Source organism: Parasteatoda tepidariorum, chromosome 8 (genome assembly GCF_982258835.1).
Source record: "Parasteatoda tepidariorum strain Cologne lab strain chromosome 8, Ptep-v5.0, whole genome shotgun sequence".
In the NCBI taxonomy this organism is placed as follows: domain Eukaryota; kingdom Metazoa; phylum Arthropoda; class Arachnida; order Araneae; family Theridiidae; genus Parasteatoda; species Parasteatoda tepidariorum.
This window is the reverse complement of record NC_141762.1, coordinates 107143069-107284215: the sequence shown is the minus strand read 5'-3', so window position 1 is coordinate 107284215 and position 141147 is coordinate 107143069. Positions and strand designations below refer to the sequence as shown.

Genomic DNA, 141147 nt, shown 5'->3' with positions numbered 1-141147 from the left:
CCTAGAAATAATAGTGTGTAAAAACTAATACAAAATTCTAGTTAACACTAGTAAAAGTAAAGTGATTGTTAAAGTACAAACTATAATGATATGTGTAAGTAAACTATTATAAGAAATGATATACAAATGCTCCGCGTAAATAATAGTTAACTTGAAAAAATATATACGCGGAAAAAGTGACAAACAAAAATTCTTAATGCATGAATATTTCATTTTATTTATAAGTCAAATCCTTACCATATGAACAATTCTCTAGCCAAACGAATTGTAATCAGTAAACGTGTAGACTATATCAATTGATTCTATTATTATCGGCTGATCTTATATATTTTGATCATTGCTCGAATCGACTTTCACTACTCGAAACGTATATTTTGATCAATAACCTTAGCCACTTTTCGAAACTTTCCCATATTGAGACCGGAGTAGTTAAAAACTAAGCTAATTTTCATTGGTTGTCAAAACCACAAATGATTGATCAAAACTTGAACCCTGTATCAGGAACTGAACCATCAATACTCGAACTCTCATATCATCGGTATGCGAACTCTCCATCATTTGATTATCATTATTTAATAATTTATCGATCCCACTTTTTTAGACAAATCTTTGTTAGATGCTCGAACATACTTTATTATTAACAGTACCCAAACCTATTTGATTGCAAATCCGCTATGATTTAATCAAAATTGTAGCCTATATTTTAAATACTTTTCTAACGTATGCTCTTACGTACAGTACTTGCGCTCACTATCTTTTTATTGGGAATCGAATCCGCTATCATTTAATCGTACATAGGACTGGTTTCATTCCTCTCTTTGAGCAGAAAAGTCCTCGTGACGTCATGCCGTACATAAATCTCGGAGATTGCAAGCAACGATATGAAAACTTCGCATCATTCTCTTTGTAAAAATAAGTTCGACAATTTCTTGGTATTAGCTTTCAAACAACGCAATTAACGCATTATTTTCGTTCAAAAATTTTTTCTTGTCCATTTAGTCCTAACATTAAAAATACCATTTTAGACTAATAAAAATATTTTACTAGTTGACATAAAGGACATTATAAATATTTGAAACAGTTCAGTTATAACTTTCATTATAACACCGCGCTTGTATTAGAATAAAGAGAGATTGTGTAGTAGTTCATTTTAGGTACTGAATATTTTGTTTTGGAACTTTTCTCTCGGAACGAATTAAACTGACAGCTGTTTTAGTGTGTTCATAGTTTGAAATATACTGTGCTTGCAAATTTACTTTATGGATGATACAAAAAACTATTACTGTACGCTAATTTGTATCTCGCTATTTCGGATGAAACTGGCTTGCTTACATTCTGAAATAAGACCGCCACAACGAGTGATTGACAATGACAAAATTCTGAAATGGCTATCTTAAAATGTACTTAAGCCTACTTCCCCCCCCCCCCAAAGCTAATTTCATTTATGTTTCTTGAAAAAAGTAAGAATATGAAATCTTGTAAGTTTTCCGAATAGTCAGACAATATTTGAATAATAGTAAGAATCTGGGAGGTCGTAGAGACTTCCCATCCCGGGGCCCCTGACTATTTACACTGACAGCTTAAGACAGCCATACTTTATACACTTTTTGAGAGTCGGAAGTCTTCTATCACATTATTAAAATCAATTTCCTGCAAGATTCAATGCTCGTGATTGACAAAATGACTCATACTTTTTTAAGTCATACCATTTCGCTTTTTATTAATTTTATTCTGGTTGTCGTAGTTCATTTACGTCGCACTAGAGCTGCACAATGGGCTATTGACGACGGTCTGGGAAACATCCCTCACAAAGACATGCCATCACAATTTTGATCCTCTGCGGAGGGGATGGCACCCCCGCTTCGGTAGCCTGACGACCTGCACGCGAAGTCGAGCTTTTTACGGTAGCACAGTTTAACGAGGACCAATACCGCACACCCTCGGTCCTTAAGCAGGCTGATCCAAGTGGTCACCCACCCGCACACTGACCGTAGCCAGTGATGCTTGACTTCGATGATCTGCCGGGAACCGTGTATTAACGATCAGTCCACTGTGGGACAATTTTATTCTGTAGAATGAACGTGCGCCACTACAAGTTTTAAGGAATTATTTGCATAAGAAGTTTAAGGTAGCCATACTTTTTACGCGTTTTGAAAGGTGAAGCCATCTAATTAAAATTATTACTCTCGAAAGGAAAACGTATTGTAGTAGTTGAACTTCTAAATCAGTCTATCGTATTTATGTCATTTGAGTTCGTCAGTTCAACATTAATCAAAAAATATGCGAAATAAATTTATACTCACAATAACTTATTACGTGAAATTGAAATAAAACTGATAGAGGTGATACGTTTTTATTCTCACACGAATTAAGCGGCATAAAATAGGAAGAAACATTGCTCCATTGTTGTTGACTGGCATAACTCCCTAAACTGTATAGCACAATCAGTTCTTTCTGTTTTTATCACCTTTTCTGTTCTACAAGAATGTATCTTTCGCGATATATTATGGTCGGTGAGAGCTGAACTAATTTTTTCTTTCAATATATCATCTCTCTCACTTGCTAACCCTTCTTTTTTAAAAACAAATTAGTTAGGATAAGAAAATGTTATTGAGACTTGATTTACCGGGGACCCTGGGTTTGGGCCCACCCATAAGAAAGGCTCTGACTAACATTGATAAAACTATATAATGAAGAAATTTCATTTTTCGCTATATTCACAAAATAATTAATGAAATTAGGTTTGTTACATATTATCCAAATAATTAATAATCTTCTGTTCGTTAATAAGCTCACAATTGCTAATTAAATTTATTCAATAAGTTCCGGACTCTGGGTTCAGTCGATAATTTAGGTTTCAGACTATGATTGGACCTACGAATATATAAATACACCTTAAGCTGTTTTTATCTCCTTCTCAAAACGTAATATAACAATCGTCATTTGTTCGTCTTGAACAACTAATACTAAAAAAATTAATAAATAAAAATAATAATAAAATGTCGACTCAACTTGAATTTGCCGACTGGATGAAATCGCTGGGGGGGGGGGTGAGACAGCATTTAACTAATTAAAAAATGTTTAAAATTTCTGATAAATTATCTAAATCAAGTCGCTAAGCAAAATCAATAACGCTTCTTTGATATTTCCAAAAAATAGAGGTCGTTTCATTCTTTCAAAGGGATCCTTAATTCAAGGACCCCCTGTGCCCCAAACTCAAAGTCTGATCCTGGTCCAAGCCCTTCGGTGATAGTTGAGCATTTACATTTACATGTTTAGAAATTTCACATTGCAGACCAGACTGTGTAGGGGTCAGGGAAATAGCTTTGCATCAGGAAGGTTCTGGGTTCGAATCCCGAGCAAGGCATGGATGTTGTTTCATTCTCTGTACTATCTGTTCTATTGTGCCCCTGAAAGAGTGGTCAACAAATATGCCCTGTAAATGCCTGGATTGAGGAAATGTAAGCACTGGTATGCATTAGAAATTTCGCATTTGTCAAGTAAAAATTATTCGGACTAAAAGCCAAAAATATTCCCATTTGTTTTCATGTTTGGTTTATTACGAGTTGCATATTTTCGGCGATATAATATTCTCACTTATTTTCATAATTGGTTTATTACAACTTGCATATTTTCGGTGAAAAGATATTCTCACTTATTCTGATAATTGGTTTATTACGAATTGCATGTATTTGGTTGAACACTAGAAGCACTGTATATTCTTAAAATTTAAGAAGACTATGCAAATATTATGTAAATCATTTCGATAAAGATTATTCGAGTAGACACAACATAGTTTTACTCTCTCTTTCCTGTTTTATAAACATGTTGCAACCAGCCAAAAAAAGTGACACAAATCAAAAAACAGCATTCGAGAAAAATCAACTTAATGATTACCATAAAACTTTTTCTAAAAGAGAACAATATTGAGCACACACAATCTAGAGATGAGACACCTTTTGAGCTTGATGGGACACTTCATACATATTTTTATTGACAAATCCTCAAAATTGTTGTTATTTGACTTGCGTCACTTTCCTAGCCGCGGTAATATATATGCTTTTTAATCCTTATTAATCAATGATATTATATTCCTTAACATTATAAACACTATAGCCTTGACTTAAAACATTACAGCCTTGATAATGCGATGGTTTTAAGAATTTATTTTTTGCGTATAAAAAACAAATATTACATATTTTAACATTTGTTTGACAAATCATTACTAAATCTAACAACAATAAGCTATGTAACATCTACGTCACGTTCCTGAAAGCCTTTGCATCTATACATTTTATTCTCTAAATGCATTGAACTACAGATCTTGCACTCCTTATGGATCAATTATGAACCATATTAATTGTAAACTTTATTTAGATAATAGAACTTAAAACATGGATATTTTTATCTGTGTTTTTAAAACCTTAAAAACATTTCAATACCTGCAACCCTGTTCAATTGTAATCAATTTCTTGCCATGTATATGGATCAAAATAATTGTCTAAAAAAATATGTGACGTGTGTAAGGCAACCTTCTAAAAGGACTAAATTGAAATGTAAGTTAATCAGCTGAGCTCGAAATTTGAAATCCTCTGCTGGTTGCGGAATAAAATCAATCAGCAACTCATATATATATTACTGTCAATGATCAAAGTTGGTGGTTGTTGACAATCACATAGTCGCTTTGGGAAAGTCCGAAATACATACGAGATCTAATTAAGTGCGACTGCCTGGTATGCCCTACATCAATAATTTTTAAAATTCAGTGCCTCTGTCCGTTATACATTTGCCCGTTATGCCCTACATCAATGTTTTTTAAGGTCACAAGCAACTACTTAGTATGCATTTAACCGGTATGCCGAAAGCTGATATTTAAATATCGAATAAATATAATAATATCAAAGAAAAAATAAATATAAAATCGGATGTAACAAATATTTCGGACATTCACCTGGTGAAAGTCGACATTCCTCTTGATTTCGGTCACACACACACACACACACACACACACATACACCATACCTGCCAGGGAAAAAAATAGGAACGCGTCACACGGTCGCGACATTAAAGTTTACACTAAATGTTTGTATAATTGTAACTGTATAAGATTTAATGTAACAATTATTATTGATTATAATACAAATCAACAGACAAGATTTCTGATTATTCTTATTCAACAAACTAATTAAACAGGAGGATAGCTGATTTTAGTAATTTAAAACATATTTAAAAACAAAATATTTTATTATTACTCAAACATATGTGTGGTGTGGCTAAATCAAGAAGGGGGGTGACTAACATTAAGTCAAATTAAGATTAAATAAAATTTAGATACTAATTATGTAAAGGCCGAAAAGGTAAAAATGGTATACAGTGGAAGTGGGTGCAAATATTAAGGTAAGCGCAACAAAGGAGCATGCTGAAAAAAAAAAAGGAAGAGAAAACAACTTATACTGTAAAATTACTCACCAGATACATTCTCTAAGATGCAAAGTAACTTTTATTTCACAATTGAAGGCATTAAAAAAAAACTGGACATGTTAGCAAACATGCCAACAAAAAATAAATCGGCTTCAGCCGAATACAGAGAAAAACATACAGCGATATTGAAAACAAAGCAGCTACTGACTATTTCTTCGTTATGAAGATAGGGGAGAAAACTCTCGCCAAAAAAATTAAACTTTTGCGAATAACCATTCGGTTGGCTGGAGAAGGATCAGAGGGGCAAATCACAGAGCTGCAAATATTGGCCAACTGGCGAAATTAATTGTTAAGCTCCATGCCAAACATGAAGCGGGGTTGTCTAAAGTGGTGACACACCTGGTAAAGAATTTTGTGGAATGTTCTGGAACATTCTTGGCGCCATCATAAGATCAAAAGGGGCGCTTTGCATTTGATGCAAGCCGAAACGTGGGAAAGGTGACTTGGTGCCAATTCCTTCTCCCTCCAACAATAGGGGTTTGCTGACTGGACATACATTTTGCTGTCAGCAAGTAACAAAAGGAGGAATCTTCTTTTAAAGGAAGAATATAAATACAGAGAAAGATTACTTTCCCAAGGTTACAAAACAAATTGAGGCGTAAAACTTAAATATTACATGAAATATATTGCAAAGAATTATTGAATACTGATAAATAAATAACATTAATTACAAGTGTAAAAGGAAGAAATTAAAAAAGCATACAATTAAAAGTTTATCACAAATTTAACAGTTACAATTATTTAAGCGTTTAATACATTATTAACAAATTAACAATTAACAAATGATTATTAAATTAGATGAATGATGATGATTAAATAAATTAAGATGATTAGATAATTAAATTAGAATTAACAATTGATTTTACTTAATATGTAGTATATCATACTACATATATTCCCCCCAGAGACAGAAAAAAAGGTGAAGCCTTTTTGTACAAAAACTAAATTCAGGACAGCAGGATCTGAAAATAAACAAATGCCAAAACAATTAATATATCCAATGCAATAATGGGAAGACAAAAATCAGAAGCTGGGAAAAGGTAAAAATTTGCATCCAACAAAAATAAAAACTTGAATAAATACATAATTGACAACACACAAATACACTACACTGAAAAAAAAAAACTTGGTGAGATGTTAAGTTGTTTTCAATGAATAATGGCAACACAAAGTCTAAAAAAAAATATATACACAAAAAAAGGAAAAAGGTTTACAAAATTCATCTGAAAAGCAAAAGTATTAGTGCTTGAGAATGAAATTCGTGAAAAGTCACAATTCGGGAGAGAGTCCATGTCAAGAAGAACTAATCAAGTAAGACAGATAAAAATATGTACTGCTCTTGTAGCTGTGCACCTTGATCTCAAACAACACATCCAACCACTTAGCTGCCATTAATTTGACGAAATAACACAGTTCAGTGAATCCAGAAGGACATAATATATAATGCACGGTGAACTATGAAACACCGACATTGAGTTGCCACTAATTTGACGAAACCACACAGTTCAATGAAACCAGTAGGAGCACGATATGAGACTATGTGAACGAAGAAACATTGTCATTAAATAAGAGGCCAAGATTACCTCAGTATAAGACGGCAGGATCATGCCTCAGGAGCCGATAGTAGACAATACACACATCAGACATCTCCAGATACGGGATATAGACATCAGGGACGAAGACAGTTCGAGGTAGCAGATACACTGACCACTTCCAGATAAGGTCTGGCAAGGACAACTGGCAGAAGCCCAGATGAGGGATAGCAACATCAGGGATGAAGACAGTACAAGGTAGCAGATACACTGACCACTTTCAGATAAAGTCTGGCAACGACAACTAGCAAAAGTCCAGATGAGGGGTACAGACATCAGGGATGAAGACAGTTCAAGGTAGCACCAGAAGACAGAGCCGAGCAGTACAGTTTGTGTTGTTGTAGTAAGTTCTGACTCATATGTTCATACAAATATTGAAAACAATTTATATTAGCTCAAACAAAGATATATGCATAAAAACAATACTTATACACAAGTAAGTATAAACAAAAAATGAGAATAATGTACAATAAAAAATTTAGACTTTGTGTTAGACCAACAAGGTTTAGAACATGTCTCCAAAAAAGGTTGCATGAAAATGCATATAAAAATGACACATAGAAGATTGGGATAAACCCATTACTTAAAATTAAATGCAGTATTAAAATTGCATTAAAGGTTATTTGTATAGTACCACATTCCAAAATAAACAAGGAAAACCTAATTGTATTCGAAAAAAACCAAAGTAATAATTTAAGTCACTTAAGTCACAAAATGTTTACATGAATAGTTGAGTGAGAACAAACTAAGAAAATAGGTAAAAAGTATTGCGCTGAGTTGATAAAAAATTAAACAAGAAAGTGATTAATTAATTAATGATTCTGAAACAAACGTTTCGATCACAACATTCCCCAAAAAAAATCTTGTCAGGCCTGATAAGATGTCACATGTACGCCAGCGTAGCAGAGACATCCCAAAATTTTATGGGGGTTAGCAAGCAAAACATTAGCAAAATCACACAAACAGTTATTTGAATTAAACATGTGAACGAAGAAAATATCTAGTATTTTGTTGAGGTAATTTATTACTGGTAGCACACAGAGATGTTTTTCTATGTGGGGCTAACCTTAGACGGTTTGCATGAATTTTAAACACAGGAGCATTAGGATTAGATAAAAATTGGATACTAAAATTAACATCATTATGTTTTGTAATGATGGTGTATGGACCATTGAATTTGGGATTAAAAGAATCTTTGGATTTCAAATATACAATATCATTTACTTCGAATTTACGAAGTTTAGCTTTCCTTTCAAACTTACTGTTTTGATCAGTCTGATTCTGCCTTAAAGAAGTATAAGCATTACTATAATAATTATGTAGATCATTTAAAACCTGAGAAACATAAGAAGCTTGGTCTAAACTTATAAGTTTATTGTTAGAATTTTGGTATGTGTCAAAGAAAATACTCATTTCACGACCAAAATGAAGCATGTTAGGGCTATATCCTGTGGCAGGATGAATAGCACTATTATAGATTTGTTGGTGAATTAAGAGGGCAGATTGAATAGAAATTCCTTGTTCTCGCAAGGCAATCAATGAGGATTTTAAGGAAGTGTTTATTCTTTCTGAAACTGAGTTCAGTTGAGGGTGCCCTGAAGTGGTATGTATTACCTTAATACCTAGTTCAGAATTTATAGTATGAAACACTTCACAATTAAATTGAGTTCCAAGATCACTTAAAATCATGGTAACTCTACCAAACAATGACATATAATTTAACAAATGTTGGACCATAGTATTAGCAGTTAAGTTCCTTAAGTGATATAATACAGTAAACTTACTGAAGTGATCAATAACAGTTAACACATGCCCAGTATCTTTAATAGGTCCAACAATATCAATACTAATAAAATCCCCAGGGCGAGTAGGTAGGTACACATTTTTTAAGGGGGCTGGTTTGACAGAATAATGTTTGATGCGAATACATGCATCACAAGATAACACATAGTTTAACGTGTCAGCATAGTAGCCTTTCCAATAAAATCTTTTTGACAATAACTCAAAAGTTTTCTTGACACCTGTATGAGATACATGAGTAATTTTCAAAACCTTAGGTCTGAGAGACTTGGGCACAACTATTAAATCAGCATAATCATTCTTATTATATTCTTTATGAAACATGAGTAGCTTAGTATCAGGGGAAATAAAATATTTATCAATAATTTTAGTGTTTAAGTTACTATCATTTAATTTAGTAATGATATCATTAAGTTCTTGATCTTTGGTTTGATTGTCCTTAAAGATTTCATTAGATATTTCAAATTTAGGGTCAGTTTGAGTAACACATACTAACTCATTATTTTTAGGATCAGAAAAAGGTACAATTAGGGATTCAGTATTATCAAAATCATTAAAATTACAGTCTTCTCTTAAATCAGGATTTTGGCATCGACTAAAATAGTCAGCTAGAACATTACAAGAACCAGGTACATATTTAAAATCAAAAGTGTACTCACTTAATAAAAGAAGCCAACGCGTTATAATGTCAGCAGGTGAAGTAGATTTTTTGTAGTATTTAAGGGGTTTCGAATCAGATAGAACTGTGAATGATTTGTTGTATAAATAGTACTTGAATGCTGTTATACCCTTAACAATGGCGAGCAACTCCAACTTTATAGCAGGATAATTTTTCTCACCCTTATTTAATGATTTGCTAAAATAACCTACTGGATGAAAACCATCCTCATATTCTTGTAATAACACAGCAGAAACTGCCATTTTACTTGCATCAGTGTTTAAAAAGAATTTCTTAGAAAAGTCAGGTAATTTGACAAACGGCTTGTTAAAAAAAATATCCTGTAAGGATTTAAATGCATCTTGATGCTGTTGGGTCCATTTAAATGAAATATTCTTCTTCGTAAGATCAGTTAAAACACCAGTTAATTCTGCAAAGTTGGGTATCAATGAGCGATAAAATCCGCATAAACCTAGAAATCGTTTAACTTGTTTTACTGTTTTTGGAGCAGCAAAATTAGTGATTTTAGCAATATTAAATTCAACAGGTGAAATTATGTTTTTGGCAATACGAAAACCTAAATAATCTATTTCTTGTTCAAAAAATCTACATTTAGAGGGAGTAAGAGTTACATTATATTTACTTAAAATGTTTAACACAGCTTTAACTTTAACCATCATGTCATCAAATTCATTGGCACAGATGATAAAATCATCTTGGTAGGCATAAATATGCTCAATTCCATGTGCTTTTAACTCATCAATAATTTTGTCAACGAAAGCTTGAAAGGTACTGGCACTAGTTTTGAGACCAAAAGGTAGTCGTTTGTTAGAATATGTACCAAAGGGTGTAGTAAATGTTAACACCTCCTGAAGTTCATCAGGGACCATTATTTGATTATAAGCACTTTTAAAATCTACTTTTGAATAATATTGAAACTGAGAAATATTGTTAATTAGAGTCGAAATCTTGGGAAGAGGGTACGTTGAATTTTCTATTATGGAATTAAGTAACCTAAAGTCTAAAGCAAGTCTATATTTGTTTTGATTAGAAGAATCAGTATCTTTTTTCTTTACTAAAACCATGGGCGAAGCCCAGCTAGAAACATTTCTTTCAATAATATTAGCATTCATTAACTCAGTGAGTTCATTTTTTACAATATCCTGTAAGGCTTGTGGTATATCATAAGGTAAGGTTTTAATAGGGTTATTGGATTTTAACTTAATACTGGGTTCGACTAAATCGGTACAGCCAAGTGTGGCAACAGATTTTGAAAAACAAGCATAATTATTTAATAAAATATCAGCAATAACATGTTTTTGAGATTCATTTAAATTATCAAGGTAAAAATCATTAATAGACAACTCTAATTTTCGTCTTTCAAGCATTTCAGGTGAAGCTTGAATTAAATTTACATACTCATTATTGACATTTTGGTTATCAAGATTATTTTTAACATCAAAATCACTAGAAATTGATCCAATTTTGCAAGACTTATTTAAATGAATTGGTGATGCACTTTTGTTATATATTAATACATGAAATGAATTTTGGGTTAAATTATGAACACTTGGATGCATCAATAAATCATTATGATTAATAAGGGGAGTAAACAAAATGTCATTATTTAAAAATTTGTCATTATCAGTAGAGACATTGATGAAAACACTTTCATTAGGATCAATAACAACCTTATTAGTTAAATGAACATGTGATATTACATTTTGAACATTTTTGTGTTCAGACAAAGGTAAAGCAAAAGGTAATTTAAAAGAGTCAAAAATCAATTCATTATTCTTAGAATCTATAGTTATGTTATATTTGGATATTATATCATATCCAATGATACCTTGAAAATGAGAAGTATTAAATTTAGATACAAAAAAATGATGTTTAAACTGACTGTTACTGATTTTAAAAGAAATTTGAGCACACGATAAAAAATTAAGTTCAGAGTTTAGTGTAGAAATTTTTACGTTTCTAGATAAATATTTAACTTTAGTTACTAATTTAATTTGGTCAAAAATATCTTTAGGCATTAATGAAATAGAAGCACCAGAATCAATTAAAAATGTGAACTTTTTATCACCAAACATTATATCAATAAGTGGTAAATTACATTTGTTTTCACTAAAAAAATTAAACAAGGTTGTCTCATTAGACATTGGATTTAAGAATTCAGATATTTTTGTTTTACCATCACCCATAGTGTGATTTAAATACTCAGAAGGTTGATCAGACTGATCAGAAACAGGGGTTCGTTTAGCTTGAAAAGGGACCACAGTTTGCCTACAATGTGGTCCCGACACTAGTTTAAATTGGGACGACCTTGATTTTGTGGTCTTCGGTTATTATTTGAACCAGTATTTCTATTAGGATTTTGCCTAGAACCCTGCAAGTTCAAATATTGGTAACATCGAGCCATAATATGTCCATTTCTCCCACAAAAATGACATACAACTCGTTGTCTAGCATTGTTATTTTGGGTTCTCACATTAGATGTTGATGTTGTGAATTGAGGGCAATTTTTAAGACAATGGTCAGGAGATTTACATAGAGGACATAAATTTACTGCCTCTTGAACAATAGTGGTCAATTGTTTAATTTGATCCTTCAGCATTTCGATTTCAGAGCATTGGTCCATATTTTGGGTATTATTAACAAAATTAACTGCAGCATTTGTATGTGGTGCAGAGCAGGAAGATATTATTTCTGCCTTATTTACAATTGCCATGAAATCTGAAGGATCCTCAAAGGCTAGTTGAGTCTTTATGCTAGGAGATATAGCATTTAAGAATTGAATTGACTTAATTTTATTTAATGCAGCTGCATCATTAATAAAAGCATATGCCTGATGGGCTGCTGACTCAAGTCTATGGGCAAAATTTCTTATCGTTTCATTATGAAACATGTTTAGATCATTAAATTCAGCAATAGCTGAGGCCTCATTTTTTGTTGCACAAAAGAAATTTTGAAGGATTTTGACTGCTTCCTCAAAAGAATTGAGGCCTAGGCAACTAGGAGAAGTTGCAAAAAAGGTAAGTGCAGCACCCTTTAACTTGGACTTAAGGAAAATAAGGGCTGCCTGATTATTCCATTTGTTAAGTGCCTTAAGTTCCCTTACTTGGGACAAAAACCAGTTTAAAGTACTGGGATCCCCATAAAATGGGTCAATATTAAAGTGATATTCTCTTGAAGTTGGAATATCCTCACTCTGAGGGTCTGCTTGCCTAGTCCTTGGCATAATTAAAATATTCAAATACCAAAAATTTTAAAAAAATGCTTAGATAAAAAAATTTTAATTATCTACCCCTAAATAAATTTATGAAAAACATGAAATAAAAAAACACCATCATAAAAGTGCACACTTAAAACATAAAAAAAATGGAGACATAATCTAAACTATTCAAAAATTTCCTTTTCACCAATGATGCATCTCAAATAAAAACATTTAAAATAAATATACAATAAGCATAAGTACAATGATCGAATAAAAAGAGGTGCATCATTGAGTTTTCAGCATGTCAACTGTTGCAAACGCGGCACCAAATATTATGTGGTGTGGCTAAATCAAGAAGGGGGGTGACTAACATTAAGTCAAATTAAGATTAAATAAAATTTAGATACTAATTATGTAAAGGCCGAAAAGGTAAAAATGGTATACAGTGGAAGTGGGTGCAAATATTAAGGTAAGCGCAACAAAGGAGCATGCTGGAAAAAAAAAAGGAAGAGAAAACAACTTATACTGTAAAATTACTCACCAGATACATTCTCTAAGATGCAAAGTAACTTTTATTTCACAATTGAAGGCATTATAAAAAAACTGGACATGTTAGCAAACATGCCAACAAAAAATAAATCGGCTTCAGCCGAATACAGAGAAAAACATACAGCGATATTGAAAACAAAGCAGCTACTGACTATTTCTTCGTTATGAAGATAGGGGAGAAAACTCTCGCCAAAAAAATTAAACTTTTGCGAATAACCATTCGGTTGGCTGGAGAAGGATCAGAGGGGCAAATCACAGAGCTGCAAATATTGGCCAACTGGCGAAATTAATTGTTAAGCTCCATGCCAAACATGAAGCGGGGTTGTCTAAAGTGGTGACACACCTGGTAAAGAATTTTGTGGAATGTTCTGGAACATTCTTGGCGCCATCATAAGATCAAAAGGGGCGCTTTGCATTTGATGCAAGCCGAAACGTGGGAAAGGTGACTTGGTGCCAATTCCTTCTCCCTCCAACAATAGGGGTTTGCTGACTGGACATACATTTTGCTGTCAGCAAGTAACAAAAGGAGGAATCTTCTTTTAAAGGAAGAATATAAATACAGAGAAAGATTACTTTCCCAAGGTTACAAAACAAATTGAGGCGTAAAACTTAAATATTACATGAAATATATTGCAAAGAATTATTGAATACTGATAAATAAATAACATTAATTACAAGTGTAAAAGGAAGAAATTAAAAAAGCATACAATTAAAAGTTTATCACAAATTTAACAGTTACAATTATTTAAGCGTTTAATACATTATTAACAAATTAACAATTAACAAATGATTATTAAATTAGATGAATGATGATGATTAAATAAATTAAGATGATTAGATAATTAAATTAGAATTAACAATTGATTTTACTTAATATGTAGTATATCATACTACAATATGTGACAATCAACACATATAAAAAAATAATCAATTATTCTTGTTAAGTACTACAGTTGTAGCAGATTTGGCTGATTTTAAAAACTTTTCATCAAACACTTGTCTTTAGCAAGGCTGAATCATTTGGGACTTGGCAATCAAAATTGCCTGCAAAGTAGACGCATTCATGCTACCCCTAAACTCAGTCTTATTTTTTTCGCACTAGACTAAAAAGTCTTTCACAGGCTGCATTACTGTGAGGAAATGTTAAAATTCCTAACATCACCCGTGATAATCTCGCATATTTTGGTTTTCCTGGAGGACCTTTCTCTTTAGAGAGTTCTGCCCACTGCTTATCAGCTCTTTCATTATTTATAGTAGATTCAGGACATTTTTCAAGCTGATAGGACAGAAACTCTGATTCGAGAGTATCAACTGCATCAAAATACGATTCATAATTTTCTTTAAGTAGCATAGAGGGATATAAGTCAATAAAATATTTCACAGATGTCTTCTCAGTTTTCTTAGACATTTCAGCATGTTCTAATAATGACAAATTATGAGGGAAATTAGCAATTATATAATCACAAGATGCACAGAAGTATTTTCTCACATGAGAAAAAAACTCTTCAGCTCTTTCTTTGTTAGAGAGTTCTTTAATGGAGTCCTTGCATTCAGAGCCAACAACTTACTCATCATCGTTTTTTTGGTTCTCAAATATGTTATACCTAACATCAAATACAGAGTTTGAACTGCTAATAACACTTACCTTTACAAATCTACTTAATAATTCAGTGAAAAAATTTGCAAGTTCACATTTTGTTTTGTGAACTTGAGGTTCTTCATATTGAAACAATATGTTGAATTTTTCAAAAACGATAATGACATTTTTTAGAAAGAAAGCTAAAGAATGATGCAAATTAGAACTAAGGACGAGAAAAATTCTTTCATCTCTACCTAAAAATTTCTTCAAGTTCTCCTGAGAAACTTTTGTTTTTAAACCTTGCTTAAACCCATCATTTGACTTCATTTTCTGTTTAGATTTCATCTTTTTTGAACAGACTGGGGCAGTATCGGAAACCTTGCGCTTAGTATTTTTTATTTTAGACCCCTCACCTTCTGTTTGAACATCTTCATTTGTTTGTTGCTTCTGTAATTTTGGTATTACATACGCCGAGATTTTTGGTGAGAAATCTGTAGTTACTTTGCTCTCAGAACACACTTCTTTGAAATATAAGAGAAGACTTCTCCATTGTTCAAGTAAGCGAGTGATACATTTACCAAGGGATAACCATCTTGTCGCACAATGTTTTAGAATTTTTTTTACCACCTTCTTTGTCAAACATTTGAATTTTTTTAAATTCTAATTTTCGTTTCCCACTTCTAAGAAAATAATAATAAATATCTATAAGTAGGTCATCAAATAAAATGGGCAAAGTCTTTGCTCCTTTTTCACCCCCCAGGTTGATCAGATGACAAAGGCAGCCAAAAGCTAACAGATTAGAATGATTTTCCATGAGATATGCACCAACTCCTTTGTTTTTCCTCATCATATTCCTGGCATTATCACAGGAAAACGATAAACAATTTTCCCATGGTATGCTGTGTTCAGAAAAAAAGGCACAAATTAGATTGGCAATATTTTGACCTGTACTTGAATCATTTAAAACTGGCAAAGATATAAGAGTGCAGCTCAATAACTCCAACACGTCATCGAAAAATGTGACCACAATTGGATACATTTGATTGTCCAACGAGTCATTGCTCCCATCTGTCGCTATGTTCAGCACATTAGTCTTCAGCTTTTTCATAATTTGCTCGGAAGTGTTATTTGCAATTTCTAGAACCAAATAACTAGTTTTCGTTCTCCCGCATGAGTATTTTTTTTACCTCCAAAGAATTTGGAAACATCGCACAAAACAACTTTGATGCATGGTCCGCAGCAGCTAACGGAATATTGTGTTTAAGGAGAAATCCTGTGAACAATAGTTCGCTTCTAATTGATTGTAGATCAATAGTGGACGACACAAAATCGGAAATTTTTGCAGACTTTTTCATATTTGTATACGCGGTAGCATGCTTGGCTGTTTTCCTGTGTGAAATGATATCACACTTTCCGCCATGTGCTATACTAATGTCTGTATTGCAAGCAATACATAACGCGTACGATGTCCCCTTTCTTGATTTTTTCATGAAATCAAATTCTTCACTATAATTGTCGCGAAAACAATGACTTCGCCGAATTTTTGACATTTTTTCAAATTACCACGTGGAAAAACATTCAAAGCTAAACTCAAATCGAAGAGATGCGTTCCGAGTAAACATTCAACACCGGTACGGTTGCAAGTAAAAGACAAGGAGTCAGGAAGCTAAAATTTCCTCTTGGTGTCTGTGAAGCGACCCGTACATATGTCATCAAATATACGAATGGAGCTAGAGGCGGAGCTAAGTGATAACGCGACTTGATCGCTTTATAGAGTAAAAGAAAAATGACGCTATGATGAAAAATCGGAATATTTTGACCCAAAATCGTATTATCGGAACAAGGCATACAAATCGGAACCGTTCCGATAAAATCTGTACACTAGGCAGCTATGGGAGATAGAGAGATCTGAGCACTCTAACCAAGTCTAAGTATATTTAGAGATAATAATTAAAAATTCTAAGCACTTCTTACACAACTCACGAGCTATAAATTAAATGGTTATGCTACAACTCCTTTTCTGACGATCTTTCATCTCTGAATGAGAACTTTTGAGATCGAAAGCTTGGGATTTTTAATTTTAATACCAGAGTGTGTCTAGGACTCAGTCTCCTAGAGCAGGGATGGCGAACCAATGGCACGCTACACAATATTCTGGGCCCGCAACCGATCACAAATTTCACTATGAAGAATATTAAAAATTTAATTAAAATTCACAAAAACAAATTAAAAAAATTAATAATTAATGCCAATAAAAAACAATTAATAACCATAAAAAACAAGCTAACAATAAATAACGAGCAAAAAAAAAAATAATAGTCCTGCTTAAACTAACATCTTACAACCTAATAATATAAGTTATTTGTCATCTAATCTGCAACAACAAATGTCACACTGATGTTACTTTAAGTTGAATTACGCGTAAAACTGAGACATTGCAAAATGTGTTTTTTTCATAGTAAATAAAGAGTTTTGAGTTGATAGTATTTAGTATTATTATTTTCCCAACAATCACTCAAGTCAAAATTATTTGACGGCACGTCTATGACCTCATTAAACAATTTTTTGAAAAATGGCACGTTGGTGCATAAAGGTTCGCCACCCCTGTCCTAGAGCAAGTAGCTAGTATTTACCACATATGTTATTAACTTCCGGTCACGACCCCCCCCCCACACGTCATATATAATACGTAGCAGTTAAACGAGTAATTAAAAGGAAACACATCACCCAATAATTTTTTAGTTGTGTTTTATTGAAATGCCGAGTTTTGATACTACTCCATGGTAATTTTTTATTTTAAACGTCTATACGACGTGTATTCTCGTTATACGCACTTGACCGGTTGAAAAAAACTACTATATCCACTACATATTTGCCAGTTTTCCGTGGCTCACCTCTGAATCTTTTCAAGAACTCACATATTTCTAATATCATTGAAAATAATAAGGTCTGTTATCCTTTCTCGTAAAATTCAAGTATTTCTTTTATGGCAAATAGATAATAATTGAAGATAAATAGCATCCATCCGATCGCTCCTTATAAGGAAATGTTCTCCAGTCGAGATAGGAAGATGTTATGTCAGGCAAAGGGTGGTCCACTGTTGAGGTGTCACTTTTGTTGAGAACTTTTTCAATGTACTGTAGGATTAGATGATCATCCCACTGACTCCTGGGTGGATTCGAGGATGTCGGAGTTTCAATCCCAGGTTTTCCAATTCTGTCATCATCACTTCCTAGTTATAACCTTCGTGGCGGACGTCGTGTTCAACAAAATCTGCTCCAAGGATTTCTTCGGGTGGTGCCAGACGAATTGGTACAAAATAATCGATTCCCTAAAAACAAATATCATTAATAAAAAATTGTAACAAATCTAAGTAAAAAAAAAAAAAAAAAAGAATAACAATATAACTGCGAATTTTTTTTCTCTGCAAGGATAATTTCCAAAGTGGTAGTAAAGGGGCAATCAAATCGCAATTAACAAAAATATTTTTATATTATGCTAAAGCTCACCATAATTAATAATGAAATTATTATGAGAAATTAAATATTAATGAAAGGAAATGCAATCACTTTATTATTTTTTGGTACATTACTACTGCACTTATTATTTTATAATATTTTTTCCTTTTTATAACCGTCGTTGAACTGCCGACCCAATTTCGTGGGTTTACGCCAACTAATGTTCAACTCTGTAGCCTTGTAATTTTAAACCCCATCCGAAAGACAAGGGAACTTCTGGATCAAGTAGTGAGAGAAATTTGTCTTCATGGAGGACTTTTTAATAGAACTAAACCGCATTTGCCCGCATTAACCGCATCTGTAAAAATGGAATTAAAATCACTATATTGTTCTCCGTGTGAATTAAAAAGCTGTAAGTAAATGTCAGCAGCAGTTTGTGCTTTTGTCAGATTGTTAAAAATATCAATAGTTGGAAGAGAAATGACGTCCCAAGGAGGTCTTAATTCGCTCGCAGGTAAAATATTAAAGTTTTCTAGGTTTAGGTCAGATAAAATCTTTCTTACTCTCAAACCAAAAGTCGGTATTGCAGAGGGTCTGTTACTAAATAATCTTTCATAAAACGGAGTTGTAACATTTGAAAACATGGAATGTATATGATGGCTTTTGACATGAAAATAGTATCTCAATGTTAACTCATTGCGTCGTTCAGCAAGAGTTGGTTCATGATATGAAACATTTAAACTTTTTATGGGTGATGTGCGAAATGCTCCTGTTGCTATACGTATGCCGGAATTATGGATGGTGTCAAGATATTTAAGAACAGATTTTCTAGCTGATCCGTAGACAACGCAACCATAGTCGAGTTTAGATCGAATGATACACCCATAAATTTTGAGCATGGCATCTGTATCTGCACCCCAAGAGGTGTTTGTCAAAACTTTAAGTAAATTTAATTTTAAGTCCACAGGTTTTTCTTAAGTGCTTAATATGAGATGCAAAAGTGAGTTTAGAGTCTAAGATCAAACCAAGAAATTTTGTTTCGCTTAAAACGGGAATGCGGAAGCTTTTGAGATACAGTTCAGGATCGGGGTGGAGCTCGTTGTCGACAGAAGTGTATACTCGTTGTCTTAGTTGTAAAAAAATTAAAACCATTTAACTCAGTCCATTGGGATAATTTATTAATAGCGAGCTGCAATTGTCTTTTGATAGTGTGCATATGAGATGCTTTACAGGAGATCCGCGGATCATCAACGAATAACCTGCCATCCACTGTAGATGGTAATATGGTTAAAATATCGTTTATTTTTATAAGAAATAAGGTTACACTAATGACACTACCTTGAGGAACACCTTCCTCTTGATTAAAAGTTTCAGATAAAGTGTTATTCATTCTAACTTGAAATGTCCTGTCTGTTCAAAAGTTTTGAATAAAATAAAACATATTTCCATTAATGTCATAATGTAAAAGGTCCCTTAAAATGCTGTATCTCCACGTTCGATCATACGCTTTCTCAATATCAAAAAATATCGTCACAAGATGTTGCCTTTTTAAAAACGCTTCACGTATATCAATCTCTAAAAGCATTAGATTGTCAATAGTTGAATTACACTTGCGAAATCCGCTTTGTCTCTTAGATAAAATACAACGAGATTCCAATAAATATATTAACCTTGAGTTTATTATTCTCTCTAGGAGTTTGCAAAGACAACTTGTAAGAGCGATTGGTCGGTACTTAGTAGGATGTATAGGGTCTTTACCTGGTTTAGGAATGGCAACTATATATGATTTTCTCCATATTGATGGGAATTGTCTATTCAACCAAACTCTATTAAACAGTTTTAAAATTATTTCCAAATGGGTATCAGAGAGGTGCTTAAGCATACTATTGTGAATTTTGTCAGGCCCTGGAGATGTTTCTTTACATTTATTAATATCAGATTTTAATTCAGTTATTGTCAGAGGAGAATTGTAATCATTATGAGGTTCAACAGAGGGTCTAAGTATATTTTTTTCAGTTTGAGTTTTGTATTTTTGGAAAGTTTGAGAATAATTTTCTGTACTAGAGGCTCGGGAAAAGTTTACGGCTAAGGTATTTGCTATTTTTTAAATTTCTGTTATTTTATTTCCATTTACTTCAAGATGTATAATAAGTAAAGGGTTGTAATGACCAGATATTTTTTTTATTTTAGCCCAAATTTCTTTTGCTTTTTTATTGTTATTTATGGTACTTATATATTTAATCCAAGATTCTCTTTGGCTTTGTCTTCTAGTTTTCCTAGCGAGTGCACACGGTTTTTTAAACAGAAATAAATTTTCAACAGTTGGGTATCGACGGAATATTCTCCAGGCTCGTCTTTGTGCTTTATGAGTTTGTCTGCATTCTTCGTTCTACCATGGTTTTGGGTACGTGGAATGTTTTAGTTGAAGTACGTGGAATGGAATTTTCAGATGCGTTTATAAGAGAGCTTGTAATATGTTGCGCAGCTTCTTTAATATTACCGTTATCAACAATTTCTTCATTGAATGTTAGTGACTCTTGAAAAAGTGACCAATTTGCTAAATGTGTTAGCAGTCTAGGGAAATGCACTGTACTAGTATTCCCAGGTTTTAAAATATTGATGATTAGAGGAAAATGGTCGCTATGATAAAGGTCATTCCAAACAAAAAATTGCAACAGGGTATAAATACGTGGTGAACACAGTGTCAAATCAATGGAATGGAATGTACGAGATGGAAAGTGGAAATGTGTTTTTTCACCCGTATTTAGTAAACAAAGTTGGTGGTCGTCTACTAACGTATCAATTTGAATCCCACGAGAATTTGTAGTATCACTGCCCCAAGTTGTGCTATGCCCATTTAGATCACCTGTGATTATAAACGGTTTTGGTAATTCTGCTATTAGGTTGTTAAGATCTGATTGCGATATTGATTGATTTGGTGGAAGGTACAGACTGCATATTGTGATGAGTTTTGATTGAAATGTAACTTGTGCTGCTACTGCTTGCAAGGTAGTTGTCAAGGGAACAGGCGAAAATGGATAACTGTTTGAAATCAAGAGGGATACACCTCCGCATGCCTTATTTCCATTAAAAAAGTCGTTTCTTAGGTGCGAATATTTTTGCATATTGGCTTTGTGGTTAAGTTTCAAAATTTTTCCTGAAGTGCGAAACAAACGGGATTATGTTTTTCAATGATATTTTTTATATCTTGTAAATTAACATAAAACCCACGACAATTCCACGATATAAGTCTATCGGCCATTTTTATTTTTAATGTTTTCTGGAGTTTCCATCCCTTTTTCTATTTGCATTTGAGAGTTTTGAGAAGCATCTGAGCAATTCTCGTCGTCTGTAATCATTGTATTTGATGAAAGCTGATCCGGTTTTTATTAAAACGATTTTGTCTGCTTTTAGATATATATTTCGGTTTACATACCAATGGGGATTGAGTTAATTTTTTGTGAAGAACATTGACCATTTGTGAGATTATTTTCAGGTATTGACTGTTTTTACTAGTGTTTTGAGATAATAACTGATCAGAATTTGATGGAACTAAGATTTTGGATTGCAGAGAAGGTTATGCAGATTTTGATTTTAACGCATTGGATGTCTGAGAAGGAGTTGTTGTCAGAGCTTTTGGACATTTGGATGATACTGTGCGTTTTGTATTGCGAAGTACAGATTCACTATTGTCAGTCTGTATACCTATGGATTTAGTTGCTTTTGGAGTTTTAACCACTGAAGCATATGAAACATTAAGTCTAGGTTGTGAGCTTAAAAATTTGCTTTTGGCCTCAAAATATGACAAGTTTTGCATTACTTTTATATTTAGTATTTGTTTTTCCTGTTTCCATCTAGGGCATTGATGAGAATGTGCAGAGTGAGATTCGGGACAGTTAGTACATTTTTCTGGCTGATTACAGGTTTTGAAAGTGTGACCGGTTTCACTGCAGCGAGAACAAGTCTCTTTTTCTCTGCAGTTGTTCATAGAATGGCCGATTTTTGACATTTGAAGCATCGGAGAGGATTGGGAATGTATGGGCGAACTTTACATTTTCAGTACCCTGCTTTAATATTATCAGGTAGTATAGAAGTGTTGAATGTTAAGATTATGTGCTGAGTGGTAACTATTTCTGGACCTTTTTTTATGGTTATGTGCCGTGCATCTGTAACTCCTTGACTGGAGAGACCTTCAATTATTTCAGAAATTGGGAGTGATTGTAATGTCTTATCAGAGAACACGCCTTTAGATATATTTAGAGTATTGTGAGGGGTTACTGAGATTTTAACGTTTCCAAGTTCAGATAATTTCAAAAGTGAAGCTGCTTGTTTGTTGGAATTTGTTTCGATTAACAAGTCTCCTGATGGCATCTGTTTGACAATTTTTGGATTACCAATATTTGCTTCAAGTGCTTTTTGAACTAAAAATGGTGATATAGACGAGGGTTTCTTTTCTGTAGAGCTTAAGATCAGAAATTTTGCTGCAGTGGGGTCGTAATTTGTGCATTTAGCATGATTGAAACTAGGTGAGGAAATTGTTCCGCTTTTGTTTCGGCGTGCGGAACTGAACACCATCTGTAAAAAAATAATCAACTTCCACTATCAACTGCACCACCCACCATGGAGTCCAACTTAGGGGATTAACACCGATGCTGGCCAATAGCTATACGCTCGTAAGTCACCCCTGAAGCAGCCTCCACCCTTAACGAGGTGCCCAGTAAGTGACCCCGGGCTTGACCCAAGCCATCAGATGACGTTTGTGACAAGCCGATTGATGCATACGGATCACTATGCACCTCCCGTTTATCTGAAGCAGGGGCCAAAGCAGTGTGTTGGGGTACCAAGAAGCCCCTCAACTACCAGGATCCCCTTTTCAAGAGACGCGGGTCTCCACGCACGGTGAACACGAGGGTGGTTTCCTTCCCATCAGAGTTCGATATAAAATCGAAACAAAGACGAAAAGCCCTTTACCAGTCAATTTGGCAACCACGACAAGAGTGAAAATTTAATGAATAAATATAATACAAATGAAGAAGTGAAACATAATTAATAAATATACATATATATATATATTAATGCAACAAAAATAATGCATAATCAAAAGTATAAAAACTCATAAATATTTGCTCACTAGATCAATGTAATAAATAATGAAAGTCAGAAACTCAAAACAGGACCGTAGCAGGAGAGAAATAGAAAAATGCTCAGGTCCAGCTCGGGGCCCCAGGTGCGCCGTGCCCGTCACACAAGAGTGTGCCCCTGGGGGGCAGTTTGTAAAGAAAAGTTAAAAATTTCCTGTACTTTACAGATTTTCCCTGAGGAGTGGAAACCCTGAATTATTTCTATATTACTTTCTATACCTATAATAATAAGAGCAAAATTAACTACAGTGGAACCAGCTTAAAAAGTTTTTCAAGGGAAAGAAATAACTTATTAAATGGGAAAACTTCTTAAACGGTTGAAGGTTAGAAATACACAAATTTTTTGTTTTACCAATAACTAAAATCAGTAAATTTTCTGTACCATTCATACCAGCCCCAACTAAAAGTGTCAAATGTTTTTTCCTCCATGGCAGTGTTTACTTTTAAAAGCAGGGTTCGTGATTTTTTTGATTTAAAAAAAAATCGGATTATTTTGATTTAAATCAGATTTTTTTAAATTTTTATTCAAATACACTATAAGAGCTTTAATTTATGATTAAAAAAACTTTATAAATGTTTAATCAAAATTAAATTAATATTAAAATTATATTATAACATTATTTTAGAAACTCTAACTTATTAAAATAATTTTTTATTATAATGCATAGCTTTGAATGCATCAAAACCATTTTGAAACAAATGCATGATTGAAATTTGAAGATTAGATGAAATAGAGAATTAAAAAAATATTTTAACTATTACCAATGATGCAATGTTTAACGGTTACCAATGATCGGCGCTTTCATACACTATGGACCGACGGGGGACGAAATAGATTGTGGTTGAATGAATAGTGAAAGGTTGCGTGGTTGAATGAATGTGTTAAGGTAAACCTATCATAAACCATGAAGTTTTAAACCTCCAAAAAAAAATTTTTTTTTTTTAAATATCAAAATGCAAACAAATTATAGAAGGATTACATAAAAGTACACAATGGTGAAGTGGTCCTGTCCTTATTTGCACGCATTTTGAAAACATTTTCTCAAGATTTGAAACTACACTAGATATACTACTTTCCTATACACTTTAAACTACCTATGTACTGGGATGAGAGTAGTACGAGAGTAAAAATGAGGAAATCTAAGAATGAATATATATATATATATATATATATATATATATATATATGTAAAATGTTGCAGTCGGACCGAGCAGGAAAACAGACACAGGATTTTAATTAAATCAGAGTAACTTTTATTTTAACATTCTTAGTTGAGTGAGAGCGAAGAAGTGAAGTTTACTCCATCAGCAAACAGTCTTTCTGGTAGGGAAAATCTTGCAAAAAATCCTAAAATGTCTCTATTTAGGGAAAAGAGGGAAATCTCAGAAATTACAATTGGTTAATGAACTTGCTCGAGTGATTCCCACGGCTTAAAAGGGAAAAAAGATCTTTATTTAAATGTATGCATACTTTGGCTAAAAATAGATTTAGAAACAGGATGTGGCTTTTAAAAGTGTGAGAAAGTATTTCAAATAGAATAATTAATTAGTAATAAAGTAGGAGTTGTTTTATAGCAAAGAAACTAACATAAAAAGATTAATAAATGCAGTCGGACCGAGCAGGAAAACAGACACAGGATTTATATTAAATCAGAGTAACTTTTATTTTAACATTCTTAGTTGAGTGAGAGCGAAGAAGTGAAGTTTACTCCATCAGCAAACAGTCTTTCTGGTAGGGAAAATCTTGCAAAAAATCCTAAAATGTCTCTATTTAGGGAAAAGAGGGAAATCTCAGAAATTACAATTGGTTAATGAACTTGCTCGAGTGATTCCCACGGCTTAAAAGGGAAAAAAGATCTTTATTTAAATGTATGCATACTTTGGCTAAAAATAGATTTAGAAACAGGATGTGGCTTTTAAAAGTGTGAGAAAGTATTTCAAATAGAATAATTAATTAGTAATAAAGTAGGAGTTGTTTTATAGCAAAGAAACTAACATAAAAAGATTAATAAAAGCTTTTTATGTTACATATATATATATATATATATATATATATATATATATATATATACACATACAAATAATGCTGAAAATACAAATCACGGTGTGTAATTTTTAGATCGCGTAAATATGAATTATGATGAATAATTTTTAAACCCGTAAATATGAATCACAATGCAAAACTTTTAAAGCGCGTGAATATGAATCCCAATGTCCAATTTTAAAATCACGTATAAATACGAAAATCGATGTTTGACATTACAACCGCATGATCGAATAACAACATCGGATTTTAAACTTGAGTGAATACGAATCACTAAATAGGGTTTTAAAAACGCGTAAATACAAATCGGGCTATTGGATTTTTAAATCTCATAAATAAGAATCGCAATGTACGATATTTAAATCGCATGAATAAGAGTTCCAATGCAGAACTTTTAAATCAGGTAAATACAAAAATCGATGTTTGATATTAAAATCACGTGAAAAAGAATCAAAATATTAGTAGATTCTGGACTTGGGATTTCTAAAGGCTTGTTTGTATTGTACTTTCTAAGCCATAATAAATAAAAATTTACAAGATTAATTGAATAAGCAAATAAATATTTTCACTGCAAATAAACCGATATTTTTTTTATTATTTTGTTTGCCTTCGGGCCAGCAAACAGGAAGCAGCGACGTCTGAATAAAGCAAATACCAGCTATCTGCAGGGCAGGCAAAAATACAAAAAAATCTTATTTTCTGTGCATTTAAGAGAAAATAGGTAAAATAAGTACAAATACGGAAGGGTTGGCAGCTGTGTAGATCGAATTTTCTGTTTATCTTTGAAAATCGGAAATAAATATAATTATTTTATTTCAACAACTTAAATTCCAGTAAAAGCGAAATATTTATTAAAAATACCTTAAACTTTTAGAGAATCTGAGCTTTCGATTTAAAAAAAAAGGTTAAAATTCTACAAACAAAAGCGAAAAAATCTCATCCCTACTATGTAGATGAAAGAGAATTTGCAATGAAGAATTTCTCCTGCTGCACAGCATACTCTTAAGATTTGTAATTGGATTCCAAAATTACAGTAAATAATAATAACTACTCTACTAAATATTTAACCATTTAGTATAACCATTTTTAGAGTAAAATGCCTTGTTCTCCAAAAATGAAATTAAGAGCAAAATGAAATTAAGACTTACAGAGATGAATGGTGAAAGCACCCCATTGAGTAGAGCTGGCATGGAAGCTCTCAACATGAAGATATCGACAGTCTGGGAGCGAAGCCTGTTAAACAAAGCTACTCTAGATCCTGAAGCTATGCACACTGCAATGAACATAAAATACATTACTCTTTAAATAACATACTCATAATAAAAATAAGAATAACTAAGAAAGATACGGAGGCAAAATAAGATAGAGGCATAAGATAGCAAAAAAATAAAGGCAGACACTCCAACTACTAAGAAATTTCCAAGCAAGGAAGGGTAATGTATTAATATTTTATGAATTAGAATTAAAAGAATTACAAAATGAAGTATAATAATTTAAACAAATACTATTCTATCAGATAGATGATTGCTAACGCTTTAATAAAAAAAATTAAAACTTTTAGTTCTAAAAAACTTTTACTTTGTTTTAAAAATTCTAATTTAGTTTACAACCACTAAAAAAAATAATTCATAACAGCCTCTAATGTACAAGTTTCTGAAAATGGAAAGAACATAAAATAAAAAGAATGTGCTTCAATATAATTAAGAAGACTATTTTGTGTTTAGCAAATTAATTTATGATATTTTTGTTATAATGCTGTTGAGACGAAAATCAGTGAAGTTGGAAGATGCCTGGTATACTTGACTAATTGAAGATTGTAATGAAAACAGGATGATAAAAATAACAGTAGAAGAGGGAAACTGGATCATAAACTATAATAAAACTTTTATTTGGTAGTAATTGATACTAAAGATACAAAAATTAATCCATAGGACTTTTAGTTAAATAAATTTTGCATAATAATATTAATAAGGACAGGCCATGGGAAACCAAATGCCCCACAACCTGCCAAATCAAAAGCCAAATTAAAAAGTAATTGAATTGTTCTCAACAGACCTTAAGAATCATGAGAAGAGATCCATGGATGGTGATTTATTGAAAAATAACATAGCCAAAGCTAGGAAATATATGTAATGCCAATTGTGGCATCAGAAATGCCTCTTTATGAAATTGAAAAGTATCAGATTTAACGTAACAAAAACAACAAATGTAACAAAATGTAAATACATTTTTTTTAAAAAATTTCAACTTTTATTTTTAATTAATATATTATAAACTATTGATTGTCAGGTCAGAAAATGCAGCTTTTGAAAAATATTAAAATTATATTACAATAATGGAATGATAATTAAAATTATAATTAAACTAAGTAATATTACAGCATAAAAATAAACTATTAACATAAATAGAAAAGACTTAGATTAGTCAGCAAAACTGGATAATTTAATAAATTTCGTTCCTGTTTTTTGGTTTTCTGATTTCCGGATAACGGGTTCTGTACTGTATTAGAGAAAATAATCAAATTGTTAAACAAAAGTCCCTTAATGCAAAACAAGAGTGAAGGATGATTTTAAAATTTAAATTATTTTGAAACATCCAAAAAAAAATTTTTTAAATTCTTGAATTTCTAGAAACCTGCTTCCAATTGTCTAAGACTAATTTAATATTTTGTGTAATTTATTAAAACAATTAACAAAGCTACAAATACCCCTTGATACTTTTGAATAGAACAGTATTCAATTAACAAAATAACAATTTTATTAAATGCAAAATGAAAAATAAGATCATGGTTCATAGTAAATAAGTAAAAAATTTTAATTACACAAAATACTATGAAATCAACAGAATTTTCCAACATCTAGAGCAGAGGTCGCCAAAGTGGTCTATATAGACCCCCAGGGGTCTATTTAACAAAAGTAGGGGTCGATCTGAGCCAGGGGGTCGAATGGGGGTCGATCCGAATCGGAAGGGTCGAAGAAAAAACAGTTCTTAATACGTAAATCCCAAATATCTAATTGAGTATGTAAAATTTGTGAATTTTTTTTATAATTGACTTAATATAAGTTTCTTTATAGAATATAAATTAATAAACGCATCATCAAAAACGTGGACATCAACCTGCAAGATGAGTTTGCTGAATTATTATCGGATCTTGAAGCAAAGAAGCTTTTTAAAAATTTAACACTAAGTAAATTTTGAACAAATATAAATATAATGCAAAAATATGTAGAACTTTATGAAATAGCTCAGCCTTTTTATGCTAGCTTTTCCAAATTCCTATATGGTTGAAGCCGGTTTCAGTCACGTAAATTCAATCTTAACTAAGTACAGAAATAAATTAAATGTGGAGTTACGAAGGGATTTAAAATTAATATTGACCAATTTTGAACTCAATATAGCGAACCTTGCAAAAAAACACCATGCACACTCATCTCATTGGTTAAGAAGCAATAAATCAGTAGTTACTTTACTTATAATTTCTACTTATTTATAATTACTTATTATTTGATAAATATTAAGGTATTTAAATTTCAACATTTATATATTTTTTATAAAACTATTGTTACACAATGTACTATTACTTTAATAAATGTTTAAATCATAAAATAAATGTACAAACACAGTATAGAGTTTTATCTTAATTAACGGAAAATTACTTTTATGGGGGTCGATGGAGATTTCGAAAAATTATATAGGGGTCGATGATGAAAAAAGTTTGGCGACCCATGATCTAGAGCAAAATCAGTGCATAAATGATGCTAAACAAAAATAATGCTAAATAAGTTCTATATCATATTATAAATAGAAAAAAAATATCAAGTGGAATAAGTAGTAAGTTTTAATTCTAAATAATTACATAGGATAAAAACCATATAAGAAATATGAAAGCAACCTATCTTTAATTATGTGCATTTTAAAACTGATTTTGATTTTTAGAAGATCTTCCGCCAAGAAAAATAAAATAAACTAGCTTAAATGATTTAAACTCAAAGTAAAGCTTCAGTTTCATAAGATACATAATCTTTCGGGTAAGAATTAACTAGATTGTATTTTCAGTAACATATTTTAAAAATATACTAATGGGTGATATTTTTTCCCCCTGTGGCAGAATCGTGGCGACAATAAACAAGGCCAAAAGGGCATCTGGTATTGACTCCCAGTAGGAATGTTATAAACTATTTCTTTAATTGTAAATGCATTACTTGATACTTAACTTTTCAAACATGTTTTGTATTTAACATAATTTTTTTTAAATAATATTTATAATTAAATTATCTACCACTGAAGAATCACACCTTCATAGTAATCATAGAATCTCGACATTGGATTTTAAAATCGCATCAATATGAATCGCAACATTGGGATTTCAAATTGCGTGAATACCAATCGCGATGTACGATTTTTAAATCACATGAATACGAATCTCAACGTGCAGCTTTTAAATTAGGTAAATACGAAAATCGATGTTTGATTTTTCAAACCATGTGAGTAGGAATTGCAATATTAGCAAATTCCGGCACAGTTTCAAATATTCAAAAACGTGAAAATCCGCAAAAGAATCAATCGGCGGAAGAATCACGCGTATGTAAGTGTCTTGTTAGCTAGAATAAGCGAAGGTTTCAAAGTTTGATTTTAGATTGAGGATATTCATGAAAATTTCCTCAGATTATAATTTTGGATTAGCAAAAGTTCGAGAATCGATGGTCACGAGAAACGCGGAATTCCACGACAAACCCAGAAAAATCATATGCCTACTCCTAATTTTTAAGATCTGGAAGAATAATACAACAAACCCAGAATACAATCACCCCTGACACTTTTAGCAAAAGATTTTATAAAGTAATTTTAAACAAAAATTTATGAGGACACAGCAAAGAAAAAAACGCCATTTTGAAAAATAGAAAATTCAGCACTTTTCACAAAATCCTAATGAAGAAAAGCACCTTTAAAGTAAAGGCTTTTAAAAAACGTAAATCAAAAATAAGCACCCTTAAGCACTTTTTAAAAAGGCTACGCACCCTGTTTTAACACAAATAACCAATAAAAATCATTTTTGTGAGTAAAAATGAAAGTATTCTGTTTAAAAATAAAGTCATTAAAGTAATTATAAAGTTTAAAAAGTAATTAAATTAAAAGTTAAAGTAGTTATAAAGTTTAAAACAACAAGGAGTTTCAAGACAGTTTCTGTTATCTTTTCAAAACGAATTAGCTTAATTCTTTTTAATGGTGGAATGATCAGGGGTGATTGTGAGCCCAAGTCAAAATTCCGGAAAATTTCCTGAATTTGAAAAAAAAAACAACAAAAAAAAAACCAGTTTAAATTGAAAAATTTGAAAAAAATTTAAATAAGGTTTTTTTTCCTTTTTCTCAATATTTCTTAGTTTACTAAAAATATATTTAAAACACATACCTATACCATTTACACATACCTATGATGACCTGGAGAAGTAATTAAAATTTACAAATACGTTTTTTTTTTTTTTTTTTTTTGAGTTTATGATTATAACAACTATTTAGTGATAAAAAATGAATATTAATCATGAATATAAGCTTATAAAGTATCTCTGTGGCTCTCCCTTACAAACAAATTAAATGAACTGTGTTTTTAAGTTCTACCTTTAAAAATTTGATTTCCGGAAACTTAAGTGATCAATGATTTTTTGAAACATCTGGACTTTCGATCTCCGGAAACTTCCGGATCACTGTTAGCGAAAAATCCGGAAATCAGGATTTTTTCCGGAGCACAATCAGCCCTGAATGATAGAGCAGGAATTTGCCAGTCTGAAAAATGTGCTTGCTTTTAACAAGCAAACCCCGATTTTAGCAAGCAATACTTTTGCGATTCCTAAAATTTCTACCTCTTCAGTTCAACTAATCCTTTCTTAGAAAAATCCATTTAAGATTCCAAAGGCAACAGAAATGAGTCATAAATCCAGCAATTGTGGGTGGGAACTTTTTCCAAAAGCAGTAATGCAAACGACAATATTTTTCAGACCACGAGTCTCATCCAAAAAACAACAACACAAGGAAGAGAAATTATAACAGTTGAAAGGCTTACTTTTTTTACACAGAAAGAAAAACTAAATACTATATTTATAATTTAGTAAGTAGGTAACACTATCTAGACAGAAGTATCCAGACACCCAACTGTATGGACTTAAAGCGTCCTGAGGCACATATTATATATAATACACATGTCTGGGAAGACTTTCCATCAGTTTTTGATAGGAATTGACTTCCATCGTAGCTGAAGTGAGTGCTTGCAGTGAGGAGGGTCGATATAACTTGCTATGTAATCTGTGTTCTAATTCCTCACAAAGAGAATTAGATAGGGCCTCTGAGAAGACCAGTTCAGTTTTTGAATACTCATTTCGTCAAATCACGGATGTGCAAGCCCCGATGTGTGAATGGAGCCTGCTGGAAGAGAATTGGGCCAAAATATTGCCGTAATGTTGGGATTGCAGCATTGTTCACATCCATTTCAAAGTTCATGTTTCCCAACCACAGGAACTAACATACACAGGCCAAACCACGAGAAACACCCACCACCATCACCATAAAAATCGGGTGTCTGGATAGTGTATAAACTTTTATGAGCAGTTATTATAAAAAGAAAGCATTCCTTCGCACTCAATTATAAGAAGAAAATTCGACTGTATAGGAACCGTTTCATTAAATAGTTAAAAAATTTCATAATTTTATTTTGTGAAATATACATTTAAATTTAGTAATGATGGTATTGGGATAAATAAGTAAGTTGAATTCAACGTTAGATAACCAAGAGTCATATAGTTCATATAGAGTCATAATCATATAGTTATTAAGTTTCAAATACCAGCTTGTGTTATCCAATCCTAATAGCCTCTGAGATCATCTTCAATTTGTTGTTTTTCTCTAAGTTTGTGAAAGTCACCCCTCGCTTTTGCTTTTTCTCTTTCTTTTGAAAACTCACTGAAACGAAAAGTATTTGAATATTATGAAAACCCACACAAGTTTTTTTTTCTTTTTTAGACAAATTTTTTTAAAAAAATTGATTATTGACAGTATTGTAAGAAAAGAAACTTTTGAACTGAGCATTTGCACATGACTAACAAGTTTGGTGCACAAAATACTGTAATTTTGCTGAGGCATTATTGATTTAAAACTTGAAAATTTAGTTTGAAAGAAATTTCCATCCACCAATTCTACTCCTACATAATAAGCAAAAGCAATTTTACTAAAGTTGCAGCAGTTTTAAGTTTAATTTGAAAGTTTTATTTCAGGGCACGTGATTTTTTTAAAATTTTTTCTTTTAAAATTTAAAAAAAATCTGATTTTTTGATTTTTATTCAAATATACTGTAAGAACTTTGATTCTTAACTAAAAAAACTTTATAAATGCTTAATCATACTTTATAAATGTTTACTCATTAAATTAATATTAAAACTATATTACAAGAATATTTTAGAAGCTCTAACTACCTAAAACAATTTTTCCTTATAATACATAGCTTTGAATACATCAAAACCATTTTGAAACAAATGCATGATTGAAATTCAGACTAGATGAAATAGAGAATTTAAAGAATATTTTAACTATTCAAAAGTTTCAATTAACAAACCATAATTTTAATTTAAAATAGTGATTTTTTTTCTTTCGATTTTTAAAATGACTAAATGTAACAGATTGTGTTTATAAATGTAGTCATTCATCAGAAAATAAATAAACATTTAATCTATACATTTTTATATTAAAATATTCATTTTTAATCTTACATTAAAATAGACAAATTAAGCAAAAAAAAAATTTTTTTTTAAATCTTTGAAAAATTTTTTTTCGCAAAACTTCCTTTGAGAAAATCTGAAAATGTCAAAGATACTGTAAACATATTATGAGAAAAAATACTTTAATCTGTACTTTAAATCTCAAGAATCAAAGGATTTATAAAAATGTAATTTCAAATGTGTTGAAATTTAACACATACCAAGAAAGAAAGTAATTTCATTAGCTAAAATGAATTAATTCAGCAATAATAAATTTTAAAACTAAAGCAGCAATTTATTTAAAATACATTTTAAAACTAAGAAAAGAAATAAAAGTATTAATAATCTAACACAGTGTTTTTAAATTTTTCAAAACAATATATATATATAAAAAAAAGTCAGTTGATTAAAATCAATGATTTTTTTAAAAAAATCATTTGATTTAAATCATTTAATTCCTCAACAATCAACCTGATTTAATCAAACATGATTTAAATTGTGATTTAAATCAACAAACCCTGTCTTATTTTAAAAAGAAACATTAAAAATAATAACATAATTATCAACTCACACAGGAAAATACAAATTTAATTTAATTCAACCTTGATTGCAATTTTTCTTACAAAAAGATCAAGTTAAGTAGTGTTGCAACGTTTTTGTGAGAAGTTTTCTGTTTCTTATTAAAAAAAATTGGAAAATTTATAATTGAATTGAAACTGTAATAAAAATGATGATATAATAAAAATATAATTAGGTAGGTAGGAACTTTATTAACGTCACACTAGAGCTGCACAATGCGCTATTGTCGACGGTCTAGGGAACATCCCCCGAGGATGATCCGAAGACGTGCTATCGGAATTTCAACCCTCGAAAGAGGGGATGGCTCCTCTACTTGCGTGCAAAGTAGAGCACTTTAAGGTAGAACAGCTTAACAAGGACCAATACTGCACACCCTTGGTCCCTACAAAAACTGATCAAAGTGGTCACCCGCCCGCTTACTGACCCCAGCCAGTGATGCTTCACTTCAGGATTCTACTAGAAACTGTGTTTTTACGCATTGCAGACAATAATACAATTAAAATAATAACTACCAACATGTTTATTGAATATTACTTTGATTATAAAAATGAATTTAACAAAACAGTGCAATTAGTATGCCAAAATTATTAGATGTTATAATGAAAATAAATTACCATCTAATGCAATTCAAAACAAAAATAAAATATATCAGACAGACACTGAATTTGGGGAATCATCCAGAAATTAAAAACTCAAAAATCTTTTTTCTCACTTTAGGGTTGAAATATTTAAAAACTTTAAATGACTATTAAATAAATTAAGTAGCATGGTAAACTTTAAACAAAAAATTACTGACTCACCCACTCAAAACACCTAGTACTAGATTGAGAACAAAGAAAGATCCCAGAATGACAAGGCTAAGAAAATAAATCCAGGGCCAACTGTTACCACAAGCATCATTCACCTGAAATCAACAACAAAGATCTTTACATTACAGTCAAGAGAATTGTTGTCTAACAACCACACAAAGAGGAATTTACATTAAGACTTTGTCCTGATTTAGGAGAAAGCCATACCACGGAAGAAATTTTTTGTCGCAAATTCTCTTTCTCCTGCATTACTAATTTAAATAAAAGAAAAAGTAAGTTCCGGAAAACATGGAGTAAGACAAAGTTTCAACGCCTGAAAAAAAATACTTCAAAATATTAAAATGCAAACAAATTATTTGAAGAGAACTTCTCCGTTGCGTAATCCTAAATTATCATCTCGTAATTTATTTTCATTTGTATATTTTAAAATTTTCTTTTCAGTATTTGAAATTTCACGGCTTACTCTAAGTTTGTCTGAACTCAGTTTTTCTACACTTTAAATAAGTAATGAAGGTGAAAGAGAATTTGAGAGGAAAATTTTCTTTTGCTTCCTCTTAAAAGTTTTTCTGTCTTGGTAATTTTAGCCGTATCTTGAAATATTGCCAGACGTGGGAAATTCTCAATCAATGGCAACACTCTAAGGTGACATGGCTAACATGACCTTTACTACTTGGGCAACAACAGTAAATTTAACTTGGTTAGTTGTACTATTGACAGAATAATTTTACCAATACTGGTCAACAGAACAATCTTCTAGTTTTCTAATTTCCTCAAAATTCAGAATTCTTAACAATTTAAATTCAAAATTCTAAAAGGCAGCAAATGACCACAGTTAATCACGGTGCACAGCCAAATCTTTCTACAAAAAATAAGCACCTTTTAAACACTCAAACATTAAGGAAATGCAAAATAATTTTCAAAGACTTTACATGATCATGATAAAATAAGTTTCTGACAAAGAACTCTTTTCTTGATTATATTAGCCGTTATAAAATGATCGGAAGATTTTTCGGTTTGAGATCTCAGAATGGAAAAGGAAGCCTGAAATTGAGAATATCTTGCAAATTGCAGCAGAGTTGCAAATGACAGTGAAATAATCTCACCGAACCCAGCTCAGTAGACGCGCATGCGGACTCACAAGTATTTTATCAAACATGCAAAATGATTGATGCTTTCATACAATATGAACTGGCGGTACACTGAAATATATTGTGGTTAAATGAATTGTGAAAACGGTGAATAGAACAATGTGAAAAGCACGCCTTTGCATAATATGTGTCACCTTAAAAGGGATCTTAAAAAATTAAAATAAAAAAGAAGCACCTTCAAGCACTTTTTAAAATCGCTACGCACCTTGTTTAACATGGATCAATTATTCAATTACCGTATTTTTCGGCGGAAGAGCCGCGGCGCTATCGAAAAAAAAGTTGTTTTTTTCCTACATGCGGCGCTTCCGATGCAGCGGCGCTTCCGACGAAATATTTTTTTGTAGCAAAAAAATTTGTCAAGGAAAGTTATTTAAGATGAAATAATTTTCTGAGAGAAAGACTATTAAAAAAAATTAATAACGAAGTCGACGAAATATTCGCCCGTATTGCGATCTGCTGCAGAACATCGCCAATTCTTAGCAAACTTTCGGCAGCAGCCTGTAAGAAAATAAATAAACGAAATAATAATTTTAAAAAAAACATCGCATAAGGAGAAAATTTAAAAGGTATGCATCTTGTATCCACCCCCAGCTTAAGGAAAAATCGCAATCTAGAAATCTATTTAGCGCCTTGGCAATAGTAATTTAAGCGAACAGAAAAGGAAGAATAGGACCCTAAACCCGACACTCGCGGGACTGGCGAAATGCCGAACTTCGGATCTCTTTCGCAAAATTCCAATATGGCCCCCAAATATTACTATAATTCAATTCCACTGTTAATTTCAGAAAAACCAATAAATTTAGTCAAGTTTCGATCGTAGATTATGATGGAGTGGGGTGAATTTAAAACTGGCCCATCTTAAGAGAAATTTTACTAATCAAAATAATAATCTATATAATATAATCAAGAAGAAATAATCAGAATCCTATGAAGAAGAAATAATCGTTTCTTCTTTAGAGCGAGATCACAGTTCTCGTTTTTTCTTTTAGATAACATTTTGTTTTAACGAAAGACGCTTACCTCGCAAGAAGAAAAAAAAAAGGTAACAGGGAACTACAAAATAAAATTTTTTTTTTTAACAATTAATGCTAAGAAACTAACAATGAATATCAACAAAAAACAAGCTAAAAACTAATAACGATAAAATAAAAAAAACAAGCGAGCAACAATTAACAAGAAAAAATAAAAAGCGTCAAAATAAAAAAAAATTAATGAATCGAATAAAAAACCGCAAAAGGGATAGAATTCATTTTGTTGTCCACGTGGTAGTTTCAATGTCAACTGGGTGTGGCCAATTTATGGTCAAACAGAAGAGGGAAATTTGGGGGTAAAGCACAGCTGTCAAGATTGATTGATCAGTTTTTTTCCAACTTCCATTTCTTTATTTTGTTCATTGGAAATGCAAGTGTTTTTACTTCTCACTTTATTTTAAACTGCTTAAGAAACAGATGTTTCTTTTGACACAGATTTTTTTTTTTCAAGCTTCTTTTTTATTTTTAAAAGATAAAATAAAGTAAGTTACTTCAACAGAATAAAATTCCAAATAAAAAGAATATAGCTGATTTTTTTTGTCTTATCAATATAAATTTCTTTAAAAAAAAATTTAAAAAAAAGATTAGATCAGATTAAGTGCCAAATTTTGGAATGCTGGATTAGGGGTCCCATACCCTTTTCTTTTCCCCAACCCCTTTTAAATATTGAGTCACATTGGGTTATTTCCATTGAAGGAGAGGGCATTCTACTCACTAAAATTCCACCCTGAAAGATTGTGAAAGTGAAACTTATTTCCCGTTCGCTCATTTCTTCAGAATTTTTTTGGGGCCTGCTTAGTTATTTCTTATTCTTGTTATTATTAGTTATTTCGTTATTATTAGCTGTTTCGTTATTATGTATTAGTTTTTCCTCAAATTGTTAACGGTAATAAATTTTAAAATCTTTTTATTTTAAAATCTTTCTTTTAATAAATTTTTATTTTATTTTTCTTATTGCATTGTTTTACGGATTCCTGCAATCAGTTCAGCCTTAATTCAGCTACTGAACATATAAATATTCTTTTTGCTGTCCTTCTGTTTTTTGGAGCGGTGCCAACTAGTAAGAACAACTTTATTTTATATAGTTTTGTTGTTTTCTTTTTTTTTTTTTGCTGAAAGATAAAACTTTTTTGTTGCTTTTTTTTTGCTGAAAAAGAAATTTTTTATTATAATTTAGAAATTAAAACTTTATTTTATGAAATGCATAAAAAAATTTAATTTTTTATTATACAGATATTCTAAATGGTAATTTAAAGGTCTCTTCTGAAAGGATGCTGATATACGCGGTTCAGCGCCATTGCGGCGCTTGCGCCGGAGCGGCGCTTACTATAACTTTTTTTTTTAAAAATTCATTTTTATCGAGGTGCGGCGCTTGTGACGAAGCGGCGCTTTCGCCGAAAAATACGGTATTTAGTAATTGACCGCTTGTACCTAACACCCAATTGGTATTTGGTTCAAGCAGGGGTAATTGTGAGCCCAACTCAAAACTCCTCAAAATTTCTTGATTAAAATCATAAATGACGCATTTCAAAAATTTAATGTCTTTATAAATTTAAAATCATTGATATTTTCAAAACATGAAAGTCTAAATAAATTATAAGCAGTTATAACTTATATATAAACTTATACATAATTATTAATTACATTAAATTATAATTAATAATTATGTATAAGTATACTTTTATCACTAATTATATTTATTTTCTACCAAAAAAAATATTTACAAATGAAAGATATGTCAAGTATAAATTCTAGTTATAAGATTTTTAAATAAAATATACAAGAATTTTTACACAAAAATGTGATCGATGATTTCTTGAAATTTCTGTATCTTGGATTTCCAGAAATTTCCAGATCGCGGCCAGCTAAAAATCCGGATTTTTCGGAGCACAAACATCTCTGATTCAAGTTAATTGTCACAGGTATTTACTTCTCTTACCAAATATTTAGATTTCAGCCAATTTGACAGTCAGTTATTCGATATCAATTCACTATTACGAGGTGTCAATCTGAATCATTATTTTCATTAAAACCAAATTAGTTTAGTCAGCTTATCGTAAAAATTATGCAACAAAACTTACACAGGTATTTAAAAAATTTATGCAAAAACTATTATTTAAATTCAATTTCATAAAACGATACTTCTAATCAATGTAATGTAAAAGCCAGTAGGTAATAATTTATTTACTTTTCCTCCAATGTAGCATTCAGTCAATTCAACATCATAATTTAGTTGAGAAACTTTTAAAAGAACAGATAATAGCTTTACCCAGGAGAAGTTTATTAAATACAATAAATAAAAAAAATATAAATAAAAAACTTCTAAATAGAATGAATATGCAGTTGATGATTATGAAATAAAATATTTAAATCAAAAAAAATGAATATGCTGATACTGCTGCTTTGTTGGATTTCCGCTACCCATGCTCAGGGTTGCCACTCAAACCTGGGGGAAAAAATTCCCTGTGTATTCCCTGTACATAATTTACACAATATATTAAGAGGAAACACAATTACTGTGCTCTTGTGCAAGCTATATAGGGCTAATTATATTTATTAATTTCAATTGCTGGAAAAACTTGAGAAAAAAAAAGGAACAACTGAACATACTTAAATAACGCAAAAGTAAATGAAATAGTTTAGTATAGCTGAAATATCCTGCTTAGATATCCCATACATTACGCTTTGAGTGGTCATTATTTAAAAGAGGAAAATAAGAAACAAAATTACCTGTATTTTCCCAGTTTGTAAAAAAAAAAAAAAAATCAAAATTTCCTGCATTTTCTCTGCTATTTTAGGTAATTTTTAAATTCCCCGTATTTTCCAGGTCTTCCCTGTGACAACCCTGAATGCTGCAGCAATTTTGACTGCCAATACAATATGAAAAAATTTTTATCTTTGTAATGTGAGTTCAAAGAATGAATACTAACATGAAAACAGTGAGCATGGCCAGACCAAAATTGTCAAAATTTATGATTCCGTAATTTGGATCGTCCCAATAGAGGAGGCAGACTTATCCCACACCTTCACACTGGAAGCCAGAATCACCACACGGATTAGGTTCTCCTTTGATCGATATCTCACCTACAATAAAATAGTTTAGTTAGTTCTTTAGAGTTAATACATATATTGAATATACATATATTGAATATACATATAACTGATAGCAAAATATTCACATACATATTAATATACAAACAATAAGACAGCAAAATATTTGTAAACAAACAGATATACATATACTGAATAATACATATACTCTGTGGCAGAATTATTTTGGCTTTCTGCAACAGAATTTAAAGCAACAAAAACGTATTTGAAACAAAAAAAAAAAAAAATTATCAAGATCATTTCTTATCCCTCTCATGCGTGAAAAAGGAATCTTTTGAATATAGTTATTGAGAGAAAAAAAATCTTTCAAACATTTCTGCAGAAAAGATATTTTTTACTTCAATATTCTTTATTTTTCATTCTTATCAAATAAGAATAAAAAAAATTACGAGCATTTCTTTCCCCTCCGATACGCGAAAAAGGCATCTTCCAAATATAATTTCAAAAAAGGAAACTAATATTTTTTGTCTATCTAAAGGAAAATTCTTTTTGCAATAACTCTGTAACGCTCTGCAACACGTGTTATTACGGTTCTGGCACGGGGTGCATATACATGCTTTATATATTTTGAAAAATATATATTTTGAGGTGCCAACAATACTGCCATTTGCTCAACAATAAGAAAATATTGCAAAGAAACTTCAGACTTGTCTTACTATTAGTAACCACTTTGCAAGCATGTATGTGTAAAAGAGTAAATAAACAATGTACTTTTAAACCAACATCCAGGGCAGAAATAATAAGCTCTAAAAAAGTATTCCCTATGTTCAGTACTAAGACAATCACTCATCCTGGTGACCAACTTGGCAATATTACAAGATTATATATCAGCATAGAACAACAGTTATCCAAAGTAATCAAGTCTTTTTTTTAACCCATTTTAAAGCATGTTGTTTTTTACTATTGTATAAACTCGAAAGTACGAGATTGTGAAATATATTTGTGAACTTAAAATATTGCTTTGAAGATTATGTTTGAAACTTAAAAATCTAAGATTTTGGTTGGCAGTAAGGACAGACTGAGCAAAAGTTCTGAGACACATTTTCTTTGAATGAATTTTCTCGAAATACAAAATGCTTCTTTTCCACAGTTTTAAAGCTTTTTAAAATAAAACAGCAGCTTACACACAATACATAAATATTTATAAACAATAGCTTCATATTTACAATTTGCTAATATATTGTTTTCATTAGAATACAAATATAGTTTGTCTAAAGTAAGAACTCCCCTAGCCATTGGTCTGGACCAGTGGGGGTGACTATCTTAACGACGTAGAACTATTTCAAGTAGGGGTGAAGGGTCAATGTTTAGGACAGGCTTTGGCTCGGTCTGTCTGGTTGGCGAGAGAAAGGGAATTTCTTTCTCTGGTCTATTGTGTTAGCCCTAGCATGAAGAGAAGCTACCCTGACGAACTATACGCTAGTTTTACATTAAAAATATATCATTTTTTATTTTAAAAAAATTTTAAAAAAGAATCTTATAAAAAACATAACACTTTTGTATGGAATTTCAACTTAACCTGGCATTACTTTCTTTTACAATAGAAGCCTAACTAATAATAGTTCTTTTAGAGAAGCCTTCAAAAATAAAGCTCATTAGCAATTTTTAACAGAAACTATTTCGAATGGACTATTAATTATTTTGATAATCTATAGAAAAATGTTTTCATAGTTTTAAAAATAAATAGTATTAAAATTAAAGTTTACATCAGAATTGAATTTGCAGAATTCTAGTTCTGAATTAATTTTTTTTACATATGCAGTAGCACCGCAGCTAAAAATGAACAAAACAAGCTTAATGATTTTTGTTGAAATGAAGACAAAGCAGAACTGTTTATAATTGTTGATGAATTTAGTTATTTTCTTTTGAATCAAAAAGTTTGATGGGAAAACTAATGCAATATCTTTTTCATAATTGAGTCAATATATTGTTTTTAGAATTATACATTCGACAGGATATTATGTACATAATTATACATTCTAAACCCTAAGGCATTTCTAACACATAAGAACATTCCTTTAACTTTTAAGAACATTCCTTATGCATCTTTTCGGGGTTGGGGATTTAGAAGTCCTAAACTGGTTTTGGATAGGACATGTAGGTTTTACTGTCTTAAACTGACTAAAACTACCTTAAAGTGTGCAAAACCTTGAACATTGGTAAAAGGTAAAAATTCGATATGTGTGACCATTGTACACATAATAATTGCATATATTAATAAATATTTGATACTTTTTTATACAATTTGCTTTAACTTATTAAAATAAAATAATATAATATAAGAGGAAAAGATTTATAACGTTTGAAGCCCCACAATTCTATGAACAACAAAAGTGAATACTGTATCTTTAAATATGAATAAATATGCTTTTAATACTGATAAATTACGTTTTCGCATGAAGATAAATAATGCAATATTAAAAATAATAATAAACTTTTTTAATAAAACAAAAAGTTCTCAGCATTATGTTTCTTGCTCAAAAATTAACCCTTTATTTTTCACAATATTTTTTCCAAATTGTGACATAATTTGAATAAAAGAGTTTTGGACAGTTAAGACAGTTTTGGACAAATTGGTATTGGACAAAAGGCTTTAAACACTGAATTAATCCAAGCTGTTATAAACCTTGCATATTCTGCATCTTTTATACATAATTTTAGAGAAAAAAAATTCGAAAATTTCAGCAGAAATGAAAACTAAAATTTTTTTAACTTCCTAAAGAAAAAATCTTTCTGCAAGAACACTGTAATGCTCTGTGACAATGTCGTCGTCATTCGGCCAAGGGGATACCACTAATTATGAAATATTGTCCCCATCTTTCTGCACCACTCCCACTAGCCTTACAAAGAACTCTTCCCAATATTTTCTTTTATAGAAAATATAAAATTTTAGAAATTTTATATACATGAGCGATGATACAAAAGCTAGTTGTAGAGAAGAATAACATTTAACACATCAGAAGAAGAAAAATAAATACCAGTAACATTATCAAAACAAGTTTTGATCATTTTTCCAGAGAAAAGCTCCAGACCAATGATTACATAGATGATGATGACAAAAATGACGAGAAGGGCGATGTGGAGGAGGGGAATCATGGCTTTTAGAATGGAATTGAGCACCACTTGAAGACCTAAAATAAGAATCACAAAATAAGAAATCACTTATTTTGGGTGCAACATTATGTGATTAGAAGTGTCATGTGATTATGTGATTAGAAACACATTATGTGATTAGAAACACAATCTTTATAGTTCGAAAAGAGCTAATTATAAATATGATCATCTGAGATGGCAAATTGAATTCATCAATAAAAAAATACATTTATTCAGAGCATCTTCTTATCTGATTTTCTTAATTAAAACATCATTAATTTGAACATTTATGATTAAGAACTCTTAACACAAAACCCTATATTACTACTCGAGTATCCGATCAGTTTAAGGGTAGAGTTTATTGCAACTCAACTAAGAATTGTTTTAGCGTTTAAGGAAGTGTGGAACATGCAACTTTCAAAAATGTTCAGATTTGTTAAACTACATAAAAAAATTAATGAAATTTTTTTTAAAAATTATGATTTTCTTTCAACAAAAAAAAGGAAGAAATTTTCTTTTCTTCCTTTTGTTCATTAAAATAATGAGAAATTATTTTTTTCCCTTGCCATGAACTAAAATTTTGAGTGCTCCTTTCACCTACTTTCTTCCGACTTTTTTCATACTGAAAAATATATGTTAACCACTTCCTTAATCATCACAAGTAAATTCTGGTATGAATATAATTAAATTGAAAGGCAAGTTTCTAATATGAGCAAGAATATGCAAGTATATCATATAAACTACAGTTGGACTATAGATGAATATAACTTGTCATAATTAAATACAAATGCAAGTGTATAATATGAGCAAGTACTTAATATATACTATAGCTGGACTAACCACGGATATTACTCGTTATAATTAAATTGAAATGCAGGAGTATAATATAAGCAAGCATATGGAAATATATAATATAAACTATAGCTGGAAAAAAGATTAATATAACTTGTTATAATTAAATTAAAATGCGAGCGTATAAAATGAGCAAGTATATGCAAGTAAATAAAATAAACTGTACCTGGACTCAAGATAACTATAACTCTTCAGAATTAAATTGAAATGCAAGTCTATAATATAAGTAAATATATGCAAGTATATAATATAAACTATAGCTGGATTCATGATTAATATAACTTTTCATGATTAAATTGAAATGCAAGTATATAATATAAGTAAGTATAAGCAAGAATATAATATAAACTATGCAAATATATAATATTAGCAAGTAAATGCAAGTATTTAATATAAACTATAGCTGAACTCATGATGAATATAACTTGTTATAATTAAATTGAAATGCAAATGTATAATATAAGTATATGCAAGTATTAAATATAAACGATAGCTGGACTTATGATGAATATAACTAGTCAAAATTTAATTGAAATGCAAGTTTATAGTACAAGCAAGTATATAATATAAACTATAGCTTGACTAATGAAGAATATAACGTGTCATAATTAAAGTTAAAATGCAATTGTAAAATATAAGCAAGTATTTAATATGAACTATAGCTGGACTCATGATGATTACAACTTGTTAAAATAAAATTGAAATGCAAATGTATAATATAAGCAAGAATATGCAAGGATATAATATAAACTATAGCTGGACTAAAGATGAATATAACTTGTCATAATTAAATTGAAATGCAAATATATAATAAAAGCAAGGATAAAATACAAACAAGAGCTGGATTAATGATTAATATAACTTGTCATAGATAAATTGAAATGCAAATGTATAATATATGCAAGTATATAATATAAACTACAACTGGACTAATGATTAACTTGAGATGCAAGTTTATATTATGAGAAAGTATATGAAAGTATATAATATAAACTATAGCTGGACTCACGATGAATATAACTCGCCATAATAAATTGAAATGCAAGTGTATAATATACGCAAGCATATCCAAGTATAAAATATAAACAATAGCTAAACTAAAGATGAATATAACTAGTCATAATTAAATTGAAATGCAAGTATATCAAATAAGTAAGTATATGCAAGTGTATATGTATAGTTTATATAATATAAGGAAGTATATGCAAGTATAAAATATAAACTATAGCTGACTAAAGATGAATATAACTTGTCATAATTAAATTAAAATGCAAGCATATCATATAAGCAAGTATATAATATAAACTATAGTGGGACTAATGATGAATATGACTTGTCATAATTAAATTAAATTTAAATGCAAGAGTATGATAATTACCATGATAATTATAACCATGATAATTATAACTCGACATAATTAAATTGAAATGCAAGAGTATAATATAAGCAAATATATGCAAGTATATAAAATAAACTATATCTGGACACACGATGAATATAACTTGTCATAATTAAATTGAAATGCAAGTGTATGATATAAGCAAGAATATAATATAAACTGCAGCTGAACTCATGATGAATATAATTAAATTAAAATGCATTAAAATGCATGCAATAAAATCGAAATGCAAGTATATCATATAACAAGTACATAATATGAACTATAGCGGGACTAATGATGAATATAACTTGCCATAATTAAATTAAGATGCAAGTATATAATATAAGCAAGTATATGCAAGCATAAACTATAGCCAGACTCATGATGAATATAACTAGTCATAACTAAATTGAAATGCAAGAATATAATATAAGCAAGTATATAATACAAACAATAACTGGACTCATGATGAATATAACTCGCCATAATAAATTGAAATGCAAGTGTATAATATACGCAAGCATATCCAAGTATAAAATATAAACTATAGCTGAACTAAAGATGAATATAAAGAGTTATAATTAAATTGAAATGCAAGTATATCATATAAGAAAGTATATGCAATTGTATATGTATAGTTTATATAATATAAGCAAGTATATGCAAGTATAAAATATATAGATGAATATAACTTGTCATAATTAAATTGAAATGCAAGTATAAAATATTATCAAGTATATGAAAGTATATAATATAAACTGCTGGACTCCTGAAGAGTATAATTCCTTATAATTAAATTGAAATGCAAGGATATCATATAAGCAAGTACATAATATAAACTATAGCGGGACAAATGATGAATACAACTTGTCATAATTAAATTGAAATGCAAGTGTATAATATATGCAAGGGTATAATATAAACCATAGCTGAACTCATGATCAATATAACACAACATAATTAAATTGAAATGCAAGAGTATAATATAAGCAAATATATGCAAGTATATAAAATAAACTATATCCGGACACACGATTAATATAACTTGTCATAACCAAATTGAAATGCAAATGTATAATATAAGCAAATATGCAAGTATATAATATAAACTATATAAGCAAGGATATAATATAAACTATAGCTGAACTAATGATTATTACAATTTGTCATAACTAAATTGAAATGCAGGTATATAATAAAAGCAAGGATATAATAAACTATAGCTGAACTAATGATGAATATAACTTCTCATAATTAAATTGAAATGCAAGTGTACAATATAAGTAAGCATATGCAAGTATATAATTTAAACTATAGCTGAACTCATAAAGAATATAACTTGTCATAATTAAGTTCAAATGCAAGTGAATAATATAAGCAAATATAAAATATTATCTATAGCTGGACTCATGATTAATAATACTGGTCATTATTAAATATAAATGAAAGTATAAAATATTATCAAGTATATGAAAGTATATAATATAAACTGTAGCTGGACTTCTGAAGAGTATAACTCCTCATAATTAAATGGAAATGCAAGTGTATAATATAAGCAAGGATATAATATAAACTATAGCTGAACTAATGATGAATAAAACTTGTCATAACCAAATTGCCATGCAAATGTATAATACAAGCAAATATATGCAGGTATATAATATAAACTAGATCTGGACACACAATGAATATAACTCGCCATATTAAATTGAAATGCAAGTGTATAATATAGGCAGGTATATGCAGGTATAAAATATAAACTATAGCTGAACTAAAGATGAATATAACTTGTCATAATTAAATTGAAATGCAAGTATATCATATAAGCAAGTATATAAAATGAACTATAGCTGGACTCAAGATGAATATAACTCGTCACAATTAAATTGAAATGCAAGTATATAATATAAGCAAGTATATGCAAAAATATAACATAAACTATAGCTTGACTCAAGATGAATATAACTCGTCATAATTAAATTGAAATGCAAATGTATAATATAAGCAAGGATATAATATAAACTATAGCTGAACTAATGATGAATATAACTTGCCATAATAATGAAAGGCAAGTATATAATATAAGCAAGTAGTATATGCAAGTATAAACTATAGGTGGATGGATGAATATAACTAGCCATAACTTAACTGAAATGCAAGAATATAATACAAGCAAGTATATAATACAAACAATAACTGGACTCATGCTGAATATAACGTGTCATAATTAAATTTAAATGCAAGTGTATAATACAAGTAAGTATATGTTAGTAAAACTATAGCTAGACTCATAATTAATATACTTTTTCATATATATAAATTGAAATGCAAGTGTATAATATATGCAAATATATTACATAAACTATAGCTGGACCAATGATTAAATTGAAATGCAAGTGTATAATATAAGTTAGCATATGCAAGTATATAATATAAACTATATCTGGACACACGATGAATATAACTCGCCATGATAAATTAAAACGCGAGTGTAAAATATAAGCAAGTATATAATACAAACTATAGCTGGACACACAATGAATATAACTTGTCATAACCAAATTGAAATGCAAATGTATAATATAAGCAAGTATATAATACGAACAATAATTGCACTCATGATGAATATAGCTTGTCATAATTAAATTGAAATGCAAATGTATAATATAAGCAAATATATGCAAGCATATAATATAAACTATAGCTGGACTGACGATGAATATAACTCGCCATAATAAATTGAAAAGAAAATGTATAATATAAGCAAATATAAGCAAGTATATAATATAAACTATAATTAATGATGAATATAACTTGTCATAATTAAATTTAAATGCAAGTGTATAATATATGCAAGTACATAAAACGAACTATAGCTGATTGCACAATTTGTCATAATTAAATGGAAATGCAAGTATATAATAAATGCAAGAATATAATAAACTATAGCTGAACTAATGATGAATATAACTTGTCATAATTAAATAGAAATGCAAGTGTATAATATAAGCAAATATATGCAAGTATATAATATAAACTATAGCTGGACTGACGATGAATATAACTCGCCATAAAAATTGAAATGCAAACGTATAATATAAGCAAGTATATAATATAAACTACAGCGGGACTAATAATATATAAAACTTGTCATAACCAAATTGAAATGCAAATTAATAATATAAGCAAATATATGCAAGTATATAATATAAACTATATCTGGACACACGATAAATATAACTCGCCATGATAAATTGAAACGCAAGTGTATAATATAAGCAAGTATATAATAAGAAAAATAACTGGACTCATGATGAATATAACTTGTTAAAGTTAAATTTAAATACAAGTGTATAATATAAGTAAGCATATGGCAAGTATATAATATAAACTATAGCAGGACTCATGAAGAATGTAACTTGTCATAATTAAATTGAAATGCAAGTGTATAATATAAGAAAGTATATGCAAGTATATAATATAAACTAGAGCTGGACTCATGATTAATATTACTTGTCATTATTAAATTGAAGTGCAAGTGTATAATATATGCAAGTATATAATATAAACTATAGCTGGACTAATGATTAAATTGAAACGCAGGTGTATAATAAAAGCAAGTATATAATATAATTTATAGCTGGACTCACAATGAATATAACTTGCCATAATAAATTGAAATGCAAGTGTATAATATAAGCAAGTACATGCAAGTATATAATAAAAACTATAGCTCGACTGACGATGAATATAACTCGACATAATAAATTGAAATGCAAATGTATAATATAAGCAAGTATATAATATAAACTATAGTGGGACTAATGATGAATATAACTTGTCATAATTAAATTTAAATGCAAGTGTATAATATATGCAAGTACATAAAATGAACTATTGCTAGACTCGAGATGAATATAACTCGTCATAATCAAATTGAAAAGAAAGTATAAAACATTATCAAGCATATGAAAGTATATAATATAAACTGTAGATGGATTCCTGACGAGTATAACTCGTCATAATTAAATTGAAATGCAAGTGAATAAAATAAGCAAGGATATAATATAAACTAAAGCTGAACTAATAATGTATAAAACTTGTCATAACCAAATTGACATGCAAATTAATAATATAAGCAAATATATGCAAGTATATAATATAAACTATATCTGGACACACGATGAATATAACTCGCCATGATAAATTGAAACGAAAGTGTATAATATAAGCAAGTATATAATATAAACTATAGCTGGACACACGATGAATATAACTTGTCATAACCAAATTGAAATGCAAATGTATAATATAAGCAAGTATATAATACGAACAATAACTGCACTCATGATGAATATAACTTGTCATAATTAAATTTAAATGCAGTGTATAATACACGTAAGCATATGCAAGTATGTAATATAAACTATAGCTGGACTCATGAAGAATATAATTTGTCATAATTAAATTGAAATGAAAATGTATAATATAAGCAAATATAATATAAACTCTAATTAATGATGAATATAACTTGTCATAATTAAATTTAAATGCAAGTGTATTATATATGCAAGTACATAAAACGAACTATAGCTGATTGCACAATTTGTCATAATTAAATGGAAATGCAAGTATATAAAAAATGCAAGAATATAATAAACTATAGCTGAACTAATGATGAATATAACTTGTCATAATTAAATAGAATTGCAAGTGTATAATATAAGCAAATATATGCAAGTATATAATATAAACTATAGCTGGACTGACGATGAATATAACTCGCCATAATAAATTGAAATGCAAATGTATAATATAAGCAAGTATATAATATAAACTACAGCGGGACTAATAATATATAAAACTTATCATAACCAAATTGACATGCAAATTAATAATATAAGCAAATATATGCAAGTATATAATATAAACTATACCTGGACACACGATGAATATAACTCGCCATGATAAATTGAAACGCAAGTGTATAATATAAGCAAGTATATAATACAAACAATAACTGGACTCACGATGAATATAACTTGTCAAAGTTAAATTGAAATACAAGTGTATAATATAAGTAAGCATATGGCAAGTATATAATATAAACTATATTTAAAAAAAAATATTTAATGAGGAAGGGAACGTTTCAGTTTGACTAAAATGTGAAATTGTTATAACAAATAATTGTAATAGATGTATAAATTATTTATTTCTAATCTCAATAACTGATTACTGTTTCTGACAATTTTAAGACTGATTATTTTCCAGGCGTGATTTAGGAAAATTATATTTCAGGATAATGTAAAAAAATTGCAACTTTCCTTAACTATTCCTTGATTTTTGAAGTTTTAATAAAATTCCCTGACCATTTCAGGTCTTCCCTGTTCTACCTAACCATTGGAAGGGAGATAGGAATTTTATGAAATTGTGACAGTTTGTGACAGGAGAGTTACAGAGATGTGAAAGCATACATTTTAGGCTAAATAAACACCATTTAAACTCAGCAGATTAATTCTCCGTTTATCCGCAGAGTTAACTCGGTATGTACACAATGCAAATACTTATTGTCTGGAGTAAACTCGGGCATAGCAGAAATCGTCTGTACGTTTTGTTTTATCACATTTTTATTCTGCCGACAGCAAAACAAAAAACAATAATCTGCTGTGATAGGAAGTTTGTTAATTTTTATTTAGGAGTTGTAAGACTATTTGTGGGACTGCAGATGTGTTTCTTCATACAATTGAATGTACGATGGTTGATGAAATTGCACACAAAAAAAAAAAGTAAAAAATTGGCGTTCAGGAGCGAAAGTGAAAGTAATTCAGGTGATTTTTTAGATGATGAAGATGTAAACATATACAAAGACTAATATATAACTTTTTTCATTTGCCCATGATAATTTAGGATAGTAAACTGATGGTAAATTAAATATTTTTATACATAAAAAAATTAAAATTTCAACTTAGAACTTGTGTATTATGTATTCTTTGTATATCTTAATAAAATAAAAATATATGTTGATTTTTTGCATTTTTTTTCTTTAAAAAAATTGGTAAGGTAAGCGGTTAATTTATTGTTTTCAAATAAATCTTGCTTTAAATTTAAAGCACATAAAAAGGAAAACTAATTAAGATTTGTGAATGAACTTACTTGGCACCCCCGATACAAGCCTCAGAGGACGAAGAACACAGAATGCTTGAAGAGCTTTAACATCAAAGCCATCTTTCATGATATTTGAAAGAGCAGTACTTATCACACTATTCAAAATATAAATATTATTTTATTTATGAGAATAAAATATAAAGAATGTAATCAAATGCATGTCGAGAAGAATTTATTTCTTAAATGAATACCCTTTACTCTATAACTTTATCAAGAAAAATAGAAATACAGCGAAACTTCTGCTATGGACACACCAGCGAAACGGAAGCCTCTTAATACGGACATTCATTCAATTCCCTATGAACCTTCTATGAATAAATCATTAGGTACATTCTACGTGAAATGGACACATCCGTAAACCAGACGCAGACAGTCATCTTTGCCCTATGAAACGTTATTTTCCATTTCCTCAACTTCTCCATTGTTTTGTTAATCAAATAAACCCTTCCCGGGAGAGGGGGGAAGAAAGACGATGTAAACCAACCAAGTTTAGTCTTCGGCAGATGCTTCTTTCTTTATTCGTCCAAAACGAATATTCTGCATTCTGCAGTATAGGCTAAATACCAAATATTTGTATGTTACATCTCTAATTTAATAGCAGTAATTGCTGTTTATTTTTGAAAATTTAATTCTTTTAAATTATAATTTTACAATGCTGTGCATATCTTGTATCTATTTACAATTAAAAAACTCATTGAAAAAGTTTTTTTGAAATAACAGGACTCTATTTGCACAAATTCACAAAAGCAGGACCCTGGTTGAAAGAATATGACTCAACGTTTATTTTATAGTCACAAATTACAAGTAATTTTTTCACAATTTTACAAAAACAGGACCTTTTACAAAATGTGTGGACAGACCCCTGCCTGTTAGAAAATTAATTAGTTCTCCTACTTTACAGGTAAGCATTGATTTCTTTTGTTTTCTGCGTATCGCGAGAGGTTTACTTTCAAAAAGGTATTAACCATGTTTCCTATCAAGTGATGGGGGATGTAAACCTAATAACTGAAACAGACTGAGGACTAAAAGCTCCCATTTGGTATCATATGACTAACTTGAATATCTGTGTTAAAAGGAAAATAATATTCATTTATCTGTAGCTACATCTAGAATTATGTATTTACATCATACTTTCATATATTCGTCTTATATAGAAAAAAAATATTCTTTAAAGTTAAATTAAATATTCTTGGAGATTATTTAATTATATCTATATTATAGAAAATATTCTAAAAACAATTTACAGTGTTAAACTTTGTCATTAAGGTACCCTTCCCATAACGGACAACTCTCGTAAACAGACAATGACTTGGCTGGAGACATCTATTCTTGTTCTTTCTCAGCACAACAACATTTTACTAACCAAGGCTGTCTTAGTCAATTTCTCCAAGTAAAAATTAAGAGATATCAATTACATCAAAAACGTCACACCTATTAGATGTTAAGAACAAAACTCATTAACAGTTTTCAAATGACTTAATAATATGAATCACATACATTATTTGCAGTTATATAATATTGAACATAAATTGGTAGAAAGATAGTAAACATGTGGTTACAAATGCAAGAAAAACTTAAAATTAATATTAGAATAAAAATTATAAACCACTTATTACATCTATTACAAAATATACATCTCACTACTTTAAATACTAACACTAACGTATGCTTGCAACAAAAACAAATAGTTTTAAATAGCTAAAGAAGATAGTTTTAAATAGCTTTAAGTTTTAAATAGCTTTAGTTTTATATAACTTTAGCTATATAAAACAAATAGTTTTAAATAGCTTTAAGAAGCTAAAGAATAAAGTTCTTTCTAAATACAGTAGCCATATAGCCTTTTTTAACATATCAATAAATGACTAAAACAAATTTTCTCTTCAAACTCATAAAAATAACTTATTATCACTAAAATCTTATGAAATGCAGCAGACATGAGTTTAGAAATTATATTATTTATTTATACTTACAAAATTATTTCTGAAAATATTGCCTCTCACAAAAAACTATGTAGTAAACGGTTGCAAACTTTCTAGCGAGAAGTCGACTAGGTTTGGATATCGAGATTTGTTTTCGTTTACCAACAAACGTAGCTTGCAACTCGGATTTACCGCCAAAATCGAGGAGATATCGATATTGGCGTGGCGATCGCAACGCTCGAATACGCCATCTGGGGGGAGACCAGTTTCATGTGTTTGGCCCTTTTCCCTTCCCTCTTCTCTTCGTTTCAATTGTATAGGAATGTACTACTAATTGTATAGGAATGCACAACTGAATGTACAGCTAAATTTTCGCAATTACCATTGACAAATTATGTCTATCAAAAGCCTGTATTTCTACATATAACAAGATGCGATATTTTTACAAAAATACAGGCATCTGATGGGTTTAATTGAGTCGTCGTAATTGCGTAAATTTAGCCCTAATGTCAACAAGGATACGAATTTTTCGCTGCTAGATGGTTAAGTTAACAATCAGAAAACTGCAATCGGCATGATGCACATAGAATTATCAGAAAATCAATAAAATGGACCATTGGAGGGGAGGGACTTCATAGCTATTTTAGGTTCTAGTCAATTTTCCTGTTATCTTTTGTGGGGTGAAAAATTTAAATACATCAAAATTAAATATCTTTAAATTCCTCCATTTTAAATACCTTCATTAATGAAGTAGAGAAGCAGAGGGGGCCCTGTCCTTACGCAGACTGATCAAAGTGCTCACCCTCCCGTTTACTGCAGTCAGTGATGCTTGACTTCGGTGTTTTACTGGTCTTATGAATGGTAAAATTACCCGTAACTTAAAACACAAATCACATTAATAAAATAAAACTTCCCAGAATATTAAGCCTGTTAACACATCACCTCGAAAGCATAACATAAACTGAGGGATACACAGGAAGTTATCTAATTTTTTTTTTTTTTTTTTTTTGGTTTTAGGAAGATGGTTATTGTTTATATTCAGTTAACCATCCATACAGCCTTACTGAGGGTAGCATTTCATGTTTTCTTGCAGATTGAGGTCAGGAGAAAGGACAGGTCATTCATGACCTGCACTCTATTATTCAAAAACCACTACTTTGAAGAATTTTCGTGTAGATGACGGCATTCTCTTACTGGAAATTTCTTTGTTGATAAACAAAAAACTCCTTAACTTTTGAATATTTGAATGTAATAAAAATTCTCAAATTTAAATAAGGCATTTGCGCATGTAGTACTAAAAAAATATTGTTATACGCAATTGCATAATTTTCTGAAATGTTTTATAATTATCTGAATGTTAAAAATTCTCAAATTAATATGAAAAATTTCTACAGTACAGTGATAAAAAAATCATCTTCACGATTTTTTTTTTAGATATATCTTCGCGATTTTTTTCAGTACTGCATTGTAGAAATCGCTCTTCAAAATATTGGAATAATTAGGCCAAATTAAAAATAAATTTCCAAGTAGCCGTTTTCGTAAATTTTAAAGTATCTCAAGAATTGTTATCGACCCATTTCTTTCAAATTTTGGATTTTGTCGTTTAAAATTAATTCGCTAAAAATGATGCAAAAAAATTTGTAATTTAAAATTTAAAATTATTCGATTATTGTCATGTAAAATAATAATAAAAACGCATTCAAAATTATTTTCACTTGAAATGTTAAAGCTTTGTGTAACCAAATTTAATAATTGTTTGCAAAGGTTTTTAGCAAAGGTTTGCAAAGTTTGAAATTTATAGGTTAATATTATAGGGAGATACGAGGTCACACAGCTTTACCAACTGCGCCATGATTCACAGGCCTTATCGCGAATATTTAACTTAAAAGACCACCTTCCGGTTAGTAAACAAAACTTATTTTGGCAGATTGTGGGAACACTAATTGGTATATAAAAAAATCCTTCGGTACAATTGTTTGATACATAAAATTCTAATTTTGGGCAGAGTTTGAAATTTATAGGTTATAATTATAGGGAGTTACGGGGTGTGATGTGTGCGTGCCTCCTGATATGACTTCTGTCCCGTTTTCTGCCTTTATTCGCTCTTTAACAAAGAAAAATATTTCTTTTCACATATAGAACGCCTTAATCGCTTTAAAATATTGAAAAGAAGTTTAAAAAAATAATATAAATTAAAATAAATAAATAAATAAAATTTATCCGAAATTTATCCGATTATTAGCTATTATTCGCTATTTCCCAAAGAAAAAATAGTTTTTTTTTATATACAGAACATTTGTTTCACATTAAAATATTTAAAAATATATTTAAAAAAAATAATACATAAAAAAGATAAAATTTGAATGTCGGCCGTCGCAGGGATTCGAACCCATGGCCCCCGGGACAACAAATTTAAATCGCCACACAGCTTTACCAACTGCGCCATGATTCTCATGCCTGCCCGCGAATATTTAACTTAAAACACCACCTTCCGGTTAGTAAACAAAACTTATTTTGGCAGATAGTGGGCCCACTAATTGGTATATAAAAAAATTCTTCGGTACAATTGTTAGATACATTAAATTCTAATTTTGGGCTGAGTTTGAAATTTATAGGTTAATATTATAGGGAGATACGGGGTGTGATGTGTGCGTGCCTCCTGATGTGACTTCCGTCCCGTTTTAAGCCTTTATTCACCCTTTAACAAAGAAAAATATTTCTTTTCACATATAAAACGCTTTAATCGCTTTAAAATATTGAAAAGAAGTTAAAAAAATAATATAAATTAAAATAAATAAATAAATAAAAATTTTTCGAAATTTATCCGATTATTAGCTATTATTCGCTATTTCCCAAAGAAAAAATAGTTTTTTTTATATGCAGAACCTTTGTTTCACATTAAAATATCTAAAAATATATAAAAAAAAATATATAAAAAAAGAAAAATTTGAATGTCGACCGTCGCAGGGATTCGAACCCATGGCCCCCGGGATCACAAATCTAACTCGCCACACAGCTTTACCAACTGCTCCATGATTCACGGGCCTTATCGCGAATATTTAACTTAAAAGACCACCTTCCGGTTAGTAAACAAAACTTATTTTTTCAGATAGTGGGAACACTAATTGGTATATAAAAAAATCCTTCGGTACAATTGTTTGATACATTAAATTCTAATTTTGGGCGGAGTTTGAAATTTATAGGTTATAATTATAGGGAGTTACGGGGTGTGATGTGTGCGTGCCTCCTGATGTGACTTCTGTCCCGTTTTCTGCCTTTATTCGCTCTTTAACAAAGAAAAATATTTCTTTTCACATATAGAACGCTTTAATCGCTTTAAAATATTGAAAAGAAGTTTAAAAAAAATAATATAAATTAAAATAAATAAATAAAAAAATTTATCCGAAATTTATCCGATTATTAACTATTATTCGCCATTTCCCAAAGAAAAAATAGTTTTTTTTTATATACAGAACATTTGTTTCACATTAAAATATCTAAAAATATATTTAAGAAAAATAATATATAAAAAAAGAAGAAATTTGAATGTCGACCTTCGCAGGGATTCGAACCCATGTCCCCCGGGACCACAAATCTAACTCGCCACACAGCTTTACCAACTGCGCCATGATTCACATGCCTGCCCTCGAATATTTAACTTAAAAGACCACCTTCCGGTTAGTAAACAAAACTTATTTTGGCAGATTGTGGGCCCATTAATTGGTATATAAAAAAATCCTTCGGTACAATTGTTTGGTACAATAAATTCTAATTTTGGGCGGAGTTTGAAATTTATAGGTTATAATTATAGGGAGTTACGGGGTGTGATGTGTGCGTGCCTCCTGATGTGACTTCTGTCCCGTTTTCTGCCTTTATTCGCTCTTTAACAAAGAAAAATATTTCTTTTCACAAATAGAACGCTTTAATCGCTTTAAAATATTGAAAAGAAATTTAAAAAAATAATATAAATTAAAATAAATAAATAAATAAAATTTATCCGAAATTTATCCGATTATTAGCTATTATTCGCTATTTCCCAAAGAAAAAATAGTTTTTTTTTATATACAGAACATTTGTTTCACATTAAAATATCTAAAAATATACAAAAAAAAATAATATATAAGAAAAAAGAATTCAATGTCGACCGTCGCAGGGGTTCGAACCCATGGCCCCAAATCTAATTCGCCACACAGCTTTACCAACTGCGCCATGATTCACATGCCTGCCCGCGAATATTTAACTTAAAACACCACCTTCCAGTTAGTAAACAAAACATATTTTGGCAGATGGTGGGCCCACTAATTGGTATATAAAAAAATCCTTCGGTACAATTGTTTGATACATTAAATTCTAATTTTGGGCGGAGTTTGAAATTTATAGGTTAATATTATAGGGAGTTACGGGGTGTGATGTGTGCGTGCCTCCTGATGTGACTTCTGTCCCGTTTTAAGCCTTTATTCGCCCTTTAACAAAGAAAAATATTTCTTTTCACATATAAAACGCTTTAATCGCTTTAAAATACTGAAAAGAAGTTTAAAAAAAATAATATAAATTAAAATAAAAAAATAAATAAAATTTATCCGATTATTAGCTATTATTCGCTATTTCCCAAAGAAAAAATAGTTTTTTTTTATATGCAGAACATTTGTTTCACGTTAAAATATCTAAAAATATATAAAAAAAAATAATATATAAAAAAAGAAAAAATGTGAATGTCGACCGTCGCAGGGATTCGAACCCATGGCCCCCGGGATCACAAATCTGACTCGCCACACAGCTTTACCAACTGCGCCATGATTCACATGCCTGCTTGCGAATATTTAACTTAAAAGACCACGTTCCGGTTAGTAAACAAAACTTATTTTGGCGGATTGTGGGCCCACTAATTGGTATATAAAAAAATCCTTCGGTACAATTGTTTTATACATTAAATTCTAATTTTGGGCGGAGTTTGAAATTTATAGGTCAATATTATAGGGATATACGGGGTGTGATGTGTGCGTGCCTCCTGATTTGACTTCTGTCCCGTTTTCTGCCTTTATGCGCTCTTTAACAAAGAAAAATATTTCTTTTCACATATAGAACGCTTTAATCGCTTTAAAATATTGAAAAGAAGTTTAAAAAAATAATATAAATTAAAATAAATAAATAAATAAAATTTATCCGAAATTTATCCGATTATTAGCTATTACTCGCTATTTCCTAAAGAAAAAATAGTTTTTTTTTATATACAGAACATTTGTTTCACATTAAAATATCTTAAAATGTATAAAAAAAAATAATATATAAAAAAAAAATTGTGAATGTCGACCGTCGCAGGGATTCGAACCCATGGGCCCCGGGACAACAAAACTAACTCGCCACACAGCTTTACCAACTGCGCCATGATTCACATGCCTGCCCGCGAGTATTTAACTTAAAACACCACCTTCCGGTTAGTAAACAAAACTTATTTTGGCAAATAGTAGGCCCACTAATTGGTATATAAAAAAATCCTTCGGTACAATTGTTTGATACATTAAATTCTAATTTTGGGCGGAGTTTGAAATTTATAGGTTAATATTATAGGGAGTTACGGGGTGTGATGTGTGCGTGCCTCCTGATGAGACTTCTGTCCCGTTTTCTGCCTTTATTCGCTCTTTAACAAAGAAAAATATTTCTTTTCACATAATGAACGCTATAATCGCTTTAAAATATTGAAAAGAAGTTAAAAGAAATAATATAAATTAAAATAAAAAAAAAAAAAAATTTATCCGATTATTAGCTATTATTCGCTATTTCCTAAAGAAAAAATAGTTTTTTTTTATATGCAGAACATTTGTTTCACGTTAAAATATCTAAAAATATATATAAAAAAAAAATGATATATAAAAAAAAGAAAAAATTTGAATGTCGACCGTCGCAGGGATTCGAACCCATGGCCCCCGGGATCACAAATCTGACTCGCCACACAGCTTTACCAACTGCGCCATGATTCACATGCCCGCATGCGAATATTTAACTTAAAAGACCACCTTCCGGTTAGTAAACAAAACTTATTTTGGCAGATTGTGGGCCCACTAATTGGTATATAAAAAAATCCTTCGGTACAATTGTTTTATACATTAAATTCTAATTTTGGGCGGAGTTTGAAATTTATAGGTTAATATTATAGGGAGGTACGGGGTGTGATGTGTGCGTGCCTCCTGATTTGACTTCTGTCCCGTTTTCTGCCTTTATTCGCTCTTTAACAAAGAAAAATATTTCTTTTCACATATAGAACGCTTTAATCGCTTTAAAATATTGAAAAGAAGTTTAAAAAAATAATATAAATTAAAATAAATAAATAAATAAAATTTATCCGAAATTTATCCGATTATTAGCTATTATTCGCTATTTCCTAAAGAAAAAATTGTTTTTTTTTATATACAGAACATTTGTTTCACATTAAAATATCTAAAAATATATAAAAAAAAATAATATATAAAAAAAAGAAAAAATTGAACGTCGACCGTTACAGGAATTCGAACCCATGGCCCCCGGGACAACAAATCTAAATCGCCACACAGCTTTACCAACTGCGCCATGATTCTCATGCCTGCCCGCGAATATTTAACTTAAAACACCACCTTCCGGTTAGTAAACAAAACTTATTTTGGCAGATAGTGGGCCCACTAATTGGTATATAAAAAAAATCCTTCGGTACAATTGTTAGATACATTAAATTCTAATTTTGGGCGGAGCTTGAAATTTATAGGTTATAATTATAGGGAGTTACGGGGTGTGATGTGTGCGTGCCTCTTGATGTGACTTCTGTCCCGTTTTCTGCCTTTAATCGCTCTTTAACAAAGAAAAATATTTCTTTTCACATATAGAACGCTTTAATCGCTTTAAAATATTGAAAAGAAGTTTAAAAAAATAATTTAAATTAATATAAATAAATAAATAAAATTTATCCGTAATTTATCCGACTATTAACTATTATTCGCCATTTCCCAAGGAAAAAATAGTTTTTTTTTATATACAGAACATTTGTTTCACATTAAAATATCTAAAAATACATTTAAAAAAAATAATATATAAAAAAAGAAGAAATTTGAATGTCGACCTTCGCAGGGATTCGAACCCATGTCCCCCGGGACCACAAATCTAACTCGCCACACAGCTTTACCAACTGCGCCATGATTCACATGCCTGCCCGCGAATATTTAACTTAAAACATCACCTTCCGGTTAGTAAACAAAACTTATTTTGGCAGATAGTAGGCCCACTAATTGGTATATAAAAAAATCCTTCGGTACAATTGTTTGATACATTAAATTCTAATTTTGGGCGGAGTTTAATATTTATAGGTTAATATTATAGGGAGTTACGGGGTGTGATGTGTGTGTGCCTCCTGATGAGACTTCTGTCCCGTTTTCTGCCTTTATTCGCTCTTTAACAAAGAAAAATATTTCTTTTCACATAATGAACGCTATAATCACTTTAAAATATTGAAAAGAAGTTAAAAGAAATAATATAAATTAAAATAAAAAAATAAAAAAAATTTATCCGATTATTAGCTATTATTCGCTATTTCCTAAAGAAAAAATAGTTTTTTTTTATATGCAGAACATTTGTTTCACGTTAAAATATCTAAAAATATATTAAAAAAAAAAATAATATATAAAAAAAAAAAAAAATTTGAATGTCGACCGTCGCAGGGATTCGAACCCATGGCCCCCGGGATCACAAATCTGACTCGCCACACAGCTTTACCAACTGCGCCATGATTCACATGCCCGCATGCGAATATTTAACTTAAAAGACCACCTTCCGGTTAGTAAACAAAACTTATTTTGGCAGATTGTGGGCCCACTAATTGGTATATAAAAAAATCCTTCGGTACAATTGTTTTATACATTAAATTCTAATTTTGGGCGGAGTTTGAAATTTATAGGTCAATATTATAGGGATATACGGGGTGTGATGTGTGCGTGCCTCCTGATTTGACTTCTGTCCCGTTTTCTGCCTTTATTCGCTCTTTAACAAAGAAAAATATTTCTTTTCACATATAGAACGCTTTAATCGCTTTAAAATATTGAAAAGAAGTTTAAAAAAATAATATAAATTAAAATAAATAAATAAATAAAATTTATCCGAAATTTATCCGATTATTAGCTATTACTCGCTATTTCCTAAAGAAAAAATAGTTTTTTTTTATATACAGAACATTTGTTTCACATTAAATTATCTTAAAATATATAAAAAAAAAAATAATATATAAAAAAAAAATTGTGAATGTCGACCGTCGCAGGGATTCGAACCCATGGCCCCCGGGACAACAAAACTAACTCGCCATACAGCTTTACCAACTGCGCCATGATTCACATGCCTGCCCGCGAGTATTTAACTTAAAACACCACCTTCCGGTTAGTAAACAAAACTTATTTTGGCAAATAGTAGGCCCACTAATTGGTATATAAAAAAATCCTTCGGTACAATTGTTTGATACATTAAATTCTAATTTTGGGCGGAGTTTGAAATTTATAGGTTATTATTATAGGGAGTTACGGGGTGTGATGTATGCGTGCCTCCTGATGAGACTTCTGTCCCGTTTTCTGCCTTTATTCGCTCTTTAACAAAGAAAAATATTTCTTTTCACATAATGAACGCTATAATCGCTTTAAAATATTGAAAAGAAGTTAAAAGAAATAATATAAATTAAAATAAAAAAATAAATAAAATTTATCCGATTATTAGCTATTATTCGCTATTTCCTAAAGAAAAAATAGTTTTTTTTTATATGCAGAACATTTGTTTCACGTTAAAATATCTAAAAATATATAAAAAAAAAAAATAATATATAAAAAAAAGAAAAAATTTGAATGTCGACCGTCGCAGGGATTCGAACCCATGGCCCCCGGGATCACAAATCTGACTCGCCACACAGCTTTACCAACCGCGCCATGATTCTCATGCCTGCCCGCGAATATTTAACTTAAAACACCACCTTCCGGTTAGTAAACAAAACTTATTTTGGCAGATTGTGGGCCCACTAATTGGTATATAAAAAAATCCTTCGGTACAATTGTTTTATACATTAAATTCTAATTTTGGGCGGAGTTTGAAATTTATAGGTTAATATTATAGGGAGATACGGGGTGTGATGTGTGCGTGCCTCCTGATTTGACTTCTGTCCCGTTTTCTGCCTTTATTCGCTCTTTAACAAAGAAAAATATTTCTTTTCACATATAGAACGCTTTAATCGCTTTAAAATATTGAAAAGAAGTTTAAAAAAATAATATAAATTAAAATAAATAAATAAATAAAATTTATCCGAAATTTATCCGATTATTAGCTATTATTCGCTATTTCCTAAAGAAAAAATTGTTTTTTTTTATATACAGAACATTTGTTTCACATTAAAATATCTAAAAATATATAAAAAAAAAATAATATATAAAAAAAAGAAAAAATTGAACGTCGACCGTTACAGGAATTCGAACCCATGGCCCCCGGGACAACAAATCTAAATCGCCACACAGCTTTACCAACTGCGCCATGATTCTCATGCCTGCCCGCGAATATTTAACTTAAAACACCACCTTCCGGTTAGTAAACAAAACTTATTTTGGCAGATAGTGGGCCCACTAATTGGTATATAAAAAAAATCCTTCGGTACAATTGTTAGATACATTAAATTCTAATTTTGGGCGGAGCTTGAAATTTATAGGTTATAATTATAGGGAATTACGGGGTGTGATGTGTGCGTGCCTCTTGATGTGACTTCTGTCCCGTTTTCTGCCTTTATTCGCTCTTTAACAAAGAAAAATATTTCTTTTCACATATAGAACGCTTTAATCGCTTTAAAATATTGAAAAGAAGTTTAAAAAAATATTTTAAATTAAAATAAATAAATAAATAAAATTTATCCGTAATTTATCCGATTATTAACTATTATTCGCTATTTCCTAAAGAAAAAATAGTTTTTTTTTATATGCAGAACATTTGTTTCACGTTAAAATATCTAAAAATATATTAAAAAAAAAATAATATATAAAAAAAAGAAAAAATTTGAATGTCGACCGTCGCAGGGATTCGAACCCATGGCCCCCGGGATCACAAATCTGACTCGCCACACAGCTTTACCAACTGCGCCATGATTCACATGCCCGCATGCGAATATTTAACTTAAAAGACCACCTTCCGGTTAGTAAACAAAACTTATTTTGGCAGATTGTGGGCCCACTAATTGGTATATAAAAAAATCCTTCGGTACAATTGTTTTATACATTAAATTCTAATTTTGGGCGGAGTTTGAAATTTATAGGTCAATATTATAGGGATATACGGGGTGTGATGTGTGCGTGCCTCCTGATTTGACTTCTGTCCCGTTTTCTGCCTTTATTCGCTCTTTAACAAAGAAAAATATTTCTTTTCACATATAGAACGCTTTAATCGCTTTAAAATATTGAAAAGAAGTTTAAAAAAATAATATAAATTAAAATAAATAAATAAATAAAATTTATCCGAAATTTATCCGATTATTAGCTATTACTCGCTATTTCCTAAAGAAAAAATAGTTTTTTTTTATATACAGAACATTTGTTTCACATTAAAATATCTTAAAATATATAAAAAAAAAAATAATATATAAAAAAAAAAATTGTGAATGTCGACCGTCGCAGGGATTCGAACCCATGGCCCCCGGGATCACAAATCTGACTCGCCACACAGCTTTACCAACCGCGCCATGATTCTCATGCCTGCCCGCGAATATTTAACTTAAAACACCACCTTCCGGTTAGCAAACAAAACTTATTTTGGCAGATTGTGGGCCCACTAATTGGTATATAAAAAAATCCTTCGGTACAATTGTTTTATACATTAAATTCTAATTTTGGGCGGAGTTTGAAATTTATAGGTTAATATTATAGGGAGATACGGGGTGTGATGTGTGCGTGCCTCCTGATTTGACTTCTGTCCCGTTTTCTGCCTTTATTCGCTCTTTAACAAAGAAAAATATTTCTTTTCACATATAGAACGCTTTAATCGCTTTAAAATATTGAAAAGAAGTTTAAAAAAATAATATACATTAAAATAAATAAATAAATAAAATTTATCCGAAATTTATCCGATTATTAGCTATTATTCGCTATTTCCTAAAGAAAAAATTGTTTTTTTTTATATACAGAACATTTGTTTCACATTAAAATATCTAAAAACATATAAAAAAAAATAATATATAAAAAAAAGAAAAAATTGAACGTCGACCGTTACAGGAATTCGAACCCATCTCCCCCGGGACAACAAATCTAAATCGCCACACAGCTTTACCAACTGCGCCATGATTCTCATGCCTGCCCGCGAATATTTAACTTAAAACACCACCTTCCGGTTAGTAAACAAAACTTATTTTGGCAGATAGTGGGCCCACTAATTGGTATATAAAAAAAATCCTTCGGTACAATTGTTAGATACATTAAATTCTAATTTTGGGCGGAGCTTGAAATTTATAGGTTATAATTATAGGGAGTTACGGGGTGTGATGTGTGCGTGCCTCTTGATGTGACTTCTGTCCCGTTTTCTGCCTTTATTCGCTCTTTAACAAAGAAAAATATTTCTTTTCACATATAGAACGCTTTAATCGCTTTAAAATATTGAAAAGAAGTTTAAAAAAATAATTTAAATTAAAATAAATAAATAAATAAAATTTATCCGTAATTTATCCGATTATTAACTATTATTCGCCATTTCCCAAGGAAAAAATAGTTTTTTTTTATATACAGAACATTTGTTTCACATTAAAATATCTAAAAATACATTTAAAAAAAATAATATATAAAAAAAGAAGAAATTTGAATGTCGACCTTCGCAGGGATTCGAACCCATGTCCCCCGGGACCACAAATCTAACTCGCCACACAGCTTTACCAACTGCGCCATGATTCACATGCCTGCCCGCGAATATTTAACTTCAAACACCACCTTCCGGTTAGTAAACAAAACTTATTTTGGCAGATAGTAGGCCCACTAATTGGTATATAAAAAAATCCTTCTGTACAATTGTTAGATACATTAAATTCTAATTTTGGGCAGAGTTTGAAATTTATAGGTTAATATTATAGGGAGATACGGGGTGTGATATGTGCGTGCCTCCTGATGTGACTTCCGTCCCGTTTTAAGCCTTTATTCGCCCTTTAACAAAGAAAAATATTTCTTTTCACATATAAAACGCTTTAATCGCTTTAAAATACTGAAAAGAAGTTTAAAAAAAATAATATAAATTAAAATAAAAAAATAAATAAAATTTATCCGATTATTAGCTATTATTCGCTATTTCCCAAAGAAAAAATAGTTTTTTTTTATATGCAGAACATTTGTTTCACGTTAAAATATCTAAAAATATATAAAAAAAAATAATATATAAAAAAAGAAAAAATGTGAATGTCGACCGTCGCAGGGATTCGAACCCATGGCCCCCGGGATCACAAATCTGACTCGCCACACAGCTTTACCAACTGTGCCATGATTCACATGCCTGCATGCGAATATTTAACTTAAAAGACCACGTTCCGGTTAGTAAACAAAACTTATTTTGGCGGATTGTGGGCCCACTAATTGGTATATAAAAAAATCCTTCGGTACAATTGTTTTATACATTAAATTCTAATTTTGGGCGGAGTTTGAAATTTATAGGTCAATATTATAGGGATATACGGGGTGTGATGTGTGCGTGCCTCCTGATTTGACTTCTGTCCCGTTTTCTGCCTTTATTCACTCTTTAACAAAGAAAAATATTTCTTTTCACATATAGAACGCTTTAATCGCTTTAAAATATTGAAAAGAAGTTTGAAAAAATAATATAAATTAAAATAAATAAATAAATAAAATTTATCCGAAATTTATCCGATTATTAGCTATTATTCGCTATTTCCTAAAGAAAAAATTGTTTTTTTTTATATACAGAACATTTGTTTCACATTAAAATATCTAAAAATATATAAAAAAAAATAATATATAAAAAAAAAGAAAAAATTGAACGTCGACCGTTACAGGGATTCGAACCCATGGCCCCCGGGACAACAAATCTAAATCGCCACACAGCTTTACCAACTGCGCCATGATTCTCATGCCTGCCCGCGAATATTTAACTTAAAACACCACCTTCCGGTTAGTAAACAAAACTTATTTTGGCAGATAGTGGGCCCACTAATTGGTATATAAAAAAAATCCGTCGGTACAATTGTTAGATACATTAAATTCTAATTTTGGGCGGAGCTTGAAATTTATAGGTTATAATTATAGGGAGTTACGGGGTGTGATGTGTGCGTGCCTCTTGATGTGACTTCTGTCCCGTTTTCTGCCTTTATTCGCTCTTTAACAAAGAAAAATATTTCTTTTCACATATAGAACGCTTTAATCGCTTTAAAATATTGAAAAGAAGTTTAAAAAAATAATTTAAATTAAAATAAATAAATAAATAAAATTTATCCGTAATTTATCCGATTATTAACTATTATTCGCCATTTCCCAAGGAAAAAATAGTTTTTTTTTTATATACAGAACATTTGTTTCACATTAAAATATCTAAAAATACATTTAAAAAAATAATATATAAAAAAAGAATAAATTTGAATGTCGACCTTCGCAGGGATTCGAACCCATGTCCCCCGGGACCACAAATCTAACTCGCCACACAGCTTTACCAACTGCGCCATGATTCACATGCCTGCCCGCGAATATTTAACTTAAAACACCACCTTCCGGTTAGTAAACAAAACTTATTTTGGCAGATAGTAGGCCCACTAATTGGTATATAAAAAAATCCTTCGGTACAATTGTTTGATACATTAAATTCTAATTTTGGGAGAAGTTTGAAATTTATAGGTTAATATTATAGGTAGTTACGGGGTGTGATGTGTGCGTGCCTCCTGATGTGACTTCTGTCCCGTTTTCTGCCTTTATTCGCCCTTTAGCAAAGAAAAAAATTTCTTTTCACATATAGAAGACTTTATTCGCTTTAAAATATTGAAAAGAAGTTGAAAAAATAATATAAATTAAAATAAATAAATAAAATTTATCCGATTATTAGCTATTATTCGCTATTTCCCAAAGAAAAAATAGTTTTTTTTATATACAGAACACTTGATTCACGTTAAAATATCAAAAAATATATTAGAAAAAATAATATTAAAAAAAGAAAAATTTGAATGTCGACCGTCGAATGACGACCGTTGCCTATAATAAATGTATATTTATTAGAGGCAACTTTGCTTTTTTTATCTTTGTATTTTTAAGGAATTATTAGCATGCATAGATTCCTCAACAGGAAGAAACATTTTTGGTGCAACTTTTATCCACATATTTTTTTTCACTTTTATTACAGAGAAGGTCCCAAAAATACACTGGATTCATGCGCAGAACATAAAGCTTGTAATACAAATAAAGGTTGAACAGTTGATGTGAGGACTGAAATTTCATTGAAAGAACAGTTGATTTGTTCACATAACAGAAGAGCATAATTAGCACTACACAAAAGGTTTGCAAAAAGTTAGTGTCTCTGCAACAAATTTATTTCGTATTACTTTTTTTTCAACCTTTTCTTATACATTTATACAACTGCATTTATAATAGTAAAATACTAGAGTTTGAAAATTGAATTTAGTAAACACTTTGTAGATAAAACACTAAAAAATGAACAATCAGTTCACTTAAAATTAAGATACATTACAGCTCAACAGTTTGGGAACAAAATTACATTTTCAAAAGATTAGGTTAGGTCAAGATAATATTTTAAGTGTAAGCATAATTTTTAAACAATTTATTAGGAAATTTTTGGATTTATTATCAGAGATTGCCAAATGCTAAAGGTATATTGCAAAGATGAGAGGAGAGAGCTTTTGAAGCGAAACTGTGGTAGGCTTCACGTATCACCGTGGACTGGAAAGTAGGCCACCAGACAAGCAAGTTCGCTGCTGGAGGGAGGGGTCCTGGGTTCGAATCCCAGGGACGGACAAATTGTCAAAAGGTTTTCTTTTTTTTTTGTTTTTTATTTTGAATTATATTATTTTTTATGTGTTTTTCGATATTCTGGATTGTCCTGCATGTAGGAAATAATTTTTTTTATTGGGAAAATGGGAAAAAACTATAAAAATCCAGGAAAATCAGCTTATTTGCTCTTTCTCGACTTCTTCTGTAACATTTTGGATATTCTATATTCTAGTATGCATGGGGTGTTTTCTGTGTGCGAAATCCAGCAAAGAAAGCGTAATGGAATAATAATAAAAAAAAGAGTAAAAAAATAAAATGGCTCGAGAAAGTTTTAAATTTCGAGACCCCCTAGCTCCCTTTAATATCAAGGTATAATTTTCAAACTCTTACCTTAAGTAAGGATCTGTGGTCCAGACATGGCTGCCTAAGAGAATTTTTATAGGCCAATTAGGCCTATAAGTGGCCCCTAAGTGGCCACAGTGGGCCCCTAAAGGTATATTGCGAAGATGAGAGAGCTTTTGAAGCGAAACTGAGGTAGGCTTTACGTATCCCCGTGGACTGGAAGGTAGGCCACCAGACAAGTAAGTTCGCTGCTGGAGGGAGGGGTCCTGGGTTCGAATCCCAGGGACGGACAAATTTCCAAATAATTTTCTTTCTTTTTTTTGTTTATTTTAAATTATATTATTTTTTAATGTGTTTTTCGATATTCTGGAGGGTCCTGCAAATAGGAAATAATTTTTTTGTTGGGGAAAATGGGAAAAAACTGGAAAAATCCCGAAAAATCAGTTTATTTGCTCTTTTTCGACTTCTTTTGTAACAATTTGGATATTCCAGCATGCATGGGGTGTTTTCTGTGTGTGAAATCTAGCAAAGAAAGCGTAATGGAATAATAAAAAAAAGAATGGAAAAATAAAATGTCGCGAGGAAGGTTCAAATTTCGATACCCCCTAGCTCCCTTTAATATCAAGGTATAATTTTCAAACTCGGACCCTAAGTAGGGGTCTATGGTCCAAACATGGCTGCCGGAGAAAATTTTTATTACTGCCTTCGATAGAAAGAGACTTAAGGTGGCCGCTGGTAAGCCTGGAAAGCGCCGTCTGGTCCTTGCGGTTGCACCGAATATTGAGTGCACCTTCTGGACGGGTGCTCTGGTACCAGTGATGCTTGGGGGGCAATAAACATTGTCTTTTTTGTTCTTTTTTGATTCCAGTAGCATGAAGGTGATTGAATTTGGACTCATCAAAGTTTCTTCTGTCCACAATAGGTTAAATGGAACAAAATGAAATCAACTGTTCAAATAGTTCACTATTAGTTTCTTCAGAATTTTAATTTTCCAAATGTTGAAGGGATGGGAAGAGACCTTTATTAAATTTCAATTTTTAACTTTCCATTATGACACGAACGTAATATTTTAGTCATATACATTTTCTATTATGATAAGCAATCTACTAACTGAAGTGTACGCATTTTCAATAAAGTTAATGAAGTGTTATTAATTCTTTGACGCAGAAATTTTATTAAACGTGTCGTACTTTTTTATTATATTGCACAAAAGTCAAAACAATTGAAAATATTGTAGTAAGTCAATTTTTTTATTTGTTGTTGCTGTAAAGATAAAATTCTTGTAACGCGGCTCACTTCTAATTTTACACTTATTAAAATTTTATTACATCTAAGAAATAGTAATTCATCATTAAAGTTTCCTTAATCAACAAAATCAATTATTAAATTTTTGACTATAAATAAAAAAAATTAAAACTACTTTTTGGATTATATATTTCAGTATTCAGTATAGATTTCAGATTATTTAAGATTTTTTAGTGAATATTAGACTGATTTTATGATTTATTATACCGAAATATATTTTTACTTGCAATTAAGGTGTCAAAAGTATATAAATGGGAAACTGGCTCATCTGCGTCAAAGGTTAAGGAATTGTGTATTGTTAGGTTAACAAACCAAGCTCCGTTATTTTATGTAATTCTTTTTATTCATTGAAAGCTCTTTTACACGTAGTTTCCAAGTTTAAAAAAGTTTCTTTATTTAAAGATTAGACTAATAAAGCTAAAATTTAATTTAAAAACTTTCAAAAAAATTTTGAGGTAAATGTGACTAGGTTCAATAGAACGAAATTTAAAGAATTAAATTAACTGCTCAAATGGTTCTCTTAGTGGCTTCAGAATATTCCAAATGCTGAGGTGGAGGGCAGAGATCTTTTTAAAACCATGAAATATCAATTATAATTTTCCGATATTACAGGTAATTTAAAAAATCAAATTTTGGAAATATGACTAAAAATTTTGTATTTGGATTTCATATTTTAGTATAAAGTAACGATTTTTCAATAACTATTGAATTGTTTTTAAAATTCAAAATATATTTTTACTTGTAATTAGAGAACTTCAAAATATATATAAAAAATACTGGCGTCCGATCTGCGTCAGTTAAAGAATTTTTCTCATTGTGTACTAGTATGTTAAACTAAATTTTGGTATTTTATGTAATTCTTCTTATTATGAAAGCTCTTTATGCACCAGATAACCAAATTTAAACAGTTTTTGTATTTAAAAAGTAGACTAATAAATTTTTTTAGAAGATTTTTAAAACTTTTAAAATAAAAAAAATTTAGTAACATTTTGAGAGTAAGTTCAATAGAACAAAATTTACTGAATAAAATAAACTGTTCAAATGGTTCACTTAGTTTCTTCAGAATTCTAGTTTTCCAAATGCTAAAGGGCTGGGAAAAAGACCTTGTCAAAACCATAGTTAAATCATAATCTTCCATTATTACACGAACGTAATATTCTAGCTATATAAATTCTCCATTATGCTAAGCAATCTCAACCAAGATAATTTTCTACTGACAAAAGTGTACACACTAACAATGAAGTTTTCTGAACTGCTTTATATCCTCGAAATACAATTCTATTAAAACAGAAAAATAGTTTCCATTGTGCTTGATATTTTATAGCTTTCAAAGCTTTTGATTATTCCACAAACGCAGATCCTTGTAAAAGTACTAATTGCTTAATTGAAATTCTTATTTCCTTAATTAAAACTATAAAAAAAAACTAGAAAACTGTAACGGAAAATCTTATCAATTTATATGAAGATCTTATGACTGAATACTCCAGGGATCAGAGCTTTAAATGACGAAAAAAAGGAGATTTTTACGTAGAAATATGTAGCGCTGAAACTCTTAAAAAATGTGAGTTTAATTCATATTGTCATAATTTATGCAGACTTAATACATTTTACAAGGTCTGAAATCGCAAGATGAAAAAGACTTCATGCAGAATTTTTTTCCTTCAAAATTAAGCTGTTCCGACTTTTTAAATTCGCCGGCCAGGTGGCCAAGTAGTTAGCGCGCCTGACTGGGAAGCCAGTGGCTGCGGGTTCGAATCCCGCTCTGGGCATGTATGTTTCTTTCTATGTGTTGTCTGTTGTATGTTTCTCTCCATGCGTCGTTGTGTGTGATGCGTGAATGTGGCCCACCCTATGAACGGGTTTGTGGCAGTGTGGCGTGGGCAATGTTGCTCGCCTCCATGACTTTGGTTCACAGATGCCCACTGGGTAACGTAAAATGAATAACAAATCCAGCAACTTCTAAGGTGAAGAATAAAGTTCAGTGCCTGCCATTTGAAAAAAAAAATCTCTTTAAATTTAAGCATTGAATAGAAAAATGTGTGAAAGTTTCCAAATTTCTAATCAGCATTTTTTCTTATTATCTAAAATATACTGAGTTCGTAATTAACGATAAGATCCTTTTTTGAAAGGTTTAAAATGGGGATATTATCTGTGACGGTTTCATCTGCTGCCAATTTTCCCGAACAACTTGGTTTAAGCACTCTTCATTAGGCCGAGATAGCCTGGTCGGTAGGGCGCTGGGCCCACGTCCGAGAGTTCGAACTTCGCCGACCGAAGACTCCTCGTGTAGTAAATGGTGACTGATGCACGTTAAAGCTGCCGGGTTACAAAGTCCTCCATGTTCTCATAATAAATTATACCTCTGAGGTAACAGAACTGGCGATTGATCGTTCTCTGCCTTAGGTCAAAATTACGATCTGTGGATGAATGAATGAATGGATGTATGAATGGGTCCACCCTATAAACGGGTGTGACAGAAGTCGAATTCTTGGCCATAGATGGCGCTTTTGGAAAACAAGAACAATCGCACCCTTCTGCCTTAACAGGCATAAGAGAGAGAGAGAGAGAATTGAACGATTCCCTTTTTGTATGACACTCCTTATTAACGGGGAATTTTTAATCTAAAACATTAGACCCATTCTTACAATAACTTTACTGGTCCCGCAGTGGACTGATCGTTAAGACACGGTTCCCAGCAGATCACCGAAGTAAGGCATCACTGGATACGGTCAGTGTGCGGGTGGGTGACCACTTAGATCAGTCTGCGTAGGGACCGAGGGTGTGCGGTATTGGTCCTCGTTAAACTGTGCTACCGTAAAGTGCTCGACTTCGCGCGCAGGTCGTCGCAAAATTGTGATGGCATGTCTTCGGATCATCCTCCGGGATGTTTCCCAAACCGTCGCCAATAGCCCATTGTGCAGCTCTAGTGCAACATAAAATTTAACAACAACGACAGGTCTGCTGGCGTATAGTCCTCCTCCCCTCAAACGTCTGGCAACAGTTTTTCGGGAGATCTGCTTTCCTGTGGCAGCAAGAAACTGATTTGCCACCTGTTGAGCTGTGGTGCGCCTGTTCCTTTTATACTGATAGGACGATGTATTTGTCTTCTGCAGGCGTCGTACTTCGAACACGACCTTCCCCGTGCCGCCTACTATACATTCTAGCAGTTTTAAAATGATTTCCACAGCCGTGAAACAACGCTGTGAGAGACGGCGAGCTCCCTGGCAACATCTGTGATTTTTAGCCCTTCTTCGATCTTTCCAATAATTCGGCCACGCTTAAAATGATCTAAGTGATATCGGGAAGACATGCCGAAAATTTCAAGTTCGTCAACTAAATCTTTCCTGTAAAACTTTGACTTGAAACAACAACGCTCCACACGCGTCAAAACCTTTAAAGCTTTTATCAGCGCTGTCACGAGATGAACAGACGTGGAAAAAGAATTTGCATACGCATACCTCATCTTACTATATCCCGCACTTATTCTAATTTTCCACATTTTGTGGTTGCTATGGATGATAGTGTTATCCGTCCTTAGCAATTGTCCAGCAGTGTAGTAAAGAAAAACAATGAGGCAAGCATTTACAATAACAACTTTTATTGCACCTTTCTGTACAAGAACAATGAACTGAATTCTTACTTTATTACATTAAAGGGAAATAGAATTTATTGTCAACTACGGTACAGATATTACGACACATCAAAAGAGATAAATGGAACTTTTTATAAATTTTATATCTTCTTAGACTAGAAACACCATAGAATTGACGGGGGAAAAAAACTTGTACTAAAATGGAACCTTTTGTTTGTATCAATGATTTCATTTAACAATCTGATTGCTCTGTCAGATACATAAAGTCTTGATAATGCATAAATCTTTGAGGATTTAGTTAATATACATTTTCAATAAGAAATATGATTAATTCAGCTTTTATATTTTACATTGTTAATAAACTGCTCGTGTAAAATATTTTAAAAGCCAATATGCAAAACATACTTAAAAAAAAATTTTTTTTTTTTTAGAGATCAGTAAAGGCGTAATTTTTAGAGCAAATTATTTTTTAAACCTTTGTTTTTTCAAACTTTTTTTATCATCGAGTAATCAATGTAATTCTTAGACTTTTCCAGAATTCTAGACTATATTTTATCTATATATAGTAGTATTTCGTCAGAAAAAAATAATTTTTTTAATTTTATTATTTGATGTTTTAACGGATTTTGAGAGTGGAGAAAAACACAACTAAATGAAGACATTGTGTAAAACTATCGAATTGCGACATCTTTAAAAGGACTCATTTTAATACATGTTTATAAAAATAATAATAAAATTAAAAAAAATTATTCGCAATTCAATATTTAGTTAAAGTTCCCTGTAAAAAAATCAACAGTAACATTTTCTGTTATGTTAAATATAATAAATAACTTTATAAGTCAATTTGATAATTACTTAGGATTTCCTAAGTTTATGAAATGCAACTGAAATTTAGCTTCATAAATTATAACTATTTCAATAAATTTTGATTATTTTTTAGAACATAAGCTATTATATTTTATTCATGAATTGTATAAATTCAAATGGTTAACGAAAAACTTTTAACAATGTATAAACTTTACTTTCCAAAAATATTTTGAAAAAGCCATACTAACTTAAAAAAGAAGATAATATTAAGGGTAATTTTAAACCAAAAAAAAAAAAAAAAAAAAAAAAAACATTTCTTGTTTTGAGAATTTTTTTTTGCCTCTGAAGAATCAATTCTCTGTGAAGAAAAATAAATAAAAATGCAAAATTAATGTTTGAAAGGTCAAACCTTCTGAAAGACCAATTTGTTTTTCTTGGTCATTTAGAGTTATTACAAATTGACTGTAGATAAATAATTTTTATCAACAGTCAATTTGTAATAACTCAAGTCAGTTTAACTACATTTTGCAAAAAATTATTTTCTTAAAAAAACTTCATAATAAAAAAGCCACTTGAAACAAGACTTTAACCAAGACTTCATGAATCATGTAATATATTAAAGAAGCACTTTCAATAAAAAAAGAGATCAATAAAAAATCTCATGTTTATAAAATAAAGCAAAATCATACTTTTTTTTTTAAATGAAAGAAAAAAGCACTAATTTAAATGAGCAAATTGCTCATGAAGTCAGATTATTATTTCTAGATACAATTCTTTAATAAATTTTATATATAAGTTAAAAAATATATTTCAATCAAATAGCAACATTTCAGTTTTTTCCCCATTCCCTTATTTACAAAAGTTGAAATAAATTTGCAAAGAAAAAAAAAAAGATTTAAACACAAAACACAGGAAAATAAAATTTCAAAAGCTATAATAATTCCATTATAAGTTTATTTTCCTACTTGATAAATCAAATTTATGACAAAACAAATCAACAAAAATGAGTACAACAAAAATACACAAGACTGAAATTGCAAATAAGTCAGACTTAATTTAAACATACTCCTCAAAAATGTGCATATTCATAACGGGCAGCACATTGCAAAAATCAGGCATGTAAGATTAAATTCTTTGTGTTATACTTCAGTGCCTTTAAACATTCAGAAATTCAATATTGAACATTTTAATAAGTAATTTAATTAAAGTGTAGTAAGAGAAAATAAACAGAAATGTTAAACTAAAACAAACTGAAAAATATTATGAGAAATATATTACTTTTGTAATAACAATATGATTAATAATAATAAAGATTAATAAATAATAATCATTATATAGTAATCATTATTATTAATCATATTATATTATTTTCTAAATGATAATTCTTATATAAATGATAACTATTATATAACATAATATAAATGATTACTATAATAATAAATGATATAATGAATGATTATTTTTAATAAAAGAGTCAACAGGGTTAAGTTTTTTTTAGTATCAAATGAAATAAAGACATTTTTTGAAATTTTTATAAAACTCAAAATTAATATCGAAAGTAGAACTTTTTTATACTTCACACAAAATACAAGATCACTAGGTATATTTATACATAAAATCGATTGTTAAAAAAATATTTTAATTTTCCTTAAATTCTGTTGTGTCAAGTAAGTCATCTGCACCTTTACAGAAACAATTCACAATAACCAATTATAATTTATTAACAAAGATGATAAAACTTCATTATTTTTTTTAAATAACTGGTTAAAATATTACAAACATGAAATCTACATACAAATAAACATGTTAGCATGAAACACTAATTAAAAACAAATAAAAAAACTGCTAAAATGTAAACTTCTAACTGGGTGTGATTGCTTTGAAAATTAACCTTTAATGTACAAAATAAGCTTTATCAAGTTTATAAGCTTATTTTCAGAAATATGTTACATTAACTACAAGATTTAAAAAGCTTTAAAGATGCTACTAATATTTTGAGATCGTCATATTTTATCTTCAATATTAAAGTATATTCAAATTAAAATTCTAGAAAAATTGAGCATAATTCTTTTTTTTTACTAATTATTTATTTAGACACTAATTCTAATATAAGTAAGTCACAACTTAAATAAAAAGCATTAATAAATATGCAAAATAATAAAAAACATAGGATCACACAATCTTAATAAATGATCACACAACTGAAATAAAATAATTTTTACCTAAAATAAAAAATAAAAATTTTCCTTCACAGTAAATATTAAAAATTAAGCGTACCTAAGTAATAAATTTTATCTCTAAAAATACCTCATAGTTGGTTAGATACATTGAATGCATTTTGCACATAAAATAATTAACCTTAATAAATGTTTTATGGGTAAATAGTGTTTGTATTTAGTTTAATTAATGCACAATGACACCAAAAATAAATAAAAATAATGTATACTTTGTCAATTAAAAATAAATACTAAGTCCTGCACTTTTTATGTAACTGTAAAACATAATTGTTATAAAAAATTTGTTAAAAATTAAGCATGTGTTAAAGATATTTGCATTACAACAAAACACATAACAAATTTTTAGCAACTGTAATCAAATTTCCACAGACTGACAATCATTATCTTTAAAAATTAAGTACACAATTTTTCGCCACACATTCATTGTAAATGTTTAACTAAAAAGCCTTACGACTGTATTAAGGCTAGTAATTGATCAGATTTCAATTGGAATTGATATATAACAGTACTCTTTCATTCATTTTAATGTAATATAAAAAAAGAAGGTTGAAGTAAATTTTCTTTACCTACTAAAGGACCACTTTAAAAGGTACATTTTATATTAACTAATTGGAAAATTTTAAAAATTAGGTATGTTATAAACACTGATCACCATGATAGTTTTAATAGAATGATTTTTAAAACAATTTAAGCTTTATTTAAACTATTCAACTAAAATTTCACTAATAAATTAGAATCAGATTAGGAACAGTCATTATTTTAATAAAACTTAACAACCAAGAAATAAAATTATTTTCACATATTTTTGGCAAAAACAAAATAAATTTTGAAATACAATGGGAAGACACTTCAAAATATTAGAGTAGAACCCTAATTATACAACACCCAGGGAACTAGGGGTGTGTTGGAAAATTGAAATCCTTTTTCGACCTTTTTATGTCAATTTTATAAGTGTGAGTAAAATTACTCAAAGCAATTAGCAATGATAATAAAGTTTAATAGAATCCCTTATCAGGCATGGGAGTAGGAAAAAAACAAAAAGTTTGAAAATACCTATCAATTCAAATAATGAAAAGAAAAAAAAAACAATAAAAAGGCATGTGAAGTTATTTTTCCCAAAAAGCAAATATTTTAATTATTTAGATACTTGTTTAAAGTTTTTTTTTTCTTTTACTTCATCTACAATTTGAGAGTCTAACAAAAGTTTTTTCAAATAAATCATGATTGATTAAGGAGAATAAAATTATATTAGAATAAAATAGCAAAACATTGTAGAAATGTTATTTTTTTAAAAAAATCAATATTTAATATAGCATTTTTTTTCTTCTAAAGCTTAGAAGCTTTATGCCTGTCTTACCTGTGTTTCATTTTTCTGACATGAATAATAGAATCTTATGACACAATATAATGAAAAAAAAGTCATTCTCAATTTTTTTGGGTCATTTCCTAGGAGTTTTTCAGAATTATCATCATAGTAGTAATTTGATATAATTTAATGAGGAGTTTAATGACTAAAAAGGAACAATGCATCAGCTAGAATGCAATACAGTTTAACAAGCGTTGAAAGAGGTGTCGGATACCTGAATAGATGAGGCGTTGAATAATTAAGGTTCTGCTGTATTTTACATATAAATGAAATATATTTGTCAATAATTTATAATGAGTTTTACACTTTTAATTAAATAATAAACAAATAGAACAACATGACATGCAAAACACAAATACTAAAAACCAGTTTGCTGAAAAATTAATTCACGAATTCTTAAAGACCAAGAATTTCTTTTGATCATTTAACAATGAATTAACAATTAAAATTACATGTGTTTTTAAAATGATCATAATTAGGGTTGCAAGTTCATCGTCAAATTTCACATAAAATTTAGAAATTTCCGAGGAATACAAATATAAGCATGTAAACGAGCAGAAATTTTTTTTTTGATTTAATTTAATTTTATATAACGTTAAATTTATTCATATAAACAGAATTTCAAAGAAACATTGCAAATTGTTAAATTATTCTTGATATGTTTTTCCTTTCATCAAATATTTGTTTGCATTAAAAAACGTATAGAAATGTTAGCAAAGTTTTTATAAATTTTACAGTCCTGGACATATAGCCGGTGTTAACCACTCACTCAGCTAATTGTCATTTCAATTAATTTCTGGAAAAGTAAGAGCTTATTGCACTATTTGGAAGGCACATTGCTCTTATTAATTTATAATTGAAAAGATAGTCCAAATCTTATTAAGTAAGGTGATCTTACTATCTCTAAACTATTTTCATGTGAAATTGCTATTGATCTATTTTCCTAAACATTTTATCAATAAAAAATTATCAATTTTATAGCTGCAGAGAAGTACTAATTGTTGTTAGAATTACTGTTGAATTAGAATACCAAGGTAAAAAAACTTCTCCGTTCAAACAATTTTTACACAAATCACAGCAGTTCAAAAAATTTCTGGATTCAAGAACAATAAAACATGGAGATGAGCATGAAAATTCACTCCCTGATAAATTTGCAACCCTAATTATAACACATACAACTTCAATGACTTTTTCATGACTAGTAATTGACTAGTCTACTATAATAAATCTGAATAAGACTAAAAATAAATACTAACGGGAAATATAACACATTCCAAAAATGGTTAACAAAAATATGTAAATACAACGATACATAAACAAGTTGAATTCAGAGAATAAACAAAATCAAAATAGTTACTAAAATCCTATTTCAATCTACTAAAATAGAATTTTTATTAAAAAATAAAATGAGATTCTATAAAAAGACATGACTAGAGTAAAAGACATTAAAAGATATTCCAAAATAAATTGCAATTTACCTGTCTGTACTGCTTATAAAATATTGAAACATGAATTTGAATAAAATACCGGGATGCTATTCACCAATTAATAACTGTATAATATAAATAACATTTTAATAACTGCATAGAGCAACTGTTCTCCATGAACACATATGATATTTTTCGAAGTAAAAACGTAACAAACTATCATATATAACCATATTTTAATTCAAACAATAACTTCTCAAACACTAAAATAAATAAATTTCAGTTAATTTTAACGAATAAAGGCAAGGAATGTTAAAAGATTTGTTAAACAATGAGAATGACTGTAATAATCGGTAATTAATGAATTTATATATTTTTTAACATCATACAAAAAAAAATATTCAGATGATTTAAAGAAATAATAGGAAGTTAAATTGATACTTATATTAACATGCACAAATTTCCAGTTTAAGCTAAAATTTATTTAAAGAAAAGTCAAAAATTAAATTCTCCTTTTATAAATAGGCCATTTGCCTAAGTGGACCATAAATTGTTGTACCAAAGTGGTCAACTTGCATAGTTAAAAGAAGAAAAAAAACCCTTTCAAACTGGGATTGCCAATTATTTTGGAATATCTTTTGAACACTCTTAATGCTATTATTAGTTTAAATGTGAAATATAGATTTCTTTTAGATGGGAAATAAAATTGATTGGAACTTTCCTTGCTTGAGACAAAATTACAGTGTGAAAACACTCCAGTCAAAAATTGGATGATAGTAACCAATAAATGCTGCACTAATTATCCACAAGAAAGGAAATCATCTCCAAAATGGGGAAAACGGTGAGGGATGACATAGATCTACTTCTCCACTGCTCACATTCTGTACCCTTTAAAAAGAAAACACTTCATATTAAAAAAAAAAAAAAAAAAGCTTAAATAATAAATTTGCATGTTAAGGAACACATGTTAGAATTTAAGAAATACATTTATATGTTAAGAATGTCTTAAAGACAGTTCTTTTAAAAGGGCTATACTTTGCACTATCTATAATGAAATGAAGAGTTTGTCTCTCTCATAACTCAAGAATCATTGAATGTAACATTCTGAAATTTGAAAAGTGGCTATAAGGGCAACTTTAGCCTCCAATGTTAAAACTCGCTCCAAATTTTAGGAAGCTTTAATATAGATACTATAAAAAAAGGTTTTTAACAGTCAGGTTTTTAACAGTTAAATGGAACAGTTTTAGAGAAAATTGTGTGTGGTAAATTTTGACTTTATGAGTTGACCTTGGGCAACAGCCTCATGCTAAATAATTCAGAATACTGGTAATCCTTAGTTTTACAAGACGAACCATTTAAAATATGCTCTGCTGAATCTACTAACACAAAGTCACCGGAAAGGAAAAAATATAAGAATAAAATATAAGGAAAAAATTAAGAAATGAAAGGCTTTTTAGTTTCATTAATATGCACTATAATGCAACACTAGATAAGTTATATTTTACTTGTGAAAATGAATTTAAAAAAAGTAATCTAGTGTTTAAATACACGTTAAAATGTAACAATTGAAACAGCAGCATTATTTTAACCAGAAAAGGAAAAAAAAAAGATTAAATGCTTTAAACATACTTATCTATCCTTAACATAACTTGCAAACATTCTAAAGCACATTTTAATGATTTTATGAAATATATTTGAAACAAAATGCAGTTTACTTACACATGGCAAATTAATAGTCTAAATCGTGTAATAATTAGTAACTTTCACATAGTCTAAATAACATAATTCATACTAATACATCACATAATTCATATTTCATAATAAAGTGATTAGATGTGACTACAATCTCGATAATTTTTTTATAAGTTTATTGTTAACAATAATCTGACTTCTTAAAATGTAATAACAATAATTATTCTAGGTTATTTTTGAAAATAGAAAGGTATTTTTGTATAAATAGTAACATCTAAAGCACATAACATAGAGCATATAACATCTTCATGTCTGACACATTACTTAGTATTTAAACTGTTACATCTTCCATATACAAGCTTTAAGGTTTTTTAAATTAAGTAAAATTAAGGATGTTTATACTTTGAAAAGTTTATTGCATCAAAATATATAGCATATTTCAAAAGCCCAAATTCAACTCTTCTTTCAATTGAAGAACTTAGTGAATGAAGGTTCTAAGCTAAAACATTTAATGAAATTGAGAATTTTCTGGAAAAGAACTTATTTAAGTTCTACCTAATTATATAATATTAATTTAGTACTTTAATTTGCCATCTTTAAATTTTGAAAATCTCAAAGGATGAAAGTACTAATTGACAATCTTCAGGTTTTTACGGAATGAAAGAAATTCCAAGCACATTTGGATACTTACAGTGAACCAGTAACCATTAAAAGTCCATCTTATGGCAGAAAATTAATATACCAAGAGAATAAATGCTAAATAGTTAAAACTAATGTTTGGAATTTATCAAGATTTTGTCAATTGGAAGCTGCAGGACAAGAAATAAAGGTCAGGCTAATACTTTACTTCCTAATGTCAATGAAAAATGAAATGAAATGGAAAAAAAAAAAAATTAGGTAAAACTGTAAAAGCTTTTTATATATTTTATTTGATGACTAAATTTTACATGCAATCATTAAAGTAAATAAGTTTTAAATACTTGTATATTTTTTAGTTTTAAAAAATATACAAGTTTTATTACTAAATGTGCAATTTATTATTTCTGAAACAATTTTAAAGATGCTACTAACTCATTGGAAAAAAAGGGGCTAAGAACACTCGAATAAACTAAACATCACGTTAACACAAACTAAAAAAATTCAAAGTGAATTCAACTGTTTTCTTTTGAAGCTAAATTAAATTCTGAAAATTTTACATTAATATGCAACTGTCAAAAACAACAGGTTCGAGGATTGTTTTTCCCTGCAATAGACCAAGGCATCAGAATGTTTTCATGCCCCATCAGGGGCTGCAATTGCACTGGTCGAACAGAGTGGGAAAAAAAACTTGTATAAGAGGATTAAATATGGATAATGGAATATAGAAAATTGATAATTTTAGTGAAATGATATTTAAAAAAATTAAAAATTTTTTGCAATTGATTGAAAAATAGCAATTTTTTTAAAAAAAATATAAATACATTAATGAAATTAGTCCAAATTAGTCGCTTATTCTTAAAAATTTTCATTCCAGTTGCCTTTTTAGTCGACAATAGCAGTTCTAAAATCTTCAATATATTTGACTTTAAAATATTATGTATAAATTTTTTAGTCAGATGGACTTTTCCTAGGTTAAGAATTAGGATATTGACTGAGTCTGCGTGACACCCTTAATGATGACTAAGAAAAACAACAAAAAAAGTGTTAAGAAAATTAAATTTTTTTAAACTAAAACTGCCAATTGGAGAGCTAACCAAAATAAACCCTTACCAGGAAAATAATTCAGAATAAATTTTTCAAATCACTTTGGGCCGCATCTAATTTTTCTTCCATTTCTTCAATCATTCCTTCTGATGGTCGTACATGATTAGAATCTTCCTCATTGTCTTCTTCCATAGCATCATCTTCCTATTTGATGTGTAACCAAAATTAAAAAAGAAAAAACAAAACGTTTTACAGAAAGAGTAGATAAATAACTCTTTTATAAAAATATTAGAGAATAATATTTAAATTGAAATAGAAAAGTAAGTTGAAATAGAACAAAATAAAATACAGGACTTTATCAGAAGACACCCTTTACATTTTAATGTGGAAGCATTTCAGAGAGCAATTATTTAACAAAATAAAAGCGGGGTATCAAAGTATGATTTGAGATATGCTATCAAAGAAGTGGAAATATATTGATTTTTAATTTTAGAGACAGATTTAAACATAGATCACATGTGAAGTCAAGAAAAGGTTTACATTGTCTATTTATTTTTAATTGACAAACACATTTAACAGAACTGTTACAAAACTTCTTTTTAATCTCATATATTTTCAGATTTAGAGCATTTTTTTTTGTAGAGATAAAAGGATATTTTGAATAGTGTCACTAAAGTTTGGGAATTTTTTGGATTTTTATACAATTAAATAAAATTTCACACAGAATTTTTTTTAGCAATTCTCCAACTTATTCCACATCATTGACTAAACAAACACATACATTGAAAATTAAAAACTAGCCTTTGATAGGTGATAATAAAACATAGAAACATAATAATAATATATACAAAAAGATTTAACCTAGATGCAAACAGTTATATGGATCAAATCTTTTAAATGACTAATTACCTTTTGCAGTTTCTTTTTAGCATCATTTACTTGTTTTTCTTGATTAGTCACATAACGAATCATTTTACATATTGTTAAATGAAGTATCTCCCATATATAAGCTCTACAAATAAAATAAAAAATCAGTTTTATTTACACATTTTTTTCAGCAAAAAAACAATATAGCAATGGAAATATTTGGAAACCAAACGCTAAAACTAATAAATATGTAATTTTTAAAAAGCAAAATTTATAATGTCTAATTACAAATATACCAGCTTTAGGAAGAAAAATTTATTTTAAAAGTAATTCAGTAAAAAAATTATTAAAAATAATTTAAAGTTACTACTTAAATTACTCAGAGTATCCTTTTTAAACTAAAATGAAAATTACAAAGTTACAAAACAAAACAAAAAAAATTTTCATTTATGGCATAATGATATTTAAGTATGGTCTAAAAGTTTAAAGGCACAGGAACCAAAATAGGCTAAACTACATAGGGGTTATAAATAGATATTGAATCAAAAAAGAAATAGAAAATCAACTGGGTAGTGTGAGATCATTGAACTTGTGTTTACCTAAACAAGACAATTTGCGGGATATTTAATCTAACACCCAATACATTTAGCTCATTTCTTATTATTTAATAAATAATTTTATAGTAAATAATTTTATTAATAAATAATATAAAATTTACATTACTATTTTCTTAATAAAGCAGTTGATATTTTTTATTTTAAAAATGGGAAAAGAAAAATCCATAAAATTCATATAAAAATTAACACTTATAAAAAAATCTTAAAATTTCACATATAATAAAATAAATAAACATATCTATCTTACAAATATAACATATGTCATAGAAAACAAACTAAGCTCCAAAACAAGTTAATATAAATACATACATATTTATAAGAAAAATATAAAATGAAAAAATAAAGAGCTTAAAACAAAATGTACACATAGACTAAGTTGATATAAAAATTCATCACAAGATATATACATATATACTTGTTTAACTAAGTAAATTGTGCTTTTTTTACTACGATTATACAAAAAAAGTGATTTAAATGAAGATGCATTTTGGTGAGATTATCTTTAATGTAATCAGAGTTTTTATGCCACTAAAAAAGATCAGTTAAAATAAAATAATTTTTCAAAACTTGAGATAGTATAAAAGAACCATAATGTTGTTAATTAATTACAGTGTATGATTGGATGTTAGGAACAATATAGAACAGCACAGTTTTGCACTTTCGAAATTTGTTTGTTTGAAGAAACAGCTTTAAACTTTAGAAGTATGAAGAACAATAACTTTAAACTACTCAAAATAATCAATATCCAAATTTTTGTGTTTTTTTTTTATTTTAAACTTTTACAATCAAATACTTTCTTTAATATTATTTTGAACAAATCTCACAAATTTATAAAAAATACCAGCTAAAAAAAGATTTAGCACAATCATTAAGAAATGTTTATTTTGTAGCAATTTAAAACATATTTCTGATATTTCGGAATATGCTTAGTAATTTTGAACTTATATTATTTTGGGTGCTATAAATAGATGCCTCTTATGACAGTTTCTACTAATAATTTTTGGAGTCTCATGGACTATTTTATTCATCTCTAATCAAAACAAATCCTTGTGCTTGGTATTATACTTTATCAAATTACTGATAAAAAAACTAATGTATTTTGTTATGTCTAAGCTATTATGCATATTAAATGCTGTAAAATAATGTACAGATAAAACTAACAGCGTAAAACCGGAGATCGATTGTATATGCATGTATATATATGTTGCATACGACATGCAGCGCCACCTGTAAGTAAGCAGACTCCCGGACATTCTCTCACTGAACGGCTACGGGGAGCGAGCTCATTAAGATGTTCCAGCTCTAATTATTTTGTACTGCCATGTAAGTGTTTTTTGTCATAATAAAAGCTTTAAAATGCAACCCTAGACTGCTTTGAAGCTTCATCGACACTCCCCGTCCGTAACATATATACACATACAGGTTGTTCAATAAATGTTGTGACAAACTTTTAGGGGAATAGGGCATGTCATAAGGATTAAGAATTACTCAGGAAACCATGACCAGAAATGTTATTGTATGCTGCTAAGGGGGCATTCTTATTATGAACTGTTACCTCCTGTGCCCATGAACATCAAGAACTTTTATTTATCTAAATTATCTAAATTATCTTCATTTTTTTTGTTTTCTATTAATTATTGTACAACATTGTAATAAGTACAATATTAGCTGTTTTATTGTAATTTAATGATTGGGCAACTAACTGGACAAGCTTGCCTAATCATTAAATTATGATAAAACAGCAGTTTGTAAGCCTATTTTAATGGAACTCTCAACAATAATTAATAGTAATATAAAATTAAAATATTTTAGAAAAAGTTCAAAAGCACAGCATGTCCACAATAAAGCGCCCCCAGCAGTGTATGATGACATTGACAATTATGGTTTCCAAGGTAATTCTTAAATCTTATGATGTGCCCAACCTACTTCCCACAGAAGTTTGTCGCAACATTTAAAGGACACTCAGTAGGTATATATATATATATACACACACATATACATACATTAGAAATTCATATAAACAAGTAATAAGTCAAATGTCTCGTAATAATAATAAAGAATATTTGCTTCGGAAATTCTGAAGAGATCTCTTTGTAAAAGAGCCAATTAACTAAAGAAGAACATTCAACTATTTCACCTTTCAAAAACTGCGTAACTAACCCTACCATCATCTGAAACAAAAGCAAAAAAAATAATAAAAATTATCTTTATAAGCATGTAATGAAACATTTTTATAAACAGGATGCAACAAAACAAATTTAAAAAATACATAGACAAACAATATTTAATCTAATTTCATTAAAAATAAATAAATAAATTAACAAAATATAATAAATAATAATAAAAGTAATTTTTTACTAATTAATAAATTTAATTGATTTCAAAGAGACTGCTTTTTGCAGAGATGCAGTGGCTTAAACACTTCAGCAATGGACCGCAAGTCTTCTAGCTTTTATCTATTCCACTCCTGCTGAAGTGATTGCTCTTTTAGATGGTCCAAACTTTTGTATGCATCAGTCATCAATAATTAGTGTTGAGGTGTCAACAACAAAAATAAATTTAACAGGAGAAGAAAAGAAAATGCAATAAAGAATAAAATGAACAAACCTGTTGACGAGCATGCCAGAGTTCAAACATGCTTTGCAAAATACAAATTTGGGCTTCTTCTGATGTGGATAAGACTTTAAAAACAGCATGATATCCACATAAAACATATTGAAATTTACTTAAATACAAAAAACCCGAGAAAATAAGTTATCTTATATAAATCACCAATTTGAACATCTGCTTGTTTCTGACAAGAAAACAACCCTATGATAATTCATATATCAATAATTTCATGACAAATAAAAAGTATTTATTATCAATATTTTATTTTTAACCTGATATTTAGAGCACCTACTTTTTAAGAATCATATTGTATTATAACAATACATATTACAAAAATCAGGAAAACATATATATATATATATATATATACACACATATATAATGAAACTTAAAATATAATAATAAACAGGCAATAAAAAATCAAAACCAAATACTATTGCAGAAAATAAGTTAAAAAATTAGGCATACGAAAAACAATAAGTAATTTAGATTTAGATAAAAGTAAAGAGTTTGATGACCCAGCAGGAATAGGCCATACATTGAAAATGAAATAGCATTATGTAGGATCACGTGGGGTAGAGTGGGTACATGGTATAAAGTGAGGATATGTTAAAAAAACCCACATATTTTCTTCTTTTAAATTGAAATAATTCCTTTAATATTCTTCAAAACATTTACTGGGATTGCAGTAAGCATTTTTACAAACATTTGCCAAAATTTGAAATTAAAGATCATATAAAAGTTTTAATAACAACAATAAAAATAAAGTATGTACCATCATTTTCTTGGAGAGGATTGGGCAAGTCTTTAATAAGTAACAAGGCCTCTTCCGCAGTGCACTTCTCTTTCAGTGCTGAGTCAACTGCTGAGCTGCAAAATTGCCTGGCAACACTTCTGAAAATCCACAAAATAATGCTGTATTTCTTTTTTTTAATTAAAATTTTTTAACATATTTACAAATCTCACATAATTTTAACTTGATTATTCTATTCTAAAATAGTTTTTGGTTTGGAAAATATTTATTATAATGCAATATTAATTTTAATACAGCATTGCATGTACTCAATGGTTACCAATCAGTGTACTGTGACCCGGAAAGAAAGTTGAAAGTTTCTAAGACTAATTTTTAAAAAAAGTCTTGTCTTAAGTTTTTTAGTAATTAAACAAATAAAATGGAAATTTTTTCACGAAAACGAGTCAAAAATACAAAATATTAACTGATATGCTATAGACTTTGGATGATTTTATAAAAGATAAAAATATAACAAATCATTTCAGTTTACTTCACAATCTAAATTAGTATATCATTGTTACATATAGAGATTAGTTTACTCTTTTATATATATATATGTGATGTAAATGACACAAAACCCAATTATTATGAGTTTCTTCTTGACTTAAGATTCTTTTTATTCATTAATTTCTAAAACAAAATTATGGATTTAATACTTTTAGAAAAAAAAAATATTTCAAAAGTGAATACCTAATTTCTTAAGCTGTACACACAGTTCGATATAAAAAAAATCCTTCTAGAATTATCTTTGTTTTTTTTTCTTTGTATAGCCGTTGCCAATAGTTACACAATGTGCATCATGAAAAATTACTCAGTCAAATTTCCCATTACAAATATTTTTATAATTACAATTTTTTCATTTCAGACAGCCTTAAAAAAATTTTTAAACGATAATCTAAATTCACCAAAAGATCCTCCTGATTCTGATTCATTAATTTTATATGCAAATATATATATATATTAGAATTGGTGAAACTTGACAAACGTGTTTTTCAACTTTTTTTTCCTAATAAAATTAATCAGAAATAAAAAAAACAGGTAATTTGAAAATCCCCCCTAATAGAACCTGAAATTAAAACAAAAATTAAAAAAGAAATAAATAATAAACTGATTTATTATTCTCCCACTTTAAAATATTTTAGGAAGTTATATTACAAACTTAATAATTATAATAGATATATAATTATATATAGATATAATAGATATTAAATGGTTGCCTAAACTATTAAAATGGCAATTGAAAATCATAATTTTGGGGATATTTTTAATAACAATTTTTAATAACAACTTATTGAATAAATATATACCATAATTCTAACAAAATTCTTTGGCTAAATCACATGTTAAACAATTTTAAAAACTCTGGTGTTCGCTTAGAAAACAACCAAAAATGCATAGAAATGGTATAAAATTTTAACATTAAGAAAGGAAACCTCTTTTATTAAAACGCATATTTTATTAAAACATCAGAAGTTATTATTTTCATAGCGTTTAAAAACTAACTATCAATCAAGATTTAGAATAACATAGGGAGATTAAAAAAAAAAAAAAGATATTGTTTCTTTAAAATGACATCAGAGAGAAATTTTTTTCTCCTTTGATGGATATTTAAGAGAAGAAGAAAAATATGACACATTTTAATAATGTTGAAGTAAAATCCAACGATTTATTTCTAAAAAAAGTGAAATTCAATAATTTATTTTGAAAAAAAGTAAAATTTAATTATTTATTTCTAAAAACACAGAAAATCTAGCACATTTGCTTAAAATCACACTTCTTTTAACATCTTTCTTCAGCAGTGACAACTCCAATTTTAACTTTTCAAAGTTAATTTTTTTTAGTTAAGTTTTTAAGTCCTTGCCATCCAACCTCATGGCCAGTGGTCTTCCTTTTGCTCAAGATCCCTCAGCTAAAAAAATCTAAGAACTTCTAAATCCAAGATCTCAGTGAGGTTTAAAACAAAGTTCAGTAATCTTAGCAATTACAGTATCTATCCAGTCTTAAGAGGGAAATGTCAGCTGGATAAAACAAAATCCCACTTTTCTATTTAATTAGCCCACTGGCAGATCAGTAAATGGGAAAATTTGAGAGAATGTCTCTCCCCAATTCCCTTAACATTGAAAAACTGTTTTTGATTTGCGGAGAAAATTGCAGGTTGAAATACGATTTTTAACATGCAGAACAGTCAGTGGGTTAATACCCATCACACATTTTAAGTTAAATTATTAGTGTAATAATATTCAATGTTTATGGATAAATAACACAAATGTGAAAATTTATGATTAGGAAGAATAAAAGCGTATGGACAACTGCTTTAGCAATCTTAATTTTTTTCCTTCTTCACCAACCACAATGAGTTTCACAAACAGATAGTTCCTATATTTCACTTTTTTTATTCCAAGGTCAGATAGTATGGAAGCCAGATATCAGACTGTAATGTCATAACTTATGTTACTTGTTGCCTATAAAGTTGAATATTGTTCTCCTTCCCACAAAGGGTGGATGATAGCTCTGAGAATTTTTCTCTAAAATATGCCCAGTTAGCATTGCGGCATAAGAAAATACTTTATCTAAATTTTATTATAAAACTTTTAGGAATATTTCTACTCAAGTAGAAAAAAATAAAAGAATAAATAAAATTATTTTAAAGGGGAAAAAAATATGAAGTAAAAAGTTTTTTTTCTTTTAACAGATATTTAAAATGTATAAACCAAAGCAAATTTTTATTCATAAAAAATTCTTTAAACACAGCAATATTACTTAAAAATGTTAAAACTTTATTTTACTTTCCAAATTATGAAGGAGGAGAAAGTCGTCATGTATCAAGCACTCAAATATAGGCACAAATTCTCAAGACTCACAAGGCATGAATGAGGAAAACTAAAATTTTTACATTATCAAATAAATATTTCCGCAACCGTTTCTTAGGATTCTTTATCTCAAATACATCAGTTAAAGCTATTGTATGAAATAACTTTACCTTCACAGTGACATATTCAAGAGGAATCTTGCGTTTTCTAGGATAGCTTAAGAGAATAGCAGCACTAAAAAATAAATATAAGAAAAATTAAACAAAATTAAAGTTTCAAATATATTAGGACTAAAAAAATTATTAATATAGTCCAATGTCCAGTGAAATATCATTCATCTATCTCTCATTTTCTGAGTCTGTCACACATTAAGCAGGAAAGTTAACCTTAGAATCATACAAAATTAAAATTGCAAAAAAGGTGCTGAAATTCAATCTAATGGGGGAAAAAGAGAAGAAAAAAAGTGAACAAGTTTTTTCTTCCTTTTTTTTATATTATTCGTGAATAGTAAGATCTGAATTAAAAAGAGCCATCCATAAATCTACATCATATATTAATACATATACCAATGAACCAATTTATAAATGAAAGGACATGTTTCCCATGCCTGTTGCCCCCTCATACACATCCGTTCTTGTCTTTCTAAAATGCTCTACCCTAGGTGCATGGTCTAATTCTAGGTAATAAAAGAACGATTCTTTGTTTTAAAAAATTTAACTGAAAATTTGTTCCTATCAAGTATAGTGATATTGAAAAATTAAGGACTTTTTAAAACCTGCTTGCACCAAAATTGAGTACTTTTAAGAGTCTTTATTTTTCAAAATAAAGGTGAGCAGTTTAAAAGCACTTTTAAGAATCGTGTAGAACACTGGCTTTTTTTTTTTTTTTGCTCTGGAAACAAAGTCAGTAAATTAAGCTTTTTTAACACTGCATAATACTTTAGTGATAAAACAAATTAAATGAAAGCAAGTACTTTTCCTTTCTCGCAACAGGAAATATTTTTCCAACAAATTTAAAGTGTGATCTCAAATACATATATGAAACAATTATTTTTAGCAATTATGGAAATATCTTCCAAGGAGAGGTTTATTAACATTTTATTTTACAAAAATCTCAGTAACTTTAAAAGTCATAATTTCTGGAAAAAAAATACGAAAGTTGTGGATATTTCAGTCCATAATTTGTTTTTAGCTAAATATAATCCATGAAATAACTTTAATTAACTTTAGGATAATTTTGTATTTGAGAAAAAAAATTGACTTCAGATTAAATTAACATTCAATTTTATTATAAAAAAAAAGTTATAACAAAAAGTGGTTAAAAAAAGCAACATAGCAGTATATTCAACAACTTATTATATGCTACAATTTTAATAAACCAATATAATGTCTACATTTTTTAAATACTCTAAACAGATCCATGCTTTAATATCAAACAAATATAATATTATTTAAGTTAATTTTATTATGTAAAAATTATCATAATATTAAGAAAATAAATAATAATTTCTAATAAATGTAAGCATTAACTATACAAGAAAACTTTTTCCAGCTGTAACTTTTAACATTAATATTTTAAGAAATTTAAATTATGCATAATTAAGATTAACAATAAATGATCAACAGCGATACAATAGTGCACCATATCAGGTGTTAACTACTGATAAATATATTTTTACAACAATAACATTAATCACAAAACAATAGTTCTAAGTCATACATAACAATAATATGAAAGAAATTTTAAAGGAAAATTTTGAATAATTTCAAATATTTCAATAAATAGAGTTAAAAATAAAAAGGTTTTTATTATAATCCAATAGATTTTACAGAGTAATTTCATTTCTCTTAAAGTTTTAAGGAATAAATTTGAAGAGAGATGGGTGTCTTTTTATCAAAGTATTTTGTCATTTAAATACATGATATTAATCTTATAATGCTTATTATGTAAAAATATGAACTGTAAAAGTATTAATTTAATATTTCTTTTAAGAAAAATGATTGGAAAAAAAACAAAACAATTTTAGGTTGATGTCTTTACCATTCTTTCCAGTTATGTTTCAGTGCTTGGCAATTTAGACTGACATTGCGAACACGTGTGAAGAAAAAAGAAAAATTAAGAATAGAGAGAAAAATGTTTTGGTTTTCTTCTCTATAGTCTTTTTTTAATCTATTCTAGAAACATGTAAAGAATAACTTAATTTATTTCAATAGATTACACACAGAAGGATATATACTTTCATAGCATATAATAGCGAAATCTACATTTTGAAATTGAAAATTTTACTGTCGGTAACTTTTTAAAGATAAAAAAAATTTTCATGTGCTAAATAAATCCACGAGGAACAACAGCAGTTATAAAAATAAATCATATGCTTCAAAAGTAAAAAAAAAAAAAAAAAAAAAAAAAAAAAAAAAAAAAAAAAAAAAAAGGTTTATTCACACTACTTTATGGTAAACAAACTAGTTCAATAATAGAATATACATAGTCCCTGGCTATACTATTAGATGCACTATAAGATTCTATGTAAAATTATAATAATTAGGTGATACTATGCAGCTGTATTGTTTTCACTCGGATGAAACCGGTTTGCATTTGTTTACGGTCCTGTATCAATTGGTTAACATTGTAATGCAATACGTTAAAAATAAATACAAAATCTCCGGAATAAAAACCCATTACACGCATGTTTAAACGTAAAAGTAATACCTATAAACTCGTGGAAATCATGTAAAAATTAAAAAACTACAGTGTACCTGATAATTTGATATAATTATTATAATATACTAATATAATGCTTGATATAATAAATATTCTATACTTATATAATATATCGTCTAATTTAACCAATTGATACACTAACATAAACAAGTGCAAACCGGTTTCAGTCACATAAAAACAATACAGCTGTATAGTATCACCTGATAATTAAGATTTGGCATTGAATCTAATAATGCGTCTAATAATATGGCCAGAGACTGTATATATAGAATATATATAGATAGTGTATATATATATATTGAAAGATTATATATACAACAAAAAATCAAAAGTTGATTTCCAAACAGTTTTCATTTTTTACCACGATTGTCATTTAAAAGTATTTGAACAAAGAATATAAAAGAAACTGTGCACAGGAAATTAAATTAAACAAAAAATGATTTTTAGAAGTTAAAATCAAAATTAGATGACACGTAAAATGAGACTGTTTAAAAATTACGTCTAAACACACAACATAAATATTTAAAATCACTGAAATTTTCACGAAAATTAAATTTAATAATTTTAATGTACAAAACCCAGGATAAAAGAATGAAAATTTTTTAAAGCAATACATTTCCAGGGTTCCCACTCTTTTAACAAAGCAAAAATTAAGAACTTTTTTTTGAAAAAATTAAGGACTTTAAAAATAGTATGATTGTTTATCATCAAATATACATATACCACCAGTGACATTGCCAATTATTTACCTTTCTTAAAAAAATCAATAAATTTAAAAATAAAAAACAAAAACAATTTTATTATAATGTAAGCACTGATATAATTGGATTAATTAACAGGGCTCACTAAGGAAGTAACAGGCAATTTTTGCAAACCCAGATCTGCTTTTTAAAAAAATATTTTCAAATTGTTAAAGGTTAATATCATCTATGAAACTAATTCGTATTCCATTTTTAATGATTTCATTGAAATTGAATTGTAAAATATAAAGTCCAGAAATTAAAATTTGCAATTTATTCATTTATATATATATACATAAAAAAGAGTAAATAAAGAAAGTTGGTAAAAACATTAAAAAAATTATTACAAGCCTTTTTATTTTGCTACTAGACCTGCATCACACATTCAGTTAAGTCCAAAAAATTCTTTTTTATTAATAAAATATTTCATTTATAAGTGTTATACATATATTAAAAGAATTAATACTAAAAACTTGAATCACCATTATGCATGAGAATAGTTTTCTTAACAGTGTCATGTTATATTAAGTCCTATTTGAAGTAAAAACAGGCCATACTAATATCTAAGCAACTTAAATCACTCCACTTTTTTTTTCTCATTCAAAAAATACTTCTATGAAAATTTTCATGGAATAAAAATATAATTATCTTTGAAAAGATTTACAATTTTCAAACCAATATGTTTTTTATCAGTTCTAGGTGAAACATATAAACAAAAGGGTCTAAAACGATTTTTCAAAGGTATCAACACATTCTTATGGACAGAAAATTGATAAGGTTCCTTAATTAGCAAATACAGATAAGTTATTTATTGTTTAACTATTTATAGATATTTACTAGTAATATTTCTTTACCATCCTCTATCATTCTCTAGTATTATTATGATTTGATATTTTATTTTTATCACAAATTAACAGTTTAAAATTGAAAGTGTTATTTTTTATTATAAAATAATCCTGTAATATCATCTTATCAGGTAACGTTTTGTAAAAAAATATTGGAAAATTTTTATGCTTTTATGCTTAACTGCCAGTCGTTATTCATTAACCATTCAAAAAAATTACTTTCGCTATTTGGAGATTTAAAATAGGAAAATAGATAAATATGAAAGACTTACCTGTTCCAGCGGAGGAGTGGGGGCAGCCTTGGTTCTCGGTAAGACACAGAGGGATTGCGAGCTCGCAGTCTCGAAGACACTGGACGTGCATCATCCTTTTGACCTGGAGACAGTCGAGCTGAGAAGGAGAAATCTACTAGCATGGCTAATTGTGGGCTCCTAGGCCCTGTAAAAAGATTTATTTCTTATTAGAGTTTCTAACAAATACAATAAACATAATTCATTCCGGAAATAGGAAGAAAAAAAATAAAACTCTGTTCTATATAAAGTATTCTGTTCTTTCTTCTTTTTTTTTTTAAATTTAGGATTTTGTATATCAAAACATTGGAGTAGCCACAATTCAGAAATTATGGCCCTGACAGTTCAGCCAGGTGAGCAGAATTCTTTTAAGAAAAAAATAAAAAACTTTCTGAACATAAATTAAAATTTATTTTATTCAACAAATTCTATGTAAAAAAATAATTTTTAATAACCTTTTGTTATTTTATTGATTGCGTGTCAATTTTTTAAAAATTTTATGGTAAAAAAAATTGCATTATTTTAAACTATCAAATTTTAAATGACACAATACGAAATTTGAACGATATTGATCAAATAGTTTTTAAATAATAGATTTCTAAAAATATGGTTTTTTCTCAAGTGTCATAACTCAAATTAATCAACCATTTTCGCTCAAATTATGAACAGTTTAAATACATAGTTTATAAAATGCTGTGAAAATTTGTATAGCATACAATTTTATTTTTTTTCAAACCTTATTAAAATTGAATAAGGAACATTAATTGTATACATTAAATTTTTATTTAAAGAAACAAATTCTATAATTTTTGTTCATATTTTGATGGTTAAGAACTCTAAATCATTAAAAGTAAGGTCTGCTAGTTAAGAGAAAATACTTTTTTAGTAACTTGACCAATAGTTAGTGCTACTTAATCAACATTTTTGAAATCATAATTTTTGAATCTTTAAGATTAGCACCTAGATCAGAGAAATCAGATTATTGAAACAAAAAGCTATTTAAGGTTAGTCAGGAGGTAACAAAAAAATTATAAATTAATTAAAAAAAAAAAGCCAAAAATTAACAAAGAAAAGTACGAATATGATAATAATAAATAAAAAATAATAATTTAAATTGAGTTATTCCTATTATTCTTTATATATATATATATATATATATATATATATATATATATATATATATATATATATATATATATATATATATATATATATATATATATCATGGTGGCCACTCAAATCAGATTTCAAATTTCCCTGATATTTCCAGGTAAAAATCTTAAAATTTCCAGGTCTGTATTTTTCTTTCTTTCTTTCTTATAAAGTGTAGGATGTGTACTAGAAAAGTATCAATATTATAAAATATTTTATTCAAAATGTTACTTTTTTAACATATTATCTTGTAAATATAATTCATTTTGACAATTTGGCAAGATTTTGTTTTTTTATTTAATTTTTTAATGTTTTGGTACAACATTAATTTTTAAAAAATTAAGACATGTGGAGAAAATAATAGGTTTAGCTTGTAGATTATATTGCTTTTAATGAATAAAAATGTTTTTAATGTGTTATTTTAAGCAGTTTTTGCTCAAAGTGTATCTATTAAATGACAAAAACAGAATAACCAATAAAACCTTGGATAAGTATTGTTTAATACATTCTCATTAAGCAAAGGAAAAACGTTCCAGGTGATTATATATCAATAAGTTTTTATAGTTACAGTGGCTCCCAAAAGTGTTCGTTCACTTTTTATAACTTTTATTGAAATAGGAAATAAAAATTCATTAATTAAAATGAATATTTCAAAATGGGTATTTGATAATAAGATGTATAATCTATTCTTAGCAAACTGCATGTAATATATTAGTTCAATACTTAGTAAATCAAAGCAAAAGTTCATTGTTAAGATATCAATAATCAAATTGTAACAAAAATTTTACCCCACGAAAGTCATCGTACACTTAAATGTTTTCGGATTTAAGAATTAAAATTATCGTCAATTAATTTAATTTTCTTACTTAATTATTTATCATTTATTTATTTGTAATTTTGTACCAAACTTATGATAGCAAAATTATATTTTAACTTTGGTTTGCTAATTCCATAACATTTTATTTTATCATTTAAAAACGGCTCGTGGCCGTAGTAAAACAATAAACCAAATTTGAAAGTTGATTATTTGCCATCATAATGAATCAGTAATGAATATTGTTAAGTTAGTTTATTGTGTGCTATTGCACTGTAATATATGATAAAATGCTTAAAAGAAGGACTTCATATCAAAGATTAAAATTACAAAATTTGTGGAAAAATTCATAAATTCACAATTGAGTGTTGTAAAAGATTCTGTAAAATTTAATAAAAAATATTCTGCTCAAATTTCGCCAAGCAAAAAAAAAAAAAAAAAAAACTAGTTACATTTATTTACAAACTTATGAAAGCTATTGTAGAAGTGAAAGGAAACTCTATTAAATGTTAATTTAACGAAAATTAGAATATTTTTTAATAAGCGGAGATTTTTTTGAAAGTGTACAATGACTTTTGCGGGATAAAGTTTTCGTTACTTCTTGATGATTGATTTCCTTAAAATAAACTTTTGCTTTGTTTTTAAAATAATCCATATTCCATCCAAATATATTTTTATTATTAAATATCCTTTCTGAAATATTCATTAATATCATATTTTCTTTAAACCAATATCTCAAGTCAAATTTTTAAATAATGTTGTTTTGAATTAGCATTATTATTTTAGGAGATTCAGTATACAAAAATAAATGTCACAAATGCAAAATTGTCTAATTTTTTGTTGTATACTCTATAGGGAAAAAAATAGATAAAATTCTTTAAATTTTATACCTATTTGTTTTTTTTTCTTCTTATTTGAAATTAAAATATTTAAAGAATTCCTAACTAAACACATGGGTTTATAGGTTAGCATGGTAAATTGTTTTTGTTTTAACAACTAGAATCTTGTACAGTGCAAATCTAAAACACCAGATTTCATTTTCCTTCTTCCTACTAAACACATATGAATAAAAAGAAATTTATATTTTATGTTTATACATCATGTAATATGTTTCCTATACATTCCTTAGTCTTTGTCTGCTTTTTAGGGTAATAGGAATAGTTTTGGAAATATCATCTCTGGAATGCAAGCAACATTTACAAACTTTCGATATTGTGATAACTATACAATTCGAATTTTGAATCAGAAATGAAATATTTACTGACAAAACAGTAAAATTAATTAATATATAGTTAGTTTATTAAAAAAACTTTTTTTAAATTTAAGATATGTTATAAAAGGTAAAATAAAAAAGAGAAAAATAGCATTAATACAACAATTGGTTTACAAACATTGCTGTTAGCGATTGCAAAAAAATGTATGATTGGTTGGTTTGCTGAGAAAAAATAATTTACAGATTTCTTTGAATGGGAGTACAAAAGCTTTCAGAAAAAGAGTGCGATATAAAATCTATTATCTCTTATTATTAAGTTATAACCAACAAATTTTTGGAGAATTTTATAAAGTTAAAACTACAAAAACATTTTGAATCATTTTGTCAATAACAATTCAATTAAATGACCAATTTGAAATTTTTTAAAAAGGAAGAAAAATGTAACGCTTCAGACATATATCTTCAGACATACGAATACATGACTTCAAAAACTCCTTATTATGCTGCTCAGAGATTTTCCTTAACTAAATTAAATAGCACAGAAATTTTTTTTAACTGAAACAAGTGATTCTAAAATTAGGGAGTGGAGTACTGCAAATAAATTAAATGTCACATGACTTTCAGTCGCAAATTTTTTTTTAACAGGAAACAAATTGATTAAGAAATAAGAATTTGACAAGAAAGTTTCTGTGAAATGGTTTCTTTAATGAAAATACAACATTGAAAAAACTCCTCGATCATAGAACTTTTGGGTATTGAAATTCTTGCATTACTTTCTAATTGAATAACATTTGGTAGAATAAAGTTTGGAAAAGTCAATGGGCACTCGATTGAAATTTTAGCAAATGTAACTATAAAAACAGAGAGTTTGGCTTTAAGAAGAGAATTATTTTGGGGGTTATTGTTCCCTCTCTCAAAAATTTGTGAACTGAAAGAGACATAAGAAAAAGAGCTTTGATCTCTATTTCTCAAAATTTTTAATTATATTATTAGCAGTTTTAAAAAAGAAAGTTATACATACAATCTGTAGAGCACTCACGTAATCAGCATCACTTAACCAAAGTGCACATTCAAAGTTAGCTTCAATGTCATCAATAAAGGGAAGAAATTCTCTTTCAAAAAAAATTAAAGATTCTGCAGAAATAGATGTCTTATCAAACACCTCCTAAAACAATACAACACAATATTAGAAAACACCAGTAATTGAATTAAGGCAATAATTATTAAATACAGTCATTACTGCGACTAATACATCGATTTCATAGACACAATGTTACTTTAACGTGTGTTAGAAAATCTGAATTGAACTGTTGATTCCAATATAATATTTGATTAATTTTTTAAAAGAAAATTACATCAAATACAGGTGTTAAAAATTTTCGCTCTTTCAAACATTTGGTTTAAAAATAAGGAAAACATGAAAGCGCTCAGTAGTAGTAAGAATAATATTTTCAAATACAGTAAAAATATCAGATGTTTTCATACATATGCAAATTTTTGGTTAATTTCCAATATGAAAATTAACCTTACTTTTGATAAATATTGAATTGCTCATTCCAATATAACTTGAAATTTTTGTTTAATTTTATGTAAGAAAATCACATCAAAAACAGGAGTTAAGCATTTTATCTCTTTTTCAAAACAAAAATTTTTTCGCAGGCAAAAATTCAATGGATAGCAAAAGTTTCATGGAAGTCCACCTATTCTTTTGAGGTTAGTGCTCAATGAACATAGAGCATCTCGAATTCCACATGAAAGTATGAAAGAACCATCATTTCTTAACCTAGACGTAATCTATGGTAAAAAGGATGGTGGAATATCAGTTACTCTTCATTATTAAGAATTAAAAATGTGTAACGCATTCGTATGCATAGCTGCCAACCTTAGGAATCAAAAATTAGGAGCACTATCTGCGACAAAATTATATGCACTAATTACAGGAGTAAGACAAAAATTTAACTATTAAATCATAACATTAATAGACATATATTTAAATATGTAAATTAGTAAAACAAATTTATAAACACTATCTTTTGTGGGAAACTTATGATATTAATATTTTATAATTAGGAATACCGGTATAATAGATTAAAAACAAACATTACCTATTAATATATAATTATTTATCTCCAAATTATAAAACACAGGTAAATAATAATCTACATCATAAACAAATATTTTTGCGGTTTTGGATGTCCTAAACTGGTTTTGGACAGGACACGTGGGTTTTACTGTCTTAAAGTGTCCAAAACCTTGAACTTTGGAAAAAGATAAAAATTCTATAGGTGTAACCATTGTACACATAATAATTACATGTATCAATAAATATTTGATATTTTTTATACAATTTACTTTAACTTATTAAAGGAAAATAATATAATATGAAAAGGTTTATAATTTTTGAAGATCCATAATTCATTGAACAACAAAATTGAATACCTTATCCTTTAAATATAAATATGCTTTTAATACTGATAAATAATGTTTTTGCATAAGGATAGATAAAGCAATATTAAAAAATAATAATAATTTTTTAAACAAAATACTAAATTTGTTTAAAAATTAACCTTTTACTTTTCGCAATATTTTTTTAAGGGAATGTTATAATTTCTGCATCACAGGATGATAAAAAAGATATCTATTTTAATGTATTAACAGTTTTGAAGGGCATAACATCAGTTTCAGTTACTGACACTGGTGATGTATCACCACTATGCTAAAAAAATCGAACATGAATGAAATAAAAGTATTCTTGACTCGTACTATAGAAAAATAAACCTGTTTATGACTAACCAAGCACTTAGTCCCTATTAGCTTAACCTGCATGGCAAGGTCAAACTTCAGTTATGTAGTATTGAATGAGAGGACCAATTGAACTTGATTACTGATTAATCTTCCTTTGTTTAATGTTTAAATTGAAGAGGCAAACAATATTAATAAAACATTACACTTTCAAAAACAAATATTCTCTAGTAGATTTAATTATCAATATGCTATTAGTTTCATGTTTATTTTACCTTTTAAATATCGTTCAGATAAAATTGTGACATAATTTGAGTAAAAGGGTTTTGGACAGTTTAAGACAGTTTTCGACAGGACGGTTTAAACCGTGGATTAATCCATTCTGTCCTAAACCTTGCCAACTCTGGTTTAAATACTACAAGGAAAAATTTTCAAAAAATAATAATTTAGTGAAATAATCAGCAACAGCTATTGGAATAGTATTTTCCAATAAAAAGCTACTAAAAAGTACTTTAGCACAATAATCACAGGATGCGTGCTTGTGCCGATCAGAAAAAAAGGATTGGTTTAAAATCAAACATTTTATGAAAATTCAGATTTTTTATAAAAATATCAGATTTTCAGATTAGATTTAAAAATTAGGAACAAATCCGAAAAATTCTGAACAGTTGGCAGCTATGTCTTATGCAAAGTCTTCAGCGTGCGATACATTAATAACATTAGTACATTTCTTTCATGAATCATATTTTTCTTGTTTAAAAATTTTACTTAATCTTTTTAAAAAGTGTAGTAATAAATAACTTATTTTGGAGATAAATCATGCATTCTTCCTGACTTTATTTTTGCTCAGATTTAAGAGCTTTCTGAACATACGTTATGTAGCGGAAATATATTATAATCAGCATAATATCATATGCTTAGAAGTTAAATTAAAAATTTAGCATGCAGTAGATAGAAGAATAATATTTTTGTCAAAATAAGTTCTGCATTTATGAGTAAATATTTGCTGTAATTCTATATATTTATGATGCAGCGACTTCTTGTTCAGAAGTGCAATTTCATTTAGACCAAGTAGGACAGGTCACCATTTTGAGTGTTGATTTTATAGTTAAGTACCTATATATTCTACTCTAAGCAGAAGGCACAAAAATTTGTGAGTCAAAAAATCAGAATGGGTACTTGTTAAGTGGGAAAAAGCTTACAATTAGACTATAATACATTGTCTTAAGCAAATCTCACATAACAAATGCATTGTATGACATAAAAGATGACATCACGTGGGAAAATGGTAACACTAGCACCAATTGGAAATCAGATGTAACAGTAGGATATGACAAATCATTTTCATGATACAATACTGACAGTTTGAGCAATTAAAGGCTCATATATGCATTAAAAAAATTTAATGCTGGTAAAACAAATTCACTTCTTATTAGCTCTCATAGTAAATTTTTTAAAAAATTCCATGTTGTTGTGTGCCATTAAGGCACTCGGTGATGCAATTGTTCTTGGTTTTCAGTGGGCCATCTACGGCCAAGAATTCGACTTCTGCCACACCCATACGTCACACCTGTTTATAAGGCGGATCCATTCATACAACCTTTCATGTATCCACTTATAAAAATATATTCAAAGAAATGTTAAGGAAACAATTAAATTTTTGGTTAATAGATTACCAGAATAAGATTAAAAATAATATCTGGAATAGAATTAAAAAAAAAAAAACATCATGAAAAACTAAATAAACTCAAAACAGCTTTTTTTTTAAGCTCTGCAGCTCTCTTTGACAAATTTTTAATTCTTACCAAATCTGACGATGACTGATCTGATATTTTAAGCATTTTGCAAACATGGAAAAAAAGAAATGAAGGATAAGGTGAGAAGAGGAAGATATTCAGAGAGGCAACTCTGCATTAGAAGTGGATATTTGGCATTGTGGTGATGAATTTGACAGATTTGTGATTGAGCAACAGGGAAAAAATAATGAAGGTGGTAATAAGAATATTATTTATGCAATTACGGTTTTATTGGTGTTTTGTATTGCTTGTAACATGTTCTGAAGAGATTACTATTTTGTAAAAGAATGATTGTTTATTAATGAAATTAATATGGAAATGCTATGGTAAAATATAGCCTCGATACCATATTTTTAGTTGAGTTTTTACTTACTTATATTCAGGGGATTTTTATTTCTTTTATTTTTATGAAATTATGGGCATAAGAGGAACAAAACTGGACCTTGGGTAAAATATTTGATACAGAGCTGTCGCCGGCCAGCTGGCCGAGTGGTTAGCGTGCTTGACTGTGAAGCCAATGGCTGCGGGTTTGAATCCCGCTCTGGGCATGGATGTTTCTCTCTATCTGTGTCGTCTTCTGATGTGTGAATGTATGAACATGGCCTACCCTATGAACGGGTATTTGTGGCAGTGTGGCGTGGGTAATGTTGCTCGCCTCTGTGACTTTGGTTCACAGGTGCCCACTGGGTAACGATAAATGAGCAACACTTCCGGCATCTTCTAAGGCGAAGAATGAAAGTTCAGTGCCTGCCGTTATTAAAAAAAAATAATAAAATACAGAGCTGTCATTCTTTAAATTGTATACAATGCTTTAGTTTTATAAAACTTGTGGCCGAGTGGTAACAAAATGTTTGCCGGGTTGAAAAAAAATCTTAGATATCTTCCGTATTTTTTATTAAGTAAATGTACATTACTTGATGTTAATAAATGACAATTACAAAAGGAGCTGGCAAAACTTTTTTTAAAGACGAATTTTCATTTAAATTGAAATTTTTTTATATAAATAAAATTTTTTTATATATATACTAGCCAAATTATCTAACAAAATACATTAACAATATATCATGACTTAAAAGTATAATTTCAATAGTATAGATAAAATTGTTAATATTTCTAACTAAAATCTTTTAAAATTTTTTTTTTTCATTATTACAAGCTAAACATCTAAAATTTTAATGACAGGGAGGCAATTGAACAGTTAGATACCCAGTGAAGAGTAAAACAGTTTAAATCAGAACACATTAAAGAAAAAAAAATTATTGAAAATTTTTATGTGCTGTCTTTCATTAATATTGTTAAATGCTAATGACATATTTAATTTGTTTTAAGAACACTTAAAGTATTTAAATAAACATTAAATTAAATGGGTATTATTAAAATATGTTAAATTCCTAGCTGATTGTTTTACATACAGCAAAAGAAAAATTAGTCTCTAGTTTAATTTATTTACTTGTCTATTTAGAAACATAATAATTTTTATTTTTCGGATAAAACCTTTATTATCAAAAAAAAAATCAGATTAAAAAAATCACACCGTAAAGAATATAATTACAAAATATTTTTGACTTAATAACTTATTTAAAAAATCATTTAGTTTAAAACAGTGATTTTCATTAAAAAATATATATATATAGTTAATTTAAAACATGACTTAAATCAAGTGATTTAAATCATATCAACCTAGTATCCCAATAATAAGTTAATTTTGAGTTTAGTAGGGTTCCAATATTTGTTAAAGTTTTTGTTATGTAACAAAGGTGGTAGCAGTAAAAATGGGCTAAATATAGTTGGCAGTGAAAAGAAATTGCCAAAATTATTCTGAGTTGGGGAGACAAAGTTGTTCGAAGAACTAAATCAAATACCAAAGAAAATTATTTTTTCATGAATTTTCAATATAAAGTAAAAACAAATGCATGCCTTAGAATGCAATGAATAATGGGTTGGATCCCTTACTCACATTTGGAAACTCCTGATGGAGGAAAAAAAATTTAAAAAGTATTTGCCGCACAATTGAAAGAGAAAAATATATAAATAAAATTAACAATGCACAATAATATTTAACTGAAACATATTATTAAACTATGAACATGATTTAATTAGGAACTCAATAGTTTCCAAGCAAACATTTTTTACATAAGCTTTAAATAAATCAACTAGAAAAAAATCAACTTTAAATAAATCAACTTAAAAAAACTGTTCAGAAATATTTTTATATTTAAAAATAAATAAAAATAAAAAAAGGAAGGAATGCTGGAAAAAATTTGCATGTCAAAATTCAAAGTTATGAGATTCCTAAAAAAATATATTCTTACAATTGAACTTACTTAAAACTTATTATTGAACTTGTTTTTCAATACAAATTAATTAATTAAGAGATCAAAGTATTTTTATTAGAAGAAAAGTATTAAACTTGATACTTTTTTGAGTAAGAACAATATAAAAATGCTTACACAATAAACTATTTTATATAACTGCTTGTTACAAGCGGTCATCAATAACATTTATAAGAAAAATTTACTTTAAAAAAATAAATTTTCATGTAGTATGGATGAAAAACCTTTTTTGAATTGCAGATAAAGAAACAATTATAACAAATTCATAGGAGTGCAAAAGTAGGAAAAAAAGAAGAAAAAAAACAGGAAATTAAAATTTTCATTTGATTCAAACTGTTAATCAAAAATTAAAAATTGCTAATAATCAGTATTTGATGAATGTGATGATCTCACTTATAATTATTTTCATATGTTTTTCAACTTTTGAAATCATTTCTATCATAATAAACAAGACTTTGAAAACAAAATTGTTGCAATCCAATAATGTGAGAAAAATTACAAAATATATAAGTAAATGATGAGTACAGCTGGAAAATATTTTTTCCGGTATGTTTATTTTCTTATTATATTTTATTTAAGACAGTTCAGGGGCTAAATTGAAAACGCTATAAGCCACTTTTAGTCAACCAGTCATAGGTGAATTCTTTAAATTTTTCAGTCATACTTTTTCTTTTAATCTATCGTTAAACTTTTAGAAACTTCCATACCATTCCAGTGGACACTAATGATAATCTTTTAATGCTGTATTGCAACTTCAGGAAAAAGGGAGGTCACCTTCAATTTTTTAATTATTATTATAATCTCATTGATAAGTAAAGTTTAAAACAGTTTTAAGTCAAACTTGAAGGTGAAAAAAAAATGCTTGTTCTTGCCTCCACGAACAATTATTTGTGTTCCTTGCTTCAATGTAATACATTTTGTAGAATTGTGCTTTAAAAGGAAAAAAAGTGACAAAAAGTGTGAAAGAAAAAAAATTATTTATTTTAAAACATTTAACATTTAGTTATTATTTTTATTATAAGAAGTAAAAAAAAAAAGAGGTAATAGAAAATAATAATAATAGTCTGTATTCAAGGAAATACTTTGAATGGGCAATTAACTTACTAAAAAATTTAACTCTTATTTGGGTTTAACAATATTTTATCACTTTACATAAAACAGAAAATGAATTAAATTATCTTCATCATTCTCTAAATAAATTTTTTAAAAAGTACACCAGATCACTATGAAGCATCTAGAAAGAAAAGACCGCAATCCATAGAAAAATTAATTTCCTTATAATAAAAAAAGTCCCAACAAAAGGCTGAGATATTAAAAAGCATTTTTAAAAATAACTAATACAGAAATTTAATTTTAAAAAAAATTCCCAGTTCCCACTCTTTTAAATGTCATTGTTTGATAATTAAATAATTGAAATAAAAAAAGTCTAATAAGTATCATTCTTTTACCATTTAAATGTAAAAATATATTGAAGATTGTAAGAGAAGTAGACATAAGGACTGAGTTTGAGTTTCCCTAGAGGTTATCTGATCTCCAAAGCAGAACATGCCTAAAAGAGAGATTTTAAAATATATTTAACATTTATACAAAATGTAGAAAAGAAATACTATTTAATTTTTTAAAGGTATAAAAGATGTTAACCAAGTCATATACAGGCAAATATATCAAATTTTTACGTAAGAATCCTAGTTTGAATAAATACATAATGGACAATTGCAGTATATTATTTTCAGTTCTAACTAATTGGAAATTCTCTCCTGAATCCGAAAATATAATTATTTTTTCTTCAAATGCTTATTTGTTTAATTATTAAATATTATTAATTTCTCAAAAAGGCCTCCGTAAATGATGCAATCAAAAACAATCCTTGATTGGTTATGACGTCACATTTGCTGAATAGAAACGTGCCTTCTCCATCTGCTAAGGCTATTTCAATGCTCTTTTAATTTTGATATCACTTATATCATTCAAACATTCTTTGTATATTATTAGTAAGAATTTTAAGAATTAAATTTATGGTGTTGACAGTGTGTGCGAAATGGAAGAAGGATTTTAAAACTCCAAACTGTTTGTTATTACTAAAATATCTGAAGAAATGGTTATGCAGCTCCTTACAGAGAATCAACATCTCTTCTTGGCTGAAATCAGTGGTGTTAAAATTCATAGAAAATATTATTTAATTTCATTTTTTTAGTTAAAATAATGCTCCATTGCAGCTTAATTACTTAATTAAAATCAGTTGCAGATCGGAATAGAAGTAGTATACATTTAGATATAGTGTGGATGATTTTATAATTCTAGAGTTGAAGTATTTTCTTTAAGTAAATATTTACTAATGCAGTGTGTTTTTTCTTCTTTTTTTTCTTGTACATTAAGACTTATATTTATTCTCAATATTATTCTTTGAGTAAATAGAAATTTCGCTATAGTTAGAAATTATTTTTAAATTTATAATTTTTAATTCCTTTTTCTTTTATATAGTACTTATAAAATATGGTTATTGTTATTATTTATGCATACTATTTGTCAGTTCTAAAATAATAAAAGAAGAATTCTAAAATAATAAAATTAATTCATTATACATTTCTAGAGAAAAAAATTCATTAATTAAAATAAGAAGAAAAGTCTTAGGTTAAGCATTCGATATCGCTGAAAACGAATCAACACTTTCAAGAATTTAGTCAATTGAAATATATCTGCCCCTCATCATCATCTCCACGTTCTATGTGCTTATACTTAAATTTTCCATTAATGTAATTTAATTTAGTCACATAATTTCAGCGTATAGCATCAAACTAGTCGGTTTCACTTAAGTTAAAGAATTAATAAAAAAAACTTTTGCAAAATGAAAAGAAATTGTTTTAATTATTTATTAAACAATTAAAGAGACAGTAATGTTGACATGTTTTCTCAACATTTTTATTCTTTGAGTGACTTTGCTGCAGTGAAAAATTATTTTTATATGTGTTTATAAAATTTAATTCTTGTCTTTGTAATGTGAATAAATGCACATGTTTATTTGCAATACTCTTATGACATAGATTTACGGAATTAAAATAAAATAAATAAAATATACAGCAATATATTAATTTCATTTTTCTTTCTTCTTACCTTTTTTGTTTGAAAGAATGAATTAAAAGTTTTACTGAGATCACAAGTTTTTTAAAAAGGCTACTGCTATGCAGAAGATAATTCCCTGCATTAAATTCAAGCTAGAATAAATAAATAAAGTCAGTAACTTAAGTTTTTCTACTTTTTCAAAACCGAAAATTATTCTATAAAAAGATTGATTCAACATTTCTTTCACTTAACATGAAAATAAATCTTTGAAATTAATTTGAAATAAATTTTAAAATTAAGTTTAACATGGTTAAAAAATATTGAAAAACAAATTTATTATTTTGTGTTTATAACACATCATTTTAATAAGTAATATCTGAAATCCATAATTCATTTTAACACCTTTTTTATTGAACTTAAAATTCTTAATTATTCAGAACTAGAAAATCTTGCCAACTATTAACAAATGTTTCAATGGACACCATTGAAATTTAAAAATATTATAAAAATATGTTATATTAAGCTCACATTTTCATTCATTTGAAAGAAAATTATAATTTTATTTATTAAGGGATTTGTTTTTAATAATTGTATAATAACATTAACCATAATATTCAGAAGTTTTATTTTTGTTATTGAAAAATATTTATAAATTGTACTGGATCTTCAATTGGTAAATTTAAAATAAATTAACTAATTTAAATCAAATTAAGCCTTTCAAATAATGATTCTTTTATCATTTATTTTTTATTTTAAAATCTATTTTGACAGTGGATTTTTAAAAATAAAGAAGTCAAGTTAAACATGAGAAACACAAAACAAATTGCATACCTAATATTTTAACAATTTTATGTACATTAAATATTTTTAAATACAAAACTCAGGAAAGAAAAAATGATTTTACCATTATTTGTGTTTAGGATTTGCTTGATAAAATAACAGAGTAAAATAAAGCCAGGGGTCTGTCCATGCCAAATTTACTACCATTTAGCGGTATCTTCACAAATTCAATTTTAGGAGAAACGGTAGTCTTATAAAATACTTTTTCTTAAAATTTATTTTTTATCCCGTAAGAAACTATAAACCATATTTTTACCACATTTTTGTGTTGATTTTTTTAAATAATTCTTTATTTTCACAAATTATGTCAAAATTTTCACAAAATAGGTACCTCACAGAAAAACCTAGTTAGACCCCTGAAAGCTGTAACCATAGTTTCAAGTACTATTGATATTAAAATAAATTTGATATTTCAATATAATTCTTAGATATTTTACATTACTCCATTTGGATCAAAAATTACTAAACATAAAATTAACTACAAGATTTCATTTTTCACAAGAATAAAGCTCAAACATTTTATAATATACTCCAGATCAAGAATAGACAGGAGTTCAAGATTTGCTCTGTTATAAATCAACTTATAACATTGACATACAAAGAGAAATGAATAGTTATAATTTCAGAGAAAAGGAAGCAGACGAGTTGTACAATACTTAGTCTTACAACATTTGTCGGCAAGAATTCTTCGACCCATGTTCAAAATGATCTTTTCCGCACTGAAACAAATCTTCGTGTTTCGAATCAAAGTAGTTTTAAGATTTCGCTTTTGCCATTAAAGCTGTCTTTACTGGTGTTTGTTTCACTTATTTTTTGCATGCTTGTGTGCTCAATAACATAAACAATTTCGAACTTGCTTACGCTTAACAGTTTTTTAGCTTTATGCTGCAAAATTATGAGCTTATGGCTTTTTAACACATAGCAGAGATTTTAACTGTAACACTATGTAAGCTATACATTAATGTTATATTTTTTTTTACCACAACCAGTAGGGGTGCAGACCCATCAATCCATCATAATCAATTCTCTGCAGGAAGTTTGAAAGTTGGTAGAGCTAAGCTAGAAACTTTTTCAAACTAAAAACTTTTTATTCATTTATGTATTTCTCTAGCAATGGGACATCCTAATATTTTAAGATATCAATTTTGTTGTAAAATAGGCGCTGTTCGCGCAATCCGCTTTAATTGTATGTTTTGTAAACTAATTAGCTCTTTGTTTTTGTTGCTAAACCCTTTTATTTACTTTTAGTTGATGGAAACTATTGTATGACCGGTGGATCTGATAAATCAATGAAATTATGGGGATATTAGATTCCTTGGCAATCGTCGATCTTGAAGACTTATATGGGGCATGGATATAAAGTCTTAGATGCTTAATCTTCAGCTAATAGCTCACATATAGCATCCGGTGGAATGGACAAAAAGCCTTTTTTATTGGGACGTTAGAACAGCTCAAATAATAAGAAAGTTTCGATGCCATGCAGGTATGTTATTTTTTTTTAGGGGGGGGGAGAGAAAATTTTTCTTAATGTTGATTTCATATGTAATTATTGGGGATCTTAATTGTTTTAATGAATGGCATTTTTTTCGCATTACATTAGGTAATATTTCCTTATCACTACCTGTTCGAGACAGCTACTTTTTGAGGGTAATTCGGGATCATCCCATCTACCTGTCATCACTGCAGAAAATGCACAAATCCCTTAATGAAAAAAGCAATTTCCAAAATAAACATTCCATTAAATTTATCAAATAATAATAAAAAAAAATTTATGTGTAAAAATATGTAATAAAAACAATCAAAACAAAGTAAAAATTTATGTTTTTTTATAATTACGCATTGAATTATTCTTGATTTTAACCATGCTTATTAGTTTTCTATGTACATTCCCATTAACACCACATCATGTCCATTCATGCACAATTTTTTAGGATAAATGATTCCTTACTCTTGAAAATATGCCACTGCCCTCTCTTGGGTGCTACACAAATCTCAAATTCCAATCATTGTGCAGCAGAGTGGGGAAAAAAAACATTGCATTTCATCACGCTAAAGGAAATTAACTTGCGTAGTCTAGAATTACACAGTAATTATCATAAAATTTGCAGTTATTGGTGCTGAAGCTGCCTTTCGGCTATGCTGTCTGATTTGGGCAAAAATGGTCGATGGGAGAATCCCTAGTCAAACCTCCTAATTTTTTAAAAAAAAAATTAATAATATGTAGAGGTTTGCCTGAGGAAGCATTAAGTTTCTCCTCTTTTGTGCTTTTTTTTATTTTATAGTTTCCCACGTTTCATTGCCTGCAAGTTTTAAAGCTGTAGCCATTACTTTGGGAAGCACTAATATTTAAATCTATACTCAATTTTGAGTAGCAATAGCATTTCTAAACTTCTCTAACTAAAAATTTAATCATTAAAAAATAAAGTTGATTTATAAAATTAAATTCTGTCAAACTGGTTTTAAAACCACTGTGGGATTAAATCTGCCTAAAAATGTCTTCTCTCTAATGAAACTTAGAAGAGTTTTGAAGATTATTATTTTTTAATGTTAATTAGATGAAGGGAGGAAGGCCAAGGCGGGTGTAGTGTACTGGGAGGGTGTAGGAATCATCTCGCCCTCTCAATGTTGGTAATTACGATCATAGTTGACTATTTAAATCATAGTGTGCAAATTCTAAGTTATCAGTATCAATAGATACAAGTTTCAAACAATATTTTTTTTTTAAATTTTAAACCTTTTTATAGTGTTCCAATGTTAGTTAATTTAATGTTAGTTAATTAGCAGTGTTAGTTAATTTCCAATGTTCTTTACATATTAAACAGGTGTTTCCACTGAAAGCTATTTCAAAACACCTTAACAATGATTGAATAAATTTCTTTAAAAAATTTGAAGCTAAGCTACAAATTACACATGTAAAAATAAATTCTTCTTAATTATTTTTTAACTTTAAAAAGAAAGTGAGTCTTATGAATGCTGAATATTTATAATATATTATAAAAATGAAAATAAAAATGCTTCACTAACAACAAATATTAATATTAATTGATATAAAATCTGAATTCAGCATTTGTGAGTTCAAACCACTAATTATAGACTAAATTTGACCTACTATTAATGACAATTAAATACATAAAGTTGACCATTATTATTATGAGATTATTATTAAAAACTATTATTATTATTAAAACTATAATATAGCTTCAAATCAGGTGTAACTTGTCTAAAGGAATTAAACATAAGTGAGTAACAACAACAAAAAAGTATATTGCATATTTTATTTATCTATTTTAACAGTTCTCTCTTAATTTTCCAATTTTGTCTAGTTTATAGTTTAATTTGTTTCACTTGTACATGGCACTTGTTTGTTGCCATTACAGTGAATTTCAGTGGTCTTATGACCATGCACAAGTGTCAGTGTTGTAGTACTAAAAATTTTTTTCACCGGAACACAGCTCATTCGGAAGTGAATAGGTATAGGAATAAAGAGAAATTTAAACATTGTTAGCATGCTTCATTTTCTATCTAAAATGGAGGATATAACTCGAGATAAAATTATTTAAAAACAAAAAATAATTTTTTTTTGATGTTTTTTTGCAAAAAAGTAAAAAATAAATATTTTATGTAACATATAAGAATCAAGTTGCAGTTCCAGTAAATTTGTAGGATATTATATTTATTTCATATCCTGAAATGTGTTGTAAGTATTTCTTATAAAATGTTTAAAAGGAAGCAGATAAAAAGTCAGCGCTTTTCAAATAACATGAAATAAGCCATCAACTTTTCATCTGCTTATTGAAAATACCTAACGATTTTTAGGAAAGGAGGCAAAAATTGTTCTTTGCTGCAATTCTGGAGTTAGATGTACACACGCAAAATCTTCATTTTATTATTATACATAAATGTATTTTTGTTCGTCAAAAAAACAATAATCTGAAAGTTACATTTTACTGTCTGATTTCTACTTAAACTTTTAAATTATTTCATTTAAATTATTTCCCCCATTTTCTATAAATGAATTAAATACAATTAGGTAATGTTTTTGTTTTATAAATTTTTAGCAAAATGTGTTCTTTAAATGATCTTAAATGTAATAATGTAGCTTATATTTTATTTTAAATTATTAAAGTAAAGTTAATTAAATCCTTAGAAAACAGTGTAAAGAAAGTATATTTTCAATTTGTTATTTTTAAGGTAAAATCTTAGGCAGAAAAACACTTTTGTAATTCTTATAGTTTGTAATTTCAGGAAACATTCCTTAAAAAAGAGAGAGAGAAAGATTATAATGCCTGGAAAAACAAACCTTACTGTTTATTTATTAGTTAGGCTAATATTAGCATTTTGAAAGTTCTCTTAGTATGTATGTGAATTTGATCTAATTGACAGTTATTTATACTTTTTATCGCTTACTATAATTCATCAGTTTAGGTCATGACGATGCTATAAAATTCAACGAAGAATCTAGTTTTACTATCTGCTTCAGTTTATAATACTGCTTGTGCTTGGGATTGCCTTAGCAAGTCTCGCGAGCCTGTTCAGGTGATTTATCTTATTTTTATTGTTGGTTTCTAAATGGACAAATTAATAAAATAATGAATTTAAATGCTATTTATCTTCCTTTCAGTTTCCTTTCCTTTATTCTATTTTTAAAATTTTGTTGAATCAATGAAATTAATTTAATTAGAAACAAAGAATCGCAAGCAATTTGTTACTTTGTAACCGTTTAATTTTAAAATTCGCTCAAAAGAAATATTTTCTATATTTATATATGTACAGAGTATTTGAAAATGATCACCTTTAGTGTGTATTTTTTAAACCTTTTTCAAAAAAGTTTTAGTGGTTGCAAATTAAAATTTAAATGAGAATAAGCAAATGTATCTAAATGAACTGAATCACTACTGAGGAAGGTAGGACTTGAAAGACCAGAACTTATGTGAAGCCACCACTAGGAAAGTACTTTGAAATTTAAAGTTGACAGAAATTTCTAACAGAAATTTTATTTTCAAGCATATTTTCTTTGTATGTTAATTTAAATGAATTATATGGGCATGATTAAAGCAAAGCAACAAAAAAAAAAAAAAAACATTTGAATAAATAAAGCACAAATATGATAAGACATTTTAATTTTTGCTTGATCCACATTGTATTTTGCTTTAGTCTAGTATTACCCTCTCCTTTTTTGGCTATTTGTGTATAGTTTTACTCATAAGGAATCATTTCAAAATAAGATGCAAGGTTACTTGAAATTTTTTAAATTTATTCCTAATAAGAATCATTTTTATTAAAAATTCTTTTGTGGCCATATTATGAATACTACAGAGTGTGTAGAGTTTTTATAAAATGATTCATATTTTTTAAAAGAATTTAAAGGTTTTTTTTTTCCAATGAGGGTTTATAAAAAGTGCTTAATTGTCCTTCTTTCAAATAAAGATTTTTCATTGCTGTGTCAATCGTCGTCTTACATTGCAAAAAGAAGCTTAACTTAGCAGTAACTTGTTATTTTATCATGATTATGTAAAGTCTTTGCATTTTGTTGATTATATAAATGAAAAACTTTTAACGATAGGAAGAAATAATTTTTATATCTGCACGTATCCTAATTATGATTTTTTTTATAAGTGATTAAAATTAAATGCTTAAAAGGTGCTTATTTTTTATTTACCTAGTACAGAGTGTTATGTATCTTAGTATTACATACCTAGTACAGAGTGCTACACACTCTGTACTAGGTATTCACCAAGCCTAAGTAAAATGTGTTTTATATAATCAATATAAATTGTATTATAAAAGATTCATTGATATGTATTTGTCCTTAGAAAAAAAATCTGCGTCTTATCTTAAAGTTTTAAGTGTTTCTTTTGAAGCACGTTAAAACGATATGAGTTGCTTTTTTTTAAACATTAATTTCTGTTATAAAGTCTCGCATGCATGATACAAAAGACATCTTTGTATTAGAATATGAAATATCTTATTCGTCTTCCTGTTGTAAGAATAATTACATTTTATTGTATCTATCTTTGAATTTTATAATGAAATGAGCAAAAATTTCATTGTTAAATAGGAAGGTTCAAAAGGACTATTAAGTCAAGATAATTTGAGTTGTAAGTTTTCAATTGAACTTTGAAATTGGAATGGTAAATGTTTAAATAATTAACACATGAATATTTCATGATTTTTTTATTTTTCCAGTGTAATATATATATTACATATATATTTTCATATATATATAAATATTTTTAAGTATGCATTAATTAATAGTAAGACATTTTCCCTTTGCTCTTTGTGGGAATCGTGCGACCTATTTAATAAACCAGTGACAATTACTAAGATATATATACTTATATAATTAAGATACCGTAACATATTACTTATAACTTCAAACACATTTAATTTTATAATAATTTTAATAAGACAAGTCTATTACACTTTCTTATAGTGTTATTGAAATCAGTAGTGAGATTGCTTGTTGATATCTGTCTAATTTTACTCTTGTTAAACGGTCTTCAAGCCAGTAAATCTTTGCTTGCAAATGTATGTAGATCCTAGCAAATTTTTTCATACATAGAAATTTTTTATCTTGTAAAATTTTTCAATTGTCAACTAGTGTCACTCCATTAAACAAATCTTTCACAGTGTGTTCTGACTTCGTATTAAGATGTTCGAACTAAAGTTTCTCAGGTACTATGTTTCCTAATCAAGGTGAATTCTTTTAATTGTTTTGTCATGCCTAAAAGAAACTTTTCATGGGCCGCTATTTACCCAAATATTTATACTACATCTCTGCTTTTAAGCATCATAAGAAACTGTTACAAGTTAAATTTCATTTATTCGTTTGACAAATGTATAAGAAAAATTACATTGCCTCTGTAAAAATTTGTAAAACTGAATCTGATAATACAAATAAAGGTTATGTTAATTTTGTATTGTATACGAATAAAGCTAAAATATTGTTAAAAGACCAAAAATTATGTCACTTATACACAAATTTAAGAAAGTTAATAAAAAGTCATGGTGGCTCAGAGGGTGGAGTGCTCATCTCACAATTAGGTAACCCAGTTGTAAACTTCAGCAGTGGCTGGATATTACAAATTCTGCACACAGCTCATTCAAACCTGTAGATGTAAATTACCTGGGTTTTTCTAACTCAAGGTAAATACCCAAAATTTATAAATAATTGGGTATTTATCAATTTTATTGCAAATTCAATGATTATCTGTTTCTTTAAAGTTTTACAAAATTATGTATATTTAAAGCATATTTAAGATTTACTTACATTTTCAAAAGTTAATTCATTATTTGTGAAGAAAAATTCATTCAATTTAACATGCTAATTAGTAAAATTGTACTGTTTTTAGTTTTCTTTATTTGAGAGAAGTTATGGTTTAATACTCATAAAATTCACATTTCTAATCTTAATTCTCAGAATTTGTGATTTTAAAAGTAAAATCTAAAGGAAAGTTTTGCCACAAATATGTTTTCGAAGTGCGAAAATATATTCAAGTGTTAAGTAATGTACTTTAATAAATTTATCATACAATACTTATCCTGAATATGAATAATGCATAATTTATTGATTGATCCATAATTAGTTATGAAGTGATGCTATCTTTCTAAATAATAATTATGTCTTATGTAGCTGTAAAATTTGTTGAGTTTTACATCATAATTGCTAATGAATTAACAAATGAGATAGAAAATCTTCTAAAAGTTTGCAAAAAAACAAACCCTGCTTTATTAAAATTGTATTTATTTAATATTTTTTAATTAAATACACATCATTTATTGCTTTCAATTAAAAAAAAATTCTTTTTCATAAATTAAATGCTATAGGCATCATTGGTCTGATTTGGACATAAAAAGTGAAAATATACCTAGCATAAGTTTACAAATAAATAATAATTAATTATTATAAATTTTATTGGCGTTAAATATCTTTTACTCCTGATTGGTATAAGTGTAGAGTAATACTTGATTTAGAATTTATAAAGTTTATCTTTCTTAATTTTATTATGTGAATAAACATTAGATGACTAAAATTTTATTTATTAAACTGTATTAAAAGCAGTTGATGTACATGTTCACTTTTTATTCTTAAATTAGTTTTTGTATTGACAAAACTTATCACTAAAAACTTATAAAATGTTTCATATTACTAATCGCACGATGTATTTTTAATACAAATCACAAGATATTTTAATTTAAAGAAATATTTAATCAAAATTTAATATTGTTAATTTAATTAAAGACATAGAACAACATTCAGGAGCTTTATTAATAATGAATATTTCTTATAGAATACAGTAAATAAGACTACATTTTGTTCCTTTGTATAAATTGTTTTGTATTTTAAGCTTGAAAAATAACTCATTAATATAAAAAAATTGCATACTTCAATATTTATTTTGATAAGGATTAAATTTTGAAATGTCACAAATATGTCTAATTTTTAAAAACAAAATTATTTTTAATCAAATAATGCAGATTCTGAAAATCCTAAACAACAGATACAGAAAAAACTAAACAAAAGATCAAAGGATTTTAAACTAATTACATTTATTTATTTATTTTTAAACCAGACAAATTTAGTTTAAATTAAATTGTTTTATGGATAAATTTCTCTTCAAATTTAGATATGAAATTTGTAGTTTTAGTTTTATAACCAATATTAAATTTACAAACTCAGTATAAATTAAAACCTTTTTAAAAACCTAGTTTCCAAAAACTTTAATTGTACTCTCTTTGTTCATTCAGGGTTTCTTCTATTTAATCCAACTCAGTACTCACATGAAATTTGTAGTTTTAGTTTTATAACCAATATTAAATTTACAAACTCAATATAAATTAAAACCTTTTTAAAAACCTAGTTTCCAAAAACTTTAATCGTACTCTCTTTGTTTATTCAGGATTTCTTCTATTTAATCCAGTTTAACCCATTGCATTGAAAAAAATTATGTGTTTCTTTAAAAAATTGCAAATGTGAACTTAAATGGTTTAATATGATATCCATTTTATTACATCACACATTGCTAACCTTTTTACATTAATTTTTTCTAACTAACCTTTGCTTAAATTGCTAACCTTTTTACATAAATTTATCATGTTCCTCTTTATTTACAGTTTTTTTGAAATATTTCTTTAGAAACCGATATGTATAGTTAAAAGTTTGTTTTTGAAAATAAAGATAAAATTAATATATTATTTTCAGGATTATAAGCAAAACAAATTCTGGTTATATGCTTTAAAAAGACCAAAAAGTGGTAAATATCCAGATATTTTTTGGGGTTATTTACCTGAGGCAATGGTAAATACCTGGATAATTATCTTTTTTTAAAATTAAAAAAAAAACTAACCACTGGATATTTACTCAACCCACATCTATACTTAAACCACTATTCTTATGCAAAATATCAGTATTAAATTCCCTTGCGGTGGGAGGTTATCTTGGATTTCTCTCCTTGTAACGCTAATGCAGGCTAGTTCCATCATCATCATAGTTGGTCAGACAGCTAAATGTAGGCCAATGCCTTTCTCTGAAGATTTCTCCATAACGATTTCCGATTTATCTTTGATCTTCGATTCTTTTAATTATTTCCAAGAAAATCAGACTCCTCCAAATCAGCCCCGCTTTCTTGATCCATTGAATCTAAAAAGTAATATCTTTCTAATTATATTGTCATCACACCTTCGAATCACGTGGGCCATCCAATCCATTCTATTTATTTCACATATTTAATAATATCAGACTGTTTATAAATCTCGTACAGTTTAAAGTTAAATCTCCTTCTCCAGTTATTGTTTTTATTTACACCAAGTGCGGGTTAGTTCCACCAAGATTTAAAGTTAAAACATCTATATAGGACTGTTTCTAATATAAAAAGGTAAAAAAGTGGTGTACAGTTTAAATTTAAAAATAATAAATGTTTTCATATTACTTTTCTAGAAATAACCAGCAACAATAACTGCCAGCTGCAACCAGCTTAGCTATTTTTTCTTTTCTTTCGGGAGCACTGCTATAATACAGCTACTTTAATTTTAAAGATTTTAATCCTTTTACTCTTAATCCTTTTCTGTCCAAAATATAATCAGCTTATAAAATTTAAGAAGTTTAACTTTAATATAATATGCCTTTTTTCTTTATCCATGTACTGATACTTACACATAATACTGAAATCTTTGTTTTAATTAATGTTTTCCAACAAAGAAATTTATTTTTTCATGTTTTATTTTATCATATTAATTTTTATTTATATTGAATCTGCAGTAGAATCATGGCTGTTGAGAGTGCAGATTAATGTTATTGCATTATGGGTGTTCTCACACGTGAGATTTTAGAGTTTGGTCTTATGGATGCAGATATGTTTGTTAAGGTAAGTTTTTTTGTGTTAAAAAATATTTTTAGTGGTAAAATTTTTCAATTTTCTATATGTTGGTGAAAATAATGTTTAAATTATATACATTTAGTTTTATATTTGTTTAAACACAAATTTCAAACTTATAAAAGCATGTGGTTTATCTATATCAATAATGAAAAAAGACTTTCTTCCAAGAGTAATTTAAAATTTTTTTTTATGAATCTTGGTCTAAATTAATTTATTCTTTGATATATAGCAGACAAATCAAATCTTAATCTTGTTAAGTACTAATTAAATTCGTAATTTTGGCATATAAGTAATAATCGAAGTAAATTGTTGAGATAGAAAGAATTTTTTATCTTGTTAAGTACTTATAGATATAGTTATAACTTATTTGAAAAGAAATACTATAATAAAAAAAAGTTTGATTACAAGAACTTGGTTCATCCACTTCAATTAGTCTAAATATTAATGGAAATTTTTTATTGATATACAAAAGACTGCTCAGTTTGACATTTGTTTTTTCAAAAAGTATTTAGCTTTATATATATATGCCCGAAGAAAGAATACGTTTATTTTCAAAAGAAAAAAATAGAACTTGGAGTCTTAAAATCAGTTATGTGTCTGTAATTATGTAATTATCAGTAATTTATTCAAGATACTTTTTGTTTTAACAATCCTATGAAATTTGTATAATTAATTGTTAAAAATATATGAAATATTTATAATAAATTATTAAAATTAAATTAAATAATTTTTTTTTATATTATTTTTATTATTTTTCTCTCCTTTTTTGCAATAATTTTTTTCTTTTTACTGACAACAGATGTTAGGTTTAGATGCAATGCTCTGTTTAAAAGAAATTTTAATAACTCCTACTATTATGTATCAAAATCACATTGAAAGAAATAACTAAATTAATACATCACTTTTTATTACATAAATTTTAAAAAAATACAATTCACTTTAACTAAATTGCTTCATTGCAACATAATAAACATAACTGAAAATAAAATACATTTAATCATCAAATAGTTTTGTATTTTCCTTTGTAAATATGAATGGTTTTCTGCATTAAAATACAGGATCAGCAACTAGAAAAACATAATGTGCAGTTAAAAAATTAAAGTAATTGCTAAACAATGTTATATTAAATAATTTAAGAAAAAACTTTCCAGAAAAATATAATGAAGTGATCATAGGTTACTAATGCATCATAAATAAAAAACTTAGTAGAATAAAGAAGTTACCTTGGGCCCTAGGTTGTCAACCCAATTTATGCAATTAAAAACATCACTTGGAGCTCAGAAAAGTCTCCAAATAGTCTCCTTTTCCTGAAAATAGTTGCTTTTTTTAGCTTTTTCAGGTGAAAAAGTTGACTCAGATCAAAAATAGTTGCAAATAGTCGCATTTTAGTTGCCTGTGGCAACCCTATATGTATATTGAATAAAAAAAATTTCTGTGACCTCTTTAAATAAGTCATTTTATGAGAAAATAAGTTTAGTTAAGAGCTTCCTATTGTACCATATTTTGTAAAGTTAATTGTATATAAATTATCAAAAATGCCACTTGAAAACTAAATAGGACAAGTTTCTTCCCCAGTAGAAAAAACAATTAAATATTTTACCTTTGAAGAATTAGATCTCTCCCAACTATGCGAAAGAAATATAAGATACTCTTTAAAAAAGCATTGTCATCCAATATTAAAGCAGTTCATTTTATTATAAACATGTATTTGCAATTCAGTTTATTGTAATGCAAGTTAATAGTTATTTTACAAGTTATTTCTTACATTGTTTCAAAATAAATGAAACATAAACTAAGGAAATAAAAACCAGTTTTTTAAGAAACTGCTAAAATATCTATGAAATTTTCTTTGGGAGAAAAATAGGGATGACATAAATCTTATTAAAAAATAAAATCTTACAATAGGTAATAGATTTTAGTAATATAAATAATAAAATGAATAATATAAAAGTAGTATTTTTTTAAAAAAAAGTAAGATCAAAAGCATTTTGTATCAGGGTTTTTAACCCCTCCCCCCCCCAAAAAAAGTGGTTTTGTTTTAAAAAATTTTCAGGGTCTGTTTTCCACTTTGCCTAAATAAAACTTTTTAGGGGGGGGGGTATTGACTAAAGTCTTTCCTTTCTTTAAATCAATTATTTACTTATTTAATTTTAATTATATGACCTTTTCTACATAATCTTATTGTATGTATATAACATTAATACTGAGTAATGGAGAAAACAAACTCAGTAAATATTGTTTAAGTTGAATTTAATGTTAATCTCAGGTCTGTTGATTGTGGTATTTTAAGTAAAATTAGTTCTTATAGGATGAAGGGAATGCTATTAGAGTGAATCAATTGATATAAAAATCTTTGAAAAAACAGTACTTCGGCTGTATTAAGCTGTTCGACAAAGGGTGTACTGGTAATAACTTTATATTAACAAGAAAATATATCCAAATCTTAAAAAAAAATTAATGCCATGAACAATAAGAAACAGAGCTAACAAATATTAATGTAAAGAAACAAAGCTAACATAATATTTTATCCCTGCTCCTAGAAGAGGATGTATTAAAAAATTTTCATTAATACCATTGGGATAAAACAAAATTATAAAGTTAATTTTTTTAAAATTTCAATTAATTATTGAATTATAATTTTGAAAAAAAACGTATTCTTTCAAACTAAATTTGTTCTCTTGAAAATAAAAATTTTAAAGAAAGTTATATAATAAAATTTTCTATTATTCATATAAATACTTCCAGTTTGATTGTAACATAATTAAAAAAAAAAAAAATTCTTACGTACTTTATAATTGTGAGATTTATTGCTTATGGGAATTTGTACAGTTTCAAATAAACATTAATCAACAATTTTTAAATGTTTACATAGAAATGATTTGCCACAAAATCATCTATGTTAAATGGTGGCCTTTTTTTCAGAAGAAACTTATTTCTTACAGGACAGGAAGAAACTGGACAAAACGGAATAAAATAAAAACGACTAATACAATTGCTCAAGAATAGATATTATAACTGAAACAAATTAAATTTATAGTAACGGGAAGTTTATCATTAGGTTTGAGTATTCATAATTAACATTATTTAATCATAAAAATAAACTATTTGCAATTGAGAATTCAATATGGGTTTTTAATTGTATCTATTTCAGTATGTGATTTATTGATTTAGTAGTAATTATAAAATTCAGTTATTTTATTTTGATAGTTCTTTAATTATAAAATTAGAGTTTAATATATTCTTTAAAATGAAATAGTAATGATAAACTAGCTACCCTTAATTTCATTAGAAAGTCATAAAAACTTTCAGAATTTTTTCTGCTGTTTGTTTTTTACCTATGTATAAAATGATAGGTTATTAAAACCTCAAAAATTAATATTATTATTTAAACTAGATTGCAGTTATAAACTGTTTAGAAAAAAAAACTCTTTAAATATTTAATATTTCTGATTGGGAAAGAGTTTCTTCCAATTGGGATGAAAGAAATCTATTTGTTTAAAGGTGGTTTTTTTCATCACTGTGGACGAAATTTGCCGTACCTGATGTAAAATAAAGTGAACAAATTTAAGATTAAGTCAATGTCTCTAAAAAATGTTTAAAATAAAAGAGACATTCCATGTTCTTGTAGTTTTTAAAATTATTTAAGTAATGTAATTATTGAAAGAATTTAAGCTTCCCAAAGTTTATTTTTATCTACTTGTTAAACACACTACTTTTGCTACAGTAGAAAGTATCAATGGGGATTAGGTGTTTTCCATCACCAGCGTAAATAAATCGGTATTGTACTTATCCAGTATGCTTATATTCCTTATTGTAATTTTCAAATTACATTTTTAATATTATTTTTTAATCTAATCTAAAGTATATTTTTTTCTTATTTATATAATGCAGCAATATGTCAATAAGAATATTGTTAAATTTAAAGCTCTATTATGTTAAATTAAGTAGTAATAAAATAGTTATTTTATTCTTCAAACTGTTTGTACTAAAACATACTTTACAATCTTTTGTAAATTGATTGTAAAGATACGTACTTATTTTAGTTTATATTTTTGGAGTCTGTTTTTCTTCATTTGTCTTTATCATTATGTGAGTTTTTAATATTAAATTAAAAAATATATTTAAATTATTTTAATAATTTTAATTTAAAATAAATTATTTTAAATTGAAACTGAAGATTTACATAAATAAAAATGGGGAAATTATAAACCCATATGGTTTTTTGATCGCAATTGTGCAGTTATTTTTATGGATTTCAACGCGACTTCTCAAATTCCTATTTTCAGGGTATCTGTGCACCTGGAGAATCGTAAGAAATCATGGAAAACCATAAATTTCTGTATTAAACAAAATTTGTCATGATTTTAACTATTTTTGTTTTTAAAAAAAACATGGATTGCTGAAAAATCTAATTTTTAAAATGGAATTTAGCCCCCCCCCCAAATATCATTGTGTTCTGAACATCTGAATTTGTTATAAAATCCCCACTCACAGTCATATTTTATTAAAATATAAAAAGTTTTTATCATGTTCTTTAAAAATTATGGTGTTCTTTCAAAAAATGAAAGAAAGAGCATCACTTCTAGAGCATCATTATCTTTTAAACTTCTGTGATTTCAGAATTTTTGTTATTGTTTATTATTTTTATTTTATCAATATCAAATTCTAACTGAAGCAAGCCAGTCATTGACGAATTTTTTATAGGAAATGAGTACACAAAAAAACTAGGAGTTTCTTTCCTTTCTGATGAACACGAAAAGTATCTTTAAAATATAATTCTGCAGAGAAAAAGAAAAAAATTATTATTTGCTTCTGTATTTTTTTTAGCTATTTTATTTCAACTCTTTCTTTACTCTGTTTTTTAAATTTAAAATCTATTAATATGAAGATGCAGAGTATAGCAATTTTGATTATACCTATCATTTCAATTAATGGTATAATGCTTTTTTAAATTTATTGTTGTGTTTTTGTTGGAGAAAATAGTAACCTCGTTTAGTCATGAAAAATCCGTGGAATTAGTCATGAAAAGTTATGAATTTGAAAATCTGAAATCTAGCAGATACACTGTATTTTTTTAACACGATGTAATAAAATTCAGAATTACAAGTTTGAGGAATACGCGTTAGTGTAAAGAGAAGGATAAATAGGATTTTTCTCCTAGTGATTGTTAAAAACACATATAAGAATCGCAACAAAAAAAAATTTAAATAAATTAATTACTTTTAATGCAATTGAAAAACATTTTTTTACATAATTTTTTACTAAAAATGAGATTGATCATAATTGAAAAGCTAAAAGTATAATCACTCAAAATTTATTGATCGCCATGGTCAACCAGAAACCATAATTCCTAAAACCTACTATAATAACATATGTATGCCTGGTTTAATAAAAATCATAGGTCGTATGAAAATTTTTTTTCTTGAAATTGCTGCATAATGCTTCATTGAAAAAGCTTCATAAGAACATTATTTAAAAAATAATTGAAATAATGACTAGTCAATCGATATTTACTCAATCAGTAGGCTGTTTCAGTACTGATAAAGTGATGGCTTACTTTATTTCACTCTGTACAAAAAAAATGGGTATTCAGCTAGTTAATGATGAATAGTTTCAGAACTTCTTTTTTTTTTATCTATGGATATTTTTACAGTTTTTTCAAAGTGTGAATACACATGAGTTAGAATGAACTAATTACAATATTCATTGTATTCGAGAAAGGCATAGAAAATCTATTACTTTAAATGTTGTATAATTTTCTAGTTAGATGTAAAGCAAATAGTCATTAAGTGTGTATTTTTTGTTTTTTTCTCCCTTGTATTAACATTTTTATTGATTTTGTGACTGTGAAAATTGTTTTATTATTTTTAATAATACCTAATAAATGTACATACAATGTATGTAAAAAAGAAATTTTAAGGACAACATATGTTTTACTCAGGCCATTAAATATTATGATCTTTTGTGTTAAGGTGATTATTTACATTAAATAATTTTAACATGATCTAAAAGTGTGTTGTCATATATTTTAGGTTCAGTCAACTGTGTTAACTTCACAAAAGATAGTCTTGTGTTTTTGCTAGCAGTTTTGACAATACTTCGCGACTTACAGATAAAGACGGTGAAGTGCATTCTGAGTAATTATCATTATTTATTTTAACTCATTATTCATTATTATTTACGTTTCACTTCTTATCAAGTTTTGACAATTTTACCATTGATAGAACCGACACATCAAAAAACTGTTTTAAACTTAATTAACTGTATATCCTTATTAATATAAGTTTGTTATTTTCACCTAAAATTAGCTCATTGAAGTAATATTCAGTTACCACTTTTCTTGTGCAGATTAAACTTACGTTGAAAAGTAAATTTCTCTGGAAAAAACATATCCTTTTCATACGTAAATGTACTTTATATATGAACACTATATGCTAACAAAAGATCTGCTTGCTGAAAGCTCTGTAATTGTTAAGTTACTTTTAATAAGACATTTTAATTATTGAAAAATACCTTAAACGTTCTAACAATTATTTATGTCATCATTCCTTTACATAGAATAAAATAGGGTGATTTGAAACTCTTAAGTTTAAAAGTTAAATTACTAATTACAAAATATAAAAAATTTATGCTTTTATCAGCTTTTTTTTTCTGATTTTGTCAATTCTGTTTTTAAACTGATCCAATGTTATAATTTGGATTTATTCCACTTTTATTAATATTGTGCAGTTGATAAAACAAAATGCTGCAAATTATAAAAATGAAATAGAACATTTTGATTTCAATAATATGAAATTTAAAATAATAATAACTCAACGTAAAGATTTCAAAAATTCTTTAGAAGAGTAGAATTTTCTTATAAAATAATAAAAAGAAAGTGAAGATAAGCTGAAATTTTGTTTATGCTACACTTTCTACATTGACATAATTATTCATAATATATTTAGTTATATTATTATATGTATTAGCATATGTTTATTCATTGGTGTATAACTATAGTTTAATAAATATTATAAATGTATTACTAAAACTTACATTGTAACTATCATCATTAGTTTTTAGCAATTTTAACAGTTGCTAATTTTAACAGTTTATGATACTGAATATGTTAAAGACCAAACCCTCCTAGCTCTTTTAAGTGAAAAATCAAGAATACTTATCTGTTTTTAGCAATCATTTTAACCTTTATTAACTATAGTCAATTAAAGGAATGCATTAACATTTTTTATTTGGTTTTTATTACTATGTAATAAAAAAAAGAAATGAAAATATATTATCAAAACAAATGAAATATTTGTGGAATATACAGCTTTCATAATACCTGAAGCAATTTTAAAGCTGTTACACTTACATCATTATACTACTGTTAAGCCTTAACTTGCCAGATCCCTTGGCCAATATACTGGCTTTTGCAGGAGTGCTTTTATCATAATAAGAATGTTTATTGAAGGAAAAATAACAATTATAATAGCAGAATTTTTATCATGAATACAAATAAGTAAACTTGCAGTAAAGAATTAACAAGATTTTATATATGCTATAGTCTGTATACATCTTGTAAATTTTTCTTTCTTTCTATTTTTGAGCTTAGCAAAAAATTTTAATAAACTTAATTAATTGTCACCTTATATTTCAGTAAAAAAAATTAGTAATGTTTTTTTTTTTTTTTTTTGCACTAACTCTATAGTAAAACTGTACACTAATTTTCAACTTATATTTTTGTAAAAATTGAGAAACTGCACATACCTATTTTTTTTTCCTCCCTTCCACATTTAAATTGATTTCTGACACAATAGCAAAACACTTCAGTGCACTAATTGTCAACTTGTATTTCTGCAAAGAGTAAAGAACCATATTTTCTAATTGTTTCTTTTAAAGACATTCTCTCAAAAGGGACAATTTGTTGTTAAAAAATGTCACTTCATGTGCTGTTCTACAAAGTTCTTCATTTTAGTTACAAATTCACCATATTCCTTAAAATTTAAAACCCAGCTACAGCAAAATTAAAATAATTTTATCCTAAATCCTTATATTTAAGTAGAGTAGCTAGAGTAACAACATTTTCTGTGCCTCATTGATTGAGAGCTAACGTTTACTAAAAAGAAACTAAACAAATATTTACCTCATAGTCATTAACATAAATTTACTCATTAACTTCATCAAGTGGAATATCAAAAAATGTGATAGCTATACTTGGCACTTCATTAAAAGATCTGAGCTAGTTGATAAATAATTTGTGCAACTTTGGCATAGTTGTGTCTCTTGGTTGGGGAGAGGGCGGCTAAAAAAATTAAACATAATGTATTAAATACTGCAGCCATTTCAACAACGAAACTCCTTCAACGGATACTATCTTTCAAATCTTAATTTCTGTCTTTCAGTCTAATATTGTCTTTCGAATCTTAATCTTAAAGGACTACTCTCATTATTTTAAAATACAATTGAGTATAATATTATTAAAAATGTATTCATTTTTAGAACAAAAATGTATAATTACCTCTGGAGAGACTTTTAGGTCATTTAAAAAAGTGAAACACGGTTTTGTATCTTATTCTTGAAATTTTCATGTATCATTTTGATAGTAACAGAAGATTTATGCTTAGTCCATGCAATGAAGGCACACATAAGTTTTATGGTCCCAGGAAACAATCTTGCAATGTTATATTGATTTTTGTCTGCACTTTTTAATTAAGATACTGCTGGCAAGATTGCTTTCTATAATTTTTTCTCAATTTGCAGGCTGCCCCCCCACTATAAAAGGTTGTGTTGGTGTCAAAAGATGCCACTAAGCTTTTTCAGGTTTTTATCAGTAACTTAATTGGCGTTTTGATTTTTATTCTTCATTATAGTCTTAGAGAAAGTCTTGCTGCATTGATGAACATCATTAATTTAATATATTTGTGTTAATTTAACTCAATTTTAAAAAAATAATAATTTTAAACTGTTCATAACAAGGCTTACTCACTGAGAAAATAATATTAAAAATATGTATTTATAAATAATCTTCCAATTTCGTTGAATAGTAATTCTAAAAATGTTATTTATTGTATCTTGTTTTAACAACAGTTTCAATTATAATATCAATTAGTATCTAAAAATTTTGTGAAAATACCTTCATCAGGGTTGCTACAGCATCTGGAAAAACCGGAAGAATACAGGGAATTAAAAAAGTCATAAAAAACTGGAAAACTGCAGAGAATTTCCAAAATTTTTTAAATCACTATAAAAGATAAATCAGCTGTCCAACTACGGAAGCTCCTCAATCTATGTCTGTTTTATTTCCTCAATATATTTCTATTTTTTCTCTTCTCAGTCAAAAGTTATATTTACTTTAATTTTTATGGTGATTTTACATTATTGCACTTCCTGCTTTTTTTAGTTCTAGTTCGATGGAAAACCTAAAATTAGGGTTCCACTCTGTGTGTGCATGAATATAAAAGTCATAATTCATATCTAACCTGTGCACATTTTTATTATGTGTTGAATATATCAACCAATATTTTAATTTACAGTCATTTATCTATATCTCTTTCTATTATGCTGTATTTTTCAGTCAAAACATTTTTGAATGTGTTGTCTTGATGTATTAGGGCACTAATACATCAAGTTAAGTCCAAATTTTTCAAAGAAATTTTTAATTTATTTTTGACTGTGAATATTAGGTTAGTTCTGGAACTGGGCACAAATGTTAAACTACCCCTTTTCAGTGCATGATTAAAAAAACCTATTGTTTTATTTAGTTTAGTTTACTTAAAGTTTGTAAATCAGGACTTACCTAGTTCTTGCACCTTAGTTGATTACATTGTTTTTTAGTCATTCAAGATTTATTATGGATGCATTTTATGTGAAATTAATAAAATAATATTAAGGATAATAAATTTCTACCTAGACTATTTTTAAATATTTAATAATTTTTTATAAATGGCACTCTTTGGCATTTAAATTAGAAATCAAATTTTTAAAAATCTTGCTTGTAAAGAGTGAAATAATTATTTTTAATTTTTGTGGAAAAAAAATTTTTTTTACATTATTTTAAAATTTTGTAATTCTATATCTGAGACTGATATTCATACCTGCCAACTTTTACGCATTTGGCGTAAAATTTTATTTTTGCATTTAAAGTGGTAGTAAATATATACTATTATCTCTTTTACAAACTTAATTTTAAATGATTTTGATCACCACTATTCTTTAAAAAAAACTAAGCATATATACTAATATGTGCTACTGTCATGGTTTACAGCTTAAGCTTTTTCAAATACATCGTATTTTTATGCTTAAAATTGAAATTTTAATTCCATTTTAGTACCACTGAGAAAAATTATAATGGAAGGGACAAAAAGTTGGCAGGTATGGATATTCATAAGGGTCCCATTGTGTTTATGTATTCATTTAATGTGACATTTGCATTTTGTAAATTTTCCTTAAGTATAATAACTATATATTATATCTAACTTGTGTAAATTTTATAGGAGATTCAAACCGGGATACTCTCAGTCATTGAATGGTAAATATCTACATTTTTAGGTATTTTAGTTTGTTTGTAGGTGTTATTTTAAGGTATTGTTGTCTTAATGAAAACTATTTTAAGTTTAAAGTTTTTATTGATAGAAATTTCAAAAAAGTTTTAACTGTTAAAAATTTTTTGAAATAACATGAATAAAGTTGACTTTTTTTTTCCTTTGAAAATATAATGTTTAATTTTGTTAGTCTGGTTATTGTGAATTCCTGTGTTTGTTTATTTAATAGTTGAAATCCAAATATTAATTTTTAATTTAAATGCAGCTTGATTCTATTGCATGGAATTATAATAGTTTGTAAGTTTTATCATTATTATCATTGTTTTATTTTAATTAATTTATTTATTTCTGTTTTATCTGTTATACTTATTTTTGAATTTTCTGAACTTTTTATGCAAAAGTTTTCTATAAAAATTTTATTTTTTAAATATGTTGGCAGTGAAAAATAAAAACAGTCACTTTGAATTTTTGTTCATACCTGGTTTTATTTATTGCTTTTGTGTATTTCAGTTATACTGAACATTTTTGAACCAAGGGGCTATATTTATGCCCCTTGTTATACTCCATGTGTAAAGTTAAAGTACATAAAAAAAATTCTTCAAGGCTGTAATTTTTTGATGAAATAAAACATTTACAATATAGCATTAAAATTGCATATAGAAAAAGGTTTTGAGTTCTTTTGCAGTTTTATATATGTCAATTTAAACTGTTTAGAGCATAATATCAATTTTAACTATAAACAAAATTTTCTATTTCGATCATTTATTGACTGTTATTTTTTAATGGAATTAAAAATACAGGTTTTATATGTTTTTACTTGTATACCCAAAATCTTAATTTTAAAATTAGACCTTTCTGAACCAGAGTGAAGAAATAATAAAAACTTTTAAAACCCTGAACTTAAAATATGGTATTCAAATTATGTATAGTTAAATAGTTTTTTATTGTATTTCATATGATTTTAAAATTTTGTTATTTTTTAAGACATTGTATTACGCCTGAAGTTTTACACTTTTTATTATTTTTGAAATTTTATTAAATTTTAAAAAATATGATACATTATATAATTTTTTTAAACATGATTTTTAAAATTATTTTATAGTTATTTAATATTAATATATAAAATAAGATGAAAAAGTGTGACTTATAATTTACTGGGTTATGGTCTTTCAAAATATTTTCAACTAGTCAACAACTTTTGCTTTGAATTTAAGCAACACAATCCCCATTAGATAGATATTATAACTTAGTAGAGATTTTTCATTCTGATGCCTTTCATTTTTTAGTTACAAATGAAATTTTGTGCTTTAATATCAGCATGGTATTATTTGTTTCCAAGGTTAAACGCATCTGGGGGCAAGAAAAGAGACAGGAATAATTGTCCTTATCCCGGCACTACTGAGGGAGCAAATGAAATGCTATTTAAAGTTTTATATTTATACTTAAAAAAAACACAGAATTTCGTAAAAATTGCTTGAAATTTTTTTAGAAAAGCAACAAAAAAAATTTTTTTTTTCATTATAGGTTAGTTTTATAGTGACTGATATAGGTTTTTGCTGGGTTTTCTTATTTTTTAAACTTTCTTTTCATTGATAAATACTTTTTTTTAATTATCTGAGATGTTTCCTTCTCTCCTCACTTAATTCTTCTTCCATAAGCAATAATGAGATTATTTTATAAAAATGTAGAGAGAAAGTGGCAAATTTAGAAAAAGCTCTGTGACTAACGTTACAAGTTACTGACAGATAATGTACAGACGTTATAATTTTGATTATTATTACTGCAAAAGTTTTTAATTTCATATCTTAAATAAATGAAATTTGTTAATGGAGAGTTGCTGTTAAAGGTTTTCTTTTAATTATGTTGTCCTATGTATCATAGAATTGCCCATAAGCAGAAGTTAGTAATTAGTAACAATGAAAGAATAAAATTAGATGGGTACTCTAATAAAACAATTATAAATTTATATGCTGTACATTACAGGAAATTAATATTTCACAAATCAAAGTACATAAAGTACCTTTTTGATTAATGTTATAACAGGAAGCTTAAAAAATATAAAAATTAGACCCTTCGTGCTTTGAAGAAGCCCAAAATGATTTTTTTTTTCAAAACCTATCTTTAGTTTTGTCTGTAACTGAAATAAACTTTCGTGGTATTTTAAAAATCAATAAATAGGAATACAGTTAATTTCTTCAAATGAATAGAATTCAATGCCATATATGATTTTATATTTAAATGCATATTATACATCTTAATTTTTTTTTTACGTAACATTAAATCTGAATTGATCTCACAGTGTGTTAGATTAACTTTATAATAGATAAAGCTCAAAAATACGTCCCCCATATTTTTATAAGTATTGATTTGAGTGTCATTTTACTCATTAGTTTGTATTATAAGTAAAATGTGTTATGGATTGTGCAAATGTGATACAATCAAAACATTTTCTTTTCTTTATCAGAATGTCCACCATTAAAAAACAGAGTGTATGCTTGTCATTGATCACAAATACCTAATTAAAAGTTATGGTCTGGGAAAAGTCTAAAATATAGCTTAATTTGTGAATGTTTTAAGGCTTTATTGAAGCATTTTAAATTATTTTAACAATTTTTTAATGTAAACAGATTGAGATTGAAATATGCTACTTTTTTACTATTTTCTCTCTGTATTTGAAACGTAACTGATATGAAATGTAATACTTTTTTGATTGTCACACAAATGTAATATTTTTTTGATTGTTTTATTTTATTTTTCTTAAATTTTTCAGAAATGCAAGAAGAAATGACCCCTGCCATTAGTGGTTACTGATTGAAGCAAACACAAAAAAGAAAATTCCCTGCTTGGGTTACCAACATAGTAGCTGGGATTGAAAGAAGGCATTGAGAGAAGATAGAAATTTGTAACAACACTTTGTATCGAAAATAATTGAAAAATGATTTAACACCTTATTTTAAAATCTTGCTACAGACTTCTCTTCTTTCAACAATTTCTGTGTTTAAATGTTTTATTATTTGCTACCCCATTTTTAATTTGGTGCTTTCCAAAAACACTTTTTCATCAAACTTCTTAAAAAATTTAATACAAATAACTAACTTATCCAAACATAAGATTTCTTTCTTCTATATGAGTCATCCGATTGCAAAACTTGTTTAAATTATATTGAATTTTTCTGCTAAATTTTATATGTAGAAAAAATTACATTTTTTAAGTAATTTATCCAGCTGCTGACTACTTGAAATTTGTATGAAAGTTTATAATAAAAGTTAAAATTTCATTTTGACGGTAAAAAAAGAAGAAAAAAAACTCTTCTGATTTAAATTCAAGTAGAAATAAATGAAAACGTCGAAGAGGAATAACTAGTTTTGCTTTTGAATTATGCATTCAACATTACCCATTTATTATTCACCCATATCAGTTTAAATATTAAAGCTATTTTAAGAAATGTATTAAGATTTTATAAATATTTTATTAATTTAATAATTAAATTAATTTTTATTTGATTTGAATTTAATGTTGTAACTCTTTTTCTCTGTACCTGGTGAAAAATGACTTTGAGACTATTTCTGGATGTTGGCATTCTTCTAAATTTCAAGTTATAAGGCAATAAAAGGGCATATACATATGTCCAGCATAGAATTATTTTTTCTTTTTCATATACTAGACTTAAAGTTTTGGAGAAAAAAGTTATTTACAAATTTTGGTAATATATATATCATACATATTTAAGTTCAAAATGTGGAGAAAACATGGAAAAAATTACAGAATAATGAAAAAAGAAAATTATTAAGAGAAATTTATAGAAATCTGGAAAAATATATATATATAATCTCTTCATCACTGCACACAATTATATCTGGTTGATTTGTATTGTATTTTGATCTTATTTTATGAGTTCTATATGCTTGCAGCTTATGCACAGTATTGAAACGTATTAATTTTCTTAATTTCCTTTGTTTTTCTCTCTTTTTTTGTTGTTGTCCATTTTGTATTTACCTATTATGCTTTATATATATATATAGAGAGAGAGACAAAAAAACTACCAAGAATAATTAAATATATTTTAAAAATTCTTTTTAAAAATAATTAAATAGCAGGAAAACAAATTAAGTGATATGAACTACCCGCCAGCACATATGAATATGTCCATAAATTAGAGTGCTTTTTATATTGTATTAATATAGCCAAAACAAGATCTGTTTTAAAATATTTTGCTATATTAATACAATATTATAAAGCACTCTAATTTACGGATATAATCATGTGAGCTGACAGGGAGTTTATAAGACTTAAATATATATTGTTTTCTTGATTTTTAATTTTTTTTAAATTATTAAAAGAATTTTTAAAATAAATATAATTATTTTTGGCAGTTTTTCTACTCTTTTAATTTGTTTTTCTTTCCTTGTTCTCTTTGTATTTTTATCACATTCTATGACTTCTATGTACAGTCCGCAAAAAAAAAAACGAATCACCCTGAATAACTTTCGTTCTAATGATCGGATTTTCACGAACTAAGTGTCAATCTTAATGGTTCCTGGGGGTGACCTCAAATATGTTAATTAATTAGTGCTAACTATTAATTAAGTTACGAAATCAGACACAAAAACGTACTTTCTCTGAATAAACATATAATTTTTTTTACATATTTGGAATCTAGACCTTTGAATTAGTGGGGGTAGACAAAATTTTAAAAAAATTGGGTGGTAAATTGGGCCGCAATAAAGGTTTATATATTTGGCGATAGTCCAGAAAACCGCCAAAAAAAGTCGCCTGCGCAAATAAATATTTTAAGATAACCCATTGACTAATTCAAAAGAGGAGTGCTTAATTTTACTAGGTTGCTACGCAACCAAACTCTGATAGTAAAAAAATTGAAATAATGTTCAGTGATTGCTCGGAGGGGCTTAATTTATTGTTAATAGAAAATATCTCGAAGTTTCCAGGCCATAAACAATTTTTTTAGGGGATTTCTGTCCAAAAAGCAAAAAAAATATTATTTTAATCTCCTTTGAAAAGTAAATTTGAATCGATTTATAAATTATTTATGATAGTTTTTAGAATTTAAATACATGAACTTTTTATCTGATATTATTTAGATTACACTGTTTTTACTATATTTATTCGAGGATTTTATACTAAAATAAAATGAGCATAACTTATTATAGCTATATACAAAATTTTAGGGATAATCATTTTTACAGTTTTAATCGAGTCTTCTAGGCAAGAAAGTTTGAAGAAAAAAAAAGTGCTTGAAAAATAAAATGTAGATTGTATAATAATTCTGATGCACATTCACAAGGCTTTCTATAGTTTACGATATTTCTTTTTTCTATAACTCAAGGAATTGCTGAATGTTTAGTGGCATTTTAAAAAGATTGAAATATGTTATGTTTAAGAATAAGATATTGAAATAATATGTTGCAAATTGTAGGATTCATTGCTTTAAAAATCGCTTCATTCTACTAGATATTTAGGTTACATCGTTTCCTTTGGATAAAGATGATTAGCAAATAGCATCCTCATGTTTCGATACATTCTGAAACTTATACGTTCGCAAATTCACCATAAAATGTCGCACAGCATATTCTTCAATTACGATAAGCTACATTTACCACCAAATACTGCTACTATGGTTATTTTTGCTTTCTTATACATATCTGATGATCTCTTTTTAAACAGAGCTCGTAAGATCCTTAAGATACTGAAATGGGGGCGCAAAAACTTAAGAGATAAAATATTTAATTTCATTAACTCAAAATATATGGTGTCAAAATGTTAATTTTTAAGTTAAATATAACTTTTACAATATTGATGTTCTTACATTTTTAAAGACCATATGAATCCTGATAAAATATTAAAATGCATATGTTTACTTTAACTAGTGTAAAATCCTTATCAAAATAATGATCAAGACTCAAATGTAAAACAGTATAATTGACGATAAAAACTCAACTGGCTTCAAAACATATGAAGAGGGAAGTAAAAGTCGACATGTTTCGAGTTTTCAAATATAATCGCCCATTCTCAAGACTTGTCAGGCTTGGATAACTAGTGACTTTTATTATTGGACGCTCAAAACATGTCTATTTTTATTATCATCTATTATTTTTTTAAATCAATGAAGTTTTTATATTTTCGATTCAGTTTCTTGGGATTATCCATTTAGTGACACAACATATTAAATTATTTCACTCGATATTAAAATAAGTTTTACATATGTTATAGGCACAGGTTCTTATATTGAAAAAATAATAATTCACTACTTTGTAAAAAAATTAATGCAGTAAAAAAAAAATTCTTTTTTTTGCTGCAAGCCTTAACATTTTAGTTTAAGGTCATAAAAAAATTCCGTTTACAATTGAAATTTCAAAAGTCGAATGGGAAAATGGAATGTCCCCTAGTACCAGGAATCGAAATTAAATAGTAACAAGGACAACTTTTTTAAACAAGTTAGCGTTTCCGTCCTACTCGAAGTTGTTTGAAAAGGTATTTTTTATATATCGATTCCAAAGTTTATTCTACAGATATTTCAGGGTATACTTTCGGAGTATTTCGATCGAGTTTATTTTTACACCCTTATTTGCTTAAAATTATTAAATAATTTACTTAAAATAAATTATTCAAGCTACATGATTTAATGCATTTATAGTATAATAATAAACGGAGCTTCCGACGCATATCATTAAATAAATGGAATAAGCTTAGATAAATAATAAAAGTTAATTTTTCCCTCGTGTAATTTTCAAGGAATAATAATAGAAGCAAATTCCTAATTTTGCTTCTTCTGGATAGGTATAAATCTCATATCAATTTGAAAAAAGCAAGTTTTGTTCCTCAAAACAAATTTTCTGGTTTAGTTTTCTACGTAATTCTTGGAAATCTCGTTAGATCTTGAAAACAAAAGAATTGTGAAACAATATGTCTAGAAAATTTTACATCCATTTTTAAATAAGATTTGAGGCATCAACTGATGAAGTTAAAATGCTTTTATGAAATGCGATATTTTTTCATTCGATGTAGAAAACGTTGACTGTAACAAATGCATGCAAAACAGACACCAAGAGTTAATGAGCAAGACAACTTATCAACAAAACACATGCTTCGAGAGTAACGATGCGCTATTTCTACAGAAGCTTGAGAAGGAAATCTCACAAGTTATGTTGCAAATTTTTAAAGGAACATTGACAGAAAAGTTTAATCTCCCAAATATCCAATAGCCTGCGCTTTTCTCAATATTGAAGAATTTATTTCAAAAAGAACAATTGTATAATCAAATTTTGACTCTGAAGCTGAGACAACTAACATTAATAATGAAAGTATCTTGAAAACTGATTTTGAGATAAGTCCTCTTGAGGCATTGTTAGTTGCAAAAACGATTGGTTTCATAAGTAACTACTAGATATAAGTCAATGAGAGATGGGTTTTACTCAAACTTCGAAACTCCTTTTTCTCATTTATTATACAGTGAGGAATTCTGGAAATGGAACTGGAAAATCAAAAGAAATTTCGAAGATACATTTACATTGGCCAAAAATTTGGAAAAAAGAGGAAGGTTAAATCAAAAGAAAAAGAAATAAATTACTCATGACGAAGAGAAAAAAAATACTTAAAAAGATTTTAAAAAAAAGCTTAAAAAATATGAGGAAAAGATTAAAAAAAAAATGATCGAAATATAATAATAATGAAAACATCATCAGATTATACAATGATAAACATTCATAATTTAGAACGGACTATTAAACTGTGAGAAAAAAATGAAAAACATTTTTTAAAAATTATGTATTCAAACATATTTTACTTTCCATTCCATGACTGAAAAAAAAGTAAAATTTTTCACATTAACTATGGTTATATGTCGTAATTCCAAGAAAAATCTTGTTTTTAGACATTTGTGTGGCCTATGGATTCCTAACGAGCATCAAACATTATCAAAATTAAGTGTTCATTCTCTGGAAAATTTAGTGTTTATTCACTGGTAAGAACTGTTCCTTCACTTGGTCATCTTACTACTTATTATTTAAACCACCAAAAGCTTAAAACAATATTATGTAAGTTATCTAACTTTTTTTACATAATTTGCATTTAATAACAAATATGTCGAAACCATCATTTAGCTAAAATTACAAATTTTGAAATTTTTATGAATTTTTTTTAAAGGCAAGCGAAGCTTAAGTGTTCCTTCATTGTTTAGTTTACCCTATAAGATGCTGAGAAATTTGCGATGTTGTGAGAGATGTTTAAAAATGTTGACCACGTATTTTTATTAATATTTATAAAATATATATTCAAGAAATTGATAAATATATTATTCCAAATCTATGCATACGTATGTATATTATTGAAATTGTATCAGTTATTGAAAAGCAAAATAAAAAAAATAAAAAATAATCACATTAAAAAAGCTCAATCTGGTGTATTCTATCAGAAGCACGCTTTTTTAAAACTAGACATTTGTTGAATAAAGTGTTTTTTATTCAAAATTCTTTACTAAATTTCAAATAAATTATTAAATGACTAAAAAAGAAACATCGTATTTTATAGTGTGAAAGAAATAAAAATAAAAAGATTAGCAAACGATTATTAGCGAAAAAAATATGAATGAAATTTTACGCTACGCGCGCGAAGTCAAGTTCCTCCCAAGTTTATCACATTTTAATATTAATCGCCCCAATTAGTTATTTCTTTATTGTCGCCAAATTATTTTTTTAAAAATAATTAATTTTAATTTTTCTCAGCTTCTAATAAATAAAAACAGTTGAAACTTTAGATTTTTCAATTGAAAAATATGTAGATTAATATGGTATAAAAAAATTCATACCTTATAATTCAATATTTTTTCATCCTCACTTTAATTAAATAATAAAAAATAATAAATAATTATTAAAAATTATTTTTTGCATGAAATTATCTTTGGGTAAATGAGTTTTATGAGTGAGTGCAATTTTTTTTGAATTGCTTCATTAGTTTCGAAAATATGACGGAAAACGCAAAAAGTGAAATTAACATTAAGGGGTACGAACTTTGAATCGCTCTCCTGACCAAACTATGGGGACCACATTTCCCAGATTGCGGCTACCCCCTATATTTTGAGGATAAGAAATCCAAATATGTAAAAAAAAATGCATGTTTATTCAGAGAAAGTGCGTTTTTGTGTCTGATTTCGTAACTTAATTAATAGTTAGCACTAATTAATTAGCATATTTGAGGTCACCCCCAGGAACCATTAAGATTGACACTTAGTTCGTGAAAATCCGATCATTAGAACGAAAGTTATTCAGGGTGATTCGTTTTTTTTTTTGCGGACTGTACTTACAGCTTTTAGATTTTCTTATTTAAGCATCAATAAAACTAGGTTTGTTTTGGTCACATAATTGTTAATATCACCATTCTGAACATTATTAAGATTACATTTGACTTGTTATGTTTTTATCATATAAAATATACTATTCTCTTCTATTTAATTAAAATTAGTTTTGTATTTTAAAGTACTTAATTATCTTAGCTAACTGTATTGAAGAAGTATGAAAATATTATAAACTAGTATCGAATAATACAGATCAAACTTTCTGAACAGGATTGCTTGTAATACTTTAAGGAAGAATTGTATTTAATTCTTGTATATAGTTAACTATTGAACATTTTATAATCCTTTTTGTTTCGAATATTGTGTACTTTCATTTGCATTAATTTTTTTTGTATTTAATGACTCTGTTTTCTAACTCTCCCTTCTTTTTATTTTTAAGTTTAAAAATTGCCTGTCTTCTGTAGCAATGGTTAATTTTTTTTTATATCTTGCTTAATAGAGTTAAAATCCTTTATTTCTGTTTTCTGTGTAATTTATTTATTGAACTGTTTTTGTTTTATTATTATTTTCAATTAGAAAATTCTTAATATTTTAATAATTAACTTTAGTATTGTAAATATTTAAGAAACCTTTCTTAAGCTGTTGTAACCATTTTGGTATGTTATGTTTAAATGCTCTTACCCTTTTATGCTATAAAGTTATATATATTTACACCAGATATCTGCAGCATTTTTTATTTTAAAACTTGTACTTTGTCTTTTACCAACTTAAAAATGAGCCTTTAATTTAAGTAAAAAAATAAAAACTTTTAGAGCCACTCCTTGACTATAATTTGTTTTAACCTCTAACATTCTGAGCATTAATTTAAAAAAAAATTTTGTTACAACTATTTTCAATCCTACTTCTAAGTTTACTGAATGATTTTTTCCATTCTTGCATTTATATTTGTTAAACATTTAATGATTCACTATGTTCTATATTTTTCCTGTTATTGTTGCTAATAAATTATAATTTTTAATAAAATTTGTAATTTTAATATGCATGGTTTTTCTTCGTCTTTTTCATTTATTTTATTTAATTTTTTCTATATTTTTCATGATCAATTGTGTTTGGAGGTTTTCTTAATACAAAATCACTGAAACAGTTTCTCCAAATAACCTTCGATTTTCTTTATTTAAAGTAAATCACATTCAAGTCCAACAAAACAATGTTCAAGTTACAATTAAATTTATTTAGGGATATTTGCAGAACTAAAAATATATTTTAAAAATATCATATACATTAGTTTAATTCAAACTAGTTTTAGAAAAATTTTCAAAAATAGTAAATTTTTTAAGGCATTGAGAAATGATATCCTCTTTGCATTTTTTTATTTGCCTATTTTTTCAAAAATTTTTGTTTAGAGTGAAATTTTAGTATAGTTTTTTGTTTAATTGTAAAAATTCAAAGACTTTTTTTTAAAAGAACTACATTACTTTAAAGTATAATTTATCATATGCAATATTTCTAAAAAATATAGATCTGATATTTGAAACAAACTTTAAAATTTATGAAGTTACAAAATGTTATACTTAGAAATGGTAATTTTAAATTTAATCATTTGATATCAATATTAAACAATATAAAGCAAAGACTTTAATAAATGAAGGGAATAATTAGTTTAAATGAATAAAATAGTAGCTTTTTTAAAAATGCAACCAGATTTAGTGTATGGATTTCTTTACTTTCAATTTTCTAGTATTCTTGTAACTTTGCAAATTGATTAGAAGCAGTAATAAATACATGATGTGTTCCCGCTTTTTTTCAAAGCTTGCAAGTTACTTGCATCATCGTTTTCCTTAGTTATATCCAGGCGACATTTCAAAGTAGGCTTATTTCGAATTATTGTATTAATAGTACAGTTTTCTAATGAAAGTCGCAGATATTATCTTAAATCACAGACTT

The 141147-nt window shown here is 28.1% G+C and overlaps 4 long non-coding RNA genes across 15 annotated transcripts; 1 reads left to right on the top strand and 3 right to left on the bottom strand.

Annotated features, from left to right (window-relative positions):
• Positions 1-42931: 42931 nt before the first annotated feature.
• Positions 42932-53736, bottom strand: LOC147806654 (uncharacterized). The gene is made up of 4 exons (XR_015428599.1): positions 53404-53736; positions 51422-51528; positions 44054-44102; positions 42932-43073 (listed from the first exon to the last, which is right to left on the bottom strand). It is a non-coding gene; the product is annotated as an uncharacterized LOC147806654 (long non-coding RNA).
• A 19798-nt stretch (positions 53737-73534) lies between these two features.
• Positions 73535-109806, bottom strand: LOC147806653 (uncharacterized). 10 transcript variants are annotated; one of them, XR_015428455.1, is made up of 7 exons: positions 104685-105125; positions 99251-99394; positions 95033-95198; positions 87627-87745; positions 83697-83769; positions 82824-82961; positions 73535-80270 (listed from the first exon to the last, which is right to left on the bottom strand). It is a non-coding gene; the product is annotated as an uncharacterized LOC147806653 (long non-coding RNA). The 10 variants fall into 10 exon arrangements; XR_015428454.1 differs by having other exon boundaries at positions 83667-83769; positions 104685-104919; XR_015428458.1 differs by lacking the exons at positions 73535-80270; positions 82824-82961; positions 83697-83769; positions 104685-105125 and adding exons at positions 86290-86412; positions 90625-90688; positions 106549-106649; positions 109667-109806.
• Positions 109807-109998: 192 nt separating this feature from the next.
• On the top strand, positions 109999-140237 carry LOC147806651 (uncharacterized). Of its 3 annotated transcripts, none has more exons than XR_015428462.1 (6): positions 109999-110483; positions 113426-113536; positions 119259-119364; positions 125409-125513; positions 129849-129883; positions 132667-140237. It is a non-coding gene; the product is annotated as an uncharacterized LOC147806651 (long non-coding RNA). The 3 variants fall into 3 exon arrangements; XR_015428460.1 differs by having other exon boundaries at positions 113421-113536; XR_015428463.1 differs by lacking the exon at positions 129849-129883 and having other exon boundaries at positions 113421-113536.
• LOC147806652 (uncharacterized) lies at positions 120273-127261 on the bottom strand. The gene is made up of 3 exons (XR_015428464.1): positions 127123-127261; positions 120600-120683; positions 120273-120443 (listed from the first exon to the last, which is right to left on the bottom strand). It is a non-coding gene; the product is annotated as an uncharacterized LOC147806652 (long non-coding RNA).
• Positions 140238-141147: the final 910 nt, after the last annotated feature.